At 35.1% G+C, this 121,896-nt stretch overlaps 8 protein-coding genes and 1 long non-coding RNA gene across 11 annotated transcripts; 2 read left to right on the top strand and 7 right to left on the bottom strand.

The window, feature by feature from the left end:
• Positions 1 to 620: 620 nt before the first annotated feature.
• Positions 621 to 2,401, bottom strand: LOC140050296 (uncharacterized). Its single transcript, XR_011845380.1, has 3 exons — positions 2,264 to 2,401; positions 1,407 to 1,507; positions 621 to 636 (listed from the first exon to the last, which is right to left on the bottom strand). It is a non-coding gene; the product is annotated as an uncharacterized lncRNA (long non-coding RNA).
• A 5,591-nt stretch (positions 2,402 to 7,992) lies between these two features.
• Positions 7,993 to 10,136, bottom strand: LOC140044807 (cartilage intermediate layer protein 2-like). Its single transcript, XM_072089488.1, has 5 exons — positions 10,118 to 10,136; positions 9,215 to 9,291; positions 8,850 to 9,036; positions 8,371 to 8,447; positions 7,993 to 8,200 (listed from the first exon to the last, which is right to left on the bottom strand). The coding sequence occupies exons 1-5, from the start codon at positions 10,134 to 10,136 to the stop codon at positions 8,015 to 8,017; spliced, it is 546 nt and encodes a 181-aa protein (XP_071945589.1). The 3' UTR covers positions 7,993 to 8,014.
• A 16,360-nt stretch (positions 10,137 to 26,496) lies between these two features.
• Positions 26,497 to 38,537, bottom strand: LOC140057703 (dolichyl-diphosphooligosaccharide--protein glycosyltransferase subunit 2-like). 2 transcript variants are annotated; one of them, XM_072103453.1, is made up of 18 exons: positions 38,501 to 38,537; positions 37,634 to 37,821; positions 37,129 to 37,224; positions 36,311 to 36,419; positions 36,068 to 36,131; positions 35,599 to 35,719; positions 35,401 to 35,490; positions 34,754 to 34,861; positions 34,089 to 34,157; positions 33,638 to 33,762; positions 33,282 to 33,491; positions 32,609 to 32,723; positions 31,939 to 32,136; positions 30,943 to 31,128; positions 30,279 to 30,354; positions 29,433 to 29,562; positions 28,664 to 28,688; positions 26,497 to 27,589 (listed from the first exon to the last, which is right to left on the bottom strand). In XM_072103453.1, the coding sequence occupies exons 1-18, from the start codon at positions 38,508 to 38,510 to the stop codon at positions 27,578 to 27,580; spliced, it is 1,932 nt and encodes a 643-aa protein (XP_071959554.1). In that variant the 5' UTR covers positions 38,511 to 38,537; the 3' UTR covers positions 26,497 to 27,577. The 2 variants fall into 2 exon arrangements, with proteins under 2 accessions (XP_071959554.1, XP_071959632.1); XM_072103531.1 differs by lacking the exon at positions 28,664 to 28,688.
• Positions 38,538 to 40,420: 1,883 nt separating this feature from the next.
• On the bottom strand, positions 40,421 to 46,721 carry LOC140049920 (protein disulfide-isomerase A6 homolog). The gene is made up of 11 exons (XM_072094877.1): positions 46,583 to 46,721; positions 45,992 to 46,136; positions 45,753 to 45,810; positions 44,766 to 44,892; positions 43,984 to 44,123; positions 43,357 to 43,581; positions 42,774 to 42,923; positions 42,206 to 42,360; positions 41,796 to 41,954; positions 41,245 to 41,335; positions 40,421 to 40,861 (listed from the first exon to the last, which is right to left on the bottom strand). The coding sequence occupies exons 1-11, from the start codon at positions 46,614 to 46,616 to the stop codon at positions 40,793 to 40,795; spliced, it is 1,353 nt and encodes a 450-aa protein (XP_071950978.1). The 5' UTR covers positions 46,617 to 46,721; the 3' UTR covers positions 40,421 to 40,792.
• Positions 46,722 to 47,398: 677 nt separating this feature from the next.
• On the top strand, positions 47,399 to 49,946 carry LOC140057618 (biogenesis of lysosome-related organelles complex 1 subunit 5-like). Its single transcript, XM_072103366.1, has 4 exons — positions 47,399 to 47,483; positions 48,276 to 48,488; positions 49,105 to 49,163; positions 49,460 to 49,946. Exons 1-4 carry the CDS (start codon positions 47,465 to 47,467, stop codon positions 49,619 to 49,621), a joined length of 453 nt encoding a protein of 150 aa, XP_071959467.1. The 5' UTR covers positions 47,399 to 47,464; the 3' UTR covers positions 49,622 to 49,946.
• Positions 49,947 to 50,016: 70 nt separating this feature from the next.
• LOC140057531 (lysine-specific histone demethylase 2-like) lies at positions 50,017 to 65,479 on the bottom strand. Its single transcript, XM_072103268.1, has 17 exons — positions 65,356 to 65,479; positions 64,881 to 65,073; positions 64,653 to 64,742; positions 64,178 to 64,403; positions 63,305 to 63,500; positions 60,694 to 60,717; positions 60,006 to 60,184; positions 58,750 to 58,929; positions 58,087 to 58,296; positions 56,792 to 56,966; positions 55,960 to 56,087; positions 55,021 to 55,227; positions 54,309 to 54,425; positions 53,778 to 53,903; positions 52,922 to 53,053; positions 52,221 to 52,373; positions 50,017 to 51,934 (listed from the first exon to the last, which is right to left on the bottom strand). Exons 2-17 carry the CDS (start codon positions 65,069 to 65,071, stop codon positions 51,854 to 51,856), a joined length of 2,415 nt encoding a protein of 804 aa, XP_071959369.1. The 5' UTR covers positions 65,072 to 65,073; positions 65,356 to 65,479; the 3' UTR covers positions 50,017 to 51,853.
• A 265-nt stretch (positions 65,480 to 65,744) lies between these two features.
• On the top strand, positions 65,745 to 82,610 carry LOC140057448 (uncharacterized). The gene is made up of 16 exons (XM_072103149.1): positions 65,745 to 65,898; positions 66,206 to 66,326; positions 66,492 to 66,635; positions 67,028 to 67,102; positions 67,570 to 67,722; positions 68,062 to 68,203; positions 68,297 to 68,421; positions 68,745 to 68,810; positions 69,834 to 69,941; positions 70,282 to 70,373; positions 71,569 to 71,634; positions 74,498 to 74,585; positions 77,293 to 77,370; positions 77,719 to 77,821; positions 78,337 to 78,418; positions 82,368 to 82,610. The coding sequence occupies exons 1-16, from the start codon at positions 65,828 to 65,830 to the stop codon at positions 82,414 to 82,416; spliced, it is 1,563 nt and encodes a 520-aa protein (XP_071959250.1). The 5' UTR covers positions 65,745 to 65,827; the 3' UTR covers positions 82,417 to 82,610.
• A 4,024-nt stretch (positions 82,611 to 86,634) lies between these two features.
• On the bottom strand, positions 86,635 to 105,984 carry LOC140049909 (uncharacterized). The gene is made up of 16 exons (XM_072094866.1): positions 105,788 to 105,984; positions 105,259 to 105,518; positions 104,408 to 104,601; positions 104,109 to 104,239; positions 103,554 to 103,701; positions 103,088 to 103,196; positions 101,988 to 102,143; positions 100,354 to 100,394; positions 98,809 to 98,924; positions 97,736 to 98,003; positions 96,173 to 96,372; positions 95,656 to 95,760; positions 94,913 to 95,208; positions 93,618 to 93,723; positions 87,406 to 87,819; positions 86,635 to 87,245 (listed from the first exon to the last, which is right to left on the bottom strand). The coding sequence occupies exons 1-15, from the start codon at positions 105,917 to 105,919 to the stop codon at positions 87,607 to 87,609; spliced, it is 2,475 nt and encodes an 824-aa protein (XP_071950967.1). The 5' UTR covers positions 105,920 to 105,984; the 3' UTR covers positions 86,635 to 87,245; positions 87,406 to 87,606.
• A 7,969-nt stretch (positions 105,985 to 113,953) lies between these two features.
• LOC140049891 (uncharacterized) lies at positions 113,954 to 120,311 on the bottom strand. 2 transcript variants are annotated; one of them, XM_072094855.1, is made up of 5 exons: positions 120,290 to 120,311; positions 119,376 to 119,491; positions 118,741 to 118,901; positions 118,127 to 118,291; positions 113,954 to 115,890 (listed from the first exon to the last, which is right to left on the bottom strand). In XM_072094855.1, exons 2-5 carry the CDS (start codon positions 119,416 to 119,418, stop codon positions 115,696 to 115,698), a joined length of 564 nt encoding a protein of 187 aa, XP_071950956.1. In that variant the 5' UTR covers positions 119,419 to 119,491; positions 120,290 to 120,311; the 3' UTR covers positions 113,954 to 115,695. The 2 variants fall into 2 exon arrangements, with proteins under 2 accessions (XP_071950956.1, XP_071950948.1); XM_072094847.1 differs by lacking the exon at positions 120,290 to 120,311 and having other exon boundaries at positions 119,376 to 119,643.
• Between the last annotated feature and the right edge of the window lie 1,585 nt (positions 120,312 to 121,896).

Below are 121,896 nucleotides of genomic sequence, written 5' to 3'. Positions count from 1 at the left end.
ATCAGCTTCACAGTCGCCATCTTCATGTTGACAGGTACCGCCACAGGTACTCTCACATGGTGAATACTCCTCAACCAGGCTATCACAATCAAAGGCTGTAACGAAAGCAATATAATGATGTGTCATACATTTAGAATAGTAAAGGCCGTTTGAAGTAGGCTCTGTCTACACTATCAAACTTTATGTGACAAAAAAATGTGATGTGCCCATATATGGACATGATGATGTCATATCACTACCCTATTTGAGCATATCACTACCACATTTGGGCACATCACACTTTCTTTTTTTTCACACTAGTTGATAGTGTAAAAAGAGCTTTAAGTAGTTTTTGCCATTGCTGAGTATATATTTTGAGATATAACATAAAAAAACTGCTTGTTCCTTTTGTAAAATTGTAAACTTTTGCTAGCTTTCCAAATTCGATAAAAATCTGATTCTTAAAGAGAATAATTATTACATTATACAGGACTTACGACAGAGACCAGCTGTTCGCCAATATACATTTGTACCACCTCTAGAGCTTTCCAAAGCATATGCAGCAAAATCGGAACAAATGCAATCATTAATATTACTGCTTTCACAACTACAAATGCTTTCGTAACAAGCTTCAAGATAGTAGTCCGATGGAACTACCTAAAAAAAAAAAGTTATTTTTAGTTCTATAAATATAAACTGTAATATATATTTCAATAACTTGCACCAGAACAAATAAACAATAAACTTTGGTGAAATAGTTTCATTTTTTTTATAGTAAAATAAAAATATATTATATATTTCAATGAGGGCGCGTGGCACAGTGTGTTGAACGTTGGATTACTGATCGTGGTTTGAATCCAACTCTCGCTGCATTGCTTGTATCCTTAGGCAACACACATTACATACATTTGCCTCTCTCCCCACCCAGGTGTATAAAATGGGTACTGGTTAGATCAAGACACAAGTTTGCACTGATTAATAGCTGCAACATTATGAGAGTATGTTTCTGTACATGTTTGATCCAAAAGATGACCAGGGTAATAATGTGCAGCGCATTGAGAGCTTGCTTATAAGCGCTATATTAGAATGAACTATTATGATAGGTAAGGTAGGTAATAGGTAATAATGGTTAGTTTATGATGTAGATTAAAATAAACATACAGTATTACCAAAAAATTCTTATTCATAAGAGTTGTTTTTAGATTTTTTAATCTGAACAAAAGTTTATCAATTTGGAAATGCGCAATTGTAAAGGCCCATTTACACTAGGACGATAATGATAGACGATAAAAGACAGCATAAATGATTATCATATAGTTCTAAAACGAAAACCTTTCTAATTTCTTTTGCTTTATGTAATAAATATGCATGCTTATATATTATCGTCGATCGTTATCGTCCTAGTGTTAACTGGCCTTAACCCTTACCTCAAGGCAATCGCTAAAGACTTCCTTCAGTTTTAAGCACATATTAATTTCATCTTGGCTAAGATCTTTAAACTCTACACACGTTCCTATTATACCACATTCTGAAATATGAATTCAATACAATGAATAAAATTTATCGTATTATCCATCACTATGCACGTCTTCAAAATATAATGACATTTTCATAGATTTTTTATTCGTTTTTAAGAAGTACAGTAATAATAAATAAGAAGTAAAAGACATAAAACTGACCCAAAACAAAAAACTGAAAAAAAAACTTAAATAGCAGCGCAGGTTATATATTAAATTACACATAACTAATTGTTGTCAAAAACAAAACAAAATAAATTAAACAAAAGATGTAACATATCCCACTTAGTATCGCATGATCTTACTTAAGTCCCACAGTAATGTAAGTTATTATAAAAAGTTGTAACATATTTTGATTTAGATTTTCAGCTGCAAGATATAACTGTCCGCTATTTGATTATTGTGATTCATTTTACTACACATGTTTTTTTTTTTTTTACATATTTCACACATTTATTCACAATTCACTATTACATTTTTTTATATTTAATAGTTGACCAAAAGACGTAAAACATCTCACAAGTCTGTTAATACTTGTTACAAGGTGTTAGTTTGCAAATGTGAAAATGGCATTACTATTAGAAAGCCAAAACGGTGAACATTTTTCTATAATATCGATGATGTTACACCAAATTGTAACAAAATGAATATCATAAAAAAAATTACATAACCATAACTTACACTATATGTTTACTATATGCAGAATAATTTCTAGAACAAATTAAGACTGACAAATCATAATTTTATTTTGAAAATGGGCAAATTACCTGCACTTTCTACATTCCAATTTTTAGCCATGGTAAATGGATCAAATGTTGCTGGTGTAACACCATTATGGGTAGCATCATTTGATGGTAACCCATCATAGTTTCCACACATCCCATTAACACTTAACGGTGAACCGGTGATAAAAATTTCAACCAAGTCGTTTCGGTTCCAGATAACTTTAAACAAATTCAGGTCATCAACCACAGTAACGTAATGAGAGGAAAATGTGATTGAAAATGGACCGGCAGTTTCTGTTTTGTTGATGAGCTCATTGTTGTACATAACACCGTCACTTCTCAACTGTATGGATTTCGAGGTCCCATCATAATTTTCTTGAACAATAATAGACATGGAATCAGTGTAGTCAACCAAAATCTGAAAAACATCTCCATCTTTGTTGTTGTCCAACTCATCATTTTGTACCAAAACATGACGACATTCGCTGTTAATGGAATAAACGAAGCCATCAAATGTGCGGTAATTCTGCTTGTCCCATACAGTACAAAAATCCCCTGAAAAATAATTTTTTTTTTTTAAATGCAACACATCAACAAATTGATAGTACATACTGTATAGACGTCTTATTAATTACTAATTAATTAATTAATTAAGAATTTATTTTCTGTATCACTGTACGATATTTAATTTTAATAAGATGTTTCTATTTTTATAGCAATTTTAACTAATTTTTAGTTATTTGTAATACAATTCATTTCAGTCCTTGACTGTCGTTTTGTAATATATTTTTATATACCGAATAAATAAAAAAATTAAATAAATAAATAAAATGATTAAAATTATGCAAAATGTAAACACAAAAATAACCCATACTAATTAACTGCTTTGTGAAGTACTTCCACTCACTCTAAAGCTCTGTTTACACTATCAAACTAATTTGACAAAAAAAATGTGATGTGCCCAAATATGGTAGTGATACTTATATATGGTAGTGGTATGACATCATCATGTCCATATATGGGCACATCACATTTTTTTGTCACATAAAGTTTGATAGTGTAAACAAAGCTTAAAACATGAATGTAAAGCTCTGTCTACACTAACAAACTATATGTGATGTGTATGTGTGTTTGGTAGTGATATGACACCATCATGTCCATTTATGGGCACATCACACTATTTTTGTTAAACTAGTTTGATAGTGTAGACAGAGCTTAACATAAAGAAATTACTATCTTTTTTTCCACCCTGAAATGAACCTTCCAATGGTTTGAGTAGCAAAGATAAACAATTTAAATACATGTTACTTGCCACTTGGCGGAAGACTGGGTTCAGGTCTGTATCCACTATTAACTGAAAAAGAAGATATATTATGAATAATTAATGAAAAAGTTACATATGAAGTAAATATACATTTATTGTATCAAATTGATATTTATAAGACAAATATTATTTACAAAAATATGCATTTTTATACAAGAAATAAAAGTGTGTGAAATCCCAACAAAAGATAAAAAAATATCTATTAAAATGAGAAAAAACCTGGAAGTGTTGAGAGGTGTAGCTTATTCGAAGTAGAGACTCATTAAAATCGGTATAGAATTTTCAATACATTTTTTATTTTTTTAGTTGGATTAAACATTTTCTAATTGTACGTGTACGTATGTATTTATTTATATTTTTCACTTGCACTGACGAAGGGCTAGTGTTGCCCGAAAGCTCTGCTAACTTTTCTGGCTGTTTTACTTTATCGTTTTGATTTAGCTTTTCGCTTTTTTTTTTGTATCTCCATTGAGATCCAGCCACTGATACCCACAGCATTGTCATTTTTTCAGTTATTTGCCTTTGGATTTATTTTATATATATATATAAACTTTTCTGGCTGTTTTACTTTATCGTTTTGATTTAGCTTTTTGCTTTTTTTTTTTGTATCTCCATTGAGATCCATCCCCTGATACCCCAACCAGTACATGTTGAATGTGATTCACAAATTGTTTGTACATTTGTTTTTCAATAAATTAAGAAATGAAAATTAAAAAAGTCTTACAAGTTCTTATTGTAAGGTATGTATTTATTTCTTATACCGTAAATCTTCTAATTGTAACCCTGGGTTATTATTCTTTGATTGTTTTTTATATGGTGGGTTACTATTAGAAGGGGGATTACTATTAGAGTAGTGGGTTACTATTACTAATCTTAAATTAGGCACCTGAAAATAGTAACCCACCCCTAACTTTTCCGGTCAGCAACTCATAGCAAAATAATAAAACAGTACGAATAAACAAATTTGGTTAAACTCTATCTTTATTTTATAAACTCAAAAACACTCAATCCTCGCCCACTGCTGAGATCAACATGCATTATCTCCTTATTTTCAAAATATGGCTGTATCATAAGTTTTTGTGACTCTAATAGTAACTCCCATAGGTTACTATTAGAGTAGTGGGTTATTATTATAGATTGACTTATAAGGTGGGTTACTATTATAAGGGGGGTTCCTTTAGAGTGTGGGTTACTATTAGAAAATTTATGGTATATATTTCATATATAAATATATATATATATGAACCAACCAGTAAATGTTGAATGGGATTCTAAAATTGTTTTTACATTTTTTTTTCAATAAATGAAGAAATGAAACATTTAAAAGTCTTACGAGTTTCGCACAAAAATCCTTCAATTCCATCTGGACACTGGCAAACGCCATCTACACAACTTCCTCCGTTCAGGCAAGGATTGGGAACACACGACAGAAGCACTAAGGAATGAAGAAAATAAAGTTAATTTATCATCATATCATCTGATGTCACAACGGTACGTGGCGCCGTTTCGTAGCTACAAAACATTCAACCTGCCTAAGTGACTCCAAGGTCACCAATGGTTTGGAATAGGCTTATTGAATTAATTTTAAAACTTAATAATTTTCAATAAAAACAAACTAAAATTTCAATAGGTTACTAAATATTTGTTTTTAATAATCTATTCATTCTTCAACTACAGTATCATTTAAAAAGAATCAAGCTAATATACATAATTTGATAGAAATACAGATCTATATAGTTATCAGCATAGTAGCATTGAACACATTTTGGTTGCGCTAGCAACCACGCTGTGCCAACTATTGTTGTGACGTCACACCGCAGAACTCTATAGTGAGGAACATATTGATCAAATGCAAAGGTTGATTTTATGCTTTTTTTTCTAAAGCTCTGTCTACACTATCAAACTTTATGTGACAAAAAAAATGTGATGTGCCCATATATGGACATGATGATGTCATATCACTAGGATATTTGTGCATATCGCTACCATATTTGGGCACATCAAAATTGTTTGTCAAACTAGTTTGATAGTGTGGACAGAGTTTAAACCACATTCATACTTGTTTAATTTCATGGAACTGATAACAACAAAATAGCTTATTTAACAAAATGGTACGGTCTTGAGTGAAACGGAACAAGTGTGAATGAGGGTCAATATATATAGGGTGTATTCACACCAATCACTGAAAGGAGCTGTGTGAAACACCACTACAAGTTCGCTCCCTCCTTGACACAATAAAGCTCTGTCTATACTATCAAACAAAAATGCCCAAATATAGTAGTGATATACCCAAACATGGTAGTGATATGACATTATCATGTCCATAGATGGGCACATCACATTTTTTGTAACATAAAGCTTAAGATCATAGCAGGTTTGTAGGACAGTGAGTAAATTGACTACACTGAACTTTACTAGTCTGAACCAACTACTGCCCGCTATGTATTCTATTTGTTTTGATTAGATTTTGCTTATTATGTTCCACTTAACACTATGGCCAACCCCTTTTAGGGGATGTCTCAATTAAAGAAACACTTTATTGGGTCCCAGTTGTGTCGTCTTAATGAAGGTCTAACTGTAGTAAAACAAAAATGTTGTGTAGTAATCTCAGAAAAACTTACATATTTCACAAAATGCACCGGTGTGTGTTGGTTCAGCACCTCCATTGCTACAATCACATGTTACGCTTTCTGAATCTGAGTTTTGACAAGGAGCGTCATTTTTGCACGGATTATTTTGTGCACATACGTCCTCTAAATGAAATATGCAGTACATATATCAAAATTGTATTTAAATTAAACTAAATCATATTTCTATTAAAATTGTCATTAAAAAACAATTATTTCAATAATAAAAACACAAAATTATTCAATTTGATGACAACATGAACAAACCAAACAAAAGGTATTGGGTATAAAATAATAATAAACCATTTGGGCACTAATCTCATTGTATAAGTGTCTTCCGACTGCATATGTTGTAAATCATTTCAATAAAACACAAAATTATTGAACAAACCAAACAATAGGTATGAATAAAATCATAATAAACCATTGGGGCACTAATGTCCTTGTATAATTACACAATGTCTTCAGACATGTTGTAAATCAAATGAAATTAGAATTTCAAACACAAGTCGAGTGGCCGAGATGTTAAGTGCTGCAAACCATTATACAATCAGCACAGGTTCACGGAACTCCTCAACCATTGTTCTGATGGTAGAACAAGTCTTTTAGGATAAGGATTTAAAACTGGAGGTCCAGTGTACACATCTGGCTCGTGTACACTCTAAAAAAACCCAGTATATCTTTCGGAAGATTAGGAGGTTACTCCAGTGTTCTGGTTCACTCAGCCCCTGTGGTTGTGGACAGAAACAAACAGGCATATCCCCGGGTATAGTCCCATCATTGACTTTTGATCTGGATGTAAGCCTCTCTCTAGCCAGTTCAGATCTTACTTTATTTTCCTGAATCTGGCGTTCCCCAAGTATAGTCCCACCCACAAAGTTAGCCCAATGAGTCATATTCTATGGGAGTGGGATTATACCACAGGATATACAGTACTGTACTTACTCAATTCACAGAGGGTACCTCTATGAAGTGTACCAGTACAGTTACACATAGAGGTATCTGATTCCGTATCGTAATTGCATATACCACCATTTTCACATGGATCATTTTTAAAACATGGATCCTCTGAAAAAAAAAATGTTTTATAACTGTTACTGACTGCACTTAATTTGGGTTAATTTTGACTAATTTTACTGGCCACTGTCCGGCACCTTCCAATTAAATCAACCATGCTGGCTAAAAACATGTGACTCGGGTATGTTCTTAGAGTTCATAGCGCCATAATACTCAGTTCAGTTTTTTTGTAAGACAAAACAAAAATGTAATCCTTTAAAAATAAAATGATAATAATTTGGCCTTACTAGTGTTATAAATTAGGAAATATTGTACAATAGAATGCATCTACACCATTGTGTTGGGTCCAAGTGGGAACAACACTTTACACTTGACCTCAGTTGACCTTACCATCACTGCAGGTAACTCCAGTAAAGCCTGTATTGGTACAATCACACTCTGCACTGCCAAGACTATCAACACATTTTCCATTATTCAGGCAAGGGTTTGGCTGACATGGATTACCTGAAAAATAACAAAACAAACAAGACTCTTTTTAGTTTGCGAACATTTTATTACCACTGAGCCTGTTTACCAGGATGCTGGATTCAATTGTAACAATTCCTCTCTACTAAAGCTCTGTCTACACTATCAAACTTTATGGGGCAAAAATATTGTATGTGCGCATATATGGACATGATGATGTCATATCACTACCATATTTAGGCATATCACTACCATATTGTGCAATTTTCTTTTGATGAAATTTGATTTTTTTTTTAAATTTAGGTTTAACAGAGAACATCCAATTTAAATAGTTTGGTATTATGTTAAGCTATAGAACTACTAACATGGACACTTGAAACGAACTCTGTAATCCAGACAGGACCAATCTGTTTGGTCAGCATTCTTACAAACAAGACCTAGACTAGCGCTACAACTGACAACCTCTCCAGTAGAAGTGTAAGATGAACCACCAATAGTTTGGCATTGAATGTCAACTGGATTCTGACACATTTGATTCGGATTCTCCTAAGATCAAAAACGTAAGAAGACATGTGTATTATTTTTTTAACTTGTTTTTACAATTACATATTTTCTGACAGTGTTGTGTGTTTCAACCATTATTTGATAAATAATTTCCAATTATTTATGATCCAGTTGGTATATTATCACAAAGTAGACATAAGCAATTCACTTACGTAGTACAAACTGGTAACAGTTTCCCAATCTCCAGTACCGGATGGATTGTCTCGGTCAAACCAGGGAGTCCATTCGTCTGTAAATACATAGTATATATAGCTATATTATAATCCCACCATCAACAATCAATTTAATCGAATTCACTTTTTTAGCATTATGGCAAGGATCTGAACTGACTGACACTAATTTATGAATTTTGTTATTGCACGACAACAAATATATCGGCCCCAGAAATGTACTGGTTTATCACCGGTACGTACTGTACAATACTGTAGTTCAGGTTCATACAAATTAGGCATAATAAATTATGTCGGTTATAATAAATTAGTGCGGAAACTGGAATGAAAAAAATTACTAAATTTGACAAAATTGTGCAATTTTCTTTTGATGAAATTTGATTTTTTTTTTAAATTTAGGTTTAACAGAGAATATCTAATTTAAATAGTTTGGTATTATGTTAAGCTATAGAACTACTAACAGTAACATGGACACTTGAAACGAACTCTGTAATCCCGACAGTAACCATCTGTTTGGTCAGCATTCTTACAAACAAGACCTACACTAGCGCTACAACTGACAACCTCTCCAGTAGAAGTGTAAGATGAACCACCAATAGTCTGGCATTGAATGTCAACTGGATTCTGACACATTTGATTCGGATTCTCCTAAGATAAACAGCGTAAGAAGACATGTGATCATGTGTATTATTTTTTTAACTTGTTTTTACAATTACATATTTTATGACAGTGTGGTGTGTTTCAACCATTATTTGATAAATAATTTCCAATTATTTATGATCCAGTTGGTATATTATCACAAAGTAGACATAAACAATTCACTTACGTAGTACAAACTGGTCACAGTTTCCCAATCTCCAGTACCGGATGGATTGTCTCGGTTAAACCAGCGAGTCCATTCGACTGTAAATACATAATAGTTTTAAACAATTAGCTCTGCACGTTAGTTTTTAGTTCAAATATTCAAAACATAATTTATGCAAATTATTTATATGCAGATTCATTAAAGCTTGCATATTTTATAGGTGGCGTTTAACTTCCGCTCCACACGTCATCCGTCGGTGGTGTGGTACGGCGGTACGCAAGAAAAAAAAAACAAAAAAAATAGACGGGGAAAGTGGAGGCACGCGCGTGTGCGACGACGTTGTTTTTTATCATTCGATTCCAGAGCTTTCCCTCTTTTTGTGTACAGAGAGGCAGCTTGCCGTGTTTCTGATTATCTAGAGCGTAGCTAGGCCCGACAGCACAAAGTGAGAGGTGTTATATTCGATCTAAAATAATTCGATGTTAAAATAGTAACTTGCACAAACAAAAACTAATCAGGAGTAATGTTTTAAACTCTACCAAGAAGGAATATATTTTGTTCAATGTGTATTTTGTATAGACTACTATAGGCAAGGCGGCCTAATCAACTCGCGTGGTGGTGGTGTGTGAATATGTTGTATATTGTATTGTGTGTCACCACCAGCGTTGCCAGCGATACAATTTAAACTATGCCATAGCCTGTCTCAAATTATGCCAAATCCCCAACCAAAATGTGGCCCTAATTAGCACCACCAACGGTTGCATTTCTAAACAACGTCTGTAAAACCCAAACTGACACAGGGCCTAAAATTGTATCCAAAGTCGTTCAAAATTTATATTTTTAGTTTTGTGTGTAATAACTGTCATATAATTCCCAATATCTGGGGTGCGAAAATGGTAATGGCAAAAGTCATCAACGCCCAACCTGCTACAGCCACGGACATTTTGAATTTAAGTTGCTGAAATATGTTCGGAAATCATAGCATAAAAATCTATCCAAGACCTCAGCCCCACAATGATTGGGAACATTTTGAAAAATAGAGCTGATCGATGGCCGGAAATGGCATTTAATTTCAAATATTAAATAAAAATATATTTATTAGTGCCTCCAGGATCTTAGCAAATCATGGTCCGAAAATGGCACTTATAATTTAAAATAGGAAATAAAAATATATATAACAAGACCATGATTGGAGCTGAGGTAAAAAAAAATTGGGGAAAATAGAGCTAAAAAAAATTTGCTAAAATAAATCTTAAATTAAATAATAACAAAAATACTCACCTTCTTCATTTGCTTGTCTTATAGTTGAAAAAAGTATAGATAATAACGAATGTGAAAGAATTACACATTATTAGGCCTAAAACAATTTTGCTGTTTTTTAATATGTTAAAATTAACAAAAAAGATTAGGCCTACAACATATACAGGAGGCCTACATTAATTTAATCCATTCTCTTCCATGGCCTCCGGTTGATTATTTTAACGGGTTTTAATTTTGTTTTCAGAGGGACAATCGGGAATATTGGGATATTTGCTTTCATCATGTTCTTTTGTCCATACTTATCGATTAAAATTCGATACTCTGTATGCAACTAAACACGCGCCTGACTGTTGGTCAGACTTTTAGACGTAATTTCATAGCATCGTGCGTTTCACACATTTCAACAATCTTGGAAAGCGCGCATACCAACAGTATTGCTACAGTAAGTTTTATTTTTGATTAATAAGTATAGCGATATAAACAATACTAGACTTATTAGTAAGATGTTTTGCCCTACTCTGACGTAATACTAAGATTGCTCTGATGACAAAGGGTTATATTTCGAGCCCAAGTAAGCAGCGGGTACTACATCAACAGTTTGTACATTGTTTGTAACTACTGTGGAGGTAGCTTTGCGTCAGGGTGTTGAGTAATAATATTGGTCAGATGTTTTGCCCTACTCTGACGTAATTAATTAAAAAGCGTGATGTGCCCAAATATGGCAGTGATATTCCCAAATACGGTAGTGATATGACATCATCATGTCCATTATGAGCACATAACATTCGTCACATAAAGTTTGATAGTGTAGACAAGGCTAAATAACTCACCAAACTTATGTCCAGTTTCCCCCAGCAGATGCAATAAGTCTCTATACGTTTCTTCCAATTGTTTCTAAAAAAGCATCAGACACTTGGAATCAGTATTTTTTGCCCAACCGGAATGATTATTATAACTATGATCAAAGAACTTATAACACATAAGAATCTCCTGTTCTTCAATTTGCATTCAAAACACAGTATCGGAAGTACAGGGTTAAAAGGTCAAACTGGGCGACGCCATTTCACAGAGCATGGAGCAGCTCGCGTAATTTTTTTTTCCAGGACGAACGTGGGCAGAAATCATGAATAATTCATGATTAATTAGGATAAATTTAGGATAAATTTATTGAACGAACGCTTTTGTATCAGCGGCACACGTTTATAAGACGGTGCGTTCATTTACAAGGCAATGTAAAAACAAAAAGAAAAGTATCAAAAAATAACATTTAAGTCTTAACTAAGAAGCGAATTATACAAGTAAAATGAAATTAGTAAAAACAAGGTAATCTTACATATCGAACAATACTTAACCTATATGATGGAGTTAATGTTATTATCTATTTATTATCAGTATTATTAATATTTTCAAGTTTTAAGCGAATATATTATCATTATTATTACTAAAAAAATATATATATATATATATATATATAATTGCTAATTGATTTATTATACTGTTATTATTAAAATAAATGCAACTTTTATATGATTATTTGTTCTTATTATATTTAATATTAATAGTTATATTTGTAATTTAATTAAATGTGATACAATTTTTATTATACTATTTAGTCTTATTTTTAGTACTGTATTATTTATTTATTTTATTTAGATTTAGGTTACATTATATAATTTTGAAGAAAAAAAAAAAAAAAAAAAAAAAATAAAAAAAAAAAAAAAAATAAAAAATAAAAAATAAAAATAAAATATATTATTGAATTAGATAAATGGTAAAATAATGTTAGTAGATAATATGGTGGGCGGTAAATATTTATATATTATATAATAATTATGACATAATAGGGAACATTATAGAGGGCGCTGTATAAGAATGCAGAGAGATTAAATAATTAGTGTAAACAACGTTTGCCAACCGAAATGTTTGGTCTAGTGGTAAAGGCTTTAACCTATTACGCTGAAGCCCTCGGTTCGAGGTCTTTCATGAACATGTTTTTTTTAATAGTTGAGAGAGATTATTTAGAGGGTTAGGTTTAGTATATTAAGGAAGTAGATCAGCTATCTTTCAATTCTTTATAATAAAAATAATTAAGGTAATGAATTATTCATGACTTCTGCCCACGTTCGTCCTGGAAAAAAAAACACGCGAGCAGCTCCCCCTCCTCTCCAAACTAGGAAGTCAATTACTCTACCCCTCCTAGAGTATTAGCAGATCCCCTCTATGATTTTGACTTTCTAATTTGATGCGGGCGCCCTACTCCTCAGTCAATTACTCTATACCCCCTAGAGCATTAGCAGAACCCCTCTATGATTTTGACTTTCTAATTTGATGCGGGCGCCCTACTCCATGGCTCACAATGGCGCCACCCATAGCTCTATTCTATCCCACAATGCCTTTCGAAATTGTTACGCGCTTCGGACGAACAGGAGATTCTTGTGTTATAAGTTCTTTGCTATGATGCATTATTAGCAGCAGAATTTTGCAAAAGCAATGTTTTGTTCTGGTTTCTTCTAAATATTGAAGCGTGCATGTGATAATATTGATTAGCGTAAATCAAATTTAACAAAATCATTTGTTTGTAATATTCACGGATGAATTACCTTGAAACATAAATATGAAAATATATGGTGGGAGGGAGGAGTAAGGGGAAAGTAGAAATAGTTTGTTATAAATATTTCGTTTACTTAATATTGTTTAGGCCTATATTGGTTTTTTTCTCGCCAATACTTCTATATATATATATATATATAGTCTCCTGATGAGTGAGTTGCACGACTCACGAAACAAGCCTGTAGAGACCAAACTGTAGTTTTTACTTCTTTTCCAGACTCAACGTATATTTTAGCTCTACTTTACCGTATTGAGCACTTTCTAGACGGTTACATTGAACCGAACATTTATATATATATATACTTCTATATATATATATATATATATATATTTTTTTTTTAATTTGTAAATTTTGAAGAATGTTTCTTTGATGTATATTCAATCAAATATATAAATACAAAAATGTAGAAATAAGTTAAGTCTTAACTTATTCCTCCATCAAATAGCTATAAAAAGACAAACTGAACATAATGACAATGAGATACAAAATGATAGTAAAAGCTAACGAAAACAGCCATACATAAATTATTTTTGCAAAAAACAAGTTAGTTCGCTAATTTTTGGTTTTAGCACAAAGAACCACTAACTCATGGATATTCAAAACCAGATGAACATTTTTAATCAGCCATACAACATACTTATACCATTTTTATATGGCGCGGCGCCAAACAAATGAATTTCAAGGCGCATTTATAGATAACTAAAACTAAATTTTTAGAAAGAAATTGAGTTTTTCACTAGGTTACATACTAATAGACAATACTTACGTCCTCTTGTATTCGTTGATCAGCTATCGACGATTCAGCTACGGGTGCCTCGGCATGATGGACATTTCGCTCGTGTAATTTTCTTTGCCAACTGCTTCCGAAACAAGCGAGTCCAGCTGATAAAATCAGGTAAGTTTGCAAAACAAACCACTTCATCTTGTCTGTCGCGCTTTGGTAGGCTCTTCGTCCGCATCATCCGTTTTTATACCAAATCATTTTATCAATTAGTATGCAATTCGCAAAAGGAGTCAATTAATTGGTTTATACTTACAACAAATTATAATACATTGTTGTGATTGGTTGAAACTTTACAGAGTTGTTGTTACGTCATCATATGTTCATTGGTCACTGTATATCATGTGTTTAAATACATAATTTTGATTGGTTAAAACTTGGTTGGCATATTGATTATTTCTATCTGTAGGTTTGTGTTAAACACTGCGCACGCGTAGATGCTTTTATATACATGATCTGAGACGATACGAATAAATTCGTATCGTCTCATGTATTAGGCGTCATCTACAAATTATTTCAGACCACAAATCAGCGTCCAGACGCGTTTTCTATTGTTTACCCAAAAACGCGTCTCAAAACCAGTCTGATTTGGCTGCGTCTAGACGCCAATATGCATGTTCGACTATGGCCCCGCCCCTATATACGACTGACTGGTGATAAAACGTGCTACATACAAGTTAATTCATTGACAGCGTGATATTAAATTATTATTTATAGCAATAACTTTATATTATCCTTTTTGACTCCATGCCATGACATATTTTAATCAGTTTGTGGTGTTATTTTTTTAAAAATCCATAACAAAATACAGTATCCACAATGTTTGATTTTTAAGCACATTGTAGATTTTTTTTTATCGTGGTATCCACTGTATCGGTCGTGCACAACAAGCGGTAACAAATCAGTATTCGTCGCCTCTGACCTACTTTTACGTGTACTGGTTTTACCTTGTTTCAGGCCTTTGCGCCTATGCAGTATCGCCCGTGTAAGATTGAAATGTGTCCGTCATTTAAAAGTGTCCGGGCGGACACTTTTCAGCATTGAATAGTGTCCAGTTGCATTTTTCAACGGGTTCGCGGGCGGTTTTCAACAATATTGAATGCTGTCCGGCCCGTTTAATAATGTATGACCCACGTATTGAAATGTGTCCACCATTGAATATTGTACGGGGAAAAATATTAGGATTCAGTTAATCCCTTTACCTAAAGACACCTCAAATAGCGACCATTATATTTTTTATTATTCACTTCAAATTGATATGTCTGTTCTGGTCTGTGAAACAACAGGTTTTGTTATAAGGCCTAAAAAAAATTTTTTGTTTGCTGTCATCCGCCGCCCCTAATTTCGCCAAAAATTAGGGGCGGAGATAAAGAAAAAGTGTTTTTTTAACGTTGAGGGCGCTTTTAAAAAAAAAAGATTTTTTGTTAGTTTTTTTGGCCGAAAAGGTGTAAATCGAGTGTGCGAGGATGGAACAATTAAAATAATAACGTACCGTATATTTCGGTGTATAATCGCACTTTTGACACGCAAATATAACCTCTAAATTAAGGGTGCGCGTCTTATACACCTAACATACTTGCCTCACCACACAGAGTGTACACATATCGCCGCACCTCGTTTGGCTAGGCCTGGGCTTTTGGTAAGGCCTAGGCCTGCTACAGTGTACTAACGTAACAGCAACCTGCTTCTGCCTAGTTTTTAAGGCATTTTAGCGTGATGTTTGCTGTCATCCGCCGCCCCTAATTTCGCCAAAAATTAGGGGCGGAGATAAAGAAAAAGTGTTTTTTTAACGTTGAGGGCGCTTTTTTTAAAAAAAGATTTTTTGTTAGTTTTTTTGGCCGAAAAGGTGTAAATCGAGTGTGCGAGGATGGAACAATTAAAATAATAACGTACCGTATATTTCGGTGTATAATCGCACTTTTGACACGCAAATATAACCTCTAAATTAACCCATTGACCCCTAAGTTTATTTTGCTCCCCTGGGACCCAAAAAGCATATGTCATATAATTAACCCTAACTTTTTTTCTAAACACAGACATTAAAAAAATTAAAAAACAAAAATAATGCAAAGGACATTTTATTTCCAAATATGTTATCAAATTTGTGTTACAACTTATTTTGGCGGAGTATGGATTATGCAAATTTTAGAAATATTTTAGGAAAATTATTAAAAATTTGTAATTTATCTTTGACTACCAAATGCACAAAAATTAATAAATATTTCATAATAAAACTCATCTCTTCATCAGAACCTATTTCTTCTCTTCAAAATAAGACCAAACTTGACCATTATGAATGACCGGTTTCGAAATTATGAAGAAATTAGTAGACTGACTCATCCGACGATGACCATATGGGGCCTAGGCCTATCGGGAGCCGCCCCGAGAGCGTCCTCGCCGCTGTTTGTTCACCGGGAATGTTAAAAAAAACATCCCGAAAGCGACTTGGAATTCGCGATTCCCACGCGCACCGGCATCCCTCGGGAGCTTAGTCCGCTGTTTTAGACGTGTAGCTTGCAGAAAATTTGACGAAAATGCGTCGAAAACTTATGAAATTAAAACAAGTTTGGTATCAAAATGTTTGTCAAAAGTTATGCTTCAATAAACTGACCTTTGCGCAGAGTTTGAACAAATATTTCATGCCCATAATGCATCTGACATGTCAGGGTTCATATTACAATCAAAGGTAAACAATATGGCGCGGCCCTTGTGAGGACATCTTCACGACTTTTCTCCGGTAGAAAAATCACATTTTTACATGGAAATATGACGATTTAGACACTGTAACTGATACATAATCTTTATTTATTATACATTTATTGTATACAAGCTTCAAAATAGTGATTATTAGAAATAAAGATGGATTTTAGACGATTTTACGTTGTATGTCTAGGCCTAGATTCATTCAACGCGCCTGTCGCGTTTCGAACAGCGTGCTTCGAAAAACGGTTATATTTTCGAATTTTATTTTCAAACTAACTTCAACAATTGTTTTTATATATTTAGAAGCATATTTTTTAAAAAAAAGTTGTGAGTAGTTTGTATAATTTGTTGTTACGATTCATGCACAGCAAACTGCGCATGTAAATTCGATTTACTTTTTTTTTGTTGAAAATTTGTTTACAATGACCTTGACTTTTAACCTTTTGAGCGCTTTAAGCGCTTATCGTGGTGAATCGGTTAAGGGTGCGCGTCTTATACACCTAACATACTTGCCTCACCACACAGAGTGTACACATATCGCCGCACCTCGTTTGGCTAGGCCTGGGCTTTTGGTAAGGCCTAGGCCTGCTACAGTGTACTAACGTAACAGCAACCTGCTTCTGCCTAGTTTTTAAGGCATTTTAGCGTGATGTTGTACTAAATATGATGAAAAGATTTGTTCATTATGGAGCTGTTTTTGGCGCTCCGATAAAATTTCATTTGTAAACGTTTACGATTGGAATAGTATTATAGATACGCACGATCGCCGACCGCCGTACCCCCAGCGCGAGCGAGCTCTTCTTGGAAACCACATGGCGTACAAAAGGATCGAGCGAGGCAGCCAACACGCACGCACGTGCGGTGGTCCGGTCATGCACTCGATGTTGCGGGTACTGGTACTGGTACTGGTTCAAATAACCGTCTCACAGAGACATCTGGTAGCCATTGACTTGAAGTTGGCATGTGGATGTGTTACTTTTAAATGTAGGCCTACAGTATGAGAGTGACTACTACCAAATTACACAGTCAAAAAACAACTTATAAAACAGTTCATATATACAGTTAAAACATTGCTGGGAATTATAAATTTCTGTTGAAGCAGGCTCTAATGAAGTTGCATCTAGTAAGTTGACTTTGTTGTACAACTCTATCAAGTAACAGCAACTTGTTGCGAAACTCATGAATAAAGTTACAAGTTAGAAAGAACTGACGGGATGGGTGACTTCCCTTCTTGTGTTGAGGCTGGGCGCGGCCAAGCCTAGGTGAGAAAAAACATGTGTTGATGAAATATAAAGTGCGTCTTATACATCGACGATATACAAAATACCGATATTTTACTCTCATTTAGGGGGTGCGTCTTATACACAGGTGCGACTTATACACCAAAATATACGGTACACTAAATTATAAAATATTTAATTAGGCCTGCTAACAACGACCTAATGCTAGGCCTACTGTGTAGCTCGTTGTTTTATTCAGTGTGTTTTGTTACTCTCAAATTCGCGTACAATTAACAGAGAAATTAACATTAAAAAAAAAAAAAAAAAACTTTTTCCCACCCGCCCCCTGCCAAAAAGAAAAACAGCAAACAAATATTTTTTATGCCTAATTTGATAGACTATTTCTCCTGATATAACAATAAATAATAATATTTATTTGGATCGACAAGTTTTGCGATTCAAGTTGATATTCTAAGAAATTATAAATACCCTAAATGGGAGTTGAATGTCCAGTGGCATAATTGTTACAGGATAAAGGTTAGGTTGTGACAGTCGAGGGACCTATTTTGTTACCAATGAAAACTTTCCGGGTGGTTGTAACCATTTTCAACAGCTGGTGTTACACTATTCAATGCTGAAAATTGTCCGGTGGACACTTTTAAACACCGGACAATGTTCAATCTTACACCCGCACAACCAGGTGAACTTCAACGAACAGGCCAAATATAGCTTACGGGGGGGGGGGGGGGGGGTGGCTATGTAAGTAAAACGAGCATCACTAGGCTAGGGGTCAGGGGGAAGCGTTATAGCGTAATTTGAGGCCGTTTTAATAAGATTTAGGGTATTCAACTTTTTCCATTTTTTATGGTACATAAATAAAATACTGTGTGAAAAACACGTTGCGATGACTGTAAATACATTCTTTCAATTTTAAAAATGAAGTTTTTAAAGTTAAATATGCCTAAAATAGAAAATATACGCGAACGTAAAACCAAGGGCCAAGAAGTATATCGTTAATCGCAGAGACTGGTTACTGTCTGGGGGTGCGAAAATTGTAAATGCGCGAGACGAACACCCATGGGCTGATCGGTAAGAACATTTTGAAAAATAAAGCTGCTAGGTCCCCGGAAATTGCAATTATACATTGATATATGAAACGAAATTATAAGTCTACAGAGAACCAGCCAACCGAGGTTGGGATGGAGCTAAGAACATTTAGAAAAGTTGTGCAATCTGGAAATTGGATTATAGTACTTCGAAAAAAAAAATAAAAATATATAAGTAAGGACCAGCACTACCATTAGGGTTGAGCTGCTAAAAAAGTTGTGAAAAATAGAACTGCCAAGTCCCTGGAAAGAGGCCCCTATTGATTTTACACATTCCACACTCTTGAATTAATTAAGACTGTACCTCCTTTATATAACAACTGGTTCATTTTGTGGGTTTTGTGGTGGGGAATAAGAAAGTTTTATAGCCTGTGTGTTATCTAGAAATTCTGTGAAATTGGATAGATGAGTCAGTTTAAAGTAAGCAGTTGTGTTATACTGTAATTAATAAAAGCACTTTGTATTGGAATGCTGTGTTTCATCGATTTTGTAGCTGAAATTGAGAACCTAGGTTTAAGTTATTATAGTTAATATTTTGTGAAGAGCTACAATTGGTGCCGTGACATATTTTAATCTACAATGGAATATACTGTATTGGATATATGACAGGATATGAAGATACCCGATGTGAAACTGTTCACCCAGAAATTTCGCCATATGGGAGAGAAGTGGTTACTATACTACCCCGTTGAGACCGGACGTGTCTCCAAAGCCTAGAAACTCCAGGCCAACCTCGGTTACCAAGACCAGTTCAGGGGTATAACACAGCGGTAAAACCATTATTACCGGTGCCAAAATCAGTACAAATTTACACCCCGGCACACCAACTAAAAGGAGTACCAATATTTACGAGACAATCATCCAACCTACTGATTGAGGATTGAACCAGAGATGTACAGCATATATTAAGTTGTAGCAACATGCCTAGTCACCTACAGTTGTCAACAGTTGTTAGAAATCTGGGAGGAACTGCACGGAAGCTGGTGTTAAACCTTCCGAGAGAATGTCGGACACCTGAAAGAGCATTCAAAGAACTGAAAGAACAATTCGGAAATGTGTCCTCTGGTGACCCCTTATCTGATTTTTATCAGAGAACACAAAGACAGGGTGAGTCAGCTAGTTTTTATGCAATAGAAATAGAGGCAGTGTTTAGAGATGTGGAGGAGAAACTTGGGCGAGGTCCCATGTATGAAAGGGATCGAATGTTGACACAACAATTAATGCGGGGAAAGTATGACCAAGAAGTAGTTGCACGAATAGCGTCCATGAGGCCAAGGTCAATGACATTTCGTTCTGTACTATGAGAGATAAAACTACTGGAACGGGAACGAAAGCAACAACCGTGCGCACCACACCTAGCCCATCCCATAAAGGTTAATTATTTGGGTCACATTGTATCAGCCGAGGGGATTCATGCCGACCCTGCTAAAACAGCACAAGTCGACTACTGGCCCACCCCGGTTGACCGCAAACAAGTTCTTCAATTTTGGGGATTTACCGGCTACTACAGACGGTTTATCAGCAGCCAGTATTCGGAGATAGCTGCGCCATTTAATATGCCCTAACGTGCGGTGACCCACGACGAAAGAAAAAGAATGGAAGAAAGGCAATGAACGCCAAACCATCACCATTTGTATGGACTTCAGACTGCGACAAAGCATTTACACATCTTAAACACCCTAATAACTTTCGTGAGTACCTAATTGGAAATCACTGATAATAATCCGTTGTTGGATCTGCCCCTGGGGATCCGTGTCTGTATGTCCAACCACAATTGTACAGTGTCAGGCCCACGCCAGAAGCAAATCTCGTACCGACAACACTGATGCTGCTGGGGACCCAGTGCAAGCCCCTGATGTTAACACAAATCATGGTTTTGCGGTCGTCCCTAATCTTCTCAAGGGGACATATCACGTCTCCATGGTGAGGACGATGTACTTGACCGAGTGATATTCTTCCGGCGCAATCAAAAGCCATCAGCAGCAGAGCGTCGACTTGAACATCCGAATGTCATCTGTTTACTCAGACAATGGAATCGCCTAAAGTTCATAAACAACGTATTATATAGGACCACCAATAACAACACTGGAGAAGCATGTTGTAGTGAATTTATATAGTCGGTTCCGAGCGTATGCTTTCTCTGGCGTATTAAATCCACGAGACCGTACACACTGACTGCCAAAATGATTTCACATACAAAAAGTATACTGTATTCAACTAAACTTTTATTTCTCGTAACTCAGTCTACACCTTTCATATACTCTATACAGAACATCTTTCTACTATGATCTTATATTCTTTTCTCCACTAATAATATCTATAACATTTTACTACTTATACTTGACATGCAAATTAGGGGCTTCTGAGGAGGATCAAAATGTTGCCTCAAAAAGTTTCCCACCAAAATTATACTATTCTGATTGGCTCATAAATTAAGCAGACCTAGTCTGAAGCATCCTTATCTAACCACAGGAAATCAGATTTATTAATATTATGACACATGTGATCAGCTTGTATTACCAACGTCTAAACACAAACTTGCTTTTGAACACCTGCATGAACATCGGGCATTTGGGTTATGATCGAACCATCGATATGATTTATTGGCCTAAGATGGCATCTGACATTAAGACCTGGTGTGACACATGTCATCGAAAAACTTCACCAAATGTGAAACGTGCGCCTCTCGTGAATATTCACACAAACGAACCAATGGAACTACTATGCATCATCGACTTCCTTGGTCTGAAACGGTCGAAAGGAGGCTATGAGAATGTTTTAGTTATCACCGATCATTTCACCCGATATGCCTTAGCGTACCCAACAAAAAACCAGACGGCTGAAACTGTTGCCAAGGTACTATTTCAGAACGTATTTAGACATTATGGTTTCCCAAAACCTATATCCACTCCGATCAAGGGCGTAATTTTGAAAGCGCAATAATTAAATCTGTGTGCAAGGTCGCCGGAATAGCAAAGTCACGTACTACACCCTACCACTCAATGGGTAAGGGAACTATGGAGAGATTTAATAGAACACTAATCGACATGCTGGGTACACTCCCACTTGATCGTAAACAGGACTGGAAGGAATACGTTGGCGATATGGCATACGCATATAATTGTACGAAACACGATTCCACGGGTTATGCACCATTTTACTTATTAATGTTCGGTCGACATGCCAATCTACCAATATTGATGTCATGTTTGGACTTGATAGCGATAATCATAATAGCGATGACGATGATTATGATGAGTTGGTCTTTCAATTTCGCGAGTGATTTAAGCTGGTCTATGACCAAGCATCCAAATCGTCCATGAAAGCCAAAGACAAACAGAAACATGAGTATGACACAAAGACAACTCAAGCTCCTTTGGAATTGGGCGATCGCGTCCTTGTGCAAAAGAAACATATTATCGGGAAGCAAAAACTCGTAGACAGATGGGAGGAAACCCCATATGTCGTGTTCTTCAAACATCCAAATATTCCAGTGTACAAGGTTGAAAACGCAGATGGTCGTCAACGGACGTTACATAGAGAAATCTACTGACTCTATGTATGTTTTTGCCATTGGATTTATCAACTCCGACCCCAGACCAATGGAATCGCCGGGCAATTTTACAAGGTACCGGTTAGCGGACACAAACTCCCTGTAGTAGACATACCGCATGGCGGACAGTCTGCAGCAGCATGCAATTGGTACTCTCTACTTTAACCGCAAACTGTCACATGTTTTTTTTTATTCGGTACACAGAGAGGGTGGCTGACGACGATAATGGTGTTCCTGGATTTTTTCCCCTGCTACTACTACAAGTTACAATAATTATTATTAGTAAGAAAACGTATAATACTGTAGTATTTCAAACAATTAGCTATCCTCTATTAATAATGGAACGATCCATTTTGATGATCTGGGTTTTCTAGTTCCATTTTGGAACTAGAAAACTCAGATCTTGACATCTGAGTTTTCTAGATCTAGAAAGTCAGATATCTGAGTTTTCTAGATCTAGAAAAGTCAGATATCTGAGTTTTCTAGATCTAGAAAACTCAGATATCTGACTTTTCTATAGATCTAGAAAACTTAGATAAATCTGAGATCTGAGTTTTCTAGACACCCAACAACACTTCGTAGACAGCTGTTCGTAGACTACGTTCAGAGAGCACATGACCTACGATCTACAATCTACAGCGTGGTTCCCACTAGCGACGCAACACAGGGACGTAACGCAACGATTTGACCAATCACAAGCGATGGCTTATTCGCTTGTGATTGCTAACTGTCTATAACTTCGCTTGTCATTGGTTAAAACGCTTGCGTTGCGTTTACGTCCTTGCGTTACGTTCTAGAGTGAGAACCATAGCCATATATATAAAGAGTTACGACATTGAAAATTAGAAGCCATTTTTGTGTCAAAGAATTCGCACGCTGAGGGCGCGCGCGTCTTTTTTGTATAGTGTTTTCCTATAGTTCATGCATTATTTTTAGATTTTGTTGTCAATGAAATAACGCTTAGATTCCGTTTTTATTTTAGTAATTAATTTTATTCATGGTATAATTGATTTGTTAAAATAGATATATATTTTTTATAATAACGAAAAAATAAATGCTAGGGCATACATGGAAATTAGGATACATCAAAGAATGAACCAATACAAAAAACAAACAAATTCACCCCTCTTTTTATGCAGTATATGATGTTCTGTGTGTTTTTTACACAAACTGCGCCGCCAACGTTATTAACATTCAGAGACTCGTTCATCATTTCATTTGTAATAATTTGCCTTTATTATTTAAATATTGTTCATACTCTTTTCAGTATATTAACAAATATATCCTCGACACTTTATTATTTTATTTAGTCATCAAAGCATGCATTATGAATTGAAAATATTACATAATTGTTATTAATAGGACGTACAGCTAGTTATGGGATGTTTTGTTCCAAAATCAATCAATAGAACCTTATAATGTACTAGCGCACGCGCGCGCAATATTCTTTGGCGCAAGTACTTCTGTACGCTGCATGTGCACGTCGATATTTTACCGTAAATTGTGCAATTACATTTTTTTAAATATAACAAAAAGTTTAAAGTATTTTGTTGATCCTATACTTTACATAATGGAGAAAAGTTTGACACAATTTGATCTGCATATCACGTGACTATAATCCAATGTCGTAACTCTTTATATATATGGCTCTGGTGGGAACCAACCTTAACTACGCGTAGGCTACGAAAGGTTACGCGTAGATACGAAGCAGTAATTTCTTTCTGTACTGTAGATTTGTTGGTTCAGTCATAGAGATAATTATTATAGTGAATATATATGGTTCTGTGAAATGATACCAAGCCTTGGTTAACAACATAGGCGGTAATACGCGTCTTCTATCTATTGTTTTACCATACAAGCAATACAGACGGGTTTTAATCACTGAGACGCGTCTTCTATTGTTTTACCTACTAACAGCGACGACGGGTTTCAACAGCGTTGCCAGCGATAAATTTAAATTATGCCGTAGCCTGTCTCAAATAATGCCAGATTGGCGAAAATAATGGCAAACCCCCAAAATGTGGTCCTAAACATCGTCATCGGTTGCATGTCTAAAAAACGTCCGTAAAACCCAAACTGACAAAAAATAGGGCCTAAAATTGTATCCCTATGTCGTATTTTTAGTTTTGTGTGTTAATAACTAATATTAATATTTCCCAATATTTGGGGTGCGAGGTAAGAAAATTGTGGAAAATGGAGCTGCTCGATGGCTGGAAATGGCATTTCAAATTTGAAATAAAAATATTAATGCCTCCAGGATCTTAGCCCACCATGGTCCGAAAATGGCATTTAATTTAAAATAGGAAATAATATTTCCTATTTTAAATTATAAATGCCATTTTCGGACCATGGTGGGCTAAGATCCTGGAGGCATTAATATTTTTAATAAAAATATATATTAAGTGTCTCCAGGACCTCAGTCCCACCATGGTTGGAGCTAGCTGAGGTAAGAAAATTGTGAAAAATGGAGCTGCTCGATGGCTGGAAATGGCATTTCAAATTTGAAATAAAAATATTAGTGCCTCCAGGATCTTAGCCCACCATGGTCCGACAATATATATTAAGTGTCTGAGGTAAGACATTTTGAAAATTAGAGCTGCTCGATGGCCGGAAATGGCACTTAATTTGAGATAAAAATGTATAAGAGTCTGGGACCTCCTCCCACCATGGTCACTGACTGGTTGGGCTGAGGTAAGAACATTTGGAAAAATAGGGCGACTACGATGCAAATGAAACTTAATTTAAAATATGGAAAACAAATTCTCTAGGAGAATTTGTTTTTAAATTAGAGCTGCTAAGTTACTGCCCTTTTAAGGGTTATGGTAGGGGTGCGGCCGCTTATATGAACTTAAAAAACAAAACCCCTTGTTTTCGTTCAATTGTCTCTACATCTGGGATCCAATAACCTGCATGATTAGAGCATGGACCTATAAAATTAGATAGGTCCATGATTAGAGCAATTGGCCAATCGCGGCTAGCCTCGTCGGTTTCGTTGTGCTGCCTATCGCACACACGGTAGTTTGTCAGCAGCCTTCCTATCCCAAGTGTGGATTGAGTCCGAAAGGAAAGGATAGAGGAAATTTAAAATTACCCAATAAAAAAAGACATAAATATAATATACAACCGAGAACAGTCTTAAAAACACATAATGTAAGGTGATATGTACGAAATTGCAAGATTAAACAAAATATTATTCTTGTTCTGCGGTAGCCTATATTATTTTTTTGCTTGTTTAAAAAACACAAAATTATGCCATATTATGCTAAAAACGGCTAAATAATGCAGTGGCATTATGCCAGATGCCGTGGGCCTCCAAATAATGCCAAAAACCATAATAATGCCAGAAATGGCTACTATGGGTTTCAATCACACAGACGCGTCTTCGCCGCGATTGGGTAGCTCATGAATATTCATAAGATCGTTAATGAGGTTCTGCATTGAACAGACGCGTTTGGGTTGCAAGTTTCCAGACGCGTAGATGACGCCTTATTTTATAGCCAGATGTCCACATGCTAATGAACGTACTGTACTTCGGGTGTATGTATACGATCCATAAATATAATGAGATGTCATACATTTTATTCTAAAAAAAACATATGTTTACAATAAAAAATATCTTGTAAACAATGCCATTACTAAACGCTGAATAAAATAAATACACAACGCCGCTGTGAAAGTAAAAGTTTTGCTGAGCTAAGCAATCTACGATGGCAATAACTTTAGAAATTATACAAATCAATTCTAATGTAAAGTTATTGCATAAATCGTTGCAAATACAACGGTTCGCTTGATTTTTTATTCTACACGCAGTTCATCGGACGGACTACGTGAAATTTGTATTTTATCTTTCCTGCATATATAATATATATTATGCTATTGGTTATCGCAGTGTGCAAATGGCGTCAGTTGACAAAAAAAGGTGTGATGTGCCCAAATATTATGGTAGTGATATGTCATCATCGTGTACATATATGGGCATATCATATTTTTGCCATATGAAGTTTGATAGTGTAGACAATGCTTTTGTTTAAACTGAATGAGAAAGTCATAAAAAAAACAATATTAGAAATTACGTGGGCAACCTTTAATTTATTTAAATTCATTGACGTAACAAATGTACATTCTTTCATTAAACATTTATTTTCCAATATATAGTTGGTACAAACAGCCAACCAAAGGCATCGTGATGTTAACACAGATGTTTGCACAATAGGGTAACTTATACTACGAGGAAAACCAAAAGGTTCATTTTGGTTTAGTAAGCATGTTCAGAAATTCACAGGTTGGAAGATTCCAAAACCTATAAATATCCCACTGTATTAAAAATGTCCGGAAATGAAACAGAATATAAATGAAAGCTTTAAGTACTAATTAATAATATCCCCCAATTAACATTAAAATATAGAGTCTATTAAAAGATCTTTGTTTCAATTTAACCAATGATTTAATTTCAATTTAGTACATAGAAATACTAAAACAAGACACGATAAAACTTCTGCAGTAATTTAAAGCGAAAATAAACATACAAATAAAAGAAAATTAACAAGAAAAATAAGTAAAAGTTTTACAATTTCATTTGGTAGTACAGGACCTAGAATGACTGTATTTGCTGTTTTAAATTTTTGATTTTTTTTTTAAATGGACAAAAGTTTGTGTCCGGTTGATATGCATATCAGAGAATCTAGAATGGCAAACAGAATGCTAAAGTAATTGTATTCTTTTTTTTTTCAATTATTAAAATTGTCCAGGCAAATTCTGTAATACAGCATCTGATGTGAATCACATGTGATGCCTGTATCATAGCTAACACAAACCTCATCCTAAATTTCAATGACACATGTGTGGAGATATACAGTACAGAGAATCAGGTAGATTTTCGTTTAACATGGATTTCAAAAGTTCCAGAAAATATTATACAGTAATCAGCTTGAATGGGTGTTGTCAATAATACGCTGGGAATATGCATCCCTTATTTAACAGCATCTGACATATTTCAATATTTCAATACAAAATACATAAATTACAATGTGTTTATGTTGAATCCACAGGTGTTTGTCAGTCCAATGACAATTGCGTTAACTACTGTATCTGTGTTTTTTTTTAATGAATTTGTGAAAAACTATCTAGTAAAAGTTGAAAACCTCCTTCCTTCACCTTAACCCCTGAAAAAATAAAAAAGTGATTTTGGAAGTTAGTGGAGCTACACCTCAGTGCTTATGGTACTTGTCTAAAGCTCTCTCTACACTAGTGATGTGGCTAAATATGGTAGTTATATACCCAAATATGGTAGTGATATACCCAAATATGGTAGTGATATGACATCATGTTCATATATGGGCACATCACATTTTCTTATCACATAAAGTTTGATAGTATAGACAGAGCTTAATAGGGCCCTATATTCAAAGATTGTCTAATATTTGTAGTGAACTGTTTTATTAGAAAATGCAAAATTACTTGGATTTCTAAAGGAAATGCATTAGAAACTCATATTAATGAGACACTTTTGAGACCCAACAAAGTGTTAATATAAATTACCCAACATTTGTTTCAAAGGAAAGTATAGGGGTATCCCCTTACTTGGGTTATCCCTTGAAAAGGGTGTCTTGAATATTTATATTTAATTAAATTAAACACCTGTAACACCATGCACTAATTAACAAAAATAATCACAATTAACTAAAAACAAAAATGACATTCTCACAAAAACATTACACATTAAACATTACTGTTTTTTCATAAGTGACAAACATATTTTTTTTTTACAATTTAAGTGACTTCAAACTGCAAAATGACCTATTCAAATGATCTTTTTATTTTATTAACCTTCATTTTTCATGTTTTTGCAGGATAATACCTCTTTAAGTACATCAATAGATCAGGACAACCAATCGAGCATGACTACAAAACAATTGAAGCGTAACTAGGAACAAAATTGTGTCACCTGACAGCTTTAATCCTATTACCAAGAATTTGATGCAAAGGCAATGAATGGATATAAACAGGTAAACATCATTTATGATATTTATAAATACCTTAACTTGAATTTAAAACATGCACTAAATTATTTAATGACAATGTTAATATCTTTGTGTTTAAAAGAATCCCGTTTAAAAAACAACCAGTTGAACTGAAAATAATATTTTGCATGCTGAACTTCATATATAAATGAAACCATAAAACGAATATCATCATGAAACCGAAACACAACAAAAATTGCGTTTTGTAACATGTACCTTATAACGTGATGACCGAGCTAACCTAAGACATTGATAGCAACAAGAAGAATGAAACAAGATTCAACATTTTAAAACACATAGAACATTCAAAGATATAGCTGGAAGAATCTACATTTCATATATGATATCACCAGGCAGTTTGGAATTTCTTTTTCATTTTTATTTTATTTATGTTTTATTTTATAAAAATGTATGTTAAAGGGTCCTGCAAAAACAGAATCTTTATGCAGTGTATCAATTGCATACTGAAATTGTAAAGTTAAAACAATGACAAAATAAATGAATGCATGTTCAGTGTCTGTTGTGTTTATATACGTAAATACATACAATATTATTTAGCAGTTCATTCAGTTGAAATGAGCACATTTCCAGCAAATACTAACATTTAATTATATTCAGGATTTCTATTAATTATTGGGTATATGATTCAAAAAGTTCTTCCAATGAATAAGTGCTGCTAAAAACAGACTTTTTCTTAATACTATAAGATAGGAAATTCACTAAAAGAAAAATAAATTTTACATAAATACTATTTTATAATAGTATACATAGTTACCCAATAAATGATAAGAAGTCATTGAAAATTAGTAACATTTTTATTTTATAATATGAAAAAGTCCACTTTTTTTTAAAAAGGGCCTTTTTTCTCTGCTTAAAAAAATTGGGGTTTTTATCAATGTTGTTGGAAAGGTTTACAATATCTTAATAAAAAAATATATACCCCTTTAAAGCCTTAAGGGTGAGAGGTAAAGGGTAGTGTACTCACTTTCTCGCTGCAATACTTCCAAGTAGACGGTTACCACAAATAAAAGTAACAATGCTTATTATTGTTAAGTAACGAATAGTTTGAAACATATTTAGGTATGCCCAGTAGCAGTAGAAAAGACCAAAAATAGCTGGAAAAAAACAATAATTATATTTAAATTATAGTGTTTGAACTACACATGATGAAGATATGTATGATAGAGATTGTCAGCAGATATAGCTCCTTAAATTAATTGCTGTTTTTTATGCGAGCAATGGCAGTAGATCACTGCGAGGTGTTTGCGAGTGATCACTGCGAGGTGTTTGCGAGTGATCACTGCGAGGTGTTTGCGAGTGATCACTGCGAGGTGTTTGCGAGTGATCACTGCGAGGTGTTTGCGAGTGATCACTGCGAGGTGTTTGCGAGTGATCACTGCGAGGTGTTTGCGAGTGATCACTGCGAGGTGTTTGCGAGTGACCAGTAGAAGAATACAACTAATCAAGGCTGTAGCAAAAGGTTAAAAATAGACGAGGCAAAGATGCTAAAAATATTACTATTAATATGAAATGTCTTTGCTGGGGAAATGGGGGTGGATAGTGAAAATTGAACATTTCAGACCAAGTGAACGCCTCGTATGCCTCATGCTGGCTACAGTTAATGTATCTAGAACAATATACAACAGAAAAATTGATGTTTCGGTCAAAATAAATTATTATCAACCTATGTGTTCTGGCTATTTAATCCATCATCACGGTCAACTTTGGTAGCGCCTTGAGCACTTCTAGTGGATACGTGCGCTTTATAAATTATTATTAACACATTTCCGTAATCATGGACAGTTAACTGAGATGACATAGCAACACTCACCTCCTAAACCAACATGGAATCCGACAGCACTCAGAGACATGGGAAAGTTGCTTAGGTTCACCCCAAGCTTAGCCCACTGCAAAAGAAAATAATACAAAATATTTTATATTTTTAAAAAGCAGTAATGCAAATAGGTATAACCTTTTTACAGTATTTTGTAGTGCACACTCGAATAGACATAAATGAGGCAATATATATTGCAGTCCTTTCAAACAAAACAGGTCCATAAAATACTGTATATGGTATTAATATACATATGTAAAGTATTTCATGTTAAATATATACAGCTTTACCACGTTGAAACATCAGTTTCGTCAGATCACCGAAGTTAAGCAACGTTGGGCCTGGTTAGAGTTTGGATGGGAAACCATCTGGATATATCGAGTGGTGTAATGGAGCTGGGGTCCTATTAGGCATGTGAAATAAGCATTTTATGGTATCCCTGCATCTAGTATCTGCCTCAGACGCATTGGATCATGCCTTTCCTCTGGTCAATGTAGGAACTGGACGAGAGAAGCCCTTGATCAATGTTAGGATCAATCAAGGTGCTTTAAACAGTTTAAAAGGTTTAGTTTCATCCATCATTCAGATGAAATGTAAATGACAGACGTTGGCCTAAACATGTTGAATGCCTACGATAGATACTGCAAAATGGAGAACGTACCAAAGCTAAGAGGACAAGCAAAGGTACTGCGATAAGCCCAGTGAAGAGGCTCGACACGGTTTTAGAAGGACGCTTCTCTGGCACACGGAACATGTGATCAATGACCGGCTTAGGCTCATATGGGCTTGATGCCACTTCTGGGGCTTTCTTACTTGGATCCTCATAAAACTTCAAGTTCACATCAGCCTACGGAAACAGAATAAATGGGGTTCAAATATATGATTTTTTAGCAGCCGAAAATAAGTGATAGCCTACCTGTAGAGTACGTTATCTGTAGATGCTCTTCCTATTAACATTTTTCTCGTTTTCGTCATTATAATGAATTTATTAGTGTAATTTAAGTAGATTTGTTCATGATGTGAATAAATTATTTTTATAAGATATTGTATAACAAAGTTTAAGCAGGTATTGCATGGAAAATTTGATTAAAACCTTGCAAGTGGCTTGTCTACACTATCAAAATTTATGTGCCCATATTCAGCCATGATGATGTGATATCACTACCATATTTGGGCATATCACTACCATATTTAGACACATCAAACTAGTACTAGTGTAGACAGAGCTTAAGAACTGGTGTTGATAATAAAATCCTAAATTTTTCCGAAAAATATAGACAATGTTACCTGAATTTTAAACATAGTAGAACCCCTATTTTGGGACCCCCATTGAGGGGACAGACACTTTCAAGTAAAAGGAAAGACAGGTGATATATGTTTTAACAGAGAACCAATATTCAGGCTCAACCACCATTAAGGGGACACATTTTTGGGTACTGAAGGTAGATAGAGGTTCTACTGCATCAAATGGACATTCCTTCCAATAATTGTGCTTCTCCCCCCCCCACCCACCCATATGTGTGAAATCAAACCTGCCATGTTTGCAGCATTGTTGCGCAGTCGGTTCCCACTTGCGATTACGCAATACAGCACTTTGCTTCAATACATTGTTGCATTCTGTCGCTAGTGGGAACCACGCTTAACCAAAAATACTTACAACATGCCAGAGGAATGGGTTCTGAATAGACGCGTCTCCAATAATCAATTCCATTGAGTATTTTCCAGAGAGGGCGTTGAAGTGGTCTCGACCACTCTCAGCAACGTCCAATTTGAAAGAGTATTGTAGCGTGTCAGTTCGATCCGAGGTAAAGATCACTTCCTGTTTAGTCTTTAGATTTGCCATTCGAATAAAAGCCTGCAAAATAAACAACAAATGTTTCATTTCTTGTTAACTATCGCAGTGATATATATAAAAAAATAAATTTATCTCAAATTTTGATCAATTTATATGCAAAAGGATATATATTAAGCTTGCCCACTACACTTTATTCAAAAGGCAAAGGTCAAACACCAAACTTGACCTTTTTTCCTTCACTAGGATAGGTTGTAAATTAATGGAATTTTGCAAATCAGTACTGAGGTAATACTGTTCAGCGCTTAGAGGTTTCACAACATTAGGATATTATTATTATCATCATACATATGTCTGTTATTCTCCGCTCTTAAGGGTCTTTCACACCCGACAATATTTTGTTTTCATGACGCTCCACGTGGCTATGCATGAATTGATATGGAAATATTAAACTTAGAAAATTATTTTGCTGAACCGGACCCGTGCTGGAACAGACGCTTTATACAAAAACAGACAATTAGAAACAGATTTTTACCTGATGGACTGGCATTGGTTTGTTGGTTGCTTTGTCTTTGAGAACGAACTTAAGCATGACGTTCTGATGGTAATCAGCATCTATAGGGGATGCCACCTTCCTTGGGTGCTGTACACTGCGAAAAAACAGTTATATATTTAAAATTAATCAAAAGATTAACTGGCTCCGAGTCATATGGATTAAGGGTGACACTGGCTCTAAGCCATACGGATTAAGGGTAACACTGGCTCTTAGCAATAGGGATAAAGGGTAACTGGCTCTTAGCAATAGAGATTAATGGTAACACTGACTCAGAGTCATATGGATTAAGGGTGACACTGGCTCTAAGCCATACGGATTAAGGGTAACACTGGCTCTAAGCCATACGGATTAAGGGTAACACTGGTTCTTAGCAATAGGGATAAAGGGTAACACTTGCTCTGAGTCATAGGGATTAATGGTGACACTGGCTCTTAGCCATAGGGATTTAGGGTAACACTAAACTTCCTAACTTTATAGTTGTTGTTTTTTTATGTTTTTGGCAATAAAGAATAAGAATAACATTATTCTTCCAAATTGTCGACTGCTATCTTTATGAAAAATTACCTGTGTGTTGCACAAATGGCAAACCAATGTATGGAAATTATAAAGTACAACTACTGTACTGTTAAACAAAATTAAATATTAAAATTACTTCACAGTCTTGGTTGCAATACTCTGATCCCTGTCAATCACAAGAAGCTCCACCCCTTCAACTATGACCTCTGTCACAACCTTAACAGTAATGCTGCCATCTGCTAACCCAATGAATTTGCTGTCTGGCTTTGCAAGTTTACCAACCAATGTGACATCATAAAAGCCAGGGGCGGGTTTGCTTTCCAGGAAGTTCAAGTCAAACTTTGTTCTATTTAAAAAATAAAATCATGTTTAAGCATTCAAAATCTGCTTCCGAGACAACTTAAAGACAATGAGCAGTTTTGTGGCTACACAAAATCAAACAATACAATATTTTACCCCAACCCCAAAAATAAAAAATAAAATGCTTCTTACTTATCAGCTGTTCCTGCAAGTTTCTTCTCAGTGAACAGCTTAGACCTGTCCGATTTGCGAACAGCTGATTTGGTTGAAACGGACAGCTGGCCAATAGATCCAGTCATAAGGTCAGTAACTTGTACCTGTAAGAATTAATCATATAGGTCAAATCTTCCTCATAGGCAAAAAAAATCTTTCTCTCGATAACAGGATTCAAATGACGTAACTTATTAAGCTCGGTCTACACTAGTTTGACAAAAAAAAGTGTGATATGCCCAAATATGGTAGTGATATGCTCAAATATGGTAGTGATATGACATCATCATGTCCATATATGGGCACATCATTTTTTTGTCACATAAACTTTGATAGTATATACATAAATAAAAGTAGTTTTAAGCCAGTTAGAATAAAAAAGGGGAAAAACTAGGACAAAATGAAGGCTAAATATTCAGAAATGAACACTTACTATAATCTTAGGCTGTGCTGGGGAAACTGTTATGCTGCTTGCGAGGCTAAAGCCCACTGGAACGAAGAACTACAAATAAGAACAGAAATGATTCACAATAAATTACTTTAAATTCATTTTGTACTTTTCTTTATTCTTCTTTCTTTCTACTTTTTTTTGCTGGCAGTGGTAGCAGTGATCGAAAACATATGGTCAGAAAATATTGTTAATTGTCAGATTGACAGATATATATATGTATATATGTTGGGACGACTTTTTCTCATTCTCACAGATTTCCTCATCTTTATGGTTTCAAATTAATTAATTAAATTTCAGTATATCACCGGGCGGTTTAGAATTAATGTTCTTTGCCTAATGTGTTAATATATATATGTATGTATATTATATTTACTCTCTACTTGTCCTAAGTACTCTCACTTGCACTGATGAAAGGCTAGTGTTGCACAAAATCTCTGCTAATTTTTCTGGCCGTTTTACTTTATTGTTTTGATTTAGCTTTGTGCTTATTTTATTTGTATCTCTATTGAGATTTTTTCAGTAATTTGCCTTTGGATTTATACATTATATTTATATGCAACACCTCTCAAAGATGTTCTTGTTTGCGTAATTCACCTAATTCATCAAGGTGATGGAGTTCAAATGTAGATTTTGTTTACGTCACTTACTTTGTTAATGGAGAGGGCTTTGGTGGCAAGAACAACCAAGTAAGCATTGCGCACGTTCTGTGTGGTCTTTCGGCTCAGAATATAGTTACCAGCCATCACAACTTGTTCCTAAATTTAAAAAAAAATATGTATAAAATAATAACCAGATTTTCTAAAGAATAGGTATCATGCTTATCAAACATGCTTAGCAAAAATTATCTTAAGCTCTGCTTACACTATCAAACTAGTCTGAAAAAAAAGTGTGATGTGCCCTTATATGGGCATGATATGCACAAATATGGTGGTGATATGACATCATGTACATATATGGGCATTTCATTTCATTTTTTCTCACATTGTTTGATAGTGTAGACAGAGCTTTAAGTCCTTTAAGCCTTGTCTACACTATCAAACTCTGTAACAAAAAAGTTTGATGTGCCCATATATGGAGATGTCATATCACTACCATATTTGGGCATACCACTCCCATATAAGGGCACATCCCATTTTTTTGTCAAACTAGTTTGATAGTGTACAAAGAGCTTTAGATAGGATAGAAAGAACTGCTATGATAAATAAAGTTTTACACTTCTTAATCATCTTGACTTAAGCAAAATTCCTATAGTTTCTTGTTTTGGAAGTCAATGGTTGAATTTAAATGTACTCACCTCAGTCAGAGCTGGTTTCTTGTTTGTCTTTTCTGAGATCTTAACACTTCCATCAATGAACATAGCCGATGGTAGGATACCGCCTTCAAACTAAAAACAATTTGAAAGAACATCAGTACATTTTAAATTGTTGAAAAATAAATTAAATTATCATTTTTGCAACCAACCCTCGGCCAAAATAAAAAATAAATACGTTACCTGTAAATAAAGATCATCTATTTCATCTGCTTGTGCAGCAATATCTTCAACCGAATTCAAATATTCTGTTACATCTGTCTCTGCAGACAACTTAGATGCAATATAAAGACCATATATTTGACTAAAAAGAATGAAGATGAAGATAGAATTTTGAGAACAGAAAGGGGAATGATAAGATATAAAAAATAGATACATACAAGATCAAAGGATGTATTAAAATTGGATAAACCCAAAACAGAATATATAAAAACTTTTCATAACTTAGATTATGGAATACTCTAACTAATGCAAAATTTAAATACTTTAACAAAATTATTGGTGTAATTTTATTTTGTACCCTTAAATGTAATTTCTGTATTGTTTTCTCTTTTGTTATTTTAAACTTAGTAATGTATTAAAATGATCGCAGCCTCGTAGAAGAACACCTTAGTGATGATATAATCTTTTCCGTTCACTCTAAGAATCTTACCTTAAAAGGCTATCATCTTTTTTCAATGCTGCTTTCAGAAACTTAGCTACATCTGCTGAATTAACTACAACAAAAAAAGAAATAATTTATATGTAAAAATGTATTCTAAATATAATAGTAATTCACCCTATTTATAATATTTTACCCAGTGGCCTTTTTCGAAAAACCATTCAAGGAATTGAACTGTTCGTTTTAAACTGGAAATATTGTTATCAAATTTAAAATACTGAAAATGTTACTTACTTGGAAATTTCAAACTATCAAGAGCAGATACTGCATAAAAGAGTGTTGGAACATCCGCACTCTCATTCAGGGCAGTATTTAAAGTTTGCTTAGCTTTGGCAGCATTTAACTATCAACAACAAAGAAAAAATAAATTATTATTCCATTACATACATTAATATGCAAGGTTAATTTATAAGGAGATGGATGTCTATGTTGTTTTTGTTCAAGCAAGTCCACTGATGTCTTCAAGAGTTCGCTTAAAGACACATCTGCTGTCGGCTGCTTTTGGCAATTTGTAAGCTTTTAATTTGTTTAGCTAGATATCCACATCACTGAGAACGCCTGTGAGTTTTATACTGGCTGGTCAATGCACCTTAAATTGCTGGTAAATGGAAGCAGTGATGTGGGTTCAATTGGTTTTGTTTTTATTTCGGTTTTTGTCAAAATTATCAGTAGTATTTAGGTTTAAGTTTAATATGTTTCATGGTTTTCACAAGTGCCAAAGCACTTTTGTGGATATGTGCGCTGTTTAAGTCTTATTATTATTATTATTATTATATTTTCCTTTGTAATGTCTTATATGATGAAATAAAAAAAAAACGAAACAATTATTCAAGGTTTTTACAAGGGGTGAAGGAGTTTGTAAATCATTGTAGCTTGGTGGTTGAGATACTTGGCGACCAATTCAAGAGTTTAGTTCCAAATCCTGTGTGGTGTCAGGAATTTTGTTCTCTCAAGATAAAATAACTCCACTTTTGACTTTGCTGGTGGAAATCTTTGACAATTTGGCTAAATAAATTATATAAAAAACTTCTAGAATGTGTTTAGTGACTCACCTGGCAGTTACCTAGTGCTTTCGCTGCAGATGTTGCATGATACAAGGACTGTACATTACTAACATCAACTTTAGCTTTCAAAAAAGTGCAAGCATCCTGTCAATTAAAAAAGAAACAAAAGTTACGCCGGCATTTTTCCAATGAGCAAATTGTAAGATTCTTATTTTTCAACAATTACTTCCTATTATGATGCTGTAGGATGATAACAATGTATATGAACATATATAACACACATTAATTACATTTTGAAAAGTGGAAATTTCTCTAATAATACGGTCAAAGCCCAGTGCTTTATGATGATGATGTGGTATAATCCAAAAAACATTCCTCTAGGCAAATGACCACACCACTAAAGCCAGCTAACTAAACGAAAATATCGGTGTTAAAATTTTTACACGCGTTAATAAAAATGTGGATGCATGACCGATTTTTAATTGAACAATCAATTGCGTTCATTCTGCCAAAATCCTATACACAGGCACAGCATTAAAATCAATGTTAATACCTTTGGAGCAGGAGCACTGAGCAACGTAAGCCCAAGGATTGAATAGTGAGCATGTGCCAGGTCCGTAAAGGGTTGAGCCTGCTCAAAAACTGCTCTAAGTCTTGCTTGATCTTCTAAGGTCAAAGTTGAAATAGGTCGTAGAGCATGCCCAGTTATGGCAAATGCTAGTAGCAGTAACAAACCAATTCCTAAAATAAATAATACATACAACAAACACATCCATCATTTTAGGTTTAAAATAAACAATCGGTAGACTGCTGTCCTGTAGCCTAGTATATCACCTGTATATTAATATTATTTAAGCCTTTAATTTTATAGAACAAATTGTTATGCCTGCTACTGCTAGCTGAGGTTACAGTATGCCTGCTAGCTAGCCTAGCTAGATTGAACAGCCTGTTTCGTAAAAAAAAAAATACAGGTCCAGGATTCTGCAGCAAACTAGATCATGCTATTAATTAAACTATTATTAATATTATTTAGGCCTATATAATTATTTAATAGTCCCAGAACATAAATCAATTACTTAAATGTACTAACTGATAACAAACATTGTGAAGGACGATGGTACAGTATACTGTGTACAGTCCTTGCTTTACTTAGGCCTGGCTGCCAGGAAGACACAGGGACCACAGTGGGTACAACCCGCCCTCTCTCGTTTGTCACACGTGGCATCAAACAAGGAAAACACACAAAACCCGAAAACTGCAGGCCTAGCTTTTTGTTACATACAATAAAATGCTATTTATAAACTCAGCAAATCTATAAACCAGTTAAAAATAAGACAATTTACATTATGCATGCTTCTACACTGCTTTAGATGCAAAGCGCAAGCAATAAACATAAATATAACCAGACTATTTTACGTACCTTTCGCCATTTCTACCGGTATTCCGATCCTCGCGGGTTGAAAGATCGCACATCCGGGAGATTTAGTATTACCTCAGAGTGGATCCGTTATAAAAACAACCTGAAAAGATGGTTCAAGGTTATTACACGTGTGCCGTTCGCGTGTCATTCAAGTACCATCATAACGGTAGTTGATTACCTTTTTCGATAATATTTCCAATTAGATATAAAAACACATTCATGTACTGTATTACATAATATTTATTACAAACAAATCATGAAAAGAAACAAACTTTCTGAATAAATTTAACGTTCAGTGTAAAATATCGTTTTTATAAGATTAAAGATGTTGTCCCCCCGATTGTCCCCCCAAAAACCATGAAAACTGAAGATTATTAAAATCAGACTTTGAATAGGCAATTTTTGAGTTTTAACTAAGTTAATCACTTCCGTAGAAAAAAACCAGAAAAGATAAGGTTTTCAGTTATAAAATGACAAAATAAAAAAACGGTTAAATTCAACCAAACTGGCAGCCAATTTGAAAAAAAAAAAAAAAATTTTTCAGGGGGACAATACATCAATACATATAAAAACAAAATGAATATTATAGTTTGTGACATAAACGATACATTTCTGTCACAAAAAGGAGGAGGCAGGAAATTGGATAACATGAAATTTGTGACGATTACATTATTTACAAAACTAATAGGTATGTCGGGACATCATCCTCTACGAGAATGCTTTAATTTTGAAATTGCAAACATCAACTTCCCGAAGTTTTCAGTATACGTGCACTGGTACTGGTTCAAATAACCGTCTCACAGAGACATCTGGTAGCCATTGACTTGAAGTTGGCATTTGGATGTGTTACTTTTAAATGTAGGCCTACAGTATGAGAGTGACTACTACCAAAAAGCGCAATGTAGTCCTATACCATGTGAGGCGCTCACTCATAAATTTAAAGATGTTGTCCCCAATAATCAATAAAAATAAAGATTTATATAGGCCTAATCAGACATTGAATACACTATTTTGCAGTTTCAATTAACTTATTCACTTCCATGAAAACAAATAATGATTTCAAAATAAATGTCGACAAAGACAATTTGACTATTTTTTGCTTTAAATTACATTTTTTTTTTTTTTATAATTTTTTCGAGCCAATTTTTTGTCAAAGTGAATAACTATTAAAATGGCATATTCAACAACAAAAATGTATCTTTAATAATAAACAAGCATAGCAATATTTGTGAAAATGTTATTTTTATTGTTTTGTTTTCATCAAAACTTCTGAGAACTGTGTAGATAATACTAATACTATCATTTCATTACAGTATTGTATTCTACACCATGAACAATTACATGAATAAAGAAAATACCAGTATCGCTCCAACTAAAGTCACACCGCTCAAACGAACAAAATAATGGAAACGTTTAAAATTGTGAGACACCTACGGTATACAAATAATTATATTATTATATTAATGTTGATATGGATTTTTATGGAAAGAGGGAAACCGGCCAAACCATGAATATAATATGTTCAAGTTTCATATTAAAAATCCATTTTGAAACATAACCTTTAATGGTGTCAATAATTATTAGGTAAATTAAGAAAATTATTCCACATATCTTTAGTGGTAAATGTGATCAAGCGAGTGGTGTAACGCAGAGGCGAGCCCTGAGGCTCCTGGTTTAGGAATCCTAAGTGGCCCTCTTCTGGGCACTGCACAGGGCACTGCACAGGGCCCCCATAAGCTGTGGGCCCTTGGGTTTTATAGCCAGCGAGCACTCATATCTGTTACGCCACTGCTGATGGTCTTTAGTTACAAGTTGTCATTAATTGGAGGAAGATTTATTATTAAGTACACAACAGAAGATAAGCCTACAATGCCATAACTAAAGAATATAAAACAATATTGTGTTCGTTATTTTTTAAAGTTATTTAGAGAACATTAATAATATACAGTATAGAAGATAATAAATAGAAGAAGAAAATAATTAGAGTCCAACTGTTAGGAATATTATCAAATAGTCTCCTAAATTGCAAATTAAGAAAATGTAAAAACGTATACATAGTACAATATTGTCAAATTACTACCATATTATCAATAAAAGGCCAAAGCATATTTCACTATGATATTATCACACATAAAATATTTTCTTTTAAAACATTATGACATAACAAATAAGATATAACCCATCCCTTGTGGACAAATTACCCATCCCAACCCCTTCTAAAGGAATGTCCAAATATCGTAAATAAACACCGCCACCAGTCCGTCCAGACTCTTAATATGCATAGCGCTACTTTTACAACTCATCCTTCCCCTCGTCATCCATGTCAAAATCGCTAAGGTCAATATCCTCTTCTTCCGGTAACTATGGAAACAATTTTTAAAAGATTTTAATTACAAAACTTAATAAATCCGCATTTCAAATCAAATTTGTTCACTACAGTAATAAAAATATAAAACACCAAACTCAACCACACCCTGGTGGTAGCTACTGTAAAGCTCTGTCTACACGATTAAACTTTGTGACAAAAAAAATGTGATGTGCCCATATATGGACATGATGTCATATCACTACCATATTTGAGCATATCACTACCATATTTGGGCATATCACTATCATAATTGGGCATATCACTATCATATTTGGGTATATCAATACTATACTTGGGCATATCACTATCATAATTGGGCATATCACTACCATATTTGGGGATACAGTATCACTACCATATTTGGGCAAATACTTACTTCTCCATCTTTGCCATCCCATGGATCTCTAGCTTTAATATCTGCTAATTTACGTAGACTATCAGTAGATCCTCTACCCATTGAAATAGATCTGCAATAACAAAACATAAACAAATACTTGTTAATACATAATAGATATAAACAATACGTTGATTTTTAAAAGGACCACAACAACAATTTGTTTACTCTTTAGACAATTATTTATTGTTGAGAGTTTTTGAGTAATCATACTCATAAAATTCTACATTGAATAAAAAAGATATGATATTGCAGTAAAAACATGTAGTTACTGCAGTAACTGCAGTGGAATAATTTTGATTCGACAAAATGAAGATGAAAACTAAAACCACACTTTTGAATTTTGCTTTAAAAAATTGTTGATTTTTTTAAATGTGTTATTTTTAGTAATCATAGACTCATAAGCTTCTACTTTGAATTAAAAATCATATTATTTATATATTGCAGTAAAAACATTTTGATTTGTATACCTTTACAGGGGTTCCAACGTATACAATAACAAATTAAAATACTAAAAAAGAAAGAGTTTTTACCTTAAAAAGTCATATATTCCATCTCTATCAAATGATCCTTTGAAAATTGAGAATTTTTGTTTGCGAACATTAACAATAGCCAGAGCTGGGTAACCGAAGCCTCCCATACCCAACGAGTCTTCTAAAGCTGTCTGCTGGCCTGGAGAGGTCCACACCCACCTGTAAGAGACAAGAGACATTCATTTCACAGATAATAATAATTCACTGATACAAATATCAACCATTTCTTTTGTCTTTTTATAAATAAAAAAAATTTTTTCCTACAGAAGTGAATAACTTTATTACAACCTCAAAATGACCTATTCCAATTCTGATTTTATTAATCTTCATTTTTCAGGTTTTATGGGGACAATATATCTTTAATGAATAAATATTTGATAAGACTAAAGAAAGATAATATCAAACCGTACCCCCATCCTTTCTTTTTATATTGATCAGCCACGTCTCTTAAGATATCCAAATACTTATTTCTTCCGGCTGCTCCGGTGTCCAAGATGTCGGGCAGGACGGAAATCACGCACAGAGGGTTGGCTGTGGCCTTGTCCATAACTTCTTGGCTGGTAATCTAAAGAAACACAAAAACAGTTATAAAAATATAATTTCAGATCGGCTTTTAGGCTGGATGTGTTTTCCCAGTGTGCTGATCATAGCACAAAACCAGTGGCAGATTCAGATTTCAAATAGGATAATAAACTTTTGGTACAAGTGCTGAACTTGAGCTAATGTCCTTTCTTCTGCATTTTAATTTCTAAAATTGAAGAAGGGAGAGGGGGAGACAGATTGACCGAGCGGTTAAGACAGTAAAACCGTAATTACGGATCCATAACATCGGCAGTGGTTCGATGCTCACTCGGTCCATGGTTCTGGTGGTAGAACGAGTCTTCTCGGATAAGGACTATAAACCGTAGGTCCAGTGTACACATCTAGCTCTAGCCCGAAAGAGACACCATAAACCAGAAACTGTAGTCATCTCCTTACCTCTAAAAGTTCTGGAGGTGGCATAGTCTCTGCAAATTTATCCATAGCCCAGTTGACAATGTCACCAGAAGTACGACCTCCTGTGAAGTCCTCTGCTTCACCATTCTTTCTGCCATGAGCGAAATACTTAATAGTGGGATATCCACGTATCTATTAATTATAAGAAAAAAAAAATTACTATTTATGACTTAAATTCAAAGAATAATTGGATAAAAGTTTTGGTAATGAAGAAACTTCTCCAAAAATAGGTGTTAATGCTTATTACTGTATATAGATTATGGGTAGTTTGTTTTAAGAATCTAAAAATACCATACCGAGGATTTGAACAAATGACCCTGGAATTAGTAAGCAAGGATGTTAACAACCAACCTTTAGTGCTATTATCTCTACAATATCTCTAAAGCTATGTCTTCACTATTAAACTAGTTTGACAAAAAAAATGTGATGTGCCCAAATATGGTAGTGATATGACCAAGTATGGGTAGTGATATGACATCATCATGTCCATATATGGGCACATCACAGAGCTTAATAATAATACAGTAATAAGACTTATAAATTGTACATCTGTTGTTGTACTTACTCCATACTTTCCAGCCACTATTGTGTGGACGGTAGAATCAAGTGCTCCAAGCTTGACCTTTCCTTTAAGCTCGGTGGCAGCGCTTTCCCATTCAGGGGCTAAATTCTTGCAGTGACCACACCATGGTGCAAAGAACTCCACAAGCCAGTGGTCCTCACTGCCCAAAACTAACTCATCAAAGTTGGCGTCTGTCAATTCTACGACGTCTTTTCCACTGCCTTTTTTCTGTGAAGAAATAATTAAATTCCTTTTTTAAATACCTTTATTTATTTGGCCAAGGAGTCACAATAGCAGGAAACCCACTGTCGGCTGATGGATGTGCGACTCCCTAGATAGGGGGTAAACCCCTACTCATCTAAATGGATAATGGAAAAACTATGCAATATGAACCTGATTTTATTTGTTTTTTTTAAACATATTTTAGATTAATAGTTGTGATTGTGCTTGCCTTTTGTGTACTTTTTAAACGTTTTTATGAAATTGTACTATACCAACCAAATGAATTTTCCCCGGAGTTTGAGATAATAAAGTTGTATTGTATCATGGTTCCACTGTCTTAACGGCTTGGCCACTCACTCGCTCTTTATGGGAAAAATATGGAGGCTCATAGAATGGATCATTATTTACCTGTCCACCACCACCTGAGCCGCCACTTGACTTGCTTCCTCCCCCTCCTCCTCCAGATTTCTTTCCTCCTAATCTTTCTTGAACAATCTGTGTAGCTGCTTTTAGTGCTTCTGCTGTGATAGCATCAGCTGTTCTTGCAGCTATAAAACAAACAAATAATTTGTTGATTTTAAGGTTGTTACATCATATTACTAAAGTCATAAATAAGTGACTGATTACTTATTGTTTCTACGTCAGTGTTCTACTACAGCAAAAAGAGTATTCTCATTTGTCGTATTCGATTGGGAGTTTTACCGTTGAGTATAGTTTTTCCGCTGAGTACTTATTTAGCAGAGTATTTTGAGCGTTGAGATTGTTCCTAACAAAAAAGCTTGCGCTGTTAACGTTTTCTATTCAAATGAATTCTGTCGCGTACAATCTGTTTAGAATTTACCATTTGAATACAAAAAGTACTTAACGAATCTTTAAGTTGACAATTAAAGTTCCAAATCGAAAATGGCAATTGACTCTTCAGTTTAAACTGAAGAAAAGGTAGGACACTCTCTCTCCACCTTTAAAGTTCAATTATCATTTATTCGTTTATTTCTGTATTTACTCTTTGATTTTTATATACAATTAGTTTAAATAAAAAATTGAATCAATTATAATTGTGTCATTATTTATCAAAACACGTTTTTTTTTAAATTCTTTGCGTCACTTTTTAAAAACTCTTGTAGCTATTAAAATAAATTCAATAGTTAAAGTAAAACAAGCGCATGCTGTCATTTGTAGAAGAGCCTAACCTTGGTAGTCTGTGGGCTTTTTCTTATTTGCACCAAACACTTTGATTGTTGGAAATCCACGGACGTTGTATGGTTGGCCTACAGCTTGGTGGGCAGTCATGTCAACTGCACCTACATTAACGATGCCCTAAAATGGAATAATCCAATTACAACAATCATTAATTAATAACCCAGTTTTTAGAAATTATTATATTATATTATTATAACAGCTTACAGTAAGAAATGGTACTTAAGCTCTGTCTACAATATCAAACTGTATGTGACAACAAAATGTGATGTGCCCATATATGGACATGATGATGTCATATCACTACCATATTTGGGAACATTACACATTTTTTGTCAGTTTGATAGTGTAGACAGAGCTTTTGTTTAATGAGGGTTGTATTGGGAATCTACTCTGCAATTAAATTAGGTAATACTTTATTAGTGGTCATTTCTGAGAGCTTGATTTATTCTTATACAAGACTTGTATAAGAATAAATCAAGCTCTCATAAATGACCACTGATAAAATGTCCTTCATTGGTTTAAATTTGAGGGGATATTCCAAAGGTAGCAGATTAAAAATGAATAATCTTCAAATAAGACCAAATCCATTGAACATGCTCTAATCTCATGCCTACATATGGCTTTATCTTGTGAAGTGCCTAAACCGGATACAATGCTGCAGTATTTATAACCACAGAATGATTACTGCAGTTGATTTTATTTTTCTTCATTTATTCGACATCAAAAATATCCTGGGACCCCAGAGTCACCATAACATGATATGTCTGGGGCCCAGAAGAACTTAACTACATAGAATTATTATCAGTTATAATAAATAAGTTGAAATAAAGAAATATTATTATACTATTCTCGAGAATATATACAGTAACTGCAGTAACTGCAGCAATTGCAGCCAAGTAAGTGTGACATTTATTATTATTATTATAGTATATAGATATAGGATTATAAATACTTTTTATTCCAAACTATTGTACTACCTTGAGGGCAGTGGCTGCCTTGTTCCATTCTGGTACCAAACTTTTACAGTGACCACACCTTAAAAAAACCAAATTATTTTTAACAATTTATCTTCATGTCTATTTGTATCACTTAATCAGAAAAAAATTGTATGTCACAAAAACTTGTTTCGGAGGTTTGAGAATAAGGGTTTCGGGAATGTGGATCTTTTTATTTTCTGAATATAATCCGTTAAATGTTCTCAATTATTACTACTTACCATGGTGCATAAAATTCTACAAGCCATGGTTCATCACTATTGACAACTTTATCTTGGAAATTAGCAGCGGTTAGCTCAACGACATCAGACGTCTTGCTGTAGAGAGCACAGCAATATTCCACTGCTACCACAACCAAAACTACACCTATTCAAAAGTGGTGTTAATCAAATTAAAAGGAATTGTCCATATTATTATTAATTTCACTTTAAACACCTTTTTTGCATGACATAACTCAGAAAGAAGTGTCTTTATTTTAAATTTTAAAGTATATAAATAATTAACACATGTTTTAAAATATTATTGAGAGTTGTTCTAAAATGCAAGGTATGTTGATAGCCTAGGTCACACCACAACTGACCCGAGCCTCCCAAAAATTCAATTTAAACCGACATACACCACTTGTCCGCCCGGATAGGCGACCGCCTTCATTTCCTCCTCTCTAGCCTAACTACCTGATGAAGGTTAGCCTAAAATAAACAAAAAAAGGAAGGCCTATATATAGGCCTAGGGCCTACACACACTGTCCTAGATTACATTATATTCCAGCCATGCCTATGCATATTTAATATTGACAGAATTTAAGTTCTTACTATATGACTTCCACATATTGAAGTTCAGCAACATCAGCTCTTCTTTAGACACTAAATGACGAGCAAGAACCGATTAACCGGGGCTAGCCTACTATTTCCACGTGTACTAACGTTGTTTGTTGACTTTTTTTATACACCCCGACCGTGTCTAATTTTGATTGGTTAATACATAAATAAGTATGCGCGCGCCACACATACAAAAAGTTCTCTCAGTGGATCTGATCTAAATATTTAGACCTCTTAGAATTCAATTCAATTTATTTCCACTCATAAGTTCGATTTTCATCATGAAATCTAACTTATAGGTACGTGGTTTCATTCATTCAATGTATACATAGTCATTTATACTGTAATAATTATTTACAACTGATTATATTTTTAACTACTGAAACTTCTCCATGCATGAACAAAATCACTATAAAGCCCGAAATGTGTCACCATCCATGGTGTCACTACACGTCGACGAAGATGAAAAAAAAGGAAACATACTCTAATATATTACGAGTGATCGTCTGCTAAGATAGTAGTAATATTAAGTTGCTGATAAACATCATATCATGTTGAAACCTTGAAGACAATACAACAAGGACCAAAATCAACACCCGGGCACTCGATTGCAGTGCAATTTTACCATACGTTATGTAACAACATCCGACCAATCAGAGCTCATGATTTGAGACCTCATATATGCATTGTAGTGTAAACTGCCGTTGTTGTTTTCAATCATAATTTTATTCAGCACGCGCGTTCCATAGATTGGAAAATAAGAACATACAAAAGTACCAAAACGGAAAAAAGTACCTACCTGATTTTGTAAGAGTTATCCATCCAAGTCTGCGGATCTGCTAGGACTTCATTCTGTTTTTCTTTTTAACAATAATAATGGAAAACACATTGAAAGGTAACTAATGTTCAACCAATAATAACTATGTAACATGACGAATCGCATTGAATACCTATCTAAATATAAAAGTATTGTATACTTGGAACAAGCCAGGTTTGGCTACGTACAGGAGCTGTAACAAAAGGATCTAAACGTAGGGCTAGTATGGTTTACGATATCGGTCGCGTTTGAAATTATTCGGTCGCGGTTATTTTGGTGGCGATAAAATCAACTTTTGGTACAACAAGGACCAAAATCAACAATAGCACCCGGGCACTCGATTGCAGTGCAATTTGGCTACAGGAGCTGTAACAAAAGGATCTAAACGTAGGGCTAGCTAGTAGTATGGTTTACGATTATATCGGTCGCGTTTGAAACTATTCGTTCGCGGTTATTTTGGTGGCGATAAAATCAACTTTTGGTACAACAAGGACCAAAATCAACAATAGCACCTACCCGGGCACTCGATTGCAGTGCAATTTGGCTACAGGAGCTGTAACAAAAGGATCTAAACGTAGGGCTAGTAGTATGGTTTACGATTATATCGGTCGCGTTTGAAACTATTCGGTCGCGGTTATTTTGGTGGCGATAAAATCAACTTTTGGTACAACAAGGACCAAAATCAACAATAGCACCCGCAGTATTTTGTATGGAGTGTCGATATCTAAATAAAGAACACAAAATTAAATATAAAACCAGCATAACCCTCGTGTGTATTCATGATGTTTAGATATATTAAATTATATTAAAAATTAAACGTTCATATGCCTCTCTGTGACATTGATTCATAAGTACTAATTGTTTTTTCAGATATTGGTGAAATTCAGGCTAGATTACTGGATCATAGACCAGTAATTCAAGGTGAAATTCGCTATTTTGTCAAGGAGTTTGAAGGTAGACGCAGTAACCGAGAAATGAAAAAATTAAGAAAGATTCAAGAACACACAAATGAATTAAACGATCGAATACTTCCACAGTGTGAGGATTTCATGGAGACACACTTAAAGACCATTCAAGAAACTTGTAAAGAACATTACTTGTTGCAAATATTACTTTTTCGAAATCAAATAACAAAATAATGCACTTGTCAATTGTATGACCCACTATACAACCCCCAGGAGAGGTGCATCAAAATGTGATGTGCCCATATACAGTATTGACATGATGATGTCATATCACTACCATATTTAGGCACATCACACCTTTTTTGTCAAACTAGTTTAATAGTGTAGACAGAGCTTTATTCACTCTTATTGTTACAGCAGTTACTGCAGTGCATAATATAATGAAATACCAGTAATGTAACATTCTGAAATGATTCCATTTTATTTACAGTACATTTCATATCTTTATATATTAATTATCATACTGAAATAGCATCACTAGCCATAACACATCACACAGGAGAATAGACCTATCCCAAGCTATTAATTGTCTTTTTCATGTTGTTAATATTCATTACGAGTGCTACCAGCAGATCATAACGTTTTGATATTGCTCTCAAAAAAATTCCAGCTCAAGTATAGGTATGACATGCCATGTGTGCCAAAATGTTTGCTTAAACCAATATAATAAGCCAAATCAATGTCTAGCAGGAAAACAACATAAATAGATATAATGAAATCAAATGTATTTTCAGTGCTTGGAACTATTAAGATCTGTGAGAAAATTGCTGCAACTGAGGAACAACACATGCAGGTAAAGTATTGTCGTCTACACAATGGAAATGCAAATGTTTTTTACCGATTATTAAAGTCTCTGTCTACACTTATCAAACTAGTTGACAAAAAATTGTGATGTACCCAAATATGGTAGTGATATGACATGTCCATATTATGGGTACATCACATTTTGTCACAAAGTTTGATAGTGTGGACAGAACTTTAATAAGCCCCAATTTTCCCATTTTGTTTGCGAAAGCAGAACAGCTCTTTATATAACCATAACTTGCTCATTATTTGCTTATCCTAATCTACTTAAATTTTCTTTCGAAGGACGACCCATTAAAGGAAAATCGAATCCAGCGGGAAAATGAATGGAAAGCATTTACCGAAAGATTGTCTGAGGAACAAGCGGATATTGATACTAATCACCAAACACGAGTACACGATCTCGAAGAACAGTACAGTAAAATGAAAATTCTGATAAATAAATGAACTGGAAAAATTGATATGACATTTGCCTGGCCGGGCTTGATGCTGTAAGAATGGGCCACTTTGCAATAATATAAATAAATAAAACTATATTATTATTAACTGTGTTTTTAAACTTTGTTACCACTTGAATGCAACATTGTAGGTGCAATGCAAGGGTTGACCAATCACAAGCAAAAATGTGGACGATCCATCGCATCGTGATTGGTTAAATTACTGGTGACCGCTTACATCCTTGTGTTGCGCCGTGCAGGAACAAATCTATATATATTTATATATTAAGCATAGTTATTTTACACAATAAAGAATAAAATGCAATGATTCAAGTAATTCACCAAAAAGAAAATTGTGTAAACGAATTTGTCTTTTTCTCAATTTTAATAAAAATTTACTATTTGATCTAGCAATGATTTGTTTTTTTTTCTTTAATAAAAAAAACTCTAAACAATAGTATAATACTCACAAAACATATACGGTAATATACATGTACGATAGAAAACTATACACGATATAGCTGGAGGTAGAAAAGGCAAACGAATTTCAGTCCCAACTATTATTGCCGGATATTTTAATTAAAACCTAGGACATTGAAGGAATGTTAATGCCCTATTTAAGATAAAGGTAATAATAATATATAAAGGCAAGTCCCATGTTATTCAGAACGTAGGGGAATGAGCTGTTAGGAGTTCATTGTACTAAGCCATGGCATTATGTGGTAGGGTGGCCAGTTCCTATCCATGCCGCCTTTTTCTCCCTAGTATTTTCAACCAAGTACTCATTTACAGCTGAGTGGACTGGGAGTTGTTAGGAATTGAACCCGGGTCTCTCTGTATGACAGTCAAGTGTCCTAACCACTCGGCTACCCAACTCTTAAAATATATTAATACATATTGCTTGTTTTCTGAAGTATCTCAGTTGTAAAGGATGGTGTCAAAATGGTTTTACTGCAGTAACTAATCTACTTTTTGATTACCAGTATTACCATCAACATGCAATGCAAATTTTATTCAGCAATTGCGTTCCATAGATTGGAAAAGAAGAACATACCAAAATGGATAGCTAAATGTGACTTGATAAACGAGAACATAAACTTAAGCTCTGTCTACACTATCAAACGTTATGTGATCAAAAAATGTGATGTGCCCATTTTTTTTTCAAACTAGTTTAATAGTGTACACAGAGCTATAGAATTTGCGAAGTACAGTAGGACGAGGCCTCTTTTTTTTGGTGGGGAGTGGGTATTCAAACAGATATTGCTGTATCTGCTTCATAAAGTAAATTTGTCACAGTAGTTACTGCAGTAAAATAAATAAAAATTGAATAATGAAATTGAAAATAACTTATTACTGTTATTAAATTAAGCAACTATATTATCAGCGGCAAACCACACCATACAAACACTACCACTAACTATACAACATTTACATAAATTATTTACATAGTAAAGACAGTGAATTCAATTACATACACAAGGCAATTCAAGCATTTTAGATTGGAGGTTGCATACATCCACAGCCAATGTTGCTTTGACTGACCAAGATTGAGGAAATTCTAAAACAATATTTTATTTTGCCTTTAACAATTGTTCATTTCATTTAATACAATTTAATGGCTACTACAGTACAGTGTAGTATGTAAATATTAAATTAACAACATTTTTTACCTACAGTTACATTTAAAAATTGATAAAAATATATAATACTGTACTCCTATTCAAAGCTAAATAACTGTTATTATTTCAACATTTTTAACTAATTTTACGCAAAACTTCATTAAAAACCAAATTAATTCGAAAAATAGAAATGATGTTCAAAAAAATTAAAAATAATACATTGCTAAAAAAAATATTAAATATGTTAGATTGATTATTAAATATAAAACAAAATTCATTGAAAAAAACAATTTCTTTATTAAAAGTACAATGGGAAGGGAAAAGATATGAGAAATGAATCTCAAATTTATTTTGTACATAATTTGAACAATTTTAGAGTTTATAAATTTTGAAAGACCCCAAAATTGACTTATTCAAGTCTATTTAATTTTACAAGAAACCAATTTTAATCTACCAAGAAATTTGAAGTTAGGAATCGAGTTAAATCCACCAAGAAATCTATCATAGAAACAATTGCATTTTGGAAAGAAAAAATGGCCAGCCATATTGAAATCTTGTCTCAATTTATATACCAGATATATTTATTTGAGTTGTTTACCATATTTTATGACACTCACAAAATTTCAAGTACAGATTTTCGCTGCTTCTCTGATGCCACTCAGATACGCACCTGTTACTGTCTGTGGAAAATGCCGATTAGTTGCCTACAAAGATAAACAAGTTTATTAGAATAAAATAATTTGCATACAGGTGACTTCAAATAATAATAATAATTATAGAATAAGTTGATGTGGAAAATGCTGGTTAGTTGCCTACAAAGATAAACAAGTTTATTAGAATAAAATAATTTGCATACAGGTGACTTAAAATAATAATAGAATAAGTTGATGTGGAAAATGCTGGTTAGTTGCCTACAAGGATAAACAAAGTTATTATCAAAAAATAATTTGCATACAGGTGACATCAATAATAAAATAAATTGGTGCTTACCTCTCCAGCAAAGAACACCTTATTGTTTATGGATTCTGCAATGATCTCGTAGGCTTCTCCACTAGCTCCTATACCAATGTAGCTGTACGCCATCAAAGCATGAGGATCCTTATGCCAATGGGTTACAAAGAAATTTGTTGGGTTTGGAACATCCTAAAAAAGAGACATCCTCAGCCATTAATGGGGCAACCATAACATGTCGAGGTTAAAAACATTCATTCTCTCTTATTACTAAAAATAAAAACAAGCTTGAATTAATTATCATCTACTACTAAAATGGCATTAGCTCTTTTCTGCCATCAATGAACATCAAAATGGATTGGCTCCTTTGCATTGATAACAATAATAATTTTCGTTCCTATATAACGCTTATTGCTTCTAAGCGCTTCAAATTATTATCCTGACCATTGGATCAAACACGTATGGAAATATTATACTGCCATAATGCACCTAGTAATCAGCGCAAAATGTGTCTTGTTCTACCCATTATACACCTGGGTGGAGAGAGGCAAACGTAAGTGTCCTGCCTTAGGATATAAGTAACTCATGATCAGTAATCCAACTTCCAACACACTGCGCTACATGCATACTCACTGGCCCAAACAAAACAAAAAGGTTTTTTTATTTTTTTCAATTTTTTTTATCATATTGTTTTGTCGACAACATATTGGTTAGCCTAGATCAGTGGTTTGCCTACATACCTCATCTGGGAACATGTTTCGTAAGCACCTTAGACATTCATCTATAACCTCTTGGTCAGTCTTTGATTGTACTAGTTGTACAGCTTCGCCGCTAACTACCGTCATCAACACATGCTCATTCTCAAAGCTCCTCTAACATCAAACAAAATATTGTTTAATTTCAAACTTTTACTCTATATAATACACGGAGCATTATAAATGATTACACAGATCATTATCAATTATCTCTATCTTTATCAGCTTTATCATGTATGCTAGATGACTGTTCATATTTTAATATTGATCAATTTTACATCTTTTAGTAATAAACTTTCACTCTTCCATCTCAACGTTCGAAGCTTGCCTAATGAACTCTTCTTCTTCTTCTTAACGTTTTCGGTCTTCCGACATTACGCTTTCCACAATGTTTCCACATTTTTGTCTGTTTATGGCAGGATTGTTTGTTATTGTGTTAGTGTCTACATGTCCTTGTAAGTCTTTCTTTATTTGATTCCTCCCTTGAATACTTTTTAAAAAAAACTTAAACTTAAAAGTTCTTTGAATACACCTCTATTATTGGGTTGTCTGAGACGTGGTTAAACAATACAATGCAAAAAACATTTTTAAATAATTATTCTTTTCTTCATAAAAATAGACAAACTGAAATTGGAAGTGGTCTTGGTTTATTTGTTTGTAACGATCTTAATGTTAAAATTTCTAATGATTTGTCTCTTAAGACTGCCGTACGAATTCTATCTTTATTGAAATAATACCCAAAGAAAAACGAAAAAAAATAGTCTATGATATCAGATATTTCAGTTCATAAAATAAAAAGGGAAATTAAAATACATTTTAAACAATAATCTAGATATCTTACCGGTGGTGTCATGTCATAAAAAACAGAAAACATTCCTCTTTTATCAACTGCTGGCGGAATGTGCCCAAAGTAATCTGTTGCGATTACTTTTTTACTCCAAAAACGTGATGGAAATTGAAGCCCAATCTAAATGAAGCAATAAGAAACAAAACAAGTTTGTAACATAAAATCTCGAAGAAGAAAAAACGTCATAGTTAAAAACCGTCTAAAAAACATTTTTACTCTAAAGCTCTGTCTACACTACCAAACTTTATGAAAAATTTGATGTGCCCATATATGGACATGATGATGTCATATCACTTGTTGGCATATCAATGTCATTTATTTGGGCACATCATACTTTTTTTTTCAAACTATTTTGATAGTGTAGGCAGAGCTTAAGTTAATTTTTAACAGACTAGTCAAATTTATATTACTGTTAGCATAGCAACATCCATTCTTATCACCATATTCTCACCTCAACTAATTTTATCAACACAAAATACATCACAAAAATAATTTAGCCATCTTTTAAATTCGTTTTTCTTTTACCTTTTCAATAATTCCAGCACCTAGGCAATTAATAGCTTCTTGCTTTCGAGTTGGTAGAGCTGGTTTAAAACTGATTAGATTCCTTTTAAGTATCGACAGTGGAACGGTAACAAGAACCTATGAAATGCAATTGATATGCAATTATTATTTTTTAAGAAATGTTGTTTTCTAATAAACAGAAATAAGCAAACGTTATTTTCAGATAATTTTAACCAAGAATTCTTAAATGAGATTCTCTTCACCTTTCTTAAATTCTTAAGTTTGCGTTAATCTGACCAAAAAAGAAAGAATAAACAGGCCAGTAGGCCACCCTTTTTTTTGCTGAATTTGTGGTAATGATATAAATAATTCCTAGAAAATGTAATGTTATATTGTTTTTCTTTAGGGTCCCTAATGATCAGCTTCAGCTGGATGGACCACCCTCGTAAAACATTGTTTAAAATTTTTTTTTTTTAATTATTTAAAAAATAAAACTCACTCATACATGCAATTTCAAGTTTCAAAAATTACTTCTCATTTTTTCTAGATTTGATCAAAATTTGGGTCGGTCAGGCAACTTAATAATTTTTTAAGGCCTAAAGCTCTGTCTACACTATCAAACTTGTGTGCCCATATATGGACATAATGATGTCACATCACCACCATATTTTGGCACATCACACTTTTTTTGTCAAACCAGTTCAATAGTATAGACAGAGCTTAAGATGCTTACCTTCTGTGCTTTAAACGTCTTCCCATCATCCGTCTGTACTATGACATCCTTTCCTGTATAGTCAATGGACTTTACCGCTGTATTAAGTCTTACATCGAGGCCATCACCTAATTTATTGATAACAGCCATATAACCATCTTCAATAAGGGTGTGGTCACCTGCAAACTGGGCAAAGTTCTCATTTTGATCCCAGTACAGAGATGAAACCTAGAAAAATATCCACATAAATAAAAAACATCAATAACAATAACAATGTACCAATTAATTAAATGATATACTGGAGATCTGTATACAATGTATGAACTGCATGTTAAAAGCCATTAGGGCACAAACGTTATTGAACAGTACATCACATACAGTAAAGCTCTGTCTACACTATCAAACTTAATGTGATTTGCCAATATATGGACATAATGTCATATCAGTACCATATTTGGGCATGTCACTACTATATTTGGCCACATCACACATTTTTGTCAAATTAGTTTGATAGTGTAGACATAGCTTTAAACACATCCTTTGGAAAATCCCTAAAGCCTGGTTTACATAAAATCGCTACACGACAGAGCCTAGCGATTCTATGGAAACGCTAGAATTTATCGGGGATCTAGTACGCGAGTGCTAAATATTCTTTGGTACGCGTATACGATTCATCGCCGACAAAGTTGAACATGGTTGAACTTTGCCGATTTGACTGAGATGAATCGGGGAGCCTTCCCGATTGCGTCGACGACATTTGCGCGTGTAGCGATTTTAATGGAAACGCTGTAGCGATTTTAATGGAAACCAGGCTTTGGGGGGGGGGGGGGGGGTCACTTTTCCAATGAACAAGGAGCAATAGTATTTTGTTTAAGGACTAAATACTCAAACTCTATTTATGGGACACCCCTATTAAGGGGACAATTTATAATAGGTTCTACTTTTAAGATGCTTGTTTACCTTTGATAGATCACATCCGCATGCATACTCTAAATTACTTATGTGGAATTGGAACAAGCGCTCCTCCTTTGCTGTGAATTTCAAACTAGTTTCTTCAATAAATGTTTCATGCATTTCTTGTAATTTTTCTACAACATAGAATTTAAAAAATCAAAACACATAGTCATGTTAAAGTTGCAAGAAGGCAGAAGCAACTTATGGGATTGAGGTGGGTTTGTTGGTCAGGTAGGTGTTGAGGGCTTACAGCAATCAATTGATAATAATGAGCTTTCGACCAAACTATGTCATGTTAATTCAACTATGCGCAAACGGGGATATTGGGACGCGTTTCCTCATACCCCACACAATGACCAACAATGCACCGATTGACCTGACCTTGGTAAATAGTTGGTGATCGCAAATCGAAATCTCTCAATAAATCAAGCTTGGTTAGCAGTAGCTATTTAAGACTTTATTTTATTGGTGCTGTCCCAAGGTCAGGAATTTTTTTTTAGTTTTAATTTATTAAAGATGTATTGTCCCCCAAAACATGAAAAATGAAGATTAATAAAATCAGACCATTTTGAAGTTTTAATAAAGTTAATACCTTCTGCAAAAATGTTTTCCCATATAAATAAATGGTAAAATTCAACCAAAAACCCATTGGATGGCAGCTAATTTGACTATTTTTTGCTATAAATTACAGTTTTTTTAAATAAATTTTTTTTCAATTCAATTTTTTTTAAAGTAGATAACTATGATGCGATAATAAAATGGCATATTCAACAACAAAAATGTAAAAAATTAATTTTTTATGGGACAATACATCTTTAATGACTCTTATAATTCTTACTAGCGAGAGATAAGTCATCTAGTTTATTTTCATTGTCTCTCCGCCACTCTGCAATAGCATCAAGCATTGCGTTAAAATGGAAATCAACACGTTTATCAACGGTCGTATCGGTCACAGATCCATCCTCTTCTACGAGGTCGCATCTTATATGCATCTTTCGCATTTTAATACCAGCCTATAAAAACAATACACTACATTTACTTGGCTATATGCTTACACTCATTTGCGTACAACACAGTATAGCACATATTATCTTCAGAACTTATGTAATATTAATTGATCAAATATTTTAGGAAATGCTCTTTTGATACAAAATATTATATAAATTCTTTTACTACAAGTTTTTATTTCAGTAATTTATGGTTCAAGAGATGTTCTACTTATAAACGCTAACTCAATTATTGAGGATATCTTAGCCAAATTTTTAAGTGTAATTTTTATTTTTTGATTGATTTTCTTTCCAATAGTGAAAATGCTTTATTGTTTTATTATGTAAAACTATTTCATGTTAAATTCTGGAAGATTTGATTGATGTTTCTGCAGAGAAACTAATAGAAAGATCAATAAATTGTATCAGAGGTGCCTCACAAGGTGGTTTCACCTTTTCGCCTCTGTCTAAAATATTGAACACTATACATGATTTACAAGCATGTTATAATAATTTATACATAACACTACTATGTTTGTTTCTGCTGGACTTCCTTCATTCCATGAATCATTGAGGAAAGTGTATATACTTATTTGGGGTTTAAAAACAGCAAAGAAACTAATAGAAACAATAATAAATAAATATAAATTGTATCGGAAGGGAGACCACCCTGTGAGGCGCCGGTGTGTAAATATAAAAAACCTATACCACCTGTACATGATTTACAAGTAAGTTATAACAATTCACTCAGAATGTTGTTACATAAACACAAAGACTGGTATGTTTGTTTCTGCTGGACTTCCATAAATTATTGAGGGAATGTGTATATAGTTTTTGGGGTAGGGTAGCTAATTCAGGCAATGCCTTGTAAAGCTCTGTCTATACTATCAAATTTTATGTGACAACAAAATGTGTTGTGCCCATATATGGACATGATGATCATATCATTACCATATTTGAGCATATCACTACCATATTTAGGCACATTTAACACTACAAACTAGTTTATAGTGCAGGCAGAGCTTTAGACCCATTATGAGCAAATTGTTTAATGTTTTATTATTATATATAAAATAAATGGATTGAGCTGCCTTTTATATATATATCATTTATTTATTAATATTTTAAATAAGAGAATTACAAATACCTGTTCACACATCAGTGCAATAGGGTTATTAATGCACCCATTGACTATCTGAGCACCTTTCCCAACACACACCCCTAAACTTTTATCATCCCATATTCTGCCCCCGATGCGATTTCTAGATTCGAGCATAGTGACATTTGCCCCAAAGTTCTGAAGTTGCCTTCCAGCTGCCAGGCCCGATGGTCCTGCGCCAATTATTATCACAGAATCCTGAAATAAAATATAAAAAATTAGTACAAATTCCAAACAACAGTACTGTACTATAAAATTATGTACAAACTTAAAAAAAATAAACTTTACTGACTATAAATTACTACAAGACAATGCGCTCTCATCAAAGACTGGTCTCCCAGAGGGCCCAGATATGATCAGTGGCTGTGTGTGTACTAGTACATCGGGGTAACACCCTACTCGTCTCAAAAGATGTACTAGGTTCTTTAAAACGCACATGAGCTAGATGTGTACACTGGACCTATGGTTTACAGTCCTTGTCCAAGAAGACTTGTTCTACTATCAGAACCATGGAGTGAGTGAGCCTTAAACCCTTATTGATGTTATGGCTACGTAATTACGGTTCCACTGTCTTAACCACCCGACCACTCATACCATATTCATATCATGAAACGATTATTCTTAAAAATATTACAGTAATAAGAGTCTTACAGGCTTAGAGTTTTCTGCTATAATGTCTTTAATGAGATGAGGGTTCTGCATTAGTCCCGAGTTCACCAAACCTTTCTTGGTTAAGAATGCTAGGAAGACTTTGAGGTATCTAGAGCATACTATTCGTACAAGACCACGCACAATCAAATGCTCAACACACATTTCTACTGTAACAACTTTCTGTAAAAAAACAATAAATAATAGATTAGAAGTAGATATAATATCTCTAGAAGAAAAACCTGACCCAGAGTAGAAACCAGTCAAGTAGTTTAAAACCTTCTCAGTACACTCATGTTGATACCTCACACAACCCCTCCTGGTGGTTTTTTCAAATGCAGTTTAAAACCTTCCCAGTACAATTCAAGTCATTGTTATACTAAATTTCTCCGCCGAATACCCAAACCAAATAGTTTAAAACCTTTCCAGTACAATTCAGGTCATTTTGATACTAAATTTCTCTGCCGAAACACCCAACCAAATAGTTAAAACCTTCCCAGTACAATTCAAGTCATTCTTATACTAAATTTCTCCGCCGAACACCCAACCAAATAGTTTAAAACCTTTCCAGTACAATTCAAGTCATTTTGATACTAAATTTCTCCGTCGAACACCCAACCAAATAGTTAAAACCTTCTCAGTACAATTCAAGTCATTCTTATACTAAATTTCTCCGCCGAACACCCAACCAAATAGTTTAAAACCTTTCCAATACAATTCAAGTCATTTTGATACTAAATTTCTCCGTCGAACACCCAATCAAATAGTTAAAACCTTCCCAGTACAATTCAAGTCATTCTTATACTAAATTTCTCCGCCGAACACCCAACCAAATAGTTTAAAACCTTTCCAGTACAATTCAATTCATTTTGATACTAAATTTCTCCGTCGAACACCCAACCAAATAGTTAAAACCTTCTCAGTACAATTCAAGTCATTCTTATACTAAATTTCTCCGCCGAACACCCAACCAAATAGTTTAAAACCTTTCCAGTACAATTCAAGTCATTTTGATACTAAATTTCTCCGTCGAACACCCAACCAAATAGTTTAAAACCTTCCCAGTAGAATTCAGGTCATTTTGATATTGAATTTCTCCGTCGAACACCCAATCAAATAGTTTAAAACCTTCTCAGTACAATCTGTGTCGTTTTGATACTAAATTTCTTCACCGAACACCCAACCAAATAGTTTAAAACCTTCTCAGTACAATCCGTGTCGTTTTGATACTAAATTTCTTCACCGAACACCCAACCAACCTTATAGTTTGTATTCCATAAGGCTAGGGCAAGGTTTCTAAGTCCAAGGTACATTTGTTGTTCACGTGCAAATTCTGGAAATTCCTGAACTTCATCGTACTCCATAACATCTGGTCGTACACACAATGCTTTGCCATTTTCTTCTGGCTGGTAAAACGGTTGAAAATATGGATGCAGATCTACAAACAGAAATTGTATTATTTTACAAGCAAAGACAAAAGTACAATACTGAAGTCTTAAACTGAGCGCATATTTTAGCGACCTTTTGTTTTCCAGTGTCATGTGATTATGCATGCTCATATAAGCATGAGTGTGTAAAGAATGACTTTTTGACTCAACAGTAAATGGTACATTAGGTAAAATAAACAACCCTAAAGCTTTGCCTACACTATCAAACTTTATGTGACAAAAAAAAAGTGACGTGCCCATATATGAACATGATGATGTCATATCACTACCATATTTGGGCATAATCCCTACCATATTTTTTGTTTAGTTTGATAGTGTAGACAGAGTTTAATTCATTCATTCAATCTTTTATTTCGGAATCTCTGGTCCATAAAAAGTAAAATTACATATAAATGAAATAAAATAAACAAGACTAATATACAAGTATATTATCAATTTTGCTAATTAAACAATTTTAATTGTGCAATTAGAGGATATGATATCAGAAACAATACTATACCTTCACTGTGTTCATCCGATAGACCTAAAATAAAGGGAACAAAAATGAAAATAACGAAAGGAAGTCAGTTCACATCCAATAACACAGGATATACAGTAAGGCAATAAAATATATTTTATTAATATTTTTATTTATGGTAATTATATATTATACAGTAAGGTAATAAAAAATATTTCATTAATATTTTTATTTATGGGTATTTTAGGGGAAGTTTTGTTGCGCTGTGAATATAAACTTGAGAAATTTTAATTACAGTATATTATTTTTAAAAGTACAACACACGAATAAACAAAAGACAATCAAAATGAAAACACATAGGAAGTATTGCTGTATAGTACTTTCTAGGAAGTACTGCTGTATAGTACTTTCTAGGAAGTACTGCTGTATAGTACTTTCTAGGAAGTACTGCTGTATAGTACTTTCTAGGGAAGTACTGCTGTATAGTACTTTCTAGGGAAGTACTGCTGTATAGTACTTTCTAGGGAAGTACTGCTGTATAGTACTTTCTAGGAAGTACTGCTGTATAGTACTTTCTAGGGAAGTACTGCTGTATAGTACTTTCTAGGGAAGTACTGCTGTATAGTACTTTCTAGGAAATACTGCTGTATAGTACTTTCTAGGAAGTACTGCTGTATAGTACTTTCTAGGAAGTACTGCTGTATAGTACTTTCTAGGAAGTACTGCTGTATAGTACTTTCTAGGAAGTACTGCTGTATAGTACTTTCTAGGAAGTACTGCTGTATAGTACTTTCTAGGAAGTACTGCTGTATAGTACTTTCTAGGAAGTACTGCTGTATAGTACTTTCTAGGGAAGTACTGCTGTATAGTACTTTCTAGGGAAGTACTGCTGTATAGTACTTTCTAGGAAGTACTGCTGTATAGTACTTTCTAGGGAAGTACTGCTGTATAGTACTTTCTAGGGAAGTACTGCTGTATAGTACTTTCTAGGAAATACTGCTGTATAGTACTTTCTAGGAAATACTGCTGTATAGTACTTTCTAGGAAGTACTGCTGTATAGTACTTTCTAGGAAGTACTGCTGTATAGTACTTTCTAGGGAAGTACTGCTGTATAGTACTTTCTAGGGAAGTACTGCTGTATAGTACTTTCTAGGAAGTACTGCTGTATAGTACTTTCTAGGAAGTACTGCTGTATAGTACTTTCTAGGAAGTACTGCTGTATAGTACTTTCTATGAAGTACTGCTGTATAGTACTTTCTAGGAAGTACTGCTGTATAGTACTTTCTAGGAAGTACTGCTGTATAGTACTTTCTAGGAAGTACTGCTGTATAGTACTTTCTAGGAAGTACTGCTGTATAGTACTTTCTAGGGAAGTACTGCTGTATAGTACTTTCTAGGAAGTACTGCTGTATAGTACTTTCTAGGAAGTACTGCTGTACAGTACTTTCTAGGAAGTACTGCTGTATAGTACTTTCTAGGAAGTACTGCTGTATAGTACTTTCTATGAAGTACTGCTGTATAGTACTTTCTAGGAAGTACTGCTGTATAGTACTTTCTGGGAAGTACTGCTGTATAGTACTTTCTAGGGAAGTATTGCTGTATAGTACTTTCTAGGAAGTACTGCTGTATAGTACTTTCTAGGAAGTACTGCTGTATAGTACTTTCAAGGAAGTACTGCTGTATAGTACTTTCTAGGGAAGTACTGCTGTATAGTACTTTCTAGGGAAGTACTGCTGTATAGTACTTTCTAGGGAAGTACTGCTGTATAGTACTTTCTAGGAAGTACTGCTGTATAGTACTTTCTAGGAAGTACTGCTGTATAGTACTTTCTAGGAAGTAATGCTGTATAGTACTTTCTAGGAAGTACTGCTGTATAGTACTTTCTAGGAAGTACTGCTGTATAGTACTTTCTAGGGAAGTACTGCTGTATAGTACTTTCTAGGGAAGTACTGCTGTATAGTACTTTCTAGGAAGTACTGCTGTATAGTACTTTCTAGGGAAGTACTGCTGTATAGTACTTTCTAGGGAAGTACTGCTGTATAGTACTTTCTAGGGAAGTACTGCTGTATAGTACTTTCTAGGAAGTACTGCTGTATAGTACTTTCTAGGAAGTACTGCTGTATAGTACTTTCTAGGAAGTACTGCTGTATAGTACTTTCTAGGAAGTACTGCTGTATAGTACTTTCTAGGAAGTACTGCTGTATAGTACTTTCTAGGAAGTACTGCTGTATAGTACTTTCTAGGAAGTACTGCTGTATAGTACTTTCTAGGAAATACTGCTGTATAGTACTTTCTTGGCAGCTAGTGGCAATGATTTTTCCTTAGATTTTTGTTTTATCACAAACTCATCATAGTACTACACACTGGGCCCTCTGGGAGAAAAGTTTTTGACTGATGAGGCTACCCGGTATAAAGAATAATAAATTGTAGTTCTATATTTTGTAAATTTATCTTATTTGCCTGAATAAATATATATACTATGATGCTTCTATGGTTGGATAATGAGAAAGACACCCATAGAAGCAACTTTAGCTTTTTGTTTGTCTTATGTTTTGTTCTATATTTTGTAAATATACCTTATTTTCCTGAATAAATAAATAAACTATGATTCTTTTATGGTTGAATCATGATAAAGATGCTAAATTATATTACCTCCTCTGACGCCCATAGTAGCAACTTTACAAGTTGCGCTAAGTCCGACACCGTCTGGGTAATATTCCTGCAGGTATGGAGCGGCTGGCGAGTTCTTTAATAATGGAGGATTCATTAGTAGAGTCAGCCAGTTTTCATCATTCGTCTGTTCTACACGATGGTCCTCCTCTTGATTACATGCATCGTTATTTATTGACTATAAACAAATTATGAAACAAAAAAAATTGCAAGGATGGTTTGGATTTCAGATGACCTACTGTATCCTGTGAATTCATTGGTATATGCAAGGACAAATACAAGGGGTCTAACGAATGACATACATCAAACCAGACATAACCCCAATAACGAACCACAATAAACCAGCTTCGATAAACTACCCCAATGAACCGTATCATATGCCTACATGATTACAACAATCACCTTATTGAGGAGATCTGGTCTTCGGTCGCCAAAACCTAAAAACAAACATCCCTCTAGGAAAATGGTGAGTAAAGCTATAGGTTCAGTGATTAGGGTTGGGTATGGTTTAATGGGGTAATTTATCCTCTTTGTCGGACGAACACCAGGATGTTTCCTTATCCGATTACTCAACATAGTTTTGGTATATTTTTGTTACAGTTACGAACATAATATTCTTTTCCTTTATTTGTGCAAAGTATAGAATCTTATTGGCTGTTCTATATCTTCAATTTTTTTTTATATTATCAAACATATTAGTCGACCTTCTTAATAGGTCGTAGGTTAAAGTTGAAAGTTCCCTATTATATCCTGAGGAGACTGTGTAGCTGATTTAGTATTATGTTGTTATTTGAGAGATAGATATGTAATGTATGTACATTTTTTTTTTATGCTACCTCTTTAATCCTACAATACCTGTTTTCCTACTTGCACCATTCCACAGCAATATTTCTGAATCAGTTCCCTTGACAATTGGACATCGTTTGGCAACATTCTCCACTTTAGACATCCTGACACTGTACACTGAACCCAGTATGGCATCACCTCATCCACCATGTACATTTTCAGATTGGCTTCGGTTTTTCCGTACGAACTCCATTCTCTTTTCCAGGCGGACATAAGCTTATAGCCATCTCGATGGCTGAAACAAAAAGTCAAATGAATCTATAGTAATGATGTTTTTACTTTTAAAAATAACAGACTTTATAAAGTCCTTCATGGCACTTTCCTCTGTAAAACTCTGTCTACACTATCAAACTAGTTTGACAAAAAAAGTGTGATGTGCCCAATTATGTTAGTGAAATGCCCAAATATGGTAGTGATATGCCCAAATATGGTAGTGATATGCCCAAATATGGTAGTGATATGCCCAAATATGAGCTTTAGGTACCTTCTATAATAGTAATCAAAACACTCATTACAGAAGTGTTCTCCGGCTGATAAATGGTACCACCTTGAGGTGTATCCGTCCCCTGCACACCTGCGGACAGACAAACAAACAAATATTTAAGAAACATACTTTATCTATACATTCACATAGCATTTGCATAATAGTAATACCAAACAAGAAGCATTGTATATATCTGTATTTAATTTAGTAATTTTTTTAACCAACTACCTTTCTGAGCCTGCAAAGCAGATAGGCTTCTTGGCTGGGCACCGTGCTTTCTCACAACTTCTGAATGGGCGTTTACCCCCAGCTCCTTCTTGACCGGTTGATTTATGTTTTCCTTTCCGAGAAGATGGTGGTGAGGCTGGTTGTTCGTCTTCCGTTCCCTTTGTTGTGCTTTTTCTCCGTCTTGCAGACATTTCTTTCAAAAACAAAGTAAAAGGAAAGGCAAATTGTAGTCTACGTAGGCCTTAAACTAGGAATTTGATTATAGTTTATAGGCCTAATGTAAAAAACAAACAAAAAAACAAGTTAAATTAATGGCTAGGCCGGATAGGCTGGAAGCCGAACGTCTCTTCTTCACCCCGAAGAAGGAAAGGCAGTCCAGCAGAGGTGGCCTAGCCTACTTACTACTCTAGGTTAGTTAATTACAATCATTTAAATAATTAAATCATTAAAACAAATCTATATTATTTGTATTTACCTTTTCTTGTTTTACTTCAGTTCATGAATACCGAAAAAGTTGCACTTAGGTCTAGCCTAGGCCTAAAAACTTAAAAGAAAGTGAAAATGAGAGAACAATGCTACTACTGCAGCTGTAAACGAACTCGAGCGAGTCCTTTCAGTTATGGAACGCCGCTTGTGTCATCACTTTATACATTTTGTTAATCAAATAAATTTAATCATTATGAATATAAATTGGATTGAAAATTTAAAAAAATGAAAATACAATAATCAAAATTATTTAGTATCAGAATATCATTAAATCAAATGAAATTTGTAAATAAATTTCAGTATACTAATCGATAATAATTGGGCGGCATTTCCTGCAAACATCGTGGCAACTCGTAACTTAGTAGCAATACACAAAATTATATCCTTTAATTCGTATGTGAAAAAGTTTGACAAACAAGTTAAAAGTCTGGAAGATCAAGAAGAGAAACATTAAATTCGATATGGCCGATGCACGAATTGTTTTATCATCATCAAGCGATGATAACGAAGAAGATTATTTAGATGATGTGAGGTAGTTAAATCATTCATTTAAAGACTAGGCCTACTAGGCCTGGGCCCTAGGCCTAGGCCTAAATATAGGCCTAGGCCTAGTAGTATTAGTAAGACTAGAGAGAGAGCCTGTACTACTCTAGAACGATAGCCTATCTAGCTAGGGTAGGCCTGGAAGGGCCTACATATTTCACTTCACAGTTATTTTTTCTGAAGATAAATCATCACCAATATTTAATAAATAACTATTTAATGATTAAATTGGCTAATATTAATAATTAATAATTATATTCTTCTCAATTGCATTAAAAAACCATTAAATAAAATAGGCCATCAATTGCGGACCAGCAAAAGGTTGGATTTTTTCGTCAGGATCGAGCAACACAAACATCAGATTCTGAAATCGTTGCACTTAAAGAAATGACGTCAGTGATTCAACAACTGGTCGAAGTAAGACATTTTCCTCTCATGCTGAACTCTTTTCAGAGCTTTTTCATTTCCTGTACTACAGTATATAGTTGATTATAATAATGCTAGATATAAATATGTTTTATAATTATCTCACCTGTCATGTACGGAGTCATATGATATAACTTTGTTGTTTGTTTTATCCAGGATGCAGGATCGTTGAAGAGAGACCTGAATTTAACCAAGCATGTGATGCAAGCTGATTATGAGAGCAGACTTCAAGAAAAGACACTAGAGTTATATTGTAGAGTCAATGACCGAGTAACTGAACTGGAGAAAAATCAAGATGAGGTAAATTAGTGGTTAACGTTCTCTTGCCTTTCAATCCCAAGGTCCGGGGTTCAATCTTGACCTACAGTAGAACCAGGGTTGTAACTCACAACTCTTTCAACTCCACTCCCTAAGCCTCAAATGAGACTTAGTTTATAAGAACAATAAATTATAATATAGTTTATCCATCCTGAAAATGGCGATGTTTTGCTTTTGTATGAGCTGGCACAAAAGAGCAGTAGAAATGGTTGGTGACAGCTTATAATAAATAATTTTTGTGAATATTTTATTTATTTGTTTATTATTGCTAATTATGTTGATGGACCTATGTTTTTGTTTACATGTTTGTTTATGGAAATAAAATAAAACTAAACTTATTTAATTAACATTAAATGTATTTTTCTTTGAAACAGAGACTGGCAATTATTCGAAGAAGTTTCAAGCAACAACTTCTAAATGCTATCGTTAAAATTAACAATGAGTGGAAGGTACAGTATTATATTAATTTTTACCAAGACAATAAAATAAGTCTATTTTAGATTTCCATAAACATAATCAAATAGTATAATCATGAAAAAATAAGTTAGGACTAATTTATTCTCCCTGCACGTCACATTCACACCATGGAATCTGCCATGATGTGGATGAATTTAATTTTAATTAAAAATACTGTTTCATTTAGTGTTTCACATATCTTAATAAAAAAGCACTTAAAGTTAGCATATCTTACTTGACAAGTTGTGTTATGTGTGGAGATTCAAGGCACAATCTTTACAATGCAGTGAAGAAATACAACATTCTTGCAATAAAATCCAATTGAATAATAGTATATTTTAAAACTTAGTTCTTCTTTTGTTGATCTGTAAGGTATAGTAGTATTATGCCTGCAGGTGTCTTCTCCAGTCAATGGGAACCGGAATTTCGCTGTAGTAAATACATTTGTTATTTTATTTAGAAACACTATGGATTAAAAATGGAGCAGGCTGCCAGCAGTCAGGTGTCAAAGGCCAATAAGATCGAAGAGGAATACAAACAATTACAGTATCAAATAATCCAACAGGAAGGAGTGATTGACATGCTGAAGATGCAGCTCCAACAAGCTTCTGAGGTAAGGCTCCACCTGTGTAGAGATGATCTGATGGTCAGAAGAGTAATGCAGAGGCCTGAGGCCCTGGTTTAGGAACCCTAAGTGGATCTCCAACGCTGGAGGCCTAGCACATTTTTAACCTTTTTCAACATATTTTATTGCCTGTTTTTTTCCTCCGGGCATTACTCAGGGGCCCCTATAAGCTTCCGGGCCCCTGGGTTTAGCCAGTGAGCGCTCATAGCTGTTATGCCACTGCTGATGGTATCAGGTGTTTCAATTTTAGCTCTTCAATGTTTCAATTTTAGAGATTAGATATTTGATATGTTTAATTCATGTGTGTTGTAATGGTTGTCATTGTAGGATTCTCAGAGACCAGAGGTCGTGACTCCTGCTGCTGTTTACGAGGTTGAAGGTCTGAAAGAAGATAACGCAAAACTCCGCAAAAAAATACTGAATCTTGAAAATGCTCTTGATACCAAAGATGAAAACTCAGATGAACAAAGTAATTTTCTTTAGTATTCAGAATTCTGTATGTTGTTATAGTTGTTTGTTCTGCCATAAGGTAGTATAAAATATTTCTGTTATTTTTAATCAGATAAAGAGATTGATAATCTATCGAGGGCATTGGAAAAAGAACGAGTAAAAGTGGAACAGTTATCTGCGGAGTTGGAACAAGCAAAGTCTTCCGCAAATGCTGAGTTATCATATCTAAAAAAAAATGTAAGAATCTATGTTAGCCTCAGGCTTGTTTTACTTGTGTCCGGCAGAACCAAAATGCCAAGTTCTGGGATAGAGGCATAGCCTATAAGCTTATAGCTCTCTGATGGAAAGGTTACGTCACACTGATCTCACTTATTATCTCTGAAACCCCTTTCAAAGAGCTGAAATACTTTAAAATATTTTAAACACAATAGATATAAAAATCTGTCAGATGTATAAATAACATACAACGCATCTGGCAAAAGCCTGTTCTCTGCAGTCTGTGGTTCTCTGCATTTTCTGTGATATCAATCTCATGCCTGTTTGATCTATTATTTTACTAGGCAGAAAAACAGAGGCAAAATTTAGAGAAAGAACTTCAAGAAAAGATGCAATCTGGACGAGATGAGGTATGCATTAAGAAAACATTAACAATCAATAATAAAGATAATGTAATAAAGAAGATGTAAAGAATGTTAACAATAACAATGTTAACAATAATAATGTCAATCAATTATAATGTTAACATAAGGATAACGTAATCTGTATCCGTAACATACAAACACCATCTCTGGTTATTGCGTACGTTGGTTAGAGTCATATGCAAAAATATTAATTTATAGCAAAGTGTGCTTTTGAGAAATTACTTTCGATGTCAATAGTGTTCAGTTGGTCTTTAAAAGTGGCAATATTTGGTGCAGTTCTAATGTTCCGGTCTTACTGGTTCCATTCAGGAATTTTAGCAAAAGAATAACAATGTTAGCAATAAAAATGTAAAGAATTTTATCAATAACATTTTTAACAATTGATAATAATGTAAAGAATATAACACAATGGTAATAACATTTTATTTCAGAAGAAACATTATATCCTTTATTAAAGATGTATTGTCCCTTGAAACACAAAAAATGAAGGTCAACATATTCTAAATTTAAATTGGCCATATCAAAGGAATATTAAAGTTATTCACTTTAAGTCGAAAATTCGAGCCAAAAACAAGTTTACGTAATTAACAGGTAAATTAATTTTATTACATTTCTTGTGGAAAATCGTCGCTAGCAAACGTAAACAAAGATTTCAATCCATGAGTATTCATTATGCGCAATGCTAATTAGGATTGTTTACAGCACGCCACGGTTGAGAAGGTGTTTTCACACAGATCGCGAGGAAGTTTTATGATTATGCATACAGAGTAGCCAAACAAGCACGTTGCATTATGAGATATGTTTTGATCCAAAAAACGTATTTCAGTTAAATGATTTTTTTTTTCGACAAATTTTTAGTGAAAGTTAATAGCTATTATGATACTTCAAAATGACACTTTTTTTTTAAATCTTTTTTTTTTTTGGAATTAGTCAAAGGGACAATACATCTTTAATATTGTAATGCAGGTTTATTTTTCTTGTAAACTGTATTATTTTGTAAACCGACAGCTATTACAATTGGCACGGAAACATGCGAACGAACAACAGAAATTGGAAGAAGAAAAGAACAGGCTCAAATCGGCCCACAGAAAAACATCGGAAATACTTATCCAAAAGGTATCTTGTTTAGCTTGCCTAAAGATTATTTTTTTATTGGGTGACCTCTTTAATGTTCTCCCAGAGGGCCCAATAGAATCATGACCAGCACACCGGGAGACTAGATGATCCTCTACTTTTTCTAAATGGTGTGCACGTGAGATGTATGTTCCTGGATCCGAAGGAAATGAGAGTATCTTGCCGAAGGACACAGACAGGTCTGAACCAAAGCCTCTGTCAACCTAGTCCCAATCCATTACCATTAAAGGACACAGACAGGTCTGAACCAAAGCCCCCGTCAACCTAGTCCTAATCCATTACCATTAAGAGAGTGAAAATGAATTGTATCATTTTCTTATAGGAAGTAGAACAGACAAAAAGTACACAAGAATCCACGGATGAAATTAGCAAACTTAAAAGATTGAAAAAATTTCATGAGAATGAAATTGGACGGTAATAATATTGATTGATTCATAATATTTTCTAGTAACTTATGAATGATATCATTATATAGATGACAAATTTCGTTTTTGTAAAAGCACAAGTTAACGGAGTACTTACTCGAACGTTTCGATCTCTATCAGAGATCCTTCTCAACTGACTGCGGAGTGTTAATGCAGCTTGGTCATTCTTGACGTCATCTGTTGATGACGTTGTACGCCTCCGGTTGTAGGTTGGAGGTTGTGCGGGGCTCGGCCAGGTGATGTGTCTATCAAATCATTGTACAAATGCGAGAGTTCGTGGGCTCCAGTGTCCCGGTTCATGGTCTTCTCTTTATTTCTCCTTATATGTAATGATTCTCTAATCTGTCTGTCTTTGCGTTTAGGCTCTTTGGTTAAGATGGTAGCCTCCCAGTTCGGTACATGATTGTGTTTTATGACATGTTCTGTAATGGCAGATTTGTGTATGATCGAAGATGTGGATGTTCTGGAGGCCCTAGTCATTACTCCCCCCGTGTTTGTTGTAACATCTTTTTTGTGATCATTAATTCGTGTTTGTAATGCCCTCCCTGTTTCCCCAATGTAAACTTGTGGACAGTTGCAACCTCCAACCTACAACCGGAGGCGTACAACGTCATCAACAGATGACGTCAAGAATGACCAAGCTGCATTAACACTCCGCAGTCAGTTGAGAAGGATCTCTGATAGAGATCGAAACGTTCGAGTAAGTACTCCGTTAACTTGTGCTTTTACAAAAACGAAATTTGTCATCTATACAAAATCGAAGCTAAATGAAATTCTTTCAAGATATCATTATAGATAATAATTCAATAATTATCACCCAGGAAGCGGAACGCAACAAAATACCTAGCCATTAGATAAAATTGACAGGTAATGTAATTAGTAATGAAAATGTTTAATGGTGAAAGCATGGTGAATCAACACAAGTAAATAGGTACAAAAGAAATGAAATAGTGTTTGTTGTATATGGAGCTGGGGTCCCGTTAGCCATTTGAAATCAGCATTGCTGACTCTTATGGCAGCCCCTGCATCTAGTATCTGGCTCAGACGTATTGGCTCATGCCTTTCCTCTGGTCAAGGTGGACACTGGACGAGAGAAGCCCTTGATCAATGTTAGGACCAATCAAGGTGCTTTAAACTATTATTATTACTATTACTGGCATAAAGCGGATTTTATTTTTTTACAGGCTACAGCGAGAACTATCAAGGTCTATTAAAAGCTGGGAGAAAAAATTTACAATTTTACAGAAAAGGTTTGTAAGGTTTAAAGGTCTGTCTACACTATCAAACTACTTTGATAACAAAAATATAGTAGTGATATGCCCAAATATGGTAGTGATATGCCCAAATATGGTAGTGATATGACATCATCATGTCCATATATGGGCTTGTTCAGTTTGATGAAGACGAGGCTTAACTTAATAACGATGATTGGTCAAACAATTAACAATTAACACTGTTACTTCTGTAAATCAATACTTTGAATTTAGTAATAATAAAAACAACAAATAATAATTATCTCCCTCTATGTAGACCTTTCAGATATAAAAGGCCAGGTACATGGAATCAACACATTTCTATTGATCATACATTCCAATAATAACCAAGCTATTTTTCATTATTAAAAAAAAAAAATTATCTAGAAACATATTTTTTTACAGAAATGTTATAGATAGGTTTTTTTTTTTAATTATGAAAAATAAACGGTGTGACCAAATAAATATAGGTATCCCAATGAAAGCGCACAGAGGGGTATCACTTTTGAAATATTGACGAAATTCGAAAAAGTAGTATGACTTTGATGTTAAATAAATCGTATTCAATCTTAATTAATACTTACAAAATTTATATTGTTTGAAAGTACTTGTTTTAATCTATGTATAAGTGTGTTTATAATTAAAATTAATGAATTAGTTGCCGAGAAAATGCGATTTTAAAACGGTTCTAAAATCCCGTCGAGCCGATTTCCGCGCGTTGAAAACCTCATCGGAAAATCCCCATCAGTTTTCAAAACACGATCGCACGATTACCATTGGAGCTAGCGGATTAATTTTTGTTGTATGTTATCAGGCTTTAAATAAGCTTTAATTTGATACGAAAATCGTCTTCTATAAATAGGTTTTTCGTAACGAAAAGTCAATTTTTGTGACAAAAATCCAATTTTGATTCACCGTTTATGGAAAAATATTATGGATTTTGGTATTAAATTATAGCTAAATCTACATTGAAATCGATAAAACATAGTTTACAAACGTATTGTGCATGGTAATTGAGCGAACTACATTTTAAAATGGTGCATGAGGCGTAAATCCCGTTCAAAATTTTAAAGATCCAACCATTATAATCCGGTGAATATTGTAGTGAGTAAAATATTGTACTCTAAAATACGCGCGTGTTTGTTGTGGCGTTTTCCGTTAAATACATTAATGCACCCTATCAGCGAATGGTACGTTCCATATTTTGAACACGTTGTTTAGTTTTCCTCGCTCGAGTTCGACCGGCTCGACGCGAGATGTGTGACAGCAGCGATGTCGGAGATTGACATGTCCTTTTCCGTCGTAGAATATCTGGTTTTACACATTAATTTAACAACTTAAAATTGATGTAATGTGCGGAAGATTTATTATGCAAGTATACAATGCAAATGCGTTAGGTTAAAATGTACCGAGGAAATTTATTAACCTAATTTACCAACGTTACATTTGACTCTGTATACGGCGGCCGAAAGTCATTAACTGCGACCGAAATACTTTAACGGAGCGACTACTGATCGCGAGTAAGCCGTGACTTGGCCTAAACTTTAGCTCCGTATTTCAATTTAATAACGTAATAATACGAAAAGAAAACAATTTTTATAATGTTATATATACTATTCAGGTAAACAATTAATTGTTTTAATTAACATTGATTATTTTAAATGAGTTTATTTTGACCCATATTGTGCGTTTGCCAAAGAGCATATCTTACTTAGCAGCCCGGCTTAGATTTGGTGTCATAATCATATGGGCCTAAAATCTTGTTTTACGTATTCAAAAGTTATATATAATAGTATTTATGATTGAAATTATAAATATAAAGTATATTAAAATATTCTAATAATTGTACTTACCGAAAATTAGTGTAAAAGAAAGGAAACAGTACACACCGTTTTTAACATACTTTTTCATTTTTTCTTTTTATAATTTTAAATTTCACCATTAAAAAATTTTTTTTTTTTCATATACACATCTAAAATATATTTATTAATGAAATATACACTACATTCTAACAAGTACAAAAAAAATTAAATGAATTAGTACAGTAGTTCAAAAGTTACAGATCATTGAAAAATTGCAGTTTTTTCATTTTTTAGGGAATTCCAGCAAAAATGGGCGTTAAATGCTTTCCTACCACTTTGCGGACCAATAATTTAAAAAATAGGTTTCGTTGAGGCTCCAAAAAAAATAGAGTTGTACAACTCTGTGATATCTATAGGTTTAACAAAATTCAAAACTTTTAACTAATTATTGTAAAAGTTATAACCTTTTAAAAATGCTTCCAATTTCAACTGCAAAAAACACCATTTTTAGGCAAAAAATCGTATATTTTTTTACCACTTTAAATAACCATAACTTTAGAACGGGTAATCGGATTTCAATCATTTAAATCGCAAAATGCTAATTACATTAAGTTCTTTATGGTTAACTGAAAGAAAATGTAAAAAAATTAATCTGAATTTTTTCATTGGGATACCTAATAAATATCAGATGAATATGTAGGTAATAATATAATAATTAGCGATTTTAGTGTTTTTATTCAACTTCATGTTTTTATTTCAGTAGTAACATTATATATGCAGTCATATTAGATATTAAAGTTGCACAATTACGTCTTTTATTATAATGCCCTACATGTCAGTGTTGTAACGGCTATGAGCGCTCACTGGCTGAACCCCGGAGCTTATGGGGCCCAGTGCCCAGAGGAAAAATGACATTAAAATATGTCGAAAGGGGCTAAAAACGCCCAAGGCCTCCAGCGTTGGAGGGCCACTTAGGGTTCCTAAACCAGGGGGCCTCGGGCCTCTGTGTTTTATGTCACTGGTACCTATTTTAACCACATATCTTTTTTTTAATTCAGTATGTACGCTATTAAAGATGAGAGCTATCTGAGGCAGACTCTCCAGAAGCAAGCAGCAACTCTTCACCATGCTTCAGTTCAATACTCGGTAATACTGTGCACTGTTTAATTCCAGAATAGGATTAGGGGTGTTGTCCAGGAAGGGAACAAGTAGAAATGTATCCAGGAGGAAGGGAGCAAAGGGGGTGTGTTCAGGAAGGGCACCAGGAGTGTGTGCCCCCAGGACGGGAGCAAGGGGTGTGTGTCCAAAAATAGAGCAAGGGGTGTGTGTCCAAAAATAGAGCAAGGGGTGTGTGTCCAAAAATAGAGCAAGGGGTGTGTGTCCAAAAATAGAGCAAGGGGTGTGTGTCCAAAAATAGAGCAAGGGGTGTGTGTCCAAAAATAGAGCAAGGGAAGGGAGCAAAGCCAGGGTGAATCTAAAAAAAGGGCTCAAGGAGTGTGTGCCCCAGGATGGGAGCAAGGGGGAGTGTATCCAGGAAGGGAGCAAGGGGGAGTGTATCCAGGAAGGGAGCAAGGGGGAGTGTATCCAGGAAGGGAGCAAGGGGGAGTGTATCCAGGAAGGGAGCAAGGGGGAGTGTATCCAGGAAGGGAGCAAGGGGGAGTGTATCCAGGAAGGGAGCAAGGGGGAGTGTATCCAGGATGGGAGCAAGGGGGAGTGTATCCAGGAAGGGAGCAAGGGGGAGTGTATCCAGGAAGGGAGCAAGGGGGAGTGTATCCAGGAAGGGAGCAAGGGGGAGTGTATCCAGGATGGGAGCAAGGGGGAGTGTATCCAGGAAGGGAGCAAGGGGGAGTGTATCCAGGAAGGGAGCAAGGGGGAGTGTATCCAGGATGGGAGCAAGGGGGAGTGTATCCAGGAAGGGAGCAAGGGGGAGTGTATCCAGGATGGGAGCAAGGGGGAGTGTATCCAGGAAGGGAGCAAGGGGGAGTGTATCCAGGATGGGAGCAAGGGGGAGTGTATCCAGGAAGGGAGCAAGGGGGAGTGTATCCAGGATGGGAGCAAGGGGGAGTGTATCCAGGAAGGGAGCAAGGGGGAGTGTATCCAGGATGGGAGCAAGGGGGAGTGTATCCAGGAAGGGAGCAAGGGGGAGTGTATCCAGGATGGGAGCAAGGGGGAGTGTATCCAGGAAGGGAGCAAGGGGGAGTGTATCCAGGATGGGAGCAAGGGGGAGTGTATCCAGGAAGGGAGCAAGGGGGAGTGTATCCAGGAAGGGAGCAAGGGGGAGTGTATCCAGGATGGGAGCAAGGGGGAGTGTATCCAGGAAGGGAGCAAGGGGGAGTGTATCCAGGAAGGGAGCAAGGGGGAGTGTATCCAGGAAGGGAGCAAGGGGGAGTGTATCCAGGATGGGAGCAAGGGGGAGTGTATCCAGGAAGGGAGCAAGGGGGAGTGTATCCAGGAAGGGAGCAAGGGGGAGTGTATCCAGGATGGGAGCAAGGGGGAGTGTATCCAGGAAGGGAGCAAGGGGGAGTGTATCCAGGAAGGGAGCAAGGGGGAGTGTATCCAGGAAGGGAGCAAGGGGGAGTGTATCCAGGAAGGGAGCAAGGGGGAGTGTATCCAGGAAGGGAGCAAGGGGGAGTGTATCCAGGAAGGGAGCAAGGGGGAGTGTATCCAGGATGGGAGCAAGGGGGAGTGTATCCAGGAAGGGAGCAAGCCAGGGAGCAAAGCCAGGGTGAATCCAAAAAGGACAAAAGGGGTGTGTTCCCAGGATGGGAGCAAGGGGGAGTGTATCCAGGAAGGGAGCAAGGGGGATTGTATCCAGGATGGGAGCAAGGGGGAGTGTATCCAGGAAGGGAGCAAGCCAGGGAGCAAAGCCAGGGTGAATCCAAAAAGGACAAAAGGGGTGTGTTCCCAGGATGGGAGCAAGGGGGATTGTATCCAAGAAGGGAGCAAGGGGGTGTGTCCAGGAAGGGATCAAAGCCAGGGTGAATCCAAAAAGGGCAAAAGGGGTGTGTTCCCAGGATGGGAGCAAGGGGGAGTGTATCCAGGAAGGGAGCAAGCCAGGGAGCAAAGCCAGGGTGAATCCAAAAAGGACAAAAGGGGTGTGTTCCCAGGATGGGAGCAAGGGGGATTGTATCCAAGAAGGGAGCAAGGGGGTGTGTCCAGGAAGGGATCAAAGCCAGGGAGCAAAGCCAGGGTGAATCCAAAAAGGACAAAAGGGGTGTGTTCCCAGGATGGGAGCAAGGGGGATTGTATCCAAGAAGGGAGCAAGGGGGTGTGTCCAGGAAGGGATCAAAGCCAGGGTGAATCCAAAAAGGGCAAAAGGGGTGTGTTCCCAGGATGGGAGCAAGGGGGCAAGGGGGTGTGTCCAGAAAGGGAGCAAAGCCAGAGTGAATCTAGAATTTGAGGAAAGCCAGAGTGAAGAGTAGAAAGGGTGTGTGTCCGGTCCAGGAAGGGAAAAGTGGGAAACAATCTTATCTCACTTGTAATGATACAAGGAAACTATCCACATCCGGATAGTGTAATTCTTCTTGTTTTGCATTTTACCAAGAAAAAGATTCAAAAAGAAGATTCACTACTCTATCACAGGATGTGAATAGTTTCCTTGTATCATTATATTATTTCCATTATGTGAATTAAACGATAAACTCACTTTTTACGAATAACCTACTTTTTACAAGTGAGATAAAATTGTTTCCCACTTTTAATCCACATAATGGAAATAATATAATGATACAAGGAAACTATCCACATCCTGTGATAGAGTAAGTGAATCTTCTTCTTGTTTTATATTTTTACCAGTATTTACTTTTTTATTTGATATAAAAACTAAGTTTTTGTCTATCTTTTTAAAATATAGTCTGACACACACATGGGTATTGTCCCAGCCCCACAGCTTCCACCAAACAGCCCCATGAAAGCCCCATCATACCCCCTGGTAAGTATTACATATTGTAATGAAACATTTGAATAAAAAGAATGAATACACCCTTTTTAATGCAAGAAAGTCCCTACTAATTTTATACAATCTTTTTTTTTTTGCAAAAATATAAATAACTAATACCATAAAAGTATTAACCACCAGAAATGATTAATGCGTAGTGTCCGACACATTACTGTATATAACCATAGGAAGTCATTTTTATCAGCAATTACAATACAATAATATTATTAGGCCCACGTACCATAAAACAGCAAATTTTAACAAGTCATTTTAGTCACTTGCAACGTATTATAGGCCTAGTATAATTTTGAATTTAATTCTAACATCTTTTTTTTGTACTAGCCAGGAATTGGTCGACACGGTGGTAATGTTGTAAGAGACACTACGACTCCATTCACGATGTCGCCCCCGCCTAATAGAGGTGTTGACTTCTTTTCAACTGGAGGTATGAACTAAATCAGTATTATGCATCCACCCACCCCTCCCCCAGCTGACCATAACCCACCCCTCCCTCAAAGTGAATGCATTGATCTGTATCAAGAATACTGTATTGTCTCATTTGTAAACACAATTATGTTACAACTGGTTTATAATCTTACCATATAAAAAAAGTAGTACGTAGTTGATAATTATAAAAAAGAAATTTAAATAATTTTCAAATTGTGTGTCCAAATCTGTTCCAATACCGATTCCAATATTCCGAATTGACTCTCCTTTAAGCTTGGTTCCCACTAGAACGCAACACAAGGACGTAGATGCAACGCAAGCGAGTTGACCAATCACACACGACTGTTCGAATCCATCGCTTGAGATTGCTCAAATCTCTTTACGTTGCATCACGTCCTTGCTATAGATTCTATACATTCATTCTACCATGCCAAGCTTATATATGTTTAAGGTGAAGTTTACATTAACTTATTATTAATGATAAGCCTAACGTATGTAATTTGTTTGAAATAGAATCGCAGATTGTCGAACCAGACGAGGAAACAGAAATTGATGAAATGGGCATTTTGCCGTTACCCACGCCCCCGCCTCAAAAGTAAGTAGGCCTACATACAAGTTCCGACACACAAAAGTGTCTAGTAGATATTTATGATGTATAATTATCAGCGTAAATTGGATTACTGAACTTTTTTATTTACTATGTTGTTTTAATCATTTTAATAAAATTAAAAAATTAAAAAATTGGTTAATGTGTCACTCTTTGCCGAGAGAGCCACTTGACAGTGTTTATTTACGCTTTTGGTGATCTGTCGTCATTTTTTAGAAGGAGAAGAGAAATCTCTCTTTTTTGGTGGTATATATCACATTTGTTTGTTTTCCTGCAATCTAATTTGTTAATCTGTACTGCTGTATATTAAGATGTAACCACATTAAAAAAAACTGTACGTACGTGCGTCTGTGGTTTTAGATTAAGAGTTGAGATAGTGAGTGAGTGTAAGTTGTTTTCGTCTGACCTATTCATAGATCTTTCTAAGGCATTCGATACCATTGATCACACTATTTTACTTTCAAAACTCTTTAACTATGGTATCCGTGGCATTACTCTTGACCTTTTTAAAGATTATCTCTCCAATCGACTTCAATGCACCTATATCAACAATGTTTCTTCCTATTTTAAATCTATTGTTTGTGGTGTTCCTCAAGGGTCTCTATTAGGCCCTCTTCTTTTTTTTATTGTATATCAATGATTAATGCATCTGACATCCTTTCTTTTTATCTTTATGCTGATGACACAACCATTTTTTATTCACACACTAATTTTGCTTTCATTTTCAATACTTTTAATAGGGAATTGAAGAACGTGAACGATTATTTCAATGCAAACAAACTTTCAATAAATATTAACAAATGCCATTTTATGCTTTTTGGTTTTCGACACCAAGATTTGATTAACGACACTCATAATGTTTACCTTGCTGCCCACAAAATTCCTCTTAAGCATACTAAATTTCTTGGAGTAGAAATAGACGAAGAACTAAACTTCAAACATCACATTAAAGAAATCGAAACTAAAATTTCGAAAAATATTGGAATTTTATATCGTCTGTCATTTTACTTGCCCAAAGAAGTCCTTCGCATGATTTATTGTTCACTTGTTTTACCTTTTATTTCTTACTGTAATATTGTCTGGGCAAACAACTATGTTTGAAACCTCAACAAAATTGTTATTCTCCAAAAAAAAGCTATTCGCCTCATCTCTGGTGCGTCATGCCTAGATCACACTAGTGAGCTTTTCTCTGACCTTAAATTATTAACTGTCCAAAACATCAATATCCTCCAACAATGCACCTTCGTCTATGAACATGTCAACTGTCTACTTCCGACCAAACTTTCTTGCAGCTTTATGAAAAATAATAGCATTCATACCCATAAAACTAGATCCTCCTGTAATCTCCACCCTCCCCTTACCAAATTAACATTAATGCAACATAATATCCGTTATAGTGGCACCAAATTATTTAATGATCTCCCCGACGAAATTAAATTGGCACCTTCAAAAAATACATTTTCTTTTAAACTTAAAAAAATTCTACTCCATAAATAACTAATAATAATAAAACAACAAGTTTATTCTGGGTTTTCTGTGCTTCCATAGTATTTTATTATTATTAATTTGTCGTTGTCTTGCTTTACATGTTTGTTTGTCTTGTTTTGTTTCTGTTTGTTTAAACTCCAATATGATTACAATTTCTTAACTGGCTACCTGCCACAAGTTTTTTCTCGATATGAGGCCTTTTATATTCAAATTTTTTAAAGAAAAAGCACACATATCATAAAAAATAATGTATCCATGTACTTCATTTTTTGAACAGAATTTTGTGATATGATGTCATCGTAAGCCAATCAAATTTGAGCTTTCCCGCGATCGGCTTTGCTCACGTTTGAATGATTTTGGATTCTGGTTGATTTGATTTGATTGGTGGATGCGAATCACCCGCAACAGCGGAATGTTTTCCCTCGCGCATAACGTGTACCATGAAGTCTCTACACATTTAGAGCAATAAATTTGTTAGAATTCCGTTAAGTAAACAACTTTATATATTTTATAAACATTTAATAACATGTTTTATTGATATTTCCAATGGTTATATATAAAATAAATTACTAAAAAACGTAATTATATGTAATTATTTTAACCAAAAATGGCGTACTAGTTAATAGAATTGTCGACTGAGGCTGCAAATTGTTTTACTTCTTTCGTGGCTAAAAACGATCATTTTCGGCGATGTTTTAGACCCTATATTTCGAAAACTACAAGTCAGATTTCCGTAATTCTTTCTTTATTGTAATATTAATACAACATACTAACAGATAATGTTTAATTTTGCATCGTTATCCCTATAAGACAACATGACTATGCAATCCTAGAACATATATTGATCAGGTGTATGTACAGGTAATTTGGCGGCAAATTGGCAATTTCCTGGCCCCCAGACTTCAAAATCCTGGATACACCACTGTGTGTTTTGATGTTCAAATCTCTTCACTAAAATTCGTATTTCAGTGTGATTTGCCGTTTTGAATTTGTTCTAAAATAAAGTGATTAATTAACCAATTACGCATCTCGTACCGTTTATTAATGCTTTGTTCCCACACGAGACGCAACACAAGGACGTAACGCAACGCAAGTGAATTGACCAATCACAAGCGATGACTTATTCGCTTGTGATTGCTAACTGTCTATAACTTCGCTTGTCATTGGTTAAAACGCTTGCGTTGCGTTTACGTCCTTGCGTTACGTTCTAGTGGGAACCAAGCTTTAACCAATTACAAGCGATTAATTATTCGAAATGTCGCTTGTCATTGGTCAAAACGCTTGCGTTACGTTTACGTCCTAGAGGGAACCAAGCTTTAAAATGAACGACAGTTTAAGTACGTTCAGCTTTTTTTTGTAAAAATGTAAAAATACACCCGTGTCTGTTGACGTATGTAGTGTGTATTTATTTATTTTTTATTTTTTTTGTAAGTGAAACAATAGATGATTCAGTTCTTTTGAAAGTTAAGTTACAAATAATATTAAAAATATCCTGTATTTATGATTTATATAGCGCCTAATGTTGTGAACATCTAAGCACTGTACATAATACGATAAAAGGAATACCAACAATGCCCAAAAATAAACCCAGACCGAAGTAAGGAGATACGCCTTCGTCGCTTATACTAGATCTAAAGTCGGTCATCCCGGATCTAAAACAATCTAGGTGGCATGGTAAAGGAGAAAAAAAGAGGGGTTAATATGTTTTATTTAAAAAGTATGTCTTAAGAGAGCCACCGACTGTGCATCTTTAATGCAGTTTGGAAGAGAATCCCAAAAATATATGAAATAGTCAATAAAATAGTAAAATGTATTAGTCGCTTTCTAGATGCTTTAATTGTATAGAATGTGTTTTTGTTTATTTCTGTGCACCGTTCTGGGTTTATCAACTAGCATAGGTGTTATAGCACCGTTCTGGGTTTATCAACTAGCATAGGTGTTATAGCACCGTTCTGGGTTTATCAACTAGCATAGGTGTTATAGCACCGTTCTGGGTTTATCAACTAGCATAGGTGTTATAGCACCGTTCTGGGTTTATCAACTAGCATAGGTGTTATAGCACCGTTCTGGGTTTATCAACTAGCATAGGTGTTATAGCACCGTTCTGGGTTTATCAACTAGCATAGGTGTTATAGCACCGTTCTGGGTTTATCAACTAGCATAGGTGTTTAGCACCGTTCTGGGTTTATCAACTAGCATAGGTGTTATAGCACCGTTCTGGGTTTATCAACTAGCATAGGTGTTTAGCACGTGTTTGGTCTTTTCTTGCCTTTTATATTTCGTTTTGACTTTTTCTTTGTATTGTATATGGCAACAATTGAATCAATAAAATAATTAAATAAATAAATAAGATTTCCTGGAGGTCTACACAAATAATATACATGACCCTGTATTGTTTTTTATTATTGATTTAATAATTATATAAACTTGTATCATTATTTCGTTGTAGATGGCCTACTGACAATGGATCATCATCACATCAACAAGAGGTCGCCTAGTTTTCAACCAACTGAAATACATGTGGACATAACTATTTTTAAAGTGGCCTATGTTCATTTTTATGGAAAATAATCGTTTTGTTGATAATTATAATATTGAAAAGAATCAATTTGAATGAACTGACACTTTGTCCAATCAATTGTATATATAACATTATAGTGCATATTAAACTGATTTTGTAAAAAGAAAAGAAGTTTACATTTTTTACTTGCTGTTGTTCCGTTTAAAGCGTGGTTCCCACTAGCGACGCAACGTAACGCTACCTACAGCGTGGTTCCCACTAGCGACGCAACACAAGGACGTAACGCAACGCAAGTGAATTGACCAATCACAAGCGATGACTTATTCGCTTGTGATTGCTAACTGTCTATAACTTCGCTTGTCATTGGTTAAAACGCTTGCGTTGCGTTTACGTCCTTGCGTTACGTTCTAGTGGGAACCAAGCTTTATAATTATGTTTTTCCCCGCCTGCGTGAAATCAAACCTCGGTTCCCACTTGTGATTACGCAAAACAGTACTTTACGTCGATACTGCGCTGCGTTCTAGTGGGAACCACGCTTGAGTTTGAACTAAGTCGATAGTTGGGTCATGATTTTGAGGGCGAAAAGAGATATTATGCTACATAAACAGATATCATATAATATCAGGAAAGAAATAAACTCATCCGAAGACTCTTGGTTTAGGAACCCTAAGTGGCCCTCCAACGCTGTAGGTCGTTTTTAGCTTTTTCGACATATTACGATGCCTGTTTTTTCCCTATGAATTGACTCTGCTCAGGGGCCCTCATAAGCCCATGGGCTTAGCCAGTAAGCGCTCATAATCGTCACGCCAAGTTTAAATCAATCAAATAAATACAGAAACGGTCATAAGGTAAGATAATTTTCTGCTAAAAACAGGTAAAACATTAAGAATTTTTGGGGAAAAGTACCAAGTTGTTATCGACTCACCTATTCACACACAAAAACATATTCTCATGATGACTAAACTGGGTTAATCCATTAAGTATTATTATTGGTGACATAATCATCTACTTAATAAAGGAGACTAGGACGGTACTATGGGTATAGGAAAGAAAGTGGGTGGTATAGTCGGTGTCATTACATTTATAGTATATTATTATGTCATTGTTATTGTCGTCTTATACGATTTCAAAATAAAGAAATAACCGCAGTTGATTAAGGGGGAACGGAAATTGTTGGCCTATATTATTATTATTATTATTATTATTATTATTATTATTATTATGGTTAGTGTTATTATTATATATATTATTCCCTAATGACTATGGTATTTTTTAAATATTTGACCACATCACAACTTATACACACGTGTTCAAATGAGGCATAACTATTTTGCACGATATTCATGGATTTCGCCAATTTATTTATTGTATTTACGCCTACTTCTTTTTTAAAAATACTTGACCACATAATACCTATACACGTGTTCATTGCAACGTCATAATTATATCGCACGATACTTTTGTTAAATATAATAACCTCACATTTTAATTTCATTACATAATTACGGAATTACAAGTTTTTCTAAATCAGTCAGGAGGAAAATGGTCAAAGGTTTCTTACTATCTAGGAGTTTTATTAGTTAATCTATATTGTTTTGACAACTCTTGTAAAATGACCACAGTGCTGATTTTGCCATTTTTCCCATGAATAAAATATGAATGTTCAACCACAATCACAACAGAAAGAGAAAATGATGTCATATTAGGCTAATTATTGTATCTCTTAAAGTACTGTTGTATTTTTCTCCGTTTATGTTATGCCTACGAAATTAGCCTCATTGTATACTACACAAGGCATAATTAGGCCTACTTTTGTGCTACTTCTGTTTGTTAGTGTATCTGTAGTATGTGTCTAATTAGCAAGATTACGTCAAAACTACTCAACGGATTTGGCAACATTGTCACCATATATATAGACATAGTCCAGCGGAAGACTCATCGTTTTTAGAGGTACTCATTAATAGTTGGGCAATAAATAAATTTTATAAATTTCGAAGGGTGCGCATGTTTTACGATTTTATTATCAAATATTATTATGGTCTCATCTCTCTAATAAAGTTTTCTTTAGGCCCTGTACGTGAATTTGGACCTCGCTCAAAAATGTTTTCTGAAAACTGAGACTAGACAGTGTTTATACACTTAAATCAACGTTCCGCAAACTACGGTACAATTTGGGCCGGTAGCTTGATGAATAAAACCAAAAACGATATTTAAGCTACGTGAACGCCTTTATTTTAACATCTGGCCAAAAAATGTTCGTAAACATATCGAACCCAATTGATATTCGGATGTGAAAAATTGTGTCGTGTACATTATAAATAAATAAAAGGGCGGATTTTTAAGTGCCACTAATTTTCGATCGCAATGTGTAAAATCCTGCATTTTCTTTTAAGTGTAAATACGTCATCATAAGTCATGCTGAAACGACAATGCAAATTCGAATTGTTGTCTCAGCTCTGAGGCCTTCTCACGTGGCAGACCCCACCCTAATACACCCTTCACTATCAATACTTTCAAAAAGGTCAGACCAGATCTTAAAATAAGCGACTGTAAACATGTTTTGTCCTCCTCCCTGTTGATGTCAAGAAATTAATTGTGTCACGCAAGCGATGTTATTTTTTCATAAAACCACGAGCAACCTGTTAAATTTTGCATATTTTCTTATTAAACCAGGATCTAATAACCTGCAATACCTCACCTCAATGCATAATCCTCGTGCGTGGGATTATTTTTTAATTTTAAAAAGAAACGTTTAAATGTCATTAAGAAAAGTACAGATGTAATAAGCCTGTTTTCCTTTTGACGTTATTCGATGTTATCGTTAACAATAATCGGCGACCTTCTACGTAAACATTGAAATGTTATGTTGATTAAAGCGTGGTTCCCACTAGAGACGCAACGCAACGACGTATTGACGCAAAGTGCATGCTGTATTGCGTTATCACGATTATATATATAAACTTTATTTAGACACGAGACTGATGTGCAGTACAACTCGTTCAATCAATATTGATTGTTTTTTAGTGATACTGTATTACAAAAAAAAAATCAATACCATATAAATACGACAGAAACGAAAAAATTGAAATTGAAAAGAAACAAAATTACAGCAGAATCCCCTTCATCTGACACCTCTATTTAGGGTACACCATACCGGTACTTCCCGTGTAAACGGAAACCCTTATCGAAGTGTATAATTTATGGGGATTCTACTGTAATACATAATCAATCTTTTTGATTTCATTTACCTTAAAATAATAGTGATAAAACACACATTTTCCATAGTATTTAGCCATTTTAAAAGTTGGATGTTGAGAACCGACGACGCAACAATGCTGCACAAATCGTTTGATTTCACGCAGGCGGGGTGCAAACACATTTATTGGAAGGGCATTCAATTACGTTGCGTAGATTGCGTTACGTTGCGTCGCTAGTGGGAACCAAGCTTTACAGGAAAAGGTACTCGATCGCTATCGTTATCATTTCAACTTGATCGATTTCAAACGATCGTCGTTGAACTTTTAACGATTAACGATGATATCGTTGACTAACGTCGACAGGAAAATAGCCTACTACTGTATATAGAGGCACACAACCATCCATTCAGATGATGTCTAATCGAGGAAGCTCCGTGATTGGTCGGTAACCACGCGCAGTGATTTCCGACGTTTTCATTGGTCTATTCTTCTTGAGATTTTAGGTACTAAAGTTACATCCCATCGTAACAGATTTAGTATACTTATTAAATTGTATACACTCATTGGAGGTAGAATGCATATTTTGTTTATTTAGTTGATCAACTAGCATAGGTGTTATAGCACCGTTCTGGGTTGATCAACTAGCATAGGTGTTATAGCACCGTTCTGGGTTTATCAACTAGCATAGGTGTTATAGCACCGATCTGGGTTTATCAACTAGCATAGGTGTTATAGCACCGTTCTGGGTTTATCAACTAGCATAGGTGTTATAGCACCGTTCTGGGTTTATCAACTAGCATAGGTGTTTAGCACGTGTTTGGTCTTTTCTTGCCTTTTATATTTCGTTTGACTTTTTCTTTGTATTGTATATGGCAACAATTGAATAAATAAAATAATAAAATAAATAAATAAGATTTACTGGAGGCCTACACAAATAATATATACATGAACCTGTATTGTTTTTTATTATTGATTTAATAATTATATGAACTTGTATCATCATTATTTCGTTGTAGATGGCCTACTGACAATGGATCATCATCACATCAACAAGAGGTCGCCTAGTTTTCAACCAACTGAAATACATGTGGACATAACTATTTAAAAAAATGGCCTATGTTCATTTTTATGGAAAATAACCTTTTTGTTAATAATTATAATATTGCAAAGAATCAATTTGATTGAACTGATACTTTGTCCAATCAATTGTAGGCCTATATATAACATTATAGTGCATATTAAACTGATTTTGTATTAATAAAAAAGTTTACACTTAGCTTGCTGCTGTTCCGTTTACGTGCTAACTAGTCGGTAGTTGGGTTACGATTTTGAGGGCGAAAAGAGAGATGCTACATAAACAGATATCATATAATATCAATTAATAACAATCAATCAATAAAGAGATATAATCAACAACAATCAATCAATAATCAATAATCAATCAATCAATAAAGAGATATAATGATATCATCAATAAATATTAGCATTTGGTGGTGTGGGGGCGACTGATGATCCTCGAGATAGGTAATTCACTTATAGGCATACTGACACTTCAATCCACCGGTGATTTAATGTGTTACAGTCTATTTTGCATCCTACTCACAAAAGCCTGGTACCCACTAGAACGTAACGCAAGGACGTAAAGGCAACGCAAGCGTTTTAACCAATGACAAGCGAAGTTATAGACAGTTAGCAATCACAAGCGAATAAGCCATCGCTTGTGATTGGTCAATTCACTTGCGTTGCGTTACGTCCTTGCGTTGCGTTGCTAGTGGGAACCACGCTTTAGGACGTAACGCAAGGACGTAAACGCAATGCAAGCGTGTTGACCAATGACAAGTGACAGTTCAAATAATCCATCGCGTCTAGTATTCTAATATCAGGGAGGAGGTATACATCCCTGCTAATACGTTTAAGGCTATACGAATAATATTAACATAATTCGATATTCATTAAAATCTACTTGTAAATTAAATATTTAAGTAGACTTTTGCAAGTCTTTGGCTGCCTCTGCGACCTCTGACGTCATCCCCAGGGATGCTTCTGTGACCTCTGAAGCCATCCCCAGGGATGCTTCTGCGACCTCTCTCTTCAGTGTTACCAGTAATGGCAGTGTCCGTACATTGCCTGCAGTTATCCTCTTCATCTAATCCACAGAATGAAACAATACATGTGACCCGCATCTATTGAGAGTAAATGACACTGTATTAACATTTTACGGTACCATGATCATTTTAAAGCGTGGTTCCCACTAGCGACGCAACACAAGGACGTAACACAACGCAAGTGAATTGACCAATCAGTTTACGTCCTTGCGTTACGTTCTAGTGGGAACCAAGCTTTACCATGTACATCATTGCGTTGCGTCTAGGAATTTAAATCACAATCACTGGTCAACTTCAATTGCGTTGTGCCTAAAGGCGAATTTACACAGACGAGCGGTAAGTAACGGTAATAAAAATATAGAATCTATGTTATTCCTAAAGCTTGATTCCCACTAGCGACGCAACCTAACGCAACCTACACAACGTCAGAAAATATCCTTCCAATAATTGTGTTTGCCCCCCGCCTGCGTGAAATCAAACCTGCGATTTTTGCAGCATTGTTGCGTCGTTGGTTCCCACTTGTGATTACGCAATACATCATTTTGCGTCACAATACGTCACTTTGCGTCACAATACGTCGCTGCGTTGGGTTCTAGGTGGGAACCACGCTTTATGACCATTTACACACAACGCGATGATAGATCAGCAGGATAGATACAGATTCTACATTGGACACGCTACGCGATTTTCTCCACTTACCGTTACCGCTCGTCTGTGTAAATTGGCCTTACGTTGTTGCTCTGCTGGGGAACAAAGCGTTAAACTCATCCTTGTGCCAGTGGCATAACGCTTGAGGCTCCAGGTTTAGGAACCCTAAGTGGCCCTCCAACGCTGTGGGCCGTTTTAGCCTTTTCGACATAATTATTACAAAATGCCTGTTTTTCCCCTCTCAATTGACTCTTCCCCTGAGCCTTCATAAGCTCCGTGGCCCATGCGTTTAGCTAGTGAGCGCTCATAGCCGTTACGTCATTGTAGGCCTACCTTGTGCGATGTCGAATTCACCATAAAGTTTAAATCAATAAAATAAAATACAGAAACGGTCATAAGATAATTTTCTGGTCAAAACAGGTAAAACATTAAGAATTTGGGGGAAAAAGTACAAGGTCGTTAAACCTATTCACACACAAAAACTTATTTTCATGATGACTAAACTGGCTTAATTAATCCATTAAGTATTATTATTGGTGACATAATCATCTACTTAATAAAGGAGACTAGGACGGTACTATGGGTATAGGAAAGAAAGTGGGTGGTATAGTCGGTGTCATTACATTTATAGTATATATTATGTCATTGTTATATTGTCGTCTTATACAATTTCTAAATAAAGAAGCAACCGCAGCTGGTGATAAAGGGGGAATGTATATTATTATTATTATTATTATTATTATTATTATTATTATTTCCTAATGACTATAATGGTATTCCATGGATTTCCCCAATTTATTCATTTTATTGACTTCTTTTTTAAATACTTGACCACATAATACCTATACACGTGTTCATTGCAACGTCATAATTATATCGCACGATACTTTGGTCAAATATAATAACCTCGCATTTTAATTCCATTACAAAATTACCAGTTTTTACTCAGGGTACCCGAGTCTAGGACTCTCTCATCTTCTCCTCCATCCGACACTATTGAGTAAAAAGTGCGATTTATAAAGTACTACTCCTCCCTTATTCGTTGTAGTATTGAGCTGGGATTTGGCATGAATATACTTCAGGGACATTTCCTCAAAGCTATAGAGCCGGATTTTAAAATATCAAACCGAATGCAGCCATATCACGTCTCGAAGATGTTACCGTATAGCCGTATTTGGTAGCGAGGTTATTGATGTGTATGTGACGTTACATCCGGTCTTATGACGTCATTACAGCTTTTTTTGCTGCTGTACTCCGAGTATCGCACATTCGTACTTGTTCTAAATATGAATGTTCACCAAATCACAACAGAAGGAGAAAATGATGTCATATTATTGTATCTCTTAAAGTACTGTGGTATTTTTCTCCGTTTATGTTATGCCTACGAAATTAGCCTCATTGTATAGGCCTACTTCACAAGGCATAATTACTTTTGTGCTACTTCCGTTTGCTAGTGTATCTGGGGTATGCGACTAATTAGCAAGATTACGTCAAAACTACTCAACGGATTTGGCAACATTGTCACTATATCAGGGGCGCAGCCAGTGGGGGGGGGGGGGGTCACGGGGGTCCTGACCCCCCTTTTTTTTAGAAAAAATAAATAAAAAACATGAGACAACAATACAGATCAAATCATCCTGGAGATACTGTGGAAGATTACTACCGAGCAGTATTACCAAATCAACTTCTTGATTACAAACCGAGTTAAAAACCCGTTTTTCTGCCGATAACAGGCCATGCTTTAAAATATTTGGCGTAGCACCCGAGTCTATAGTGAAGTGTAATGTTGAAGAAGTCTTCAAGGAACTTGAATTTGGTACGATGATCTGCCAAGACACGAACATCTTCATTCCGAGCTTCAGTGATGGAAGCGACTGTGTAAAATTAGCGGATCCAGATGTGTTCCCGAATGTGCGTGCACTTCTTCTAATCGCGTAGGCCTATGCCCGTAACGTCTGAGTTTTTCGACTTTATGGAGAACGAAAACCTGTTTGGGAAATCACATGTCTTATGAGCAGCTTTTGGGATTGTGCCTCATGAACATACACTTTAACATGAACATTAATACAGAGAATGTCATTCGCGAATTCTGTCTCCAAGCCAAGAAGAATGTATGTTCCAAACTTATGTTTAAAGATGCATCACGCGATGTCAAGAGCGCCGTTATAGTAACTAACGTAAAATGTATGATAATAATTTAGAAGTTAGTTATTACAATTATGTATAAGCTATCACCTATACTATACATTCGAACAAAATAGGTATATTTTTAAACAAAATATTGTATGTACTGGGTATGATAAGCGTCTCACATACACACGGAGCCAAGATAGCTTCTTGGACTTGCACAGTGTATGAACTCTAACCTTACGGTTCTCATTTAATAATATCACTCCCTCCATGCTATCATTCTAATTTCTTTTTTCAAACTTTTGCATCTCTACGTTCATTTCATGCAACTTTTGTATTGGTGAAAAGGGAGGAATTCAAATAATTCCTCCTCTGAGTTTACAGCCTCTCTACACAAATTAACAAACAAGCAAGAAAAAAGGTGTTTGTCTGTGGCAGCCTGGAATATAAAAATGTTCTGTAATGAAAATGAGAGTTGTTTTTTGTTTTCTTTGTTTCAGTTTTTTAGTGTTAACATTGTCATATTTGTGTGTGCGTAAACCGATTCAAATGATCTAGATTGCCCTAGACCGCCAAAGCTTCCAGGGGGCGAAGCCCCCTGGACCCCAACCGGGGGCCCTTGGCGGCCCCCTGGCCCCCAGCCCATGGTTGCTCACTTCGCTCGCAAAATACTCACATATTGGTTGACCCCCCCTTTAATTCTTTGCTGGCTGCGCCCCTGTATATAGACATAGTCCAGCGGAAGACTCGTCGTTTTTAACGGTACTTTAGCTACTTAATAGTTTTTCTAAATTCATATCAAATCTTAAATTTACTATCTTCAAAACCGGAAATCATACATTTTGGAGGTTATATTTTGGAGTCATATCTCATCATTCGAGAATTGAAAAAAAAAACCGTATCGCATGTAATCATGGCGTGGTACGTGCGCTTATAATAATTATGATTGGAAATTGAAAAAAATAATGGCTAAAGCTAGCTAGATTCATTTCCATTAGGACTTCTCAGCGGAATTGACGAAGGACCAACATTAGCGAGTTGACCAATGACAAGTAACAGTTTGAATAATTCATCGTGTGTGATTGGTCACATCACTTGCGTTGTTGCGCTTACGTCCTTATAGCGTGATTCCCACTAGCGACGCAACACAAGGACGTAACGCAACGCAAGTGAATTGACCAATCACAAGCGATGGCTTATTCGCTTGTGAATTGCTAACTTTCTATAACTTCGTTTGTCATTGGTTAAAACGCTTGCGTTGCGTTTACGTCCTTGCGTTACGTTCTAGTGGGAACCAAGCTTTATGAACAAACCTTTTTATAAATTCCGAAGGGTGCGCATTCGGATCAAATTCACGATTCTGGATACGTTTTCACTTGTTACCTGGCGGTGTTTTACGATTTTATTATCATATGTTATTATGGTCTCATCTCTAATAAAGTTTTCTTAGGCCCTATACGTGAATTTGGACCTCGCTCAAAAATGTTTTCTGAAAACTGAGACGAGACAGTTTTTATACACTTAAATCAACGTTCCGCAAACTGTGGTCCAAATTTGGGCCGCGGGGTAGCTTGATGAAAAAACAAAAAAAAAACGATATTTCAGCTACGTAAGCGCCTTTATTTTAACAACACGGTTTGATCTGGCCGAAAAATGTTCAAATCGATATTCGATTTCGATATCGCGATGCAATGTAAATGATGTAAAAAAATGTGTCGTGTACATTATGACTAAATAAAAGGGAAAAACCTGGGCTGCGTTGATTTTTTTTTCGGTGGATCATCAGCACAATTTACCCTCCAAACATTACGAATGCAATTTCCGGGGACATAATAAATAGGTCCATACTAAATATTCCCCGACCAGTGGGCCTGAGGTGGCGGCAGACTCTCAAGTGCCACTAAAGATTCGGTCGCAATGTGTAAAATCTTGCGTTTTCTCTTCAGTTGTAAAATACGTCATAAGTCATGCTGAAACGACAATGCAAATTTGAATTGTTCTTTCAGCTCTGAGGCCCCGTCACGTGGCAGACCCCACCCTAATACATCATTCACTATCAAATACTTTTTAAAAGGTCACACCACATCTTACAATAAGCGACTGTAAACATGTTTTGTCCGATTTTATTTGTTCATAGAACCACCAAGCAACCCGTTACATTTTGCATATTTTCTTGTTCAACCAGGATCTAGTACCTGCAATACCTCACCTCAAAATTCTACTGCGTGGGATTATTGTTTAATTTTAAAAAGAAACGTTTAAATGTCATTAAGAAAAGTACAGAAGTGTGGCCTTTTCACGCCAACCACAATTACGAATTCTACACGTCGACCCGGTCAAGCATTTTCATCAATCATTCATCACAATAGTACAACCAGAATTATAGTTGCAATACAATGTGTACCCGCCAAGTTTGTTTACTTTACACCTGTGCACATGTAGAGAAACAAAAAGGGTGTAGGCCTTAACATTTTAAGTATTTGTGTCATACTATATCGAAAAACAATACGCGTGGGCTTTAGTTTTCCTAAATAATAAAATAGGCCTAGTAGTATACACCCTACAAATAAAAAGGGAAATTTATAAAATGACAAAACTTAATCTTCTAAGTATAGCAATAAAGTAAACAATATCGAGGGAATAAAGTGCACACTTCGGTACAATTTGTGTCTGTTCACCAAAAGGGGTTTTCACATAATTGAAGCTCTTGTGAGGCTATCACTCGACTGTTTGGTGCTCATGTTAGAAATACATTCTTAAAAACATTAAATTAAGCAAATTACTGTATAAAGTTTACTGTGAACGTGTGTTTATATAATAATGTAACTATCGATCTATAAGAAATCTTACTTGAATTTCATACTAACTGAACTAACCAAGGGAATCTGGCCTTGCTGTATGGGCGGCCATTATGGCCATAATAGTAAAAACATGTCAAAAACAACGAAGGTTTAAAAAATCAACGAACTAAAAAAACTACAAAGGAAAATAAAAATCAAAACATTTTGCTTTGTAGTTTTTTTAGACATTGTTCTTTGTTTTAATTTTTGTATTATTATGGCTCTAATGGCCGCCCATATTGTTGTACGGTAACTTACGCTGTCGTGTATTCCTTTATAGAGAAACGTAAACGCATCTAACGAAAAACGTTTTTCATTCGAGGCAGGCGATTCTTCAAAACGCATAGTTTGCTCAACAGGACACCTGTAAAAAACGTAAATACATTCACAAATTATTTTTGATGCCCACAATCCATTATTCATCCAATCTTTATTTAGCCCTCAAAATCGAAATATATTTAAAAAGACAGGTGGAAATCTGAAGCAAGTAAGAAAAAGCAATTAAAATCGCTGTAACTCGGTTCCTTTAACACCGATTAATTGTGCGAGACACACCCCCACCCCCTATAAACTTATTCTCCCCTCGAACCCTTTCCCGGAAGTATAGGCTTACTGAAGCTCCTATCATCCTAAACACAATAAATCACAATAGCCTGTGACAATTATTGTGGTTATTATTCCTTTAACACCGATTAATTGTGTGAGACCCCCTCACCACAAGAAAATCGCCAGAAATATCCAAAAAATCACAATCATAGAAAAAAAACCTATATCTACTGAACGTAAATCTTTATACAGTTTTAGCTCTGTAATATAAAATGTGTTTCAGCATTATTTAGATTTCAACACAATATAAATTTTCAATATCATATTTTCTATAATCTGTTAACCTCAGACTTTGTAATATCATTTAAATATCCATTGTTATATGCAATAAAAGTGGGCTTCCCCCACTAAAGAGTAAAAAAAACAGTGGAAGGGAAAGGTGAGAGGGTTTCAACGAACGAACTTTTTTCCGGAAGTATAGGCTTACTAAAGCTCCTGTCATCCTTTCAATTTAAACACAATAAATCACAATAGCCTGTGACAATTGTTGTGGTTATAGTAATTACATTGTCATATTCAATAACAATCGTGGTGAATAGTAAATAAAAGGATCCGTAACAAATGGAGATATATTCAAAATGACATTTAACAAGTGGCCTACCCGGAAGTTCAAACGAACGAATGCATTTCTGTCCCATTTTCAAATTATGGTAGGCCTAAATAGTTTTATAACTCATGACGCTGTTACCCTGGACCCATTTCCCTCCCCTCCAACCCCGGCCTTGTAAATATCTTGATCACGACGGGATTCAAAATGACATTTAGCAAGGAGGCCCGGAAGTTCGAACAAACGCGCGCACTATTACCTCTGTCCAATTTTCAAAATATGGTAGGCCTAAATAGTTTTATAACTAACTAGCCTAGCTTATGACGTTTTTACACTGTACCCCTTCCCTCTGCCATGGGCCCTGTAAACATCCTGGTTATACTAGGCTTTGCTATCATACCCGTTATCAAGGAAAACATATTCTCCATCTGATACATTTACTTGGCCGTCTAAAGCGTATGCTTTGCATTTCTCTACTTTTATGAAAACGTTTTCTTCATTTGCCACAATGGAGACAAAAAGGCGTTGGTTTAAGGAGACATCGGTTTGAGGATATTGATCATTGTATGTGCCATCAGTATATAGAGCCATGGATGCGGCAACGTCAAAAACCCCTTGAACCGCAAATGACGTCTCCACAGAATCTGGATTCAACGTAATGTCGTTATTGTAGGTCACCTCAGACTTGCACATCGCCTAAAAAAACAGAATTACGAGTTCTTTTATACAATCCTTCATTATACACTAAACCCTCCCATTGTGAGACGGGAAAGTTGTAATCTTAGGCGAATAATGAAATGTAGACCGTACGGGTTACACGAGAATATTATAAGGTGAAAACAGTTCTTTTTTTTGTTAAATAATTTATTGTTCGAGATAATGAGATCCCGCACCGTGTCCAACACGCGTCTCCACCTATCTCATAAAATGAAATTAAAAATGTCAAACAGATTATGTTTCTTTCATGACCAAATTGCCGTCTTTCAGCCCAAAGGCGTAGTTTATGTCTTAGGAGTGTCTCGTGTTTACTATGTCTATTATAACGCCCTTAAAACGGATCATATATTGTAATTTTATTATCTGTACCTCCGACGATGACCTGTTTGAAAGTACTTCACTCCCATAATATTTTTAAACACTCACTCTAATTTCGAACTTATGTTTTCTTCTTGATACACTTAATCCAGATGAAAGTGGACGAATTTTATCTCTAACTGTATTTCTGACTGTTAACTTTCCATTCTTTTTCTGAAATACACACAATGTTTGTTTGTTTACTTATTTGATTTCACTTAAATAAAACATAGAATATAAAGTAATAATGAAGTATAGGCAGTACTTAATGTATAACCAATGACATAAGCCGATTTTCGGATAGGCATCTAAACTGTGTCCAGTATTATGGTACATACCACGAATACAGCATCATTAACCTTACATGACACAGGCATCACGTGTGATACGCATGCGACACTGTATCACGGAATTTTCCAATGATATAGCCTACAGACATTGTCATATGTGGATAGACAAGGACTCAACTAAAACATCAAAGGACGAATTAATAATATCGTACCGTCGTACGGTATCGCATCAACCAATCGATCGATCAATCGGTCAATCGATCGATCGATTGATCGATCGTTCATTGTACATTTACCTTAATTACGGAACCACATTCTTCAAAGCGCGTTCGCACCACAAAGTGAGTTTCGTTAAAGCTGTTACCGCGACAATTTGGATCGTGCAGCATGAATTTGCGTGCAGGTGTGGAACCGACATAGACACGTGGTATAAAAATGGACATCTCGTCAGGATCGCATACTACTGTTGGTTCAGTTGGAGCATCTAACGAAGAGTCTGGATATGAAAAATAAACATTGTAATACCTAATGAGATATACATGTGTACCAGTAGCGTAACGCAGAGGCCCGAGGCCCCTGGTTTAGAAACCCCAAGTCACTTGGTGGCCCTCCAACGCTGGAGGCCTCAGGCGTTCTTAGCCCTTTTCGACATACTGTAATGCCTCTGGGCCGGCACTGCACAGGGACTCATAAGCCCAGGGGCCCCATGTAAACTCAGGGGCCTCTGGGTTGTTTAACCAGTGAGCGCTCATAGCCGTTACGCCACTGGTTTGCCAGGCCCGTAGCCAGGGGGGGTTTTTATGGTTCGGGCGAACCCCCCCTTTACAGCGAACCCCCCTTAACCGACTGCGAACCCCCATCCCCGACATGCCCAATACCTCACCCTCACCTCCGAAAACCGTCCAAATACGTGCCCCACAGTACAAAAAGTTGTTCGTAAATTAAAATATTCGTAAACTCGTTCGGAATAACTCATACAGTACCTTCTTCCCTGTATGAGCGTACTTCGAGCGATATAGTCTGTAAATTTCTAAGAGTTGCAAATGAATTGCCGATTTTAACCTGAAAAATAAATGTTTGGTCCCTGCATTCAACATGATATTGACGCGTCTCACAGCGAGCTGGGGGACGAACGATTCGTACAAAGAACACCGCCAGAGACAACTGCGTACCAATTGTTTAGATCACTGGCAGTCAGGCAGCATGCATAAAGTATATAGCCTTCCGACATACATCAGTATTTATGTGTGGCTATGAAGTATAATGTGTCATAGAGGATTATAGTGAATATTAATATTTTACACTATAATATCTATGGTATCATGTACTGTAGTTCACATTATGGCATATCCGATTATTTTTTTCTAGACCACCAGCCGATACGTACTCAAATGTATCAATATCACCTATTTACATTGGCATATTTAATTTCCTCAACAAATTTCTGTAAATAAATATTATAGATAGAGCTGTAATAAGAATTGCATTTTCCTTCACCCAGTGTGCTTTTTTCGGGGCTTCTCCTAGACGTACGTTCGCATTGAACTTGAACGCAAAACAAAATATCGAGTAAATGATCTAACAATCGGCGGTTCCGCACAGAGCACGCGCATCTAACATACGGCAACAAATGTTATCGTTTAAATAGTCCACGAGTCCAAGTACGATCGTTTTGCTCATTGGTAGAATGCTGCATGAGAGTGTCTTTTCCGGCCATCTAGGGGTGTCATTTAACAAAATTTGCTTCGCCTCAGGCCCCACCCCAGGGGGGGGGGTGGTAGGTATGGGGGTGGGGTGACCCAAATACTTAGTGTGCGAACCCCCCCTTGACAGATCCTGACTACGGCCCTGTTTGCTACCTGTTTTGAACAACCATCCTGCTCCGGTGCTCCCTAGATCTTGGGCACAGGGTCCAAATGACCCGGCGACTACTGCCCCTTCTTCCAGCTCGATTAGCAGTGATTGCTTATCCGGCATAACAATGCCAGGAGTAGCGAATCTCAGCCTAGTAGCATTCCCGTCTTTAACAAACTCCACTTCGTCCTCTTCTGAACTGTCTACCTCTGCTAGTACGTCACCCGTCAGAGATTTTATGTAGATTTTCTTTGAATATAAAGGCCTCTGTACCTGTTGAAGAAGGAATATTTTATGTATATTTTATGTAGATTTTCTTTGAATATAAGGCCGTTAAAATTTGATAAACGTGCGCATATCCACTGCCTCTCAAATTAATATATAGATGTGGCAGAAATGATTAATGTTAGTAAGTGAAACATGTGTGACGACGACGTAATACATTCTAATATTTTCTCACCCACCACAAAAGTAGTTATCAATCGAGTTGGTGCACGGATGGTTGTGGACAGTATTGTGGAAAAGGCGTTTCAAATGCGTTAAAGGTCAATTTACACAGACGAGCGGAAACGGTAAGCGGAAACCCGCTTTATTATATAGCTTGTCCCACGTATGAGCGGAAACCACCCGTTCGCTCCGCGTATTTTGTGTAAATGGTCATAAGGATGGACATAAGAATACCATTAATTCTATATTTCTATTACCATTACCGCTCGTCTGTGTAAATTGGTATTTAAGTGGCAAAAACAGACTACCATTACTACACTATAGGATGTGTTATATATTTGTTAATGGAACTTAAAGGCGGGCTGGAATTGATGATAATAGTAAAACTGAACTAAATTACATTTGAAAAAATTGTTATTGTAGGTTGATTTTTTTCATAGAATTTGTTTTAATATAATGACTCAGCCCATCAGGCAACCACCCACGTTTAAATTCAATTAAAAGAACCAATGTAATATAAGTCTCATAGGGTAATTTTAGCATTGTATTTTCAAGCACAGTGTACCACCCTGGGTATCAATCCCGCACTACTAGTTTTTGTTATGATGATTTATAAGTTGATTTAACTTACATTTGTAGAGTAATAAATGTGCCATTCGCTTAGGGTCGGTGACACCGATTGTCCTGGAATTGGATGTGAAGACAAAGGCGACGGTTCAGGGCGGCTAACTATACTTTGAGGGGAGTCTACAAAATTAAAAATGCAATAAATTATGAACAAAAATATGGACAGAGAATATAAAACAAGGTTTCGCCATTCATTTATACAATAAAGAAGGCTTTACTGATGATAAATAACAAGTAATTGACAGAGTTACAGCTATAGGCGATACATAGGCCTATATTGTAACTTATAATGTGATGAGAAAAACGGAAGTTTCATTATGAATATATCTTTTGATGTAAGAGAATATGAACATTTAAAGTATCTGGATATGCCAGAGGTCTCTCCTGACAAGGCTAAATCAAAATTCTCCATACCGTTTACAGACTTCTAGTTATCCGGCTACTCATGGCTTTATTTTCAGCCTGATTTGCATGATTATCTCATAAAATACATTGTTTAATCCAGCAAGGTCGCCTTGAACTCCCCTGAGGACAAGCCAACCCTCCAAATTTGCAGGGCTGAGCTTGGTCCGGATAACCCAGGTGGTAGTACTCAAAAAAGCCATTAAGGGTCGTTAAGGCATGATTAATGACCCCAAAAGATGACAAGTTATCCGGATACTTGCTGTTCATAAACGGGCCCAAAGTCTCATTGGGGGTAAAGCGTGGTTCCCACTAGAACGCAACACAACGACGTGTCGACGCAAAGTGCTGTATTGCGTAATCACAAGTGGGAACTGACGACGCAATAGTGATGCAAACATCGCATGTTTGATTTCACGCAGGCAGGGGCAAATACAATTATTAGAAGGGCATTTTCTTACGTTAAGTAGATTGCGTTACGTTGCGTCGCTAGTGAGAACCAAGCTTAATGCTTGGTTTCCACTAGGACGCAACGCAAGGACATAATGCAACGCAAAGTGATTTCTCCAATCTCAAGCGATGAATTATTCTAACAGTCGCGTGTGATTGGTAAAGCGTGGTTCCCACTAGAACGCAACGCAACGACGTATTGACGCAAGGTGTTGTATTGCTTAAGCTTGGTTCCCATTAGAGCGTAACGCAAGGACGTAAACGCAACGCAACCAATGACAAGCGAAGTTATAGACAGTTAGCAATCACAAGCGAATAAGCCATCGTGTGATTGGTCAATTCACTTGCGTTGCGTTACGTCCTTGTGTTGCGTCGCTAGTGGGAACCACGCTTTTGGGAGTGGAGTTGAACGAGTCGTGAATTACAAGATTGAATCAAGGACCTTGGGATTGGAAGTCGAGTACGTTAACTATTTTACTAAGCTACCGTATTACACTTTCACCTGACGTGACGTAAATTAAATTATCAATTAACAAGTTCACAAAGGTGATATGACTCCATAAGTTTGACAAAAGCTGTCACAATATACTCAATAAATATTAATTAACAGTACCACACACAAACAATAAATACTACTGTTTAGTGTAAGTACTGTATAAATCTTCCTAAATGAAAAATGTCACGTATAATCACATACCCATGACGACCACTTTAAAACAGCTTTGTTCACTTGACACCCTATAAAATATAACAACAATTACAACATAATACCTGATTATACGTTTTAAATAACCCATGGTCTTCTGTCGCTACTTCCTAAGTTCATCGTAGAGCATTAGGATACCCCTTTATTTTTCAAATCAATATTATATACAAAGGTGAAGGTAAATAGGATCAAAAAGAGGTCTGTATTCATTTGTAATATCTTTGTTCCATAATCACAGTAATAACAATAATGATATATTTCTTAATTAGTAAAATGGGTTTCATTTAGTGGTTAAATTCAGATAAAAGATACAAAAGTTTACCATATTGAGTAAAGATTTTCAAAGTTACACGGTATTCAATGTTGCCATTACGTAAATTTATAAATATAGATATTATATATTGATCTGAACATGTTTAACTCGTTTTTATTTAAACCAATATATTATTTTCATAACAGGAATAACGTATAGTTTCTAGTAGCGGTAGTATATACGTAAAGCTTGGTTCCCACTAGCGACGCAACGTAACGCAACCTACGCAACGTAAGAAAATGCCGTTCCAATAATTGTGTTTGCCCCCGCCTGCGTGAAATCAAACCTTCAATTCTTGCAGAACTGTGAACACTTGTGATTACGCAATATATCACTTTGCCTCAATACGTCACTGCGTTGCGTTCTAGTGGGAACCAAGCTTAAGCAGTTTAATATTTTAGGTGTAAATCAATGTGTACTTCGTGTTGCTTTTGATTTATATGATAACACTGAACATGTCATAAATGTAATGATTATTTTAGTATTGTTTTTTTTTTTAAAGATTTAAAAAAGATAAACATTTTTCCATCCCAAAAGCCCTACTATGGCTGGTTAACCTAAAATCTCTTACACCGGTTTAATATTTTGCAACAACCTGCATTTAGATATAATATAAAGAATATTAAGTTTTAAAATAATTTTGTCAAGATACTGATTTAGCCAATCTCTTATGTTTTTGCTGTTGTTTTTGTTTATTTCCTTTAATATGTTAACTTCACTGATATGTATTAAATAATAATTCTGGTTGTATTCATTCTACTCATTGCAATATATAACATTGAATTGAGAGTAAATTACATATACAAATTGCACAATAATAAAAAAAAACAGTTAAAAACATTAAAATCTCTGAACATCAAAAAGTAAAAACATTTACATCTCTGAAGATCAAACAGTTAAAAACATTAAAATCTCTGAAGATCAGACAGTTAAAAACATTAAAATCTCTAAACATCAATAAGTCTTGCTATTTCAGTGTTATTGTTCGATGTATTTATTAGTATGGGGCAAACCTTTGAGGTAAATAAAGAAAGAATGAATCTTTCAAAACAATTTATATCGGAAGTGATGCAAAGGTGAAGACAAATAGGATAAAAAATACCTCTGTATTACTCAACTATTGGTTCCATAACCACAATAATAACAATACTGTAAATGATTTATTTCTTATTTAGTGGTTAAAATCCATACCGGAAACGTTACCGTATTGAGTAAAGATTTCGAAGTTACACGTATTCAATAAATGTTGCCATTACGTAAATTTATAAACAGATATTATATATTGATCTAAAAATGTTTAAATTGTTTTTACCCATTGTTGTCAGAGGCATAATAGCATACAGTCTCCTCTCCTGTTTCTGATGGGGTCCAATTCAATTCAATGAAGAACTTTGAGGGGTCTTCCGATGATTGCATCAGGTTTGATCGTCTCATGCCAAGTGGCGTAACTGTATCAATACTTACGATTCTTATAAGAAAAAAGGAAGACAGTTTAAAGCCCTGTCTACACTATCAAACTTTATGAAAAAAAAATGTGATGTGCCCATAACACTCTTTTTGTCAAACTACTTTGATAGTGTAGACAGAGCAAAAAGATATATTCTCCCCCCTAAACATTGTTTTTTAATATGCCATTTAAATGTCACATAATACCGTAGATCGATATTCAACAAAATTACCTGAAAAAAATTAAACGTTTCTGTTGTCTTTTTATAAATGAAATACTTTTTTTTTAAATATTTTTTTCCTTTTTTCTAGTTTTTTCTTTATTTATTTTTTTACTGTAAAAAATCGAAATTAAGTTAGGGCTAAGGTTACTTTCGTTGCATTTGGTATTACGTATAATTATCCTAAAATGGTCTTGATAATCCATATTTTTCAGCAAATCATTTTTCCAATAGCTAGGGCCCTTTGTAACCCTGTTTTAATTGATATTGCTAGCTTGATAATCTGTTAGTATTGCTGGCCTAATATCTCATAATATTTCATTGTAATCAACAATATTTTTAAAGGTAAACAAGTAATCTACGAATGAGGGTACGTTTATTGTAAATACATAATATAAAAATAACGCTTAAAAAAGAACGACGTTTCGACTCCAAGTAATCCAGTCTTCTATAAATTTGGGTATGTTTTCTACGCCAAGTAAATTGATTTGTAATTCTCCATGCATCTTTTAACATCAATTTGTTCATAAAATGCTTAACTGTAAACACAGATGTGTCTTTTCTATCAGCACTATTTTTTGGTCACAACTTCTATCAAGTACGCAATTGATATCATTGATCGATTCATTTATTTATAAAAACATTGTGTTTATTTAGATGTACGGTAGCTGACCCATATGCTCCGCCTCATATCCTTAAAGGGGTCGTTAAAGAAATAAATATTTTCAATTGTTGTCATACTAACCTGACACCAGCTGTTTCACTGAATGCTTCGATTCTAGCAGTGTATAGTTCGTTCGTCTGAATCACTTCACACAATGGCGAACTGACCTGTATTTGCCGACAAGGCAGTTCTAAAGAGAAAGAAAATGTATTGATTTCGTTAATTCATGGATTTGCATGATGGTTAAAGCTTGGTTCCCACTAGCGACGCAACGTAACGCATTCTACTCAACCCTTCCAATCGTTGCGTTCGTCCCCGCATGCGTGAAATCAAATGTTAGCAGCACTATTGCGTCGTCGTTCCACACTTTTGATTACGCAATACAGCACTTTGGGTTGCGTTTTAGTGGGAACCACGCTTGATGAAGTTTGTTATAATATTAGTTTATCAGCAACTTTGCTACTCAATTTTAAAATAAAACTTTCCAAACACTATACAAATGTGTCATTTTATTCAACCTTTACCGAATAAAAATAGGTGGAATTACCTAATGGGTAAACATATATAAGGAACTGTAGAGGTATCATGCTTAATGGTATTGTTGAAGTTTTGTTGGCAAAATCTTCGATCATAACAGAAACCCCATACCATCCGGGAGATTTACCAGCCGACGAAAATGTTATTTCGCATCGATTCTAAAGAAAATCAAAATTGTTTTCTTCATCTTGTTATCACAGTCATCATCATCATAATAATTATCATCAACATTGACATCATCATTATTGGTATCGTATAGTCTTTGCTACCATCACCAACGTCGTCGACCGTCATCATCATATATCATCATCATCGTCGTCGTCGTCGTCGTTGTCGTCATCATCATCATCATTATCATCATCATCCTCATCATCATCATCATCATCATCATCATTCTTCTTTTTTCTTCATCATCTTCATCATCATCATGATAATCATCATTATCATCATCATCGTCTTCTTCATCATCATCATATGGTATAATTTTTAATCATCGTCATTATTATTTCTATATCCTTTTTGCTGATCACTGGTCACTGATCATCGATCGGGAACCATGGCTTACTTCATCGATCAGTGAATCTGATGTGATAGGCCCACACACTTGGGTATGACTGACGTCTGCTTTTTCTGGACATTCATTGGAGTTTTTCACGGCCCATCGACACCGCACTACGTCTTTATCAGCGTCTAAAGCTATAACATTAAATAATAATTAATTACGTCTAAAGATTGTGAAAAAATCATTAAGGTTATATTGCATGATAATGCATATAACCTAATTACTAATTGCTATGCAGCGAAATAAAAAAACACATTTTTAAAGCCAAAGATCGAAATAAAACTATTTCTGTCAGGACTTACTTGGTATTCTTATTTTGCTTGTGCAACCGGCTTGTACCCGAATGATTGGTAGCATAGTGGTTGCAGGCGACGAGTTCGTTCCGTTTCGAACGTCTAAGTCAACAGAACTAACCATCTTATAATAGTTGGCTTGTCCATAGTTCTCCAGCCGAATCCAATTGCTGCCCATGTGTGTGCGCGACAAAAACTGAAATCTATAATTATTAGAAATGTTTTTTTTTTTCTGATCAATAAAACAATCACTGTTATTAAATATATTTGATACATTTAATTTACACTGTAAACATAGTGTTTAGATCTTGTACCCACTTTTCCCACATGTTTAGCTTTTAAACACGTAGTTACACGTGTTTATAGCTGCATGTTGTTTTCCTCCACTCGTGACTGCGATAAAAAAACAATGATAAGATATGGAAAATGAATTATTTATTTATTTATTTATTTATTAAAATATTGGTCACAAAGATTTGAGCATTACAGTATGGTTATAAATAAATGTTAATATTTCTATCTAAATTATTTTTTCAACAAAATATCCATAAATAACTAGAACTGCTTTAATTATATACAAATACTTTTTTAATTATTTATATACTGCTTTTCTTTTGTTTCCAAATGTCTAATGTGTGACGAAACTTCAACAATCATCACTGGCAATATAATTTGTATGCGATTGTTTATGTTTTTTTTTCAAATTGATTTTTATTTTCTGTTATCTTGTTTTGTATATGTTTTGAAATATAAAAAAAATGAATAAAAATACTCAAAAGAAAAAAAAGGAAAAGTACGGAAGCTTCAAGGTAAAGTGATTGGCACTAAGAAGCTTCCGTAGAAAGGTATACAATACTTACGTAAGATTGAACTTGTTACGCTCATATGCATATTCATAACTTCCTATGCCGGTTGTCCAATCTTCGTCCGTCGCCTCTCCTTCGTCACTGAAGTCCGTGCAGTTGAATTTCAGCGGCTCCGCATATATTACAGTCTCATTCACGCAGGTTTTGCACAGTAGACACCCTTCTCCGTTTAGCTCCTGCCCGGGTCGTTCACATTTAAACCCAGAAGCCGGTTCATAGGACCGTCTCCAAGAGACCCTCCATGAAACGATCAACTTTATAAAACGATGAATGTTTAATAACTTCAATCCAATTCAATTCATTCATTCATACATAATGGTATATTTATTAAAAATAATCTGAAGTACAATTAAACGCAAACAACAATAGATTTAACGCAGCCGTACACATTTAGATTTTCATACAAACACAGTAACATCCTCCATCTAGCAGCAAACATTGGGTAACAGCATAAGCTTTGGTAGGCGGAGGGGTGTGGGGTGGATGATTTGTTGGCATTAGTAACTTAACTAACTTGTCTTACCTTACTTGGATCGGCTGGAGATACTGCCCATCTTAAAGAGCCACCACGATAATGAGACGCTATTACTGTACTAAACATCATCGCAATCAATAAAAGTGCCATAATGCCTATCTTAGATCGAGTAATAGACATTGCTTTTTTAGACAGAATGTTATCAAAATCTTTACAAAACGGTTCGAGATCGTGTCTATATAGAAACAAACGTACGTTGCTTTTATACAACAATCACTGGACCTCATGTTGTGGACCACAACCTTATGTTGTAGACCTCATATGGTGGATCATTTGCAATAACTCACGGTTTATTCGAATTGGAAACATGTATATATCAATTTCATAAACGAATTCGTTAATCAAAGAGGTACATTTTCAGATTCTCAGCATCAATTGTAGTTAAGTGATTTGAAAGCAATAACAATATATATACAAACTACAATATTGTTACCAATCAGATTAGCCCTAAATAAGTAGGCCTACAGTTCATATTCCAAATCGAAACTTTCATATTTGAGTAAAACATTATAATTTCTGATATTTGATATATAAATATATATATATATTTTTTAGAGATATAATACAGTAAATCATAATCATATGATAATATGTATATCATAATCATAATAATAATATGGTAGCAATACGACATCACCGTGTCCATGGGCACATCACATTTTGTCACATATTGATAGAGTGTGTACAGAGTTTAATCCACACACTATCAATCTGTCGTTTTGCTTTCTACTGAAAAATTATGTTCTGTGGAAAATTATTTCACATAACAATACAAGCTACTGTTCACACTTTAAATTTTAAATTTGAAATATTGAAAACTGTAAATTTTGGTGATTTAGAAATAAAAAAGTGTCTTTCTTGTCGATCATCCACCCAACGGACAATGAATTCTGTATTCTAATTCTTTCTATCTACTTCACCACACAATAACCCGATTTGAGGCCTGTTGTCTGGCGGAGTTGGATTTGGATAGCCGAGTGGTTAGGACACTTGACTGTCGTACAGATAGACCCGGGTTCAATACCCGACAACTCCCAGTTCACTCAGCTGTAAAGTGAGTACCTGGTTGAAAATACTAGGGAGAAAAAAGGCGGCGTGGAAAGGAACTGGCCACCCTACCACATAATGCCGAGGCTTAGTACAATGAGCTTCTAACAGCTCATTCCCCTACGTTCAGAGAACACGGGACTCACCTTTACCTTTTTGTCTGGCGGTACCATGTAAGCTGTTGGGAACAATGGTAAGATCGTGGAAAAAAAACTAAAAGTCTTCATTACTGTTTTTGTATGGATATGATTAATGAATATTCATGCTTGTGACGTTTCATAAAGGGTCCCCAACTTATGTACAAAAAGAAATATCGCCTCCTGGACATATAATTTTCACTTTCACCAAAAATTCGTAATTTGATGGGAACAAGTCAACCGGAAGCCCTAATGGTTGGAAGTCAATGTTTGGTTTTGGTTTAATCGGCCTATTCAAAAGTGAATAAATATTAAAACCACAAAATGGCCTGTAATTTAATTTTTTTTTTTAAATCTTGATTTCATGCTTTGGACGACATCAAAACATTCTTTAATACAAATCCTACATTTTCATAAATCCACAAACAAACAATATACGCCTACATTTTTTGGAATAACACGATAGAATCTATGTTATTTCTTATGACCGTTTTATACAAAACGCGGGACGGACGACAGGCGGATTAGCCCGGCTGACATTAGTCAGGTGATCCACACTAGGTGAATAAAATGTTGTGATTGTAGGAAATCCTGTAATGCCTATTATATATTGGTTAAATTACACAGGCGAGCTGTCACGGTACGGGCGGAAAAACTGCGAACTTGTCCCACAAATAATACGTATCAATCCTGAATGGGTTTCCGCTCAGGCCCGTCGTCCGTTCCGAGTTTTGTGTAAAATTGTCATAAGAAAGAACATAGATTCTATATTGTATCGCTTACCGTTACTGCTTGTCTGTGTACATTGGGATAAGAGGTACCATGTTTAAACATGTACAAACTATTTTGTCCATGGTTTAGACGAAGATTTCTTTCATACATTTAATATAATGAATGTATCATTGTTCTCATGGGACAACACATCATTCACACGAATGGTATAACACCTGCAGCCTGTGTGGCAGCAGATCCCGGAATTAGGCCTATCACATTCATCAAGTTTGTAGACCTTTACCCACACGAATACGGTTTTGGATTTGACTCAATATGCGTGTCATTGCGGAGGCTTTAAAAACATTCCTGAGCAATCATCCATAGGTTTCAGTTTCTATGAAATTAGTTATGAACAAGTAACTGGACCGACCCTGGGAGAAGCTTGCTTAATATGATGTGTACCTTTTGCGAACACGCCCTTGCTCAGCCCTACATATTGGATGGGATATGTTTCAAGGTCACAGATTATCTGACACAATAATGGAGTCATGACTGTGTTTGTTGTATCCGGGTGAGCGACAGTACAACAATGACTCAACCACATATCTTGGTCATGTTATCTCCTTGGATGTATGTGATGAGTTCGATATAAAGCGGCAATACAGATCTATCTTTGTGTGTCCGAGCCAACTCCTTGGTCAGAAAATTTAGTATGTGTTCTATCAATGTGAAATGTGTTTTATTTAGAACGTATTGTGTAAATATGTATTGTGCTACATTATGGTGCAACTATAATCAGGGTACCTTGCGATCTCTCCATGTATGCTATAATAATGGTTTAAGAATGTTGTTGCAAAGGCCTCGACATTGCAGTGCCAGCCTTATGTTTACGGAATGTAGAATTCCTTCTTTTTATGAATTGTTAAGAAAATCAATATATGGCCTGATGGGTAGACTAAATGCAAGCGAAAATGTTTTAGTCTCAACTATTATAAGCAGATTCCGAAATAAAAGATTGAATGAATGAATGAATTGTCCTCCTGACATTTTTTTTTCATTTTTGTTTGTGGCAATATGCCATTTTAATGTAACATAATTGAAAATGATTTAGGCCTATCTTAAAATAAAGTCAACAAGTCTTGCGGCACTTTGTTTTTTTTTTAAATTTATTTATTTATTCGGGTATAAAACTTACAACAAGTAGCCACAGGGCTAAAAACGAAAAAACGTTCCATTTACAAAATTACTGTACAATTTACTTATATAACAATAAAAAGGATGTAATAAAATGAAATAAAAGGTACAACAACATTGCTCTGTCTCTTTGGCTCTATGAACTATGTTTAGCATATCAATTATTGTAGGGATGGGTGAATTTTTAAATCTTTCGGTTCTCGGTGTGTATTGTTGATATTTGACCTTGTCATTTCTTCGGAGCACACGAGGAACTACGGATAGGGGGAGCAAATAACTGAACTTGTCCGAGTTCGACAGCTTCTTGCCAAAAGTCAGTACTAGATTATCACGCCTGACTTTTAGCAAAGGTAAATTAAAAAATTCTAGGCCTAAAGCTAATTTATATGAATTGTAATGTGAGGCCAAGAATAATTTTTAGGCCCTTTTTTAAACCCTTTCAATAAGTTGGGTATGAAGTTGTGTAATGGCACCATGCCATACAGGGCAGGCGTACAATATAGGGCGAATTTAACTCAAATAAATACATTTCATATCGTCAACGGGGGCATTAGCCCTACGTAAAATACAGAGTGTATATAACCTACGGGAAGCCTTTGTAATTATTTCGTTTCGTTAACATGTGAATTCCACCTCAAGTCGTCTTGGATCAAAACTCCTAATAGCTTAATATGCTTCACAACCTGAAGTTCAGTGCAACTAAAGCTCGAGTCCCACGATCGGGTTTTTTCTTCCGTCTTCCAAAGGGACTTGTATTGATTGATAGGACGTCAGGAGAAGAGTGTTGCAATCCCACAGTCATTTCTTCACTTGGTCACTAATGACCTACTTTTTGAATAGAATGTCATAAGCTTGCAATTTAGGGACAATCTTTGTATATTGTAGGTATTCAAGGATTGACCTTGTCAACCATTGTGTAAATACTTTCTCTGCTCTCTGCTTTGCTGTTCTATTTATCATTTAGAATTCAATTGTGATATTGTATTCTTAATACAAATCAAAATGGATTTAGTGTTACTTTCGAAAGTTTTGATAATTTTGTATATGGTAAGAGAACTAAATAAACGCAAGCAGAAGAAAAAACGATTGCAAAAGAAACGCAGTGTGTGGGTGAAAACATGGATACAGCGGCAAAAATCCCATGGAGCATACCATGATTTAATAAAGGAACTGGAAGTAGAAGACATAGAAAAATATAATAATTTTATCTATAATTATATATAAATATATAATATATTATGACTTTTAATAACACTTTATAATCTTTGTATTCCATTCAACTCCTAACTAAAGTTATTTCAGGTATCTATAATCAAAAACTATATTATATCTCTCTGCTACAATATTCAGATGTTGATCCCTACCAAGCCAAATTCCTGCCCATCTGATTGGCTATTGGTGTAAAAAACTGGTGTCAGTTTCGTTAATAATAGGACATGCACTAAAACTTATAAGTCACTATTTTCTCTCTTTTATACACAAGGGAGCAGTTAAAATAATAGATTTGACCCTAAAGGTGACTGGAAACAGGCACTTTCCATCAATCAATACAGTGTCCCTTTGGAAGACTGAAGAAAAAACCCGATCGTGGGACTCGAGCTTAAGAGAGAAGCTAGAAGGCGGTAACTCCCTTAACAACAAATTAATCCTCATTATACTGCATTTCTTGGGATTGGGGATCATATTGCTAACTTGGCACCAATTAGTCACATCGTCCAGGCTTGATTGCATAGATTGCTGTTTCCTATATTTAACAGATTCTCCATTCTTAAGAGCGGTTGACTACAAATATCGACCTATTTCATTAAAAAGTGGCCAAATGCCAAAAAATGGATTTTCTTCATACTTTGGTAATTAATCACACTGTAGGTTAATATAACAAAACTGAAATATTTTTGAAAAAAAATAAATGGTTGCCATGGTAACAGGTGTGTGATTTTTTTTAAAAATAATGTGTTAAACACATACAAACATTATCCTTAAAATTCAAATTAACTAATTTAGTTTCAAAGAAGGGACACAGACCAATGCTATCAAGTTGTTTGATAGACTTGCACACTAGACTAATGAAAGTGGTCTATTCTGTTGGCAAGGGAAAGATCAAGAGACACCTCAACATCTTGTGATTAAGTTCTTGACATGGCCACAAGTTTGAGCATTGAAGTAGTGAAGGGAAAAACGGGCTACAAGCAACAAAATACAGTACATGGGATATGAGAGGTCTACACTAAGTACATTTTTGGGTATCTATATGAAAATTGGATTTTTTACCACAAGTAAAAACACCCCTATTGAAAATAAATGGTACGGTCCATTCCCGACAAACAATTTTTTTGCTTTCAGCTTAGTTTATAAATCTTTCATCATCTTGTATTAAAAGTTAAATTAAATTTCAACCATCCGTGTAAGAGTTATTGAAATCAACATTTACCTTATTTGACAGTGAAATAATAGGAACAATTACAAGAAAATGCTGTAATTTTTAAAATGGCCGTTACTATGGCAACAAGATACAGATATCAAAAATAATTTTATCTGTGCATGTTTCAACCAAACCTCTTTCATTGTGCAAATTTTAAAGAAAATCTATTTTTTGACTTGGCCACCTTTAGGTCGATATTTATAGACAACTGCTCATTTAACAATGTTGCATTTAACCGTTTCTTTTGTCTTTTTAAGTGTGCGTTTTTTATTAAAACTTCAACATGGCCTATTTATTAATAAATAATTCATTAAGTCTGATTTCATTTTTCATGTTCTGGGGAATAATATCTTTAAGCTGACAATTTGGCGGACTTGGCTTGCCATAGTGGGACATGACCGAAAATAGCGAAATAAAATGCATTTATTGGCTACAGTAATTATATGTTATGGCGATAGAGCTGGTCACATTCAAAACTATAAAAAGTAGGCATCCGCAGTAAATACAGCGCACTAACACAGTAAATATGGTAAAATACAATGTTTTTAGCGTACCCGATTCTCAGTGCTACCTTCACATAACTACAATATTTGCACAGTATTATATTATAGCAATAGTATCGTTTTGATTAAGCTTTTTGCTTATTTTATTTTGCATCTCCTTTGAGATCCAGCCACTGATGCCCACAGCATTGTCATTTTTTCAGTAATTGCCTTTAGATTAGTAATATATTTGTTTATGGAGGCACATATTTGTTTATAGACGCACTGCACCACATGATACAAATGAAATTGTTAATACCATACCTCCATGGTAACATTATTCAATATTCATGTAAAGTTAGATGAAAAGTTAGATTATAGTCTATGATACCGTATCTGGACAACTAGCCCCTAGGACAAGTATCACCCGGACAACTACCCCCTGGACAAGTATCACCCGGACAACTACCCCCTGGACAAGTATCACCCGGACAACTACCCCCTGGACAAGTATCACCCGGACAACTACCTCCTGGACAAGTATCACCCGGACAACTACCCCCTGGACAAGTACCACCCGGACAACTTGCCCCTAGGACAAGTATCACCCGGACAACTACCCCCTGTACAAGTACCACCCGGACAACTAGCCCCTAGGACAATTACCCCATAGTACAACCCCCCTTAGGACAACTTAAGACATATTATCCCCAGGACAACTACGATTGGCAACCAATTAACAAGCTGCTTCTTTTAGTGCCAATTGTAAATCAAATTGTGTGTGAGGATGTGACTACATATGGGCGGTGTATACCACATACATTTTACAATATTTGACGTGAAATTATTAGCATATTCTTATATCGACGGATGTACCTAAGATTTGTAGTCTGTTCTGTAACAACTGTAGCGATATTTTTTTTAAACATTTCAGGACAAACCATGTAGGCCTATGTATGACATAACCCGAAAATTATTTCTTCATTTGGCATGTTTCCATAATAGGCATATAGATATTTGTGAACCATGTCGAATTTGAGAAAAAAAAATTGATTTTCTAATCGTCTAATGGAATTAATGAATTAATATTGTAGGCTTTTTTAAAAATCTAAAGTAAAATTAGGATGTTCTTTGCTTTAGAATACGAATTGGAAAATAAAATAAGCAGAAATGTTCAAGTTAAACATAAACACATCATCGGTATAATTATTCTTTAGGTCGTAAACACGTCCTGTTGGGTGGGGAGAACATTTTAAAAGTTTCTCTATATGAAGTACCAGTATTTGCAGCCAAACCAATATTCCATATTACCGGACTTGCAGTAAACGTATAATGTAATTAAATAGCATGACATAATCTCTTACGGTAAAACATTTGTTTTGGAACAGAAAAGAGAGAACAAAAAGCGGGCCAATTTTATCGATAGTAAGGGACTGATCACAAAATATTATTTTATATAATTTTCGATTGACTGGTGCAGTTAGGAAAACTATATGTTCCTAGATTTCTATATGGCATCTTCATGTCACGCAAGAATAAAATAAGCCCACCCTTTTTATATTTTCAAAATTGGAATATGTTTTAAGATAATTTGGAGCGTTATCGATATTCGTTTATGTCATACTGACGAATACGCATATTAAAAATAATAATAATTAAACGATCGTTTAATAGTGCGTACTATTGCACGCCATGTGACCCACAATCGTCCAATCAAATGACAGGAATTTATTTAGGTGTTATATAATAATTAATAATTTGTTTTCAGTTTAGCTAGATCAAAGTGTAATGTGATTTATTATTAGGAAAAAGGCAAAAGTACTAGAGGGATAGTTTTACTAGGAGATAGTTGTCCTAGAGGGTAGTTGTCGTAGTGGAGTTGTCCTAGAGGGTAGTTGTCCTAGGTAGTAGTTGTACTAGGGGGTAGTTGTCCTAGAGGGTAGGTGTCCTAGTGGAGTTGTCCTAGGGGGGTAGTTTTCCAAAGGGTTTAGTTGTCCTAGGTAACAATTGTCCTATGGGGTAATTTTCCAGGAAAAGAAACAACGAATCAGAAATATTCATTCTTAGTCTTTTTTATTATTAATTTATTAAATATAATGTATATATAATAATTATAAAATAATGATTTTTAAAAATCTGTAATATATATAGTCCTAATAATACATCAAGAGTTTAAAAATGATCTACACACAAATACTTATATTTTATCTCGATAAGCTCAGATATAAAATTTCTACAAAATGTTATTACAAATTGAATTGATTCTGTGTAAAAAAAATAAACTATATCTCAAAATGAATCATGACAGTTAGGGGAAATGGCAAAATCATCAGCATTGGTCATGTTTACAAAACAATATATACTGTCTGATAACGTTTAATTTATATACTCCAAGCCTCTTGCCATTTTACCCCTGACTGAGAACATTAGAGTACAGATTGTTATACTATAATATCTTTTTCTGAACACTGTTGATACAACAGTACATAAAACAGTACATAAAACAAAGCTTAAAACGTGTAAATAGTAATAGTAATAAACGTGTAAATAGTCCTTTCTATCTTACCCTCCTGGTCAACAGGAGCAGCAATTACGTCATGTAGAAAATGAATATACAAAATGAACAAAATGGGAAAATGTATGTTATACAAATATGGAAACAAATATAGACAAATTACATGAATACATGGAAGGCCTTATTTATAAACAAAAGCATGTTAATTACATTAGAGTTCATGTCTTTTCAACATCACAACATGGAATGAACTAAAGTACTGTTAGATACATGTTTGTATAGTTTTTATTCAATTTGGAACCAAACTTAACATTCGCTCCCACAGGGCCACGCGCAACGCAAGCGCAACGCAAGTATAATTTGACCAACCACAAGCAATGGATATTATCCGAACTTTCGCTTTGTATTGGTCAACTCGTTTGCTTTGCGCTTAAAGCCCATTTAACGATCGACGATAATAGGAAAATGTTATTTTCGATAACTATCAACGATAAATAGATAAATATGCATTGTTCATACATAAAACAAAAGAAATACAAAAACTTTTCATTCTTGAACTATAGAATAACCTTCTATGCTTCCTTTGATGAAAATGATATTTTCATACGTCTAATCAAATGACGTCATGATTAGTAAAGCTTGGTTCCCACTAGAACGTAACGCAAGGACGTAAACGCAACGCAAGCGTTTTAACCAATGACAAGCGAAGTTATAGACAGTTAGCAATCACAAGCGAATAAGTCATCGCTTGTGATTGGTCAATTCACTTGCGTTGCGTTACGTCCTTGCGTTGCGTCGCTGGTGGGAACCACGCATAAGAGCAATAATATCGTGACAATACAACGATTTTATCATTTTTATTTATCATGATGTCATTTGATTGGAATTTAAAAACAAATTATTTTGATCAAAGAAAGCATCAATGATTATCATATAGTTCTAGAATTAAAACCTTTCTAATTTCTTTTTTTTTCTTTAAATGCATGCTTATTTATCGTCGATCGTTATCGTCCTAGTGTAAATGGGCCTTAAGGGCTTGTATTCCGTCGTATAGTGAGAATAAAATTTAACCGTATACCGACACATCAAAATATAAAAGGTTGTATTTCAGAAAAACGATCATACAGGCTATAAATGGAATGTGAATATTTTGTTTATATACATAAATAAAAATAATCAATTACAAAAAAAGGTAAACTATTGTTTTCTAAAGGTCGGCCTAAATTATTATAATCTGCTTAACATTATTGAACCAAGCGAATAATTTAGTTTACACTAATTGTGCTACGAACCTTGTGTGGCATACTTCCTAACCCTGTATTTGATACAAATGAATGAAAAGAAAAACCCAGAGAGAAAACGAAAAGGTTTCCTATTTGATTTCATCATTCAATGGTGGTAGTGGTGGTGGTAGTGGACGTAGTACGGAAGCAAAATCTGTCAGAAATAGATAGTATAAAATTGTCACCAATACTTGGGTCCAACTCAGACGACTTCCCTATCACACACGTAATGATGTACCGGACTCTGTCATTTATCTCTCCTGTTGTGTAATTCCTAGTTGGTATTAAGTTCATAAGCTATAAAAAAAAAAACACGTGTATATTTAATTACTAACTAACTGATATAATATTCTTTGGTAACTCTGACAAATTGTCGGCAGAGACAGTAGTCTGTGAGACCAGTTCAGTAAAATTAATATTGATTTCGTTTTGGCTGTCAATTTATCAAAGTTAAAACAATCATTCCTCTATGGTAAATATTGTTGGCGAATGGTGTGTATAGATGAAGAATTGTTTGATTAGTTAGTACGTTTGTTGGCGGCTGGGAAATTATAAATTTGGAATGTTGGGGTCACTACGGCATTAGGAAGTAACGCCTCTGTCCCAGAATGTACAGTAGTTAGGCCTATAGTTTAGTTTAGGACTTTTAGGACTTCGTTCATTTCAGAAATTACGTTACACAAAATATATTTACTGATTGTTAGGCCTAAACAAAAATGATAACAAACCATTATTTCTTGTTATATCATTTAAAGAAGAAACAACAATAATTAAATCTGTTACGTAAAAAAGATGCGTTTTATATTTAGGCCTATAGGCCTAACTATTTTAGGATTATGTTAATCCACCAATTAGGCCTAGGCCTACGTCGGTTTTTAGATTTTTTAGATACTACAAAAAAATACGAAAATACGAGTGGTGTCTAGAAAACTCAGATCTAGAAAACTCAGATCTCAGATATATGTACGTACATATGAAACGCCATAATATGTGCTAAACAATTGATCATTTTACTCATACTAATTTCGGTCTAGAACCCAGGCGTGTCAGAATCAGAGAGTAGCGTAGCCATGATAGAGGGCGCAGCGCTGTCATAACAAACCTCTACCGACAATCAAGCTATTAGACTCGTCTAATTTTAGAACTTCACTTTTAAAGACCCCTTCCCTGCAATTTTGGACGTTTTTTGGAAAATAATACATATATATCACTTTAAAAACATTAAACCATGTCATTCCTTGTCTTAAATGTACGTTTTATGGTAAATTATGATAAAAAGTGAGAAACAATGTACCTCGCGGCGATCGACCTCTCGTGGACGGTCTTAGGCCTAGCCTGGCTAGGCTTGGTTTTGTAGGCCTAGCTGGTAAACATCGGTAACGTGCGAACATCGTACGCTAGCTATATACCTAGCCTGACGTTGTATAGTTGCTGCATTAATTGTCTTTCTATTTTTGCCAGACTCCGTTGATACAAATTGGGGAAAACCCGGTATTTTCGCTGAAAAGTTAGGAGTCTTCCATTTGTTTTGGCCTCACGATCGATCGAAAAGTGGGCGAATTACAGGTGAAAAACAAAAATATCAATCCGCGCGCAATGCATTTTGGGATTTATAGCGGGCCGCTATAATTATTAAAATCGACTTATTTTTCACATTTTTAACCGTTTAAAGACGAAAAAAGTTATCGCAATAGGACCATATAGTATTATTTTTACATTAAATATAGTTTGTGATCTTAAATTAGATCTAAAAAACGTAGGGAATGGGGCTTTAACTGTAATAGTCGAATTAAGCTTCTATATCTGAGGGTTAACCCAAGGAAGTTTTGCAAAATAAAATTCAATTGATACTAATGTTATATCATTTTATACAATTAATGAATGTTGAGTGTGGTACAAATTAATGTCATGAGATGACAAGACACAACTAAATGCTATTTCCAAGTGGAAATGGAATCTCCACGAATATAAATACATTCATTATTCGTTTTAACATAGATTCCTGTACTGTCTCTCTTAAGTGTTTTATAAAATATAATAATATAGCTAATTATAACAACATCTTGGCATTCAAAATACTTTACAAATTATGTAATTGCCATGGACATACTTAAAATATAGAAATAATCAATTGGAAGGTCTAGGCCTACAATTAAACTTGTGAAGGGAATTTTATTTGGAAGTTATTGTTGAAATAAGATTTTTTTAGGGGTGGGGGATATCTTAAATTCACAGTGGGAGATCATTGTATAATTTGTTGCCATTAACGAATATTATATTGCTTTAAAGATGTAATTTTTTTGGTAAGTGGATGATGGGTCGCTTGAGTTTTACTGTAATGTATGAATTTCATTTTATTGTGAAGCTGCAAGAAAGTTTAGTCTGAAGTAAAAATGATTTACCTGTTCATAAACATAAAAGTGCATTGTTGAATCTCTTACCCAAAAAAATGCCGTATTGTTGAAACGAATTCTGATTATTTCTTCTTTATTTATTTTATATGCTATTTTTAAAAACGAATGAGTGTACTAACCTCCTTTTCTTTAATTTTGAAATCGTTTGATTTTATCTTTAGAGAACACAAAGCATCGAGGACGTCAGTTTGTAGATTATCATTAACATTGTCATCTAAGCTTAACAGCATTGCGAACACGCCCTTTAACAGTTTATTTGTTACAGCTAATACTAGTTCATCATCCTTTAAGATCATAGATAACATAAATACTGTAATTAATATCATACCAACATTTATCATTGTATTAGATTATAAAGATAATAAGTTATATAAACTTATAACCGTCGTTGTGGGAAAGCAGCAGGAATTGGATTTTTACAAAAGCTTTTAATATTAATACGGCATTTGAGAGATTTTGGTACTTGGACGCGTCGCAGTTAATTTGACCAATCACGCGCGACGCGATAAGTGTGATCTATCACGCGTCGTGATTGATCAATTACTAGCGTTGCGCTTACGTAGATCCTTGCGTTGTGTCTAAAGCTTGGTTCTCACTAGAGATACAACACAAGGACGTAACGCAAAGTAACTGAGTTGACCAATAACAAGCGATGGATTAACTGCCGCTTGTCATTGGTGGTGAACATGCTTTCAAACTCGTAAGCTAAGTTTAAAAAAAAAGTAGGTCCTACCGATTTGTTCTCTTTGAATGTTTGTACTATTTCGGTTATATCATCCCATTCCTTAGTTTCGTCGGAGCAAGATAAATTATTGTTATCTAACCAATACGACGTAGCAAACACCCTTAAGCTACATTTTTTTTTTTCGCAATTACATTCGCATATTAGATAACCTGTTAGCAAAAATAAAATTAATCATCAGACACGGATAAGCACAGTTCACATGTGGAAGGAGGTTGGGCAGGGGGGGGGGGGGTAGTTGTTTGAGCGGACGTATAGTATAAAGACAGGCTTCTCACAAACACAACAGCGGTGTGCCTTCTTCTACTACACAATATCAATTCTATAAACAATCTAAAATATAGATTAAAATAATAAATAAAATAAATTAATTTAACCTAATTAGACTATTTACTATACATTCATGCCATACCGAGTGACAATGCGTATGTCTAATGTACATGGGACTCTACTATTTTTAGGAAAGATTGAGTCAAAATGTTTTTACATGAATCTAGAATTCGGTACACAAAAGTAGATGTTGCATCTAATAGGTATAACACTCACAATATTATAAAAATATTAATATGATTATTATTATTATTATTTAAAAATTGAAATAGATAAAAATAAATTAAGAAACTCACCAAGCAATGCAAAAGTCAAAAGTTGTCTCAAAATGGTATACATTGTTTAAACGATGGCTTAACGGTAGTGCTGTAAAGTGGTGACTGTCAAGCAAGCAAGCAACAAGTTGTTCAGCCTTCAAGAAAGTTTTATCGAATGATATAATTGTAGCCGAAGTGTCGAATTATAGGTACCGGTATTGTATTTATAAAAATTTATATTTATATGACGTAACTTCCTAACTCCTCCCAACTCCTCCCAAAGGGCGCCACATTTTTGCGAACTAACATTCGTCCAAGCAGAGTACAATAATAATATTTAGCCTGTTCACAACATAATATTATGAATGAAACGGATGACTAACGCCACACAATTCGGTGACTGATGACGAGCGAGTATTACTTTTAACCAATAAGAACACTTGTAGAAACGGAAATGAATTACGTCAATAATAATAATAATGTGAAATTAACTAATTGCGTTGAGCGCAAACTCAAAGCGTCGTTGTGGGAAAGCAGTAGGAATTCATTTTTACAAAAGCTTTTAATACGGTATTAAAGCTTGGTTCCCACTAGAACGTAACGAAAGGACGTAAACGCAACGCAAGTGTTTTAACCAATGACAAGCGAAGTTATAGACAGTTAGCAATCACAAGCGAATGAGCCATCGCTTGTGATTGGTCAATTCACTTGCGTTGCGTTACGTCCTTGTGTTGCGTCGCTAGTGGGAACCACGCTGTAGAGATGTTGTTATACGCATCGCAGTTGACCAATCACGATCCGCCGCCGATGGATTATAATCTATCACGCGTCGTAATTGGTCACCTTACTATCGTTGCGCTTACGTATGTCTTTGCGTTGTGTCCTAAAGTGGGAACCACGCTTACGCGCTCGTAAGTAGGCCTAGGCTAATTTTTTTTAAAGGTAGATCCTACCTTTCTTAAACCTCGTGTCTCATTGATTTTGATTACTATTTGTTCAATATCACTCCAATTCCGAGTATACGTATACTTGAAGGTATGGATGAAATAAAAACAGAACAACGACAACTTTGTCAAATAATAATAATGTATGGTTTTTTAACAATTGATATTCGTTGTTTGTAGTTTATAAAAGAAAAGACCGCCTCTCTTTCAACCCAATCCTCGTACGATAGGCCTGATAATAGGTATATAGAGACAATAAACTGTCGGGCATCGGCAATTTATTCACTAAAGTACTTTAATATTTATAATCCCACTACCTCCAAATTTCCTGACGCTTGTAATCTTAATAGGGAGCTTCGATTTTTGACTTTGCATTAATGTCTTAAAGCCCGTTCGGACATAACAATTTACGCATGTAATGGTCGTGTGTGGTGTAAATCTTGAGATAAACCAACTGTTTCAAAAACCCAACTTATGAGGTAAGCTGATTAACCACCAAATAAGGGGAAATTTGACCTTACTAGTGTCAAAAGGTCAAATTATTTTAGTTTACATGCTAAATAATATGATGCAAAAAATTAAAAATCGTAACGCCTACCTACACGTCTGAAAGATTAAATAAAGGTTATACTGGGCAATTCAACTAATATTGCACTATTACAACTTCCTCTTTTATATTCAACTCCTCCTATAGCAATGCCATGTGTCTAGCCATGTAGGTATACATTATACCAGCATGGTCGAACTACGGTAGGCCTACTGACCGGATATCTAGGCATGATAAAACATACCACTCATTACATAATGTAACCTACATTACTCTTGTATATTACCAGACGAACTGTTTGGACTACAAACAAGTAGGCTACACATGTAAAAGCAAGGTCTATTTCATGCACCTTTTTACAAATTGACCGGCTCATAGAGATATATTGTTTGGGTATCGCTATTTATCTAAATTTAAATAAGAACATTTCACCCATAAAAACACATATTTCTGTATGTGTGTCTGCACGTCCTGTCATACCCCTTCATGTTATGCACGTTTTTTGGCAAACGCATCGTGTACATGACCTTGCTAATGTACACCTGTAAACTTACCCAGCAAGGTCTATGTAAACTTATCCAGCAAGGTCTATTTCATGCACCTTTTTACAAATTGACCGGCTCATAGTGATATATTGTTTGGGTATCGCTATTTATCTAAATTTAAATAAGAACATTTCACCCATAAAAATACATATTTCTTCATGTGTGTCTGCCTCATACCCCTCCATGTTATGCACGTTTTTTGGCAAACGCATCGTGTACATGACCTTGCTAATGTTTCGTGCTTGTGGCCATTGTGAGTTCCTGGTGGTTGATCAGTGTACTCCGTAGAGGATAGGAAGATACGGATGATCCTGTATACCTTTTCCGTAATAAAAAGAAAACAGCAAGGACGAAAGACATTTTGTTACTTGGCCCCACCCTCCCACCCTACCGGTCACACCCATACATTGTAACGCGCTGTTGTTCTCGGTGACACCTCCCGTGCGCGTTCATTGTAAACGCGGATTTTTACTAATACGGGAAATTGTTTGTCCCACAAACAAGGAGGGACATTAATATTGATT

The sequence above is a fragment of the Antedon mediterranea genome, chromosome 1 (genome assembly GCF_964355755.1).
Source record: "Antedon mediterranea chromosome 1, ecAntMedi1.1, whole genome shotgun sequence".
Lineage (NCBI taxonomy): Eukaryota > Metazoa > Echinodermata > Crinoidea > Comatulida > Antedonidae > Antedon > Antedon mediterranea.
Note: the sequence above shows the minus strand (reverse complement) of the source record. Positions and strands in the feature narration are given on the sequence as shown.

Excerpts from the sequence above, each read along its gene's own strand:
- LOC140049920 (XM_072094877.1), bottom strand. The coding sequence starts at position 46,616 with ATGTTGCTGAACTTCAATATGTGGAAGTCATATA. Across the intron at positions 45,811-45,991 it reads GTAGAATTTTATGCACCATG|GTGTGGTCACTGTAAAAGTT; the intron begins GTAAGTAGTAAT and ends GGTTTTTTTAAG. Across the intron at positions 43,582-43,983 it reads GCTCAGGTGGTGGTGGACAG|AAAAAAGGCAGTGGAAAAGA; the intron begins GTAAATAATGAT and ends ATTTCTTCACAG.
- LOC140044807 (XM_072089488.1), bottom strand. Across the intron at positions 9,037-9,214 it reads CTGTGACCAGTTTGTACTAC|GAGAATCCGAATCAAATGTG; the intron begins GTAAGTGAATTG and ends TGTTTATCTTAG. Across the intron at positions 8,201-8,370 it reads CTGTTACCAGTTTGTACTAC|GAGAATCCGAATCAAATGTG; the intron begins GTAAGTGAATTG and ends TTTTGATCTTAG.
- LOC140057531 (XM_072103268.1), bottom strand. The coding sequence starts at position 65,071 with ATGTCTGCAAGACGGAGAAAAAGCACAACAAAGGGAACGGAAGACGAA. Across the intron at positions 58,297-58,749 it reads TAGCAGAAAACTCTAAGCCT|GATTCTGTGATAATAATTGG; the intron begins GTAAGACTCTTA and ends ATTTTATTTCAG. Across the intron at positions 53,904-54,308 it reads GTGCTGGAATTATTGAAAAG|ATTGGGCTTCAATTTCCATC; the intron begins GTAAAAGAAAAA and ends TGCTTCATTTAG.
- LOC140049891 (XM_072094855.1), bottom strand. The coding sequence starts at position 119,418 with ATGTATACCATTTTGAGACAACTTTTGACTTTTGCATTGCTTG. Across the intron at positions 118,902-119,375 it reads TTTGACTTTTGCATTGCTTG|GTTATCTAATATGCGAATGT; the intron begins GTGAGTTTCTTA and ends TTTTGCTAACAG. Across the intron at positions 118,292-118,740 it reads CATTCAAAGAGAACAAATCG|GATGATGAACTAGTATTAGC; the intron begins GTAGGACCTACT and ends ATGATCTTAAAG.
- LOC140049909 (XM_072094866.1), bottom strand. The coding sequence starts at position 105,919 with ATGTCTATTACTCGATCTAAGATAGGCATTATGGCACTTTTATTGATT. Across the intron at positions 95,761-96,172 it reads AATGTGGTTCCGTAATTAAG|AAAAAGAATGGAAAGTTAAC; the intron begins GTAAATGTACAA and ends TGTGTATTTCAG. Across the intron at positions 87,820-93,617 it reads ATAAAGGAATACACGACAGC|ATGCGGGTCACATGTATTGT; the intron begins GTAAGTTACCGT and ends TACTCTCAATAG.
- LOC140057703 (XM_072103453.1), bottom strand. Across the intron at positions 35,720-36,067 it reads AAAGATGATAGCCTTTTAAG|TCAAATATATGGTCTTTATA; the intron begins GTAAGATTCTTA and ends CATTCTTTTTAG. Across the intron at positions 32,137-32,608 it reads AACCAATGCCAGTCCATCAG|GCTTTTATTCGAATGGCAAA; the intron begins GTAAAAATCTGT and ends TTTATTTTGCAG.
- LOC140057618 (XM_072103366.1), top strand. Across the intron at positions 48,489-49,104 it reads AAAGACCATTCAAGAAACTT|TGCTTGGAACTATTAAGATC; the intron begins GTAAAGAACATT and ends ATGTATTTTCAG. Across the intron at positions 49,164-49,459 it reads CTGAGGAACAACACATGCAG|GACGACCCATTAAAGGAAAA; the intron begins GTAAAGTATTGT and ends TTTCTTTCGAAG.
- LOC140057448 (XM_072103149.1), top strand. The coding sequence starts at position 65,828 with ATGGCCGATGCACGAATTGTTTTATCATCATCAAGCGATGATAACGAA. Across the intron at positions 70,374-71,568 it reads CATGAGAATGAAATTGGACG|GCTACAGCGAGAACTATCAA; the intron begins GTAATAATATTG and ends ATTTTTTTACAG. Across the intron at positions 74,586-77,292 it reads ATGCTTCAGTTCAATACTCG|TCTGACACACACATGGGTAT; the intron begins GTAATACTGTGC and ends TTTAAAATATAG.